We start from the raw sequence: 118,844 nt of genomic DNA, 5'->3' as shown, positions 1-118,844 counted from the left end.
GGACCAGCTTGGAAATTTAGTTCTGAGCTGTCCTGCTCTTGAGAGCTTGACGTTGTTGAAAATTCCGAATTCGGAGCATCTTAAATTGCATGGACCAAACCTTAGGGACACTTGGTTTCCAACTTTGAAAACACCAAACCTCATCTGGCCAAAGAACTATCAAACAGATTCTGTCATTGGCGGAAGATCTAGACTTATCAAACTTAATTCTCCCGCAAACATCGAGCAATGTTAGTACAATAATACACTTACCGCACAGGAGTTGTATTGGAGTATTTGAAGATGATTAATCTTGCTCATTTACCTAAGCTTGAGATTCTGACCATTATAAATGGTGGGGAGATGACATTTACGAGGGAAAAGCTTGGAAAAACACTTGGGAAGTTGATGGAAATTTCACCTCAGGTAAACATTAGATACAGGTCATCAGTTTCAACTCTGTTCCATATATTTCACTTAATCATGAAGTAATACCTGTGTATGTCCACAGATTTGTTGAAGTAAGGCTCTTGTTGGATTTTTGTGTTCCAGACTTGTGTTATTGCCTTGCTGGCAGTAAGACAGTAATTGTGTGAGCATTGGTTACCTATTGGAGTAATTCAAAATCAAATTTTGCATATATATGATACTCTTCTAATTCGAGTTTAAGTTCTTTCTTGTTTTGTGATGATATTGTGGTTCAGAAAGAACACTTGAAATGTTTCCATAACCTCCTGCTGAACACACGTCTCAGGTAATTAATCCAAGTTCAAGTTTACGTGAATTTTGAAACAGATATACATTAAATAAATGATTTCGAATAATTAATGAATATTACATTTAACAAATAGTATTTGATTTCAACAAAATTTTAAATATCTTCATAATATATTATTTTAATTTCGGATAATTCCAAATAAACGGTACCCTACTTGCCGTCATTTCTATAGATAATTCATACAATCTTTCTTGTTAGCTACTCTGTTCATTTTCATGCATGTTGGTTCGTTTAGAAAGATATCATAAATAGTTACATGCCACTATTTAATTGTTCCTGGATATGAGGCGTACGTACACTTTGACTCGTTACCTAATGTTTCATATAGGTCCCTTTCGATGCTCTGGAGGCCCCTCATCATATTTGCAGGGAAAGTAACCTGGTGGGTTTTCCGTGATGTTTCTCTGTCAAGTATTTGTCATGTGACTGGTCTTACAGTCACGGTGTTAATGAACCGTATCACACTCTGGTTCGGCCGAAAAACATAAAAAGAATTTATTTATGTCTCATTTTAATCTTAAAGAATAATCCAGCGGTGGAACTAAAATGATGATGGTTATTATTTTTTAATATTTTAATTTTTTTTATCATTGTTTATATAAAATTTGATATATATAATATAATTATTTTTTTAATGTTTTTATGTAAAATTTTAAATTCATTATTGACTGAAATTGATTTATGGAGGTACTGCTAGGGCCATCAAACTTCAGCCATTTTCAATGCAAGTTGCTTGATTAGATATCTGATTAAGATGAGCTAGCATCCACTCATTGCACGTTAATTTAAACATCTACACATGAAAACTTCATTCCTGTAGAGAATTATGAGATATTTTTGCTAAATCTTTGGTTTTACTAGTTTTTAATTAGATGACATGTATATCCACAACACTAAGCACTGCAATTAAAATGAAATCAAGCATTTGATTTAATTATTAATGTATAATCTTTAAATTCGAACATTTAATTTAATGATTAATGCATGATTTTTAAGTAAAATTTGAACCTCTTTTCATCCGAATCAAAATAATAATAATGATAAAAAAGAACAGTGTAATTAACATGAGATAAGCATAACAACCTTTACAATAGAATAACTATTTAATTTTGAAAATTACAATTAAGACCCGAATAAAGAATGTTTGATCTTACACAAGAATTAACTGGACAACCTCTCAGATATTTCACTCAATAGGAATAGCAACTACAAGAAATTTCCATTTCAATAATGTCTTCGTAGTACGTAATCTGTACAGTTGGAGTAAAAAAGGAAAGCAAAAAAGGGGAAAAATATAAAAATAAAAAATAAAATTGAAAGCCCTTTCGAGCTATGCTATGCCACTATTATGGAACTGTAGGAGTTCTAGCATGCTGCTTCAACTATAATTTTCTAACTCTTTTTGAAAGATTAAAAAAAAGATTTTATAGTGAATTTTATAAGGAGTTCACCTCGGGCCAGAGAGCTCCATGGCTTGAACGAGTAATGAAGAGTCATCAGTGAGATCAGAATATCGGTCTGATGAGGAAAACTCATGGGGCTTGCACTTGGTTGCTTCAGCTCTTTGGGAAGCTTCCCATCTTTCGGCCAGTCCGTCACCTTCAAGCATTCTAACCACTTCAGACATTTTCGGTCTATGGCCAGGAAGGTATTGTGTGCATAGCAATGCTACTTGAACCATCTCCTCTAGCTCAATTCTATCATAGTTGCTTTTAAGATCCTTGTCGACAAGCCCTTCAAGCTTCTTCTCCTGATGAATTTTCCTTACCTGCAAGTGCCAATTAATGTCACAAATATGAAGGGGAATAACTATGAATTATCTAATAAGAGGAATCGATGCTTTAATATTTAAGCATTCAAGGTGAGAAGCTTAAGAGAAATTATGCTCACCCAATCAAGCATTGCTCCTTTCTGGTTAGCAGCCTTGCCAAATTCTAGCGCTCTTTGACCTGTGATTAATTCAAGGAGGAGAATTCCAAACCCAAAGACATCTGTCTTTTCAGAAGACTGGCCTGTGGAGAGGTATTCGGGAGCTATATGTCCCACAGTGCCCCTCACAGCTGTTGTGACATGTGAATCTTGGTGATCCAAAAGCTTTGCTAACCCAAAATCTCCCACCACAGCCTCACAGTAATCATCAAGCAATATATTTGCGGCTTTGACATCCCTATGAATTATCTTTGGATCACACTGCTCATGAAGGTATAGTAATCCCCTGGCAGCTCCCAGAGCAATTCTCTTTCTGGTGCCCCAGTCCAATACCGGTTTTCCTGTCGCAAGAAAAATTCAGGTTTAGTTCACCTACTCAAATATAGCATTACAAAATTATGGCTACAATATCAAGCAAACTCTTTGTATTTTACCTTTGAGACGAGAGGCAACACTGCCATTAGACATATATGGGTAAACAAGAAGTTTCTCTGTGGGTGTTATACAAAATCCATAAAGCCGCAGAAGGTTTCGGTGCACTGCCAGGCTGATCATCTCAACTTCAGTCTGGAACTGTATCTCTCCTCCTGCAGCATTACCATCTTTAAGCCTCTTAACAGCTACAATTGTTCCATCTTGCAATATTCCCTTGTACACATTCCCAAAACCTCCCTTTCCTAGTATATTCTTGCTGCTGAAGTTATGTGTTGCAATCTGAAGTTCTCTGAACTGGAACCTCCTCAAATTTCCAAGGGAAACTTCCTCATGATGTCGGTCTGAAATTTGAAATGACAAGACGCAATTACAAGTACTAGTTAGCTCTTACACCTCAAAGATGCTAAAATATCTAATGAAGACTTCTGTAGTAAGTCTAATTATCTCAAACCTTTAACATCAAAGAATATCTGTTCATTCCGCCTTTGTCTCCACCAAAGTAAGAGACCTAGTATAAGAACCATCAGGGACACGCATCCGATGCTTGAGCCAAACGCAATGGCTATTTTGTGACCTTTGGATCTGCCAGAAGGCCGGCCAGCTTGAGAAGCGAAAGGGGTTCAAAGTCAGATAAATCACAAGAGTGCTTAAAATTGATATTCTCTGAACACAGTAAGAATTGAGAAAGTTGAGAAAATTTTGGAAATTCTAAAATTCCATACCTTGCGAGCTGTTCAAGTTCATGGACATTGGCATCAGTGTCATCCCATGGCATTCTGGTTCAGACCCTGTTGCGCAGATTAAAGGATTCCCCACTATGCTGCAATAACGTAGTAGCGGAGCAAAGTTTATCAACATAATGTTCTGCTGAGACTTGAGAGTCAGAGGTGAAGATAGGGGATATACCTGAATGTTTTAGCAGCAAATCTGGGTACTGGTCCACTTAGATTATTGTAGGACAAGTCACTGAAACATATAAGATATGAAAAAAGAAAAAAGAATCAGAAAACCATGTATAGGAGCATATTTCAATCACAGATACAAATCATTGATCTAGGAGGAGGAAAAAGAGGAAGGGAGAAAACAAAGATTAAGAGGCTTACAGGAAGGTAAGCTGGGTCATGTTGGCCAAGGACACAGGACATGCTCCAGAGAGACTGTTGTTGTTTAGCCTCCTAAAATCAACATTTGCAAGCCCTCATGTTAAAAATTGAAACAAAAATGAGTGCAGATAATGGACATGGTAGTCTTTGAGCTCTTCTCTCGAGCTTTCAGGCTCTGTTTCGCAGATTTCGGTTCTTACATGTATTGGAGGCTCCTTAGGTTGCCTAAAGAGGTCGGAATTTCCCCAGTGAAGGAATTATCAGAAAGATCAAGTGTTTGAATCTTTGAGAGCTTCCCCAGCTCTGTAGGAATTGGTCCTGTTATGTTGTTATTCTGTAAGAGCCTGCAAAATTAGTGTATACCAGCATTCATATTAGACCATGAACAAAAAGATGCATTCGATTTGAAAAACGCTTTGATTTTTCCGCAGTCATCTGTTGGAAACTTACACAATCTGAAGATTTGTTAAGTTTCCTATGCTTGGAGATAAAGTACCAGATAAATTCTGGCTTGGAGTGCCCCTGCAACAAGACCATTTCCACCACGTTCAGAAGATGTTCATCTATTTAATAATCTCACTTCATGATGAATGCTTTGCTTTCTCTTGTAAATGTTCCATATCTTCTCCAAAAAATTGAGGTTAGAAAAAGACTTACAGGCCAATAACCAGGCTTTCAGGTGAGCAAGTCACCATTGCCCAGCTACATGGATCAACAGCATCCGCATCCCAATTATCAAGTACACCATGAGGATCATGTAGAGCCGCCTTAATAGCCATTAAAGATTGCACTGAAAAAGAAACACCGATATTATGAGATCTCCCTTCACATGAATACGCACTCTTGTTGATAAAAGAAAGAAAATGCAACTTTCCTATTTACCTTCATAGTTTACACCTTTGGGAGAAAGTAATCCATTTGTAGGAGCCCAAAACCATAAGAAAGCCATAAAACAAAAAGCAATTTCTCTCCTTGTCATTGCCATTGAGCTAGAAATCATAAGAACAAGAGGCAGCCAGTTGCCAAAGCTAAGCTTGTGTTCAGTGATTGTTATCAGAAAAAACAACTTTGAAATGAGGCTCTCTTGTTTAAGATAATCCTGAGATCAGAACCCACTCCCTCCTTTCCATGCCAGAAATCCATTCACTAAAAATCTTGTGTCAGACACCAAGGAAAAAAAATGAAACCAAAAGAAAAAGAAATCACAGATTTATTGGTAGTATAAAGTGAACTAGCACGCCTGTCACTGGGTCAGGAGAGTTGAAAGGAAAAGAATATATAATGGCCACAATCTAAAAAGAACAAAACTAACCAAATCCAAGGTTTATATTCCAAGAACAAGGTCACATTAGGAAATTCCCTTGTTATATTAATTACATTCTTTGCCTACAAAAGTATTCAACATAAGTTATATTAATCACATTCTTTGCCTACAAAAGGTATTCAACATAAAGTATTAAAAAGAGTGCCACTAAACATGAAATTTTTTTAATTATTTTACATCTCCTTTCAAACTTAATTATTTACTTTATTTCATACATCATATGCATATGTGTGTGGATACTTGAAAGGGCATTGTACATTGCATATAGCAGATACTCAACTGAAGCAGCACAAAATGGACAGAGAGAGAGAGTATGCATTGGGAAGAAGAGAAGTATATGTACTTGTCTTTTGCTTGGGACAATGGAGAATCCAACATTCCCTGAGTTTGGCCATTCAGTAAAAGTCCCAAAACCCATTTTTTCCCCATATTTTTTAAGTCAGTTTTTATAAGCTAGTTGTTTTTGGTTAATGGATTGAATTGAGAATGTGAGGATCTCAAGGGGGGGGGGGGGGGGGCAGATGAGTGGCTCGAGATTGATGATGACAGAGGGATTTGGTCACCCAACCATTTGTATTTTCATATGACCCCCACATTAGTATATCTGATTCTCCACTTCATTATAATCTAAAAATGGTCAATAATTTATGCCAAAATCTACTCACTTTCGGGCTGTAAATCAAGGGTTAAAATGTTGGGTTTCTGTGTATGCTTTCTTTTTTGCTTTATTGAAGATTCCAACAAATCCAACATCAGCTAACAATCACACGCTCTTGCTTTTCCTCTTTACCTCCAGCAGACAGTCATTCCCTCAGACACTTATAAAAAAGAGCTACACTTTTAAAAGCAAAAGCTGCCACCCCATTCTCTAAATTTTTTGATCATGAATTATTGTCGATTTTCAAACGCTCTCATGGAGCGTGCATATTCTTCTCCTCTTATTTTGTAAAAAGAAAATGGTTATATATAAATATACAGTAACTTTAAACATTAAAATACCTGCTCTCTCTTTTTTAAATTGTTTGATTTTCACAAAATTAAGTAAACTTTTTATTTTACTTATTATATTTTATCTTAAATATTTACATTTTTTTGACGTTTCATAATTTTTAATATTAAGAAACAAAAAAATGATGGAAATAATATTAAAACAGGAAAAAGGGTAACAGTATCAAGTATTAAAAAATATATAGTTTTAGAAATATTTAAAAAATGAAAATAGATAAATAAAATGCATGTCATTGATGACATTCCAGTTTGACGCCTGCTATTATTTATTTTACAAAAGGTTAATAGACCAAATAAAGATTATTTTTATAATTTTAGTACTGATTTACGAAGGTTTTGTGCTGTTCTTAGTTGTTAGGCACACTAGCCTGATTGGCTCGTGGAGAACAAATTTACCCAAAAAAAGAAAAATGTAAAAAAGGAAAAAAACTATGACGTTTTTTATTATTGGTTCATGAGAAAGAAAGCGGACCGTGCCAGACCGGGTTCAACTAGAGTTATTAGAGGGACAACTGCAAAAACAAAACACCAAAAATTATAAGCACCTCTTTCTTTTTTTTAAAAAAAATTTAATTTAATTTAATTTTTTGATTAAATATATTAGCTAATATTAGAAAATTTACATGATATTGATCTTTAAATCCTCATATGTTAATATTTTAATCGTATAGTCCTTAATAATGGAAGGTGGTTATGTCATATGACTAACGAATAGATTTAGACCATATATTATACTTTGTGTCACACGCTTCATTCATGATTAACATGCTTGATTGACAATACCCACTAATAAAGCCTTGAATGAGATCCTGTGTAAGCAAGCTGAGATAAACCTGCCTCCAAAAAAACAACCTAGGCCAATGGATAGAGACGGGGGAAGAAGAACTCCAATCCTGAAAAAAATGGCCAATCATGCACAAAACAATAAGAAAGAAAAATGGAGACAAACATCAGCAACGCAAGAAACGGAAGAGCAAACATTTTATATGGCAAAATGACAAGAACGTCCAGAGATTAATGGCCGAAACCACAAGGAGGCATCAAGACACGTATATATATAATTGTCTCTTTCCTTTGTATCACCTATCAGAGTCTCAATCCCCACAAAACAAGCCATATTCCCAATGGCAGATGCTGGGTTCATCAGGACCATAGCTCTCAGATTTTGAATCCAATATAATCCAAAGGTAAAGTTTTAACCCTTGGTTTGTCTTCAATGCTTTGTCTTCTCTCCTATTTTGTCTACGAGAAGTGGCAAATCATAAAGTAACAAGGCTGGGTATGGGGGATGTAATCTTTTTAATAAATTTGAAGGTACTTGGGGGGGCATTGGATGCTCCCACATGATACATGGCCTCTTGTTAGAGAATGCTGTCAGCTAAACATATTGCCCTACCCAATACCCAATTTCACTTCCAAAAGAAGAAAAGGACTCTTAACATCACGAGCAAGCATGTTCATCAATTAAGGGCATGCAATGACCATTATATATAATTACCATTTTGCGTGATAATTACCAGTCAATTGTTATTCAAGAGACACCAAACCTGTCCCTTATTTTTTTTATTGAAAATGACAAAATTATATCTGAATACGACTCTTTATTAACTTTTTTTTTTATTTGTAAGAAGAGGAAATTTGATTAAACTCTTTGAATAGGAAATCATGCAAAATTAATGAATGAAATATGCTTAAGAACACATTTTTTTATATTAATAGGTTACAAAACCTTGTTTGAAGTTAACCCTTTTTAGTAGTAGTTAGTTATTACTAATTAGTATCTAATCTTGAATATATACTTTTTTGAAATAGGTCTAATCTTGAATATTGATACATAATTTTTGTTTGAATCTATCGATACATTAATTATAATATTAATCTTATGTATCCTCAAAGCAAATGATCCGTATCTAGTTTCATTTTCTTTTTGCTTTTTTTTTTTTATATTTTGAAACAATATTTGTTTCCTCTTTGACAAAAGATATTGAAGTCATTAAGTCGAAATTTAATATGCTAATTAACTAATTTTATAGGGGAAAAATATATTAAAGGCCTAAAACTAGATGATTTGTTACTTGATAGGTTTGTGGTTTCCGGAAACCTATTAGTTCTTGACATTGATTATTGATATTGACTAAAGCTTCTAAATTGAGGTAGAAGTTGCTGAGAAGCTTCTAAAATTGACATTAACTAATTTTTTAAGTATATAATTTAAAAAAATCACCTTATTGAATTTGAACAATTAGGGTAATATTTTTTTTTCAAAAAAATTAGAAGGTTATTTTTTCATAATGTAATGATCCTACAAACAATTAGAGCATAGAGTGGAAAGATAAGATCTCTAAGGGGACAACTATGCAAAAATTTAATACTCCAATTTGAAAGGTTTGGATTCAAATTAATATTAACAAGAGAGAGTGAGATCTATAAGATGATCAGAGATAATTATTTCTTATTATTTAATCTAAAACCATAAACGCCAAAAAAATATATGAAAAGCAAAGAGAAGGTCAAAGAGAGTCTTAAGTACTGGTGGACCATGAGTTTTATGGACAATGCCACCAGGTATATTTCCCAAATGAGTAGCAAATAATTACTCTTCAACTATTTTGATCGAGGGGTTTGAATGGAGGGAAGGGCAGCTCCATTTTAACTTCTACCCTCTCCCCTTTGAACATTTGAAGTACAAAATCACATGATATTTGCCTGAACAAAGCTAGCCTTGACAGAGCTTCCAATAGCTTTGTTCAGGCACTCCTAGAGACCCCATTTGTCTCCATAACTCAACCCCACTCTGCTGGTCTTCTCTCCACTCCAATATTTTGTACTTTTACGGCAACTCTTTTAACATTTGCCTCCATTATCAAATTCCATAATGAAGCTTTTTCTTCTTCTTCTTATTCTTTTTGAGAAGTGAGCCACTTCATCATGAAGCACTACTACACGATGCAATCATGTTGCACCGAGGGATCCAATGGCTGCAGATCATAAAGCTCATTAGATCATTGAAGGGATAATTAATTCTTTAATTGGTGAAATCAAAATGTTAAGTAATTAAACCTCTTAATAATCTTTGGACATTCTTCATGACAATAGCAATAATGGTATGGCGGTTTTAGGGGATGCTTTCTAGGGGACAATGGGCATCATTTGGGTTGGCTGTAAGTGGAGAGCAACTGTCCCTCCATTAAAGTTTTGAATGAATTAACACTTTATTCAAAAGAGAGATTACAATTTTTATTTTGTTCTAAAAAGAAGAAAAAAGGAAGGGTTGGGGTTGGGAAGGCAATCGATCGATTCATATCTAATACTAGAACTTTTCTAAACTAATAGGAATAGTGTTTAATGTGCTATCACAACTGTTTTCATATGCATAAAATTTACAATTTACTGGTAATTAACTGTTGCAAATGATCTTAGTGAAGTACACTCCAAAGAAATTAATTTATTGGAGGGCACAAAGGGAGAAGAAAAGGTTGTTGGACTTGGATCCTAGCTTATCCATGGCCTCTTGATTTCTTCTTTGACGCAGACTTAATCAAGGTGTAGGGCAGACCATGCTTAATTCTATGAAATAATTCCAAAAGATATAGTAGAAATAATATTATAAACTAGTCGATTCAAATAATAAACTTGGCAGCAGATAATTTTTGAAATCATAAGGAGGCTTAAAGATAGCTGATACCTAGCTAGCAACGAATGCTTCTCAAGATACTTGGGTTCTCTATCATCAAAAAAAGGTTCCTTATCTTGTGAATGGTAATCATAGTAAACCAAAGCACATTGATTGTTATTTCTTCTCTAAATTATTAAAAAAGAAAGAAAGAAAGAAATCAAAAGAAAATAATGTTAGTGGCATTAGATTGTGACCTGTGAGCCCTTCGAAATGACAAAGATTTGTCATTGACAGGAAAGTAAAAGTTGATCTCAAAGGTGTCCATGAGATTAAAGACAGTGATTGTACCAACATGGGCTTGGAGAAAGCTTTTGTTTGAGGGAACAAGAGGGTCCCATGTTCCTAACTTTGTGACGGACCAGAACAGCTAAGCTTAAGCCCCTCCACTCTCCTCCAATGACCCAAGACCTTACTTTAACCCTGCACTCTTTCCTGTCTTCCCACAAAATTATTTGACCTTTGGTCTTTGCATTCATCTTTTACATCATTTGAACTGCTACACTATCATAACTTCTCCTTTGTTCTTCCCCCCCTCCTCCATCCTTATCCCCTCTACTTCCTTTTGTCATCAGTGGAAAATTTGCCTCCCACGATATGAGGTTTGTTTAACCACATTTTTGTAAAGTTCTTGCGGGATTTTTGGGTTTGCTTAAACTTCGAGGAAAGTGCAAAAGCCCGTCTTAAGAGTTCAATGTTAAAGTAAAAGTTCACACCTTTACATAGACTAAGTCTATTACGTAGCAATTCTTTTTTTTTTTTTTTTTTTCATGTTCATAAATTGCCAAGAATGCATGAGAAATGAAAGGAAGGGGTTCTTTGCGATTTTAGAGGCTTTCTTTGTTAATCTCACATTATCTCGTATAACAGTATATTTGAACAGTTGTTTTGATCAATAAATTTAAAAAATATAATAAATATATTAGTCATTCACATTTATAAATATTATTATTTTAGTCATTTAATCGTTATAATAAACCTCTCACGTAACATTTACATCACCACCCATGTCAGCTGCTTTGTTACGTGGACAGTCGACGTGAAAAGAAAAAAATTATTTATAAAATTTTTAATTGCTTTCTTTAAATTTCTCTTTTTAAATTTTTTCTTACCATGCGGATATGGACACATGTACTTTGATCAAAATGTTATTTTCCAAAATTAGTTGATCGAAAGAAAAAACATTTGAAAAGTTAAGCGATCAAAATATATTTTACTCTTGAATTTTCATAATTTTGTTATTTACTATGGATTACTCGTTTTATTATTATTTTTTGAATAAAAGCTTTCGATAAGAAGTAGAAAGTCCAAGTAATTTCATATTAATTTATTTAAATATAAATAAATAATTAAAATATAACACTAATTATAACATAAGTATAGTAAAATCAAACATTTTGTTAGCTAAAAACTTAGATTTAAGTCTTCAATAAAATTATTTATCTTTTTAACCTAATGTGCATTTTGTTTCTCCTTTAGAAGCAAAAGGTAAGTACTTTATAAGAGTAAAACTAATTAGGAGTTGATAAAGGTATCATGAATCCGAAAGAAACCATTAATCTACTCAATCCAAATCCAACCTAACTGATTTGATTAAAAAAGTCAATAATCAAAACTTGAAATTATACGAAATCAAATCTTAAATAATTTAAATAAAAATTGACTCGAACCTAACCATTACTCCAATCGAAATGACTCAAAGGCCAAAACTTAACCTTTTTGAAGCAAGATATATATTTATTTTTTATTTTACTTATCAATTCTATTAGAAATAATAAAAGTATATAAATAATTATAAAATTGACCTAAAATCAACTCAATTTGTAAGAATTCTAAAAAGGCAATTACCTGAACCAAACTCATCAGAAACGTTAACCAATCTAAACCTAAAATGGGGTGAGCATATAATCAACTCAAATCCAAAGCAACCAAAACTTAAAATTAACGACAACAAATTTTACAATCCAAACTCGAAATAATCTAATTTGATCCAGTCAATTGCTATAACTAGAAATTAGACAAAACCTTAATTTTTCATTTTTTAAAGTCTTTTAACCTTTACCATTATTCTTTTTATTCTATCTACTTGTAGTTATTTTTAAACATAATATCCAAATAAACACTTGAATTATATAAAAAAAGTTAATTAAATTTTTACACTTTTATTACATTCAATTAAATTTTTATATTTTTATTTTAAATCAAATAAATTTTTATCATTAATTGTTGACTAACTAGTTAGTCAAAGTTATAAGTGTGAATTTAATATCATATCATTTATATGTAAGGTGATCGAAGATGTTGCTTATTAGATTTTTTGGTTATTAAGTTGGTTTTTTTCTCTCAATCACATGTTTTAAAATCATTCATTTAGGAATTTGAAAAAAATTAAAAGAATTTGATTTCTAAACAATCTAATCTATTAGGGTTTACAACTATCAAATTTCTTAAACCATCCGAGAAGACAAAATTGCAATTGAAGTCGTGAAGAACAAATTTCTGATAGAACTAACTCACTTAAATTATATTCAAAAACTTAATTCAAGTCATTTCAACACCCTTCTTTTTATTCTTCTTAAACAGTTAATGCAGCGAGCTATCTTTCATCGCTACGGAAGAGGAATCGATAGAACAAGCAGCTGCGTCGCGTCGAGAGAGGCTTAGAGCTCTTAAAGCAACCGAAGAAGTGTTAAGCACCCCAGATGAAATAAACATTGAAGTTAGAGTAATGTTAATCCAATTCAGTTAGACTGGTATATTTTTTCAATAACAAAGTCCGACGTAGAATAGTATAATTTTTCGATAACAAAAACCAAGATCAAGCCGAATCAATTGACCAATTTTCAATTTGGTTCTTGAATCTAATTAAAGAATGATCGACATGGTACTCTAAAACTTTATTTTTCCTTTTTGGGTACATAAAGATTTTTTTTTTTTTTGAAAGATTGTAGTTTCATTGCAAAGAATGGTGGAATAATCCCCTTCAAAAATACATCAGTAAAGAACCAGTGATTTGTGGGCTATACCTGGGCACAAAAAGCAGGTATAGTAAGACCTGCTTTAACATAAAGATTTAAGTTAAATAGTAAGAGATAACCCTCATTTATCTTATAAATTCCAATTCTCTTTTTAAGATATATTATTAACGTGGTAAGTAAAAACCAATTGGTGGCCACAAATGGATGTCTGATGTGGGCACAGTCTAAGACCCAAAAATGGCTGCAGTTTTCCATTCATGGTCCCCTCTGCCTTGTTCAGTTGCAGCTTCAACAGAGTGGCAGTTTTGTAGGAGTAACAGCTACTAATCATCAAAACATAATGGCAATTTTGTCGTAATTGCTGTACGAATATAGCTTGTCCCGTTTGGTCCTCACCCTCCATTCCAGAAAACACAAGGCTAGCAGGGACTTGCTTTTATTTTCAGATTAAGAAATTTGAAATGGAGATTAAAACAGGGCCAAAAGGGTGGCAAACAAACATATTTCGTATGTCATGTTCAGTCACACTCACCGCGTTTTGCTCGTTCACAAGTCTTATTCACTTGATCTGCTATTAAGATTGGTGACCCATTCTTTGGCTGAACAAGGCTGTGGCATTAATTTTTAATTAATTTCCATGGAAATGCTGAGACAATACAACCACGGCAACCTTACACTGGGAAACTTTTCACAGAAGGTTATCTTGAACAATCTCAAGTCTCTGGAATTCAAATCAGCCTCCAGGATTGTAATTTGTTAGCATAATTATGGGTTTGGCTTCATGCTCTCCCAGGAAATGTTCACTTTGTCTCTCTAGAGCATCCTGAAAAGAGTAACGGATAGCCAAAGGAATCAGGGACTTTCATAGTTTGGGCCTGCATGGGTAACTTCACAATCGCATGCAAACACGAAATTGTATCTGTTTTTTTTTTTCTTTTCTCCCTCTTCCTAAAGGCATTCTGCTAAAAAGCCTGCAGTTTTTCAACCATTGCAGAAACATAATGTGCAAACCCAATCTAATCCAGAAAACGAATTTATGCATAAAAAGCAAAAGTTCTTGCTCTGGTCCCCAAAATCAATAATTCCAAAAAAAAAAAAATACAGGTAGTTTCCAAGACCACGTGTCGTTCTAAATTTTGGTTGCTTCCATTGGCAAAATGTAAATTCTCATGACACCACCATGGCTTGATGTTGAATTCGTATCAAACTAACTATTTGCAATCTGCTGGTGTGTAGCTAAATGTATCAGATGCATAAAGACCATTCTGAATTTGACAATCCAACCACTAATAACTATAAGATTCTGCCCATTGTTTCATTAATAAACAGATAAAAAGTTCACACGAATCTTGCAAATTAATTAAAAGACACGATTACATGACCTTTCTTGCAAAGGTAACAGTGAACTTGTAACTTTACTTTCAAATGAAGAAAAGCATGTTCATAGTAACATAACCGTCCTTCAAGATGCAATTCAACGACGGTAAGTTGTCCCTGGAAAAAGTTTGAGCATGACAAGAAACAACAGCCAGTCAAAGAGAACCTCAACAAATTAACAGCAGTGCTCTTGCCTATGTTAGTTACATTGGTACCAAACTCCTTTCCTTTTCTTTTCTCCTTGTTTGCGTTTTTGGGGCTAAAGATTGTTACCTAAACTCTTACATAGAATACATGCATCATAGCCGAGGGTTGCTTCTTAGAAATCAAAAATAGGTCCAGTCGCTGAAGGTCAAGCCACCATAAGAGGTACCAGAGCTTTTTATTCTCTGACCCTTGGTATGGAATAGATTTTAAGATCAGGTATTGATTAGCAGGGCTTCAAATAATCATCGAAAGGAGATAGTTCAGGGTCATATCATGCCGTGAATTGGCCTAGGACATATATGTTTCCAAGCCCACCCAAATTATCCTACAGGATTGGAAGCCTCGGCATGTAAACCCAGCACTTGGGGACAACTTTTTTCTAAACTCGCAATAAAAAAATAGAAAACAACATAATCCACCATCGATTATACTAAGATAAAGCTGTATATTATTGCATTTTATCATTGTTTTTGATAGGAGAACAAAAACACACTGTGTTGTGTCATTGATGCATTATAAAGAAAAAAATTGATTGAACAATTTTATAAAGAAATTAAATCATGCAACATAAAAACTAGTTGAACATTAATAATAATATCAAGAATGGAAAAACAATATCCGAATTGCATTAAAGGAAATAACTGGAAGAGGAACTCCTGACTACTACATGTTAGAGCAGCCTTTCTTCTTTGTTCATAGGAAAAAAACACTAAAACAGCATTTTATTAAATGCTCCAACAAAACACTAACTTGAACATGGATTAAAACATCTAAATGAAATTGGATAGACAGGGTCTTTTTCAGCTTTCATTTATTCATGCCAGTTGCATCCTTCACGGCCTCTTTAGCTCCATGTGCCTTCTCCATCATCTTCTGCCCAGTCTGTCAATAACAACAGATTACATATTACATATTGTTATACTCTCAAAGAAAACCAAAGGAAACTAGCTACTTCACTTGGGTTATTGTCTAAGCAGTATAAGTAATTTCATGATTTGGAGTTGATTTCTTTGTTTCGAACCTCTTGCATTGATTCCTTAGCAGATTGGGCAGCATCGGCAGCCTTGTCCATCAGGTTGCTAGCCTTTTCCTGAAATTAACATGAAAACGAAATGTAGCATTGTACCAATTTCCGGGTTCAACAAAATTTAGCAGAAACAAGAAAGCTCTAAGTTTACCTGAGCCTGGCCCTTGGCCTCACCAGCTTTGTAGCTCATGCTCTGGGAGTTGTCAGCCATATTTGATCTTTAAGTTGTTTGGAATCTAAAAGCTGAGAAAGTAGGAATTATAGAAATCGGAGGTTGGTGCTGCACACCATCAAAGATGTTTCAAATTTATAGATTCTAAAACCAATTCATTTGTTGACACGTATAGTGCTACGTTGGAGGCAATTCCAAAGGTATCTCCCTTTGACCAGGGAACTCTAATGAATACTTCAATTTAAACAAAATCCCAAGGCAATTCCTGTTTTGATGGTAGTCACCTTTGACATATTCTTGGCATTGGAATCAGGGGCAGTAAGAACAAACAATTTGTTTGATTGAGTTTAAGCATTAATCAAACCCCAACCCAGCTCTAATGGTCCCCAAAAGCAAAACTCTGACCTGAATGGTTCCAACTTCCAATATCAGCAATTAAGCCCTCTCATAAGCTTAAAAGAAAATCAAATCAACCTACCAACTTAAAGAAACTAAACAGTATTACCTAATTCCAATGAGTAAAAGTATAGTAAAACGTTTATAGATATCCATTCACTTAGGGATATGCATGAAACAAACATGTAATGAGATTAAAACCTTTGAATCCACTGACAAGACATTTAAGCAGAATAAACTAGCACCAAAGAAGCTATAAAGGAAGAAGGGAAATTGCTCAAGGAGAGAAAAAGAAAATAAAATTGGTTTACCTTGGCATCTTAGCATGACAAAAGAGTAGAAATTATAAGAATTACTCCAGATTTTCTACAAGCAGATGCACTCCCTTGATCTCATGGAGCTCAGCAAATTGAATTCCACAAACATAGAAATTTAGACACATATGAGCACTGAATGTATAAAAAGCATATAAAGGTAGATTTTTATAAAACGAATTAGTAAAAACTTAGCAGTTGTATCAATTTTTTTTTAATTGTAATAACATTTTTTTGAACTTAACGTGTTTGGTCTTTATTTTTTTATTTCAATAAGATATAAACTCTTGGAGTTAAATACTTTTATGATAGAAATAAAGTTTAAAATAAAAAGAAAATTTATATGAAAAGGAAGATATATTAAAAAATTATTTAACGTCAACATTACTGTTAAGTGAAATGGATAGAATGAAATAGATTTAGACAAAAAGATATTATCTAAAATCTTCAAATTTGAATAATTAACTTTTAAGTTATTTTTTTGTTACATTTCCTATAATCATAAAAAATATTTAGTATCAGATGTTACATGCCAGGATCAAAACTTCAACACCAAATGTTATATGTCAAGGTGTAAACTCCAACACTATTTATTACACACCATAGCTTCTTTCTTTCTACTGAAGTTACATACCAAAGTATGACGAGATGATGAGATGATGAGAGATAGAAAGTGTGATAGTGATAGTAATAGTGGTAAAATTAGAAAAAAATTGGATGACGAGAGAGAAAAATGAAGAGCACAGCAGAATAACGAGCAAAGCAGACAAATGGCAGGAAAGGAAATTTGGGAGCACTTAAGAGGTTCATTAAGGGCAATTTTGTCAAAAAAACTTTTCTATTGGTTAAAACTAATTAAAATTAAAAAGAAGGTTATTTTTAAAATACTCTATCTTTGAGGGTTAAAAACAATTATCTTCTATTTAATTTTTTAAATATTAATAATTTTTATAATTTCTTTAAAATATTAATATTTTTATAATTTAATCAATGATATTTAAAATATTAATATTTTATTTATATTTTAAATATTATTATTATTAAAATATTAATAATTTTAATTAAAATTTAAATATTAATTTTTATAATATATAATTAAAAACTTAAAATTTTTATTATAATATGTGATTATCTATTTTATTTTATTTTTAAATATTAATAAATTATAATTTGTTTAAAATATTAATAATTGACAATTTAAATATTAACATTTTTAAATATTAGTATTTATTTATAATTGAAAAATTATTATGATTAAAATATTAATAATTTTAATTAAATTTAAATTTCAAATATTATTTTTTGTAATATATAATTAAATGCTCAAACTTTTTATTATAATATATGATTATCTATTTTTAGTTTATTTTATTGTTTAAATATTAATAATTTATAATTTAGTTAAAATATTAATAATTGATAATTTAAATATTAATATTTTATATATAATTTAATCTATAACATTTTAAAATATTAATATTTTATTTTTAATTTAAATGTTATTATTAAAATATGAATAATTTTAATTGATTTTTGAATTTAAAATATTAAATATTTATAATATATAATTAAAAACTTAAAACCTTTTATTTTAAATTTGTTTCATTTTTTATTTTCACTTATAAAGGGTATTTTTATGTTACTAATTTTAAAAGCTATTCCCCACTTATGGAATAGATGGGGGTTGGGATTAGCTAATTTTTGACTTTTGGGTGATTTTGGAGGATAGAGATTGTAGAGGAATGGTTTTTTCTTGGACCATTTGGCAACGAGCGGATAAACAAATTTTCAATGGCTTAGCCATTTCCCAACCAATCATGCTGAAAAGGAACTAAAAATAATCGTGAGCATTGATTGAATAGACATATTAGGTTAAAAATACAAAAACAACCTCATTTATTTTATAAACACAAAATTAATCCAACATAAAGAAGAAAGCATAGGTGAAAAGATCAAAATAGGTCGACCTTTTCGTAAAATTTCAAAAATGAGTGACATTGGAAGGGCAATTAGCATTGAAAACTCGAGAGAAGCCGAAAATATGAATAGACTATAATACCATCAATATTTCATGAAAACCCCAAAACAACCTCTATGACTAAAAGAAAATTAGACCAAAAAGACTCAAATCCGCCCCTTTTGTCCAAACTTTCCTAAAACACTTTATATAAAAATCATGTGAATACTGATATTTACCCTTCACAAATAATGAAAACCCACCCAAATCACTTAAACAAGTCATAAAAGGTGTTGAAAGGCATTCTTACGCCTAATAATCAACCAAAACCCCAAAGCACCCTCCACTCTTTCACCACATAAGGCAAAAATTCATAAACACCCCCAATAAAGGTATGGAGTTTGAAAATCTCAAAATGCCTTTCACCTTGAAATGACACTTGGAACAATCCCAATTTGGAACTTGCTTTCAATATGTAGTATAGATTTCAAAGCATTCTATTATTGCGTGGATGGTCTTTCTAGACAAATTAACCACTCTTCAAAGGTTTGTAACGGGAATGGAAGCTCTCCCACTAATAGGAAAACTGTTTGTTGTTGTTGGATTTTTTTTGTATTAAAACAACAAAGGTAGCTTTTGAGTGGTTCTTTCAATGGCCAATTTTTGGCGTTTTCTCAAGATGGTAGGTCTTTTTAAACTCGGCACAAGATTTTGGGATCCTCGATTATTGAAATGGTTTTAGTACATCTTGTTGGAAGTTTACATCTAAAATTACTATAAATTCTTCTTATTCCCCACCCCCAAAGTCATCTAGGATAGCTTTCTTTGTGGAAACCATCAAATAAGTAGATCTATTCATTAAAGCATGGAAACGATCTTCTCATGGGTGAATCCTGTATTTGGACGCTCCCTATAAAACATGCATGCCTTGCATGTAGGGCTACTGAGTTTCTCCATATATCTGACCAAAATAATGACAATTATATATGACCTTACGTTTTTATTTTTATTTTTATTTTTATGTTTTTTTTCTGTTCCAATTGTATAGCTTAATGCCATCACTATGCTTTTTCCTAAAGAGATTAGCAAACTTGTAGCCAAGGACTTCCTTCTTTGTCAATATCATTATGAAAAATGTCAATGCTCTTGTTTAAGTCTCAGCAAAAAATAGAATATCATTGCATCATATTTTAATTCCCCTTGCATCTTAATTCTCTCGAAAGCCATACGAAATTATTATAGTACATGTTAAATGATATTTTTCTTATATATGATAAATTGTTAATGGTTATAATTGAGTGTGTTATTATAGTATATGTTAAATGATATTTTCCTTATACATGAGATATTGTTAGTGAATATGGGAAATTATGGATGTACGGGTGAAAGTTATACCGTTTCTTTTTTTTTTTTATCATTCTCATTTTTCCCCCATGATACCTTTTGAATAGATGTGTATAGAGTTGAGTTTCTTTTTGTGAGAGGACTTGTCCCTCTGTTTGGGAAAACCAAAGGATGATAAAACATTGTTTTATGTTTGACATAATACTAAAAAAAAATTTAAATTATTTAAAAAATTTAAATAAAATTTTATTCTTTTATTAATTTTATCAAATTATTATACTTTTATTCTAAGTCAAATAAATATTTAAATTAATATTAATTAATTATATTTAATTAAAACATTACTTATCATTATGGTGACGTTTGGTACTTTATAATACAATATGATTACAGATAATGTGATTGCAAGTAATGTGATTACAAGCAATATGATTGTAAGAAAAATAATATTATAGCGTTTAATATACAAATAAAATAATGATTGAAATACAGAGAAGATAACACTGTAGCGTTTGGTTTACAAGTACTTTGCTAGGAATGAAATGTTAATTTTTAAAATTACCCTTATTTATTAAAACGTAAGTTTAATATACTTATATTTTTAATTGTTAATTTTTATATAATATCATCTCTTAAATATATTTTTAATGTCATATATTTTATTTTTATTTTTTATTATAATCTCATATATTTTATTTTTATTTTTAATATAATTTTTTGTATTATATATTTTATTGTAATTTCTTTTACCGATATTATATAAATTTTAATTTCTGATATTTTATTTTATTTTATTTTTTGATTTTTATATTATATTTTATATTTTAATGTTTTTTATTTTAATTATAACGTCACAAAATATTTTTAATAAGGTAACAAAGTTGAAGGGTAAAAGTGTCTTTAAGAATATTATAAAGTGAAATGTAATGTGATTGCATTGATTTTGAATTGCAATCGCATTATATCCCTTTACTGTAATGTAATTGCATTAGTTTTGAATTATAATCGCATTATATCCCTTTACTGTAATGTGATTACATACAGTGATCTGTTATAAAATAAATACTGTAATATAATTTAATTAGACATATTATAAAAAATATGCTTCCACTTTTTTCATACCAAACATTATCTGTCAGTCACGATTTAATTCTTAGTATAATAATTCTTATAAAGAAATTTAACCCCAAAGGAAAGCTTTTTAAACTCGTTTAATCCAACACTAAGCTTTGAAACCGAAAGCAAAAGCCCATTAGGCCCAAGTCTTATTGCCCTACTAAATAGAATTGGAAACTCCTTTCTCCGTCTTCTTCACCGCAGCAGCGGCTAGTTTGAGGCCTTCAGCGACATAGCCAGACAAGTACATATCAAACAGCTGCGTTGTATTTCAAATCCAGCCGCCCCACCTTCCAGCCTCAGCGACACCCTGGTTAGACTTTGGTCTCTTTCTTTTGTCCTGTTATGGTTATCCTGTTATTATATGAAGTCGTATTGATTATTTTTCTTTCTCTCACTAAAGCGCGGCCACTTTCTCCCTTTCTACAACTCTTTCACTTTCCCTTCTCTCTCCAGTGGCTTTAGCTGTTTCTACACCGGGATAGTGGGGTTAAAGGGTTTTTGACAATTGAAGGGGGTATCGAAAGTTTTCATTGCGAAAGCCATTGGTAGGTGGGGGCCCTTTCAGTGTCAATGTTTTGTAGGGATATTGGGTTATGGTTGATTCTATGTTGTTGCTCTCATGCCGGGGAGAGTCTGTGGCTGAATAGCTGATGGCTGCAGACTTACCTTGGCATCCTTGTAAATGGTGTGAACATTGAATTAATGAAATTGATCTTTCAAAAAAATGAAGTATTATTGATTTTTCTATTCATGTCGGAATTTAAGAGGTAGTTAATGTTTGAGCTGCAAATTGCTTATTTTATTCTTCAGTTTGATATATACTTGTTTAAGGAAGAAGAAAGTTCTATGGGTTACATTTATCAATTTATATGATACATTCTGTCTCTTTTTAATCTCAGAAAATATTGAAACTTTGAAGAACAAGTCTACTATGAAGAAGAAGAGAAGTAGGGAGAAGGGTAAATGCCAATGGAAATTCTTAAGACGTGGTGACATTTTGTCTTTGAATGATATTTTTGGATACGTAATAACCTTTATAATGGATTTCTTTTTTTTCTTTGTTTCAGTGGCCAATTTGGTTGAAACCAAAGAAGAAAAGAAAAGGGATAAATCAAGCAAGAAGAAAAGAAAAAGTAAGGAGAAAAATAATGCCATCATTGGAATTGTTGATCAGCTCGGTGATGAGGAAGAAGACCATTTCCAGAAACAAAATGGTGAGAGTTTTTTTCTTGTTTCATTAAATGGTGAGAGTAAGATCAAAGATTTAATAAGGCATGCTGTGGCTGATACTGAAAGTGAGATTAAGAGTTGTGAATAAGTGATGGGTTTTGTTTGTTCTATTTAGAAATTCATCAGTTGACGCCGATATTGCAGTTTCTCTTTGGTGTTAGATAATTGTTTTGGGTTTTATCTTGTAGGCAAATTTAAGAAGGATAGAAAAAAGAAAAAGAAGGAACACAGCTCATCAGGGGAGAATCAACTGTTGGTGGAAAAGAGTAAAGCAGCTGATAAAGATGAAGTATATGAAATACCTTCAGGGGATGAAGACTGCTCACAAGGAATGAAAAGTATGAAACTGGTGACCTTTCATTAAATATTTTAAGCTTTTGACATTTTAGATAAGCTTTTGGACCGTTACTCTTTTCAGTCTTATTATGGTATATATGCTCAATTTTGCCTTATAACCTATTTGTCTAAATGTTCACTTAAACTTTGTGTAGGATATGTATCACAATATAGCAATTGTCATACTTGTAGTTAAAGTTCTATTTGGTTATTTGATAGAAATCAGCATACCTTTTCTTTCCTGGGTTTTAAAATTTGATCATATATTGTCAATTGATAACAAGTTCTATCATTTTGGTTATTTTATTGAAAAACTTCATAAACCGCAGAATGGGTTATCGAGTACCACCAAAGTAGGCCTGGCTTGAAGGTTTTGCAACAAAGAATTGATGAGTTTATAATTGCCCATGAGGCAAAACTTGAACAGGTACTTTCTCTTTCTGGCACCCTCACTGGTGAATAATTTAGGCCTTTTTGGGAAATGAATTTGGTTCTAGCAGTACACAACTGGTTCATGCATATGCTATGTGTTATGAATTTATGCCTTTACACATGATCAGTTAGAAATATGTTGTCTGTTTGTCTTTTTTGGTACTGGGAATTGCAGCTGCTAGTTACCTGTAGTTTCTCACTTACGTCATTATGGTGATACAGGAAAGAAAAGAAAGAGAAGCTTGTCTTACAGAAGGGGGATGGACACTTGTTGAACATCATAAAGGAAGGAAAAAGACAACAGAATTTGAAAGTGGAACTACAGTGGGTTCTGTTTCCCAGGCTGCTGTGGAGGGGAAATTAGCTAAGAAGAAGAGCAAAGAGGTCTTTGATTTCTATCGGTTTCAAAAAAGAGAAGCCAAGAGGAATGGTATGGATGATCTTATATAGAGTTTGTTGGTTCTCTTTCTTAGATGTCACTCTTGAGTTTATTCTGAACATTAACCATTAAAATTTTGTAAAAATTTTGAGTTAAGGTGTGATTAATTATGTTGTAGGGTCTTGACGTTAGAATTAGTTTCATTTCATTGTTGTATTTTTGTTTTTGTTTTTTTCATCATGATAGCCACTAGATAAATTTTCTTCTTTGATATTAACTAATAAACCATAAAAATGAAAAGAAGAGCTGCTCTATTCATTTGAGGTATTGCAACTAATTGGTTGTTTTCTCATGCCTATGGATTTTCATCTGACTATGGCTATGTATATGATGTACGAATGTACTTGTTATTTACGTATATAAATACTAAAATAAGAACTTATGATTTGTTATGTACTTGTTTATTTCCTTGCAGAACTTATGATGCTCCAGAGCAGATTTGAGCAGGATAAAAAGCATATCCAACAGTTGAGGGCTGCTAGGAAGTTTCGACCTTACTGAGTGCAACCAAACCCTTATAAAAAACCAGGAGGTGAAGCCCTCTCTTAATTATTTACTGATTGCTGCGTTTAAGAAGCTGAAGGCTGACTACATGTCATTTGTAACCCATTTTGTGCAATTTTTATGGTTTTATAGTATACTGTAAAAATCAATTAGGATTGGAACAAGAATATGCACTTCTTCCATTTATTCCAGAACTCCCTCTATTTTACACAAATCTCAATTCTTTAGCAACTATTGTTATGCTGGTTTGTGTGGGGGGTGAAACTACAGTTCTGTTCATCAAAGCCTGTGGCTTGACCGGTTATGGCACTTTGGGATATTATGCACGTTTCCAGTTGATTATAGGTGTAGGTGTTGACCATTTTTATCTTGCATGACTCTATTGGGACTGTCATATTCTGCACCTGCTCTTCAACTTATGGGCAAATTAAAATGATTTCAATTTTATCCCTTATTTTTCATTATAGAATCACATGGAGTTAGGAAACTTAAGAGTGGAAGGAAGATAGAGTATATGCAATATGTCCCCATGCGAAAATCATGTAATACGTGGGAAAGCATTTTACAGATTTCATTAACTCTCAGATTAGGTTGCTGGTCAGAATTGTAGGAACAATTCTGAAAGCGGCAAGGGTAACTATAACTTGCAAGGTGCATCTTTCAATGGGGGAAATCTCCTGAACTATATAGTACAAGTACAATTACAAGGTTATTGAGGCCAATGAAAGTTGATCGTCAACTTCAAGCAAGTAATCATATATTTACCTCTTTGTCTGTAATGTTCCTAGTCATAAAGCATTCCGTATGCCAGTGTCCAGGGAATTCTATATCTAGGGTGCTCAATTTGGTGGTTTTTATGCATTTGAAATTGTTGTTCTTTCTAAATGGACAATTTATCTGTGCGCAAGAGACCCAGAAGGAGAAGTATAAGGAAATATATAATGTAAGCTACACCGACCACTGAGTTGTACAGGAAGGAATCCAGCACAAATCATGCTGGACATCCTAGTTTATGTTAAAAGAAACTCACTAGCAAAAACACATGTATATCAAAGTAAGAAAAAGGTCAACTTATAAGATAATAATTGTGATGCTAAATAAATGCAATGAAAATTTTAGTAGCACAAATAGCACACTTTATTTAAATTAAGCTCCAGTGATATCTAGCATCCAAATCATTTCCAAAATAACTGTCAAATGCGTAGATAAATCCTTAAGCTATTCGCCTCCTCTGCACATAACCCCACAACATTTATTATAGAAAAACAACAGAAACAAATATATAAACTAAAAATAATTTCAGTTCAACATCCTCATCCTTCTCATCCTTACTTTAGCAGCACTCCAGGAGCTCTTTTTTCCATAACGGTATGCATTCAAACACATTGACTCTTGGACTCATGGTTCACCCCTACAATGTCCAGTATCCAAAGCTATAGAGCACTCAGATGGTATGGAACAGGTCGAAATCCAACTTCCTCATCCTTCTCATCCTCACTCCAGCAACATTTCAGAATAGACCTAGGCGACACACAGACATCAGCACCAATAAAGCTGTAGTAAATGACTGAACTGCCGTTCCCAAGCACATCAAATCTCCTTTCTTCACAACAGTACCCATTCACATCAAGATGGATCCTATGATCAAGTACATCTCCATTGACGTCAGCATGCAAAGATACAGAGAACTCAGTTGGCCTGAAACAAGCTAAAACTCTCTCCATCAGCTGATTCAAATTCACGGTCTCAAAATCATAACCGGCTGCCTCAAAACTTGCATAACTGAAACCGTCTTCTGGAGTGACATGAATTGTTGATATTGCATCCTTTTCAATTGAATTCATGGAGTAACCACAAGGGTCAAACTCAAAATCACATATCTGGGACTGTGGAAGAATCTCCCTAATACCTGAATGCTCAGTCATCAACACTGCTGAACTTACATGTGTTTTGTAGAAGACAGATGCCTTCTTCTTGTCCAAACCAGTCATGCACATTTCTAAAGTATAAACTGGATCTGAATGACCACTCCTTTCTGCATAAGCTGAATAAACATGCCATTTCTTTGTTTTATCAGAACTACCCATAATATAAGCCTTCCTACGAGAACCAAGCTTAAGAAAAAAGCGATCAAGGATCGCTACTTCCTCAGAGAAGTTACGATGTGGAAATGGTTGAGCCCCAGGAAATATGAAGCTCCCATGAGTGTACCTCACAGACCGTACAGAAAGTGAAAGGTTGTTAGCAAACCTCAGAATGGCAGGGATCGAAAGAAGCAATTTTGTAGTCCCACAAGTCTTGATGATGATTTTGTAAGGGTAGACAAAGAGGCTTGATTCAGAAAGAACATATGAATCAACATGATCGTTTGACAGTGAAGAAACGATTGTGCATTCAGCTGGTTTCAGGATTTCATCCAATTGTATTTTGGATAAGGAGCGAAGACCCATCCCTCGAGGATCAACAAATGAACCAGGGTCAAAAAATGACACCTCGAGCCTCTTTTCATAGCCTTCAAATCCAATTGCAGAGACAGGGAAGGCCATCTTGGCCTAAAAAGAAACAACTGGTATTGCAAGAAGGAAGAATGAGAGAATAAAGAGGTAAGGAAGGAAACAGACTAGAGTATTTGCAGTGTGATTGAGGCTTTGGGGGTTAAGTCAAAACTTCGCGAAACTCAGGATGGTCTTCGGACACACTGCACAAATAAAGCATCAGAAAATGTCAATTAAAAGGGTCCATCCGTATTTATATGATGAAGCAAAGACCAGGTAAAATTCAAGAACAAAAACTCACATTGGAGTAAGCAGCAGATCGGAATTTCTTGATTCCACCGTGAGGTCGAACGTCTTCAATGCTGTAACCGAGAGGAGCTTCGTAGAACAAAGATTTACTACTACTAGACTTCTTTTTCCCACCCTTGGACTCCATTAGATCATTCAGTCTTTCCTGATAGAGCCACCCAAATATAAATTAAGCACTAAAACAACTTTGCAAATGATGAATCAATAAATTAAGATACTCCAGGACAATGTAAATAATTAAGATGCACCAAGCAACATTCACAAGGTGGTGAAAACAAGCAAAGAAGTACTAAAATTGATATTATTCCTCTCCATTTTTCTTTTGTGGACATGGCAATTTTCAAAATCAGAGACAACAAGCTGTAGATATCAACTCGATTTCCAAAACTTTATAATAATAAACAGCAAGAGCATAATCTAATCTTTTATTCATTTTCTTGAGGGTAAAACAATAACTATTCTAATTAAAAAAAATGCACGAGTATATTAACTTTCTTAACAGAAAAAGTATCATGCTAGTATAATTGTACGAGTGCTTTTTAACATAAGCAGAACGAATTCCTCAGCAGAGATTAAGAGGAACGGTTAAAAACCATTCAAAGAAAATATTCAGCAGGGTGTTTTCAGCACCAGATACGCACTATATCCATTGATTTTTTTTCTACTGAAACAATTGAAATAATGCCAATTTCCTAAAGCGATAAAGCAAGCAGCAATTTGGGAAAAACTGGAGAGTTTAAAAAAAAAAAATCTTTTTTTGTCCGAAATTAAAAAAAAAAAAACAGAATTTCAATTTTCAAGGCAGAAATCACCTAAGTCACAATAACACATAAAAGGGCTTCTGAATTTTCGTTCCCTTAACACAATAGTAAACATAACTTATCAACAAAGAAACAGAAAAAGATACAAAATCAAACGCATAAAAGAACATAATAGTCTCAGTTGAAGAAAAGGCAATACTCACAATGTAAAACAATCAAAACAAGTAGCTCTCCAAGAAGAACCCTTTTTCTGAACCTTTCGATCAAAACCTGAAACTCAAAAAGAAAATCACAATCAATGAATCTACCAAAACAATTGCAAAAAAGATCCAAAAACACAAGCAATAAAAACGATAAAATAAACAAGAATTATCATTAAACGTACCAATTCGAAAACTATTGGAAAAAGTGAAAGAAACCCAAAAAGAATCCGATAGAAATCGACTAAGAATCAGAGGGTGCTTTCTTTTTCTTTTTGCAGAATTATTTGGTTTCTTTGTTTTTTTCTTCTTCTTCTGAGGCTTGTGCAGAAAGTTGTGGGTGGCCTTTTATAGTGGTAGTTGTGGCGCAAATAATTGCGGATGAGTTTTGGAAATCTACCCGTAAGTCCTGCCGATAATTACGGTCGTACCCTTAATTTTTACATGAATTTTGCTCGAAGACACGATCTTTTGGTTGGATTTTAACTCTTTTTCGATTTTTCATTCTTTCCATAAAAAAATTTATATACCATTTTTATCCTAATTATTATTATAGCATAAAAAATCTTAACTATTAATTATATATAAGGATGCGCCCTATCTATATATAAGTATAATGATAAATTTAGATAAAGTGTGAGAATTTAGTTCTAGAAGTTCATTAACAAACTTTTAAAATTTAATCAATTAATTATTAAATTGTTAAATGGGATAAATAATTACTTTTTTTACAAAATATAACCTTTTGATAATAAATTGGTAAAAATGGAAGAAAAAAATTTAATGTCATTATTCTATTATGCTTTTCTTTTTCTTTTTTTATGTTATATATATATTGTTGAGCTTGATGTCAAGGATGAAGTGATACCAACTCGGCTAATAAAATTATGTAATATCATAATAATAAATATAAAATTAAGAATTTATGAGTTTTTAATTTTTCTTATAAAATGCATTTTAAAAAAACTACCTCTATCTATTATTTTTAAATAGCTATCTTCTTTTCCTTTTTCAAGAGACTTTTATATCTTTCACACACACAGTGGATGTGAAATATCCTAATACAAATAAAATGAATAGGTATCACCATATTATATAAAAAATTAAATTTATAATAAATAAAAATAATACATGAATATGCATGAATATGATTATAATATTTATTGTATTTACATGTAATAAAAATGTGTATTTCTTTAAATTATATATATACCACAAATTTACTGAAATTTTGCTTAAATATTTATGGGCATTGCATATAAAAATATGTTTGGTATTTAATTATTTTATTTTATGCATACATAAATCTATACTAATATTTAAAGTCAATTGCTGAGTTTAGAGTTATAAATCATGATGACACCAATTCAGTTGATAAACCAACATAAAACTCTAATAATATAATTAAAAAACATATAAAAATAGGATTATATTAATTATTTGACTTTTAAAATGAAAACAATATTATATCAATTAGTTTTAAATATCATGATTTTAGATTTCTTATAATTTATGCGGTACCCTTTTAATAATATTTATTATTCACTTCAATTGAACATTTGTCTGTATGACTACGTCTAATGTTAATTTTCATATTTTATGTTCAAACCGAAAACAATAGTTAAATAAAAGAAGAAATTTTTGAAAAGTTATAATGATTAAAAACATTAATATAAAAAGCAGAAAAAAATCTGATATTGAGTGCATGATATAGATAAAACTATAGTATCATTTACATTTATATAAATATTTTTTAAAATTCAAAATTTTAACACATTTTAATTTTAAATTTGTTAAATTAATCAAATATATTACTTGATATCTATTGTGAAAATGAAATTATTTACTCCATTTAATTATTTATAAAAAATGTCAATTAACTCACATATATTTGAAAATAACTCAATTTCTTTTAAATTTACGATCCAAATTCAAAATAATTTTGAACTCAAGAGAACCTAAACCCGAACTTAAAAAAACTCGAATCCAAAAACAGTCCGACCTAAACTGGTCCGAACTCTCCCAATTATTATCTCCTTTCCAAAAACAAGATTCAAAATTTTTTCTAAAATTTGTTTAAAAAATCTATAAACAGTATGAGGGCAATTGAGTCATTCGGCAGGACAATGAGAAGAATAAATAGGAAAGGGGAGTGGCTTGGCTAAGTTTAAGGAATTGGGATATGCATGTGGACATGGTCATTGGTGAAGGAGATAGTGATAAGAAGTTGACTAAGGGAGTACAGAATGATCCACGCAACGACTGACAAGGCACAACATGTGATTGTCAGCTGAGCTGGGTTTCTCTGTCCTTTCTCTCTTCTCTTCCTTTCCATGCTTTGTCTTTTTCCTCCTAAATTTGGGGCTCACAGTATCTGCGGCCCCGAATCAATAAGATCCTTTAATTATTTCATACTGACATTATTGCCCTTCCCCCGTCCTTTTTTTTCCAAAAATAGTAAGACATTTGGGGTCCCACTCTTCCGTCTTTACGCTCTGTAGGCGGTCAGCGGTCCTTCGTACTGGGTTCAGCCCAGTCTCCTTCGTACTCAGTCTCCGGCTTCGCCAGAAACGTAAAAATTAAGTAATAATATCATATTAATATTATGACAAAATTATCGTTAACCAAGGGATATCTTGAAAATATAAAAATAATAAGAATTTCTTATTTAATTGTGAATTGATTTTAAATTAAATATTTAATTTAAACTTTTATATTATATAATAGATCAATTATCTTTGCATGTGAAAAAATTTTTAAAGTGATAATAGTGATAAATTTGAAATAAATTACATTTAAAATATTTTAAAAATATATCTAAATATAATAAGAATTTTTTTAAAAAAAATAAAAGATCGAGTTCTCCATCTAAAATTGTACATTCTACTCAATTTAAATCAAGCTTAAGTTTACATCCATTAATTTTAAAATAAATTTTAAAATGTTAAAAATTAGTATCCAAAATACAATATTTAATTTTAACCAATGTATAGAGGTGGGTGAGCAAGGCTTAGGGGTAGGGTCAGGTGGTCTAAACCTATCATAGAGGTTAATTAAATGCAAAGATTGTAATGACAATTTCTAAATTCTCTAGAATTAATATGCCTTCTAATTAGTGCTATGAACTAATCATAATAATAATAATAATAATAATAATAATAATGGCTACTAGATTGTCAAATAGTGTCATTGTCAACAATATACCAAACCACTAAATAGAGCACATGCAACTTGAGTTGCATTAAATATATAGTTGTAAGCTTTTCATATTTTGATGGTTTTGTAAGTTGAACTCAATATTAGTAACTCTTACATATAAACTTAAAGATTCATTTTATTTTTTATTGATGTGTAATTCGAGACATTTTCTCTAACCCAATTATGCATCAATTTTGTTGCAATGATTCTTTCACCTATATATAAAAAAAAAAAACTCATTTTGAATCAAGTTTATTTCGTTTTTGATATTTTTTTATGTAAAATCTCACATTGGTGAAAAGTTGAGTAGTCTCTAATACTATTAATCATGGACTCATATTTTTAATTCAAAAGATATTTCTATTAAGTGAAAAAAAATCGTTGTAAATCCAAGACTTATCTCATGTTTTACTGATTTGAAATCATGCATGAATTTCAAGTGTAAACTTGAAACATAAATAAGAGATAACTATGATTGGGTTGAGGTAATCCATAAGCACCTTTGATTCTGTAAACGTGGACTAAGGATATTTCTTATGTAACAAGTAATAGAAGTATCGACGCAGCTAATTAGAAACAAATCAACCAAGAAGGAATGCTTCTTTGACAGTGACAGAATTGTATAGAAGGCATCTCTGGCAAGTAACATATATAGATATATGCAAGGCCGACTTGTCTTAAGTCACGACATTAAGTTAGCAGTATACTATTACTTAACTATTATTCAATACAAGAATCTTGGAAGATAAGGATGCCAAACCAGCGACAGCATCTCAATGAGCTGGTTAGCATTAACAAACCTCTACTCACATTAGCATCTCTTTACTTTGGAAGAAAGGCATGTTTTATCATCTACAAAATGAACCCAACCAATTCACCCTAATTCCAATTGCTTCAGCAATTCAAGGATTTACGAACACACCATTAAGAGGCTCAAGCTCTTTATAGTAGGCATTCTAAGATTGAAAGAGCAATGTAAAACTAAACAACTACTATTAGGAACTTTCTTAGGCTTTCAACTGTAATCTTAGAAGACAGCATATAAAATATCAGCTTCGTCTCCTAGAGACTTGGCTAATGTAAAACATAGTCCAAACTCACATTCCTGAAGACATGAAAGAAACCAGAAAAATTGCAGGTTCAAAGTCACAAGCATAAGAAACTCGCCAGATCTTCTTAACCCTAAGCACTCTTTATCCCACATCATGCTGTATGTCAAGCAGTTATAAAAAGGCAGCCTAAGAAAGTATGTTGAGACAAAACTGATCTACAAGTTTCCCCAATCAACCTTTTGCACACAGGCCCAATGCTAAATGTTCACAGGGAAAAGCATGGCAGGCTAAAAGCATATAAGGGCAATTACAAGCTTATGCAGCATAAAGAATGTTTAGGAATGTTTTAATATTATTCAATTCATCTGTCAGCAGTATCCAGATATTCCTAATATAATGGTAAATCAAAACTTTAGCCACCGCAGTTTGGCATTAAAACTCATTTTGGAATAAATTTGAAGCTGTTTCATAGTTCCATACTGCTGAGGGAACTTGAGAATGATTGAGAATGTTTTAATATGACAATTCACTATAAGGAACATAGAAAAACTATAAATAAAGAGAGAGTAGGAATCCCATGATTAAGTTACTGAAACAGACTGAATATTTAACTAAATGGCTTAAAATAATTCAGTATTGCAAACATGAGGTTGGGACTTCGCACCCAAGTGTTACAAGGAAGAGAAACAGAATTGAACAAGAAAAAATAGAGATAACATGAAGATGAGAAAGGTAGTGGAGAAGGAATAAACCTACCAATATATTCTCATGAAACTGTAGAAGAATATAGCAGAAATAACATTAGAATCTAAGATATCAGGCTAAGCAAAGGCCAGCATACTCAGAATAATATAACAATAAGTTAAAAGAGGTAAGAACAAATCTACAAGACAGTGTAGCAACCCAGGGCTCATCAGCAAAAGGTCTCAACTTATAGAGATCAGCTACTAAACAAGACCCCTTAAAGAATCAGTAACTCCTTCTGTACACACCTTTTAACCACATTAGATTTTGTCCCACATAAAGCTTTCAATCACCCCTTTCAACTGCAATCATGCTCCTCCATGCCTTTAACTTTTTTTTCCTTCCATGAGATTTTTGACTACCACTGCAAACTAGTTTATCAGCATGGAAGAACTCATCAACTGATAGAATCAAAAGCAAATCCACCAAAGAACAAGAATACGTCTAATACTCGGTGGCTGTCCTACCCTTCAATAAGCCTTCTGTAGTATTAGAAATTCCTGCTTTACGAACTCAATATATCCACTGTGAAAATCCTTCTGCAATTCAATTTGAGAATGCCAAAAATACTATTTTCTATACTTTTAGACATTTTATTCCCAAGACATCTCTGAAAATAACAATATCCTTGAGTCGTTGTCTTTTCATATTCAAGACACAAAACAGAAATAGTATTCTCTACATAATTGTGCTGAATATGTTGTAACAGTAAAAGCCATTGTATGATTCTTAGTCAATATGTATGCCTCTTGCATAGTTGCATTTACTCCCAGGCAGAGTGAGTAGGATTGACAGTCCTGTCCACCATTTACTAGCCTTCTCCTAAAGCAAACACAAAAAACATATCAATATGATTGTCTATAGCACATATCACAAAATATAATCATGCTCATAACTATTAAGTATGCAAGAAACAAAGAGACTAAGGTTACCTGAACTTGGCCATTGGCCTCACCAGCTTGGTCTTTGGCCAATTTGTTAGCCAGAACGCAAGTTACTATCAAGCAATAGAAACCGCGATTTGGTGCTTCACATTTCTAAGTTTTAAAGAAATTTATACTTAAACCAGTTTATTTCTTGACATCTGTAGAGCCACATGGAAAGCTATTTGAGATGCGTCTCATTGTGACCAGGATGCCCTAAAGCATCACAAATCAAGTATGTAACTGAAAAGACATCTGGAAGGTCAGTTTACAATTGTAACTTCCTCTGCTGGATATCCTTCAGTATACTCTTAGACATTAATCCCCTCTCAACCACGTGGTTCCAAAAGAAACCTAAAATGCTATTATCATCAGCATAAGAAGCGTTGAAACATCGATAGATTTTGAGAGTTATCATCAACCTTCTCTTATACATTTCATTTAACACATCTGAAGCAGCATTCACCTTCCCCATTTTCCAGTAAGCATAGGCCAGGCTAGTGTATATTACACTGTCTCCTGATATACCTTTTCCTAGCATAAGAGTGAATATTCTTTGCGCACAATCAACCCTTTCTAGCTTACAAAACCTCCTTATGAGTGCCCTATACACTGAGACATCAATACAAAGGCCTCTTTTCAACAATTCATCTGGGAGTTTCATAACTTTTTCTTCATTGCCTTGGTTGCAGTATCCATCAACAAGCCAGGAGTAGGTAGAATAACTTGGAGAAATCCCTGCATCAAGCATGTTGATCAAGAACTCTATAGCACTGTCCATTTCACGCACCCTGCAAAATCCATGGATCAAAGCCTTGAATGTAAATTGATCCAACTTCAATCCAGCCTCCACCATCTTGTTCTTCACTTTCATAGCAGACCCCATGTCTCCAATCTTGCAATAAGCATTGATCAATGTGTTACAAGTGACATTATCAGGTTCAACTTTCTTTTCACTCATCTCATTCAAAACCCGATTTGCTTCCCTTATTTTACCTTCTTCACACAACTTACGGATAATTGAATTATAAGTAACAACTCCAGGATAAATCCCCTTAGCCTCCATCATCTCACGCACTCTTAAAGCTTCACCTAGATCATTCACTCTGCAATAACCATCAATCAAAGTAGTATAAGTCACATGGTTAGGACTCACACCTTTAATTTCCTTAAAAAGCCTGACAGCCTCTCTCATTCTGCCTTCTCTACAAAACCCATAAATAAGTGAATTATAAGTTATAATATCCGGACTAATCCCCGCTCTTTCCATTCTATCTTGCACGCACAAAGCTTCATAATGCATTCCTTTCTTACAATACAATGCAATCAACGTATTATACGTGAAACGATCAGGAAAAACACTCTTCAATTCCATCTCACTCAGCACTTTTTCTGCCTTCTCGACATCACCACCCTTGCAACAAGCATGAACCAACACATTATAAACATGTAAATTCCCGACCACCCCAAGTCTAACCATTTTCTTATAAACTTTCCACACATTATCAATCAATTTTTCTTTAACTAAACAATTCAAAAGCACAGTACAAGCGTGTAAATGAGGCTTTAAACCATGAAGTCTCATAGCCTCAAAAACCTGTAAAGCATCTTGGGTCATTCTCAATTTCCCATAAGATATCACCAGCCAACTCAAAACATGAGAATTCACTTCAAAGTCCGAATGGGTACTCACCAAAGCATTCAAAACAGAATTTGATGACAAGAAATCTTTGTTTGAAATTTTTCCGAGCAAGTTATGTGCTGTCTTGAAATGTTTGTGTTTTGTAAGAATATGGACCATTGCCCACGTGGATTGCAGAGAGTGGTCGTAATTTGGAATAGAAATTTCGATCCATTTAAAGAAAGACCAAGAAAGAGAAGGACTGGAACAGAAAAGGGAGAGCTTGTAAAGGAGGTAGTTAATGGTAGTCGAGGTTAATTGGGTGCAAATTTTGGGTTTCAAAAGAGTGTTCCAATGACCCTTTAGGATAATGGTGAAAATAGTATGTGAGAATCGGGCTGAGTTGTTTTGAGGAACTGAGTTAGCCATTAGTTGATCTAATTTCGCATCCTTTTTTGGTAGAAGGAATCTAGCTCTTTGTTTTCTTTTTGCAGGGCAGTGACATGCTTTAATAGCGGTTGCGTAGGTGGAGGGTGCTTTAATTTCATCCTAGAGTTAGCGTTTTGACGGAATCTGATTATTGCGAATATTTTTAGTACGAATGAAACTGATTGGAAATTTATTATTGAGAATATAATATTGTTATAGTTGGTATATATAAGAAAATATTTATTAAAGTTTTTATTTTATATATAAAAATATAAATTTAATAAACCGAAAGAAGGTAAATTTTTAAACTTTCAAATTTTAATCTATTAAAATAATAAATAATATCATTATAAAAATAACATAATATTTGAATATTAATTATTTAAATTTTAAAATATGTGAAGTTATTAAATTTTATTTTTTATAATAGTGCTCAGAACTTTTAAAAATACTTATTATTTTTGTAATAATGCCTACAAATATTACAAGAATTATAAAAGACATTTTCAAAGAGTTTTCTAATTTTTTTTTATCATTGAACTTCTTTGACTAAAGATTTTTTGCTTTTGCTTTCATTATTAGAATAAATAGCTAATGCTTTTGGTAATATTAGTAGTGGTAGTATTTTATTTTTTATAATCAATTTCCTCTCAACTGATAATGGTAATAATTATGTATGCAAATAATGAAAAATTTTTTTTATATATATATGAATGGTAGGGTTAAGGGTAAATTAAGATAACAAAAATAACAACTTTTCCCAAATAATGAGAACATTCTCACTGTTATGTTTATGCCACCCAATTAAAATCCCATAAATGTGACTCAATCTTTATACTTCTCAATCTCGACTCTTGTTAATTAAAATATCAAATTTAATCATTAAAACCTTTTCATGAGAAAATGAAAACAAAATAAAGATAATTAACCAATTATTATACTTTCTTGTTTGTTAATTTTTCCCTTGTTTGATGTCCCAAAATTAAATCTTTTTTTGAACAGGTAATATTCTTATTTTTTTCTATCTTTAAAATTTATATTTCGTGATTTTTTAAAATATTCTTAACATTAAAAATCATAAAACATTAATTATATATATATATATATATATATATATATATATATAAAGTAAAACGACTATTAGATGGATTTTGTAAGTTTTCTTACAAGTTTATTACAATAGCGGCAATTCTTCAAAAGGATTTAGTAAAAATGTATTTGAGAAGATGAATTGAAGCCTTGGTGGGCACTTTCAAACACAATTATTTGGTATGTGTGACATCCCAATGGCGTCTGGAAAGTTTCCTTCATCATATGTTCTGTTACTCACATCTGGAGCCGAGACTGGAGGATGAAATACCCTCAATAATCCTTTTAAGTCACCCTGATTGCTTTCACCAGCTAATGCCACCACCAACCTTACATCTATTGCTAAAATAAGTTTATCACAATGCAAAGACAGCACGAAGACAAGGCATTCATTGGAAACTAGTGCTTGGACAAAACAAAACAATATATATCTCTCTCTCTCAGTTGAGTTCCTTCTTTTTATTTTCCTTGTTTCTTCTTTTTTTTTCACACAATAATCACAAAGATCCATCATTGTATCCAAAGATGGTTTATAAGTCACCACAGCTGCTTCTACAGTCTGAAAAGATTTAGCACATACGGTATGAATCTGTAGACTTTCTTAAGCACATCAACTACTGAAAGCGAAAGCAATTGAGTGTAATTGCTTCGCCAACGAGAGGAGAGAAATGAACAATCAGTCTGTCCAGAAGTCAATGTTCAGCATATCCTTCTTAACACACTAGAGTGGCCATGGCAAGAAATGGAAAATAATGGTAAGAATAAGAATGCACATGTTGACTGGCAGCTTAGCCTGCCCTTAGATGAGCAAACCTTCATTGCAGTTGTTTCTGCTTCCTGATAAATTCTGTAGATTGCATGAGCTTTCCATTTTTCTTCTCGTACTCATTTTTTGATTCCTCTAAGCTTCTGGATACCTGATAATGAATCAAACACACACATATATATATATATAGTAATTAACTTAAATTCATTACTAAGCTCACAAATGCACTAGAAATTATTAATAAGTCACGATGTGTACTGTAGAAGTGATAAAGCATAGTCATTAGTTTTTAGTGCAAGAAATCATTAGCATGGGTATCCTAGCCCTGAGCAACACATTAAACCAGGCTTTTCACAACAACAGTTGAATAAATGGCTGTTCACACTACCATAACGAGCAACATCATACAAACTAAGCAACAGGTGATGCAAGATTTATATATTTCTTAAATATTCCATACAATCTCCGCCTAGCCAATTTTACACCATATACTTCTGAGAGTCCTTTAATTTGCATTCAAAGTTTCTAAAATCTTGTTCAGTAAATAATAAAATTTCCACACTGACATTCAACAAAGTTTTACAATATTGCCTATGCAAAACAAGTGAATTATTCAATATGGGGAAGGCATCCAAAACTATTAAGACATTGGACCAAATCAAGAAATTTCAAGCCAGAGCAGTTCATACACGTGCTATCAATAAAATCAGCAAATACAATCAATAGGCAAATCATCAAACAGAAATTCATCAACAAATGCATGAAAAATGATATTACAAAGTTAAATCTTTACATAATTCAAATAAATGTTCATCACCAGCGCTGAGAGAGAGAGAGAGAGAGAGAGAGAGAGAGAGAGAGAGAGAGAGAGAGAGAGAGATCATCATGCCACAAGAAAATGCACGCAGATCTTACGAATGATGTTAATTACGAAATTTAAAATACTTAATGCTGTGAATACTTGTGTGTGTGTATGCGAGCAAGAGAGAACCTTGATTGAATAAGCCATAGGCAGCAACGTATCTGGATCCATTGCATCCTCGGGGAAGTTACGCAAAGCATGAATGAGTTTCTCAAAGGATAACTTTATCTGATGAAACAACATAACCACCATCTTTAAGCAGAAGAAAAAAATTAGCTAATTGAATCTAAAGCCGATAAGATATCCTGAACTACTTACCAAGTCATCATGGCAATATTTTAAAAGTGCCAAACCAACTTTAAAGACAATCTTGACACCCTGGAAAAAGAAAAAAATTTATTCTTTTTTTTTTTGCTGAAAGAATTTCTTTTTACTCAAAACCAATATTCAGGCCATGTAGCATGTAATTTATGGTATGGCTGGAACGTATATCAAATTTCAAATAACTGACCTCATAGAGAAAGACATCCCAAATTCGAAGAGCCAAAGGGAACGGGAATGAGTATGAAAATACAGTTATGAACCACTGGCTAGCATACATGCTTGGATTTATCATCTCCTGGCTAAAATGCTCACCCAGCTTTGGCAAGTGCTCCCTCACCAATTGTTCAAATTGAAACAGGTATTGTTGTACAAGAGGCAGCCCCACCTACCAAGTGCATACAACGTTTTCAAACAACAGAAACAATATATAATTGATTGATTGCTACTTAAATATGGCTCTCTGCTCAGTAACAAAATGCACCAACTGCAGGTGGTAAAATACAAGGAGGTGCACCTAGAAGAATTGAAGCTCCTAAACAGATAACATACAATAAATTCCAAGGGAGTTGAGTTACAGTTATTCCCTCAAAAAGCTGTTAGGAATACCAATTAACTTATAAACCAGAGTAGAATGCCAAATGTTGTACATAACCAACCAAACAATATGACATACCACCATAAAACGATGGAAGGGAGATTCTTTGGAAGAAGCAGAAATGAGGAGCCTAGTTCTTATTTTTCAAACGAACATAACTTCAAAAAAGTAGAAAAGGCAAAAAAGAAAAGGCTGAAAACAGAGGTTAAGTACAAAACAAGTCCAAAATTACTGGTTCATTTCATCACAGTGCCCTGCTGTCCACTAAGATTGTCTAAGATATTAGCAGATACTCTATAAGCATACTAACATATCTGATAAGCACAAAAAACCATAGATCCCATTCATAATCTAAAATATACAATTGCCGTGGCAAAATTAATCTAGGTACAATTCATGGATCCAGTCACAGAACTAATAATAAAATCAACATAAGAGAGAACTTAAAGTCTGACACCAGAAGCTGCTATAAGCTACTACAAAGTCATATGTCATTTTCTAAGTAAGAGACTGTTGGCAATTACAATCTATCCTAACTCCTCATTAAACCATTAACTACCTAAAATGTTGCATCTCAGATAGCAATATAAGTTTTTAGAATACAAGAAATACCTGATATAATCCTTCCATAGGAGCATGAACAGCCCCTTTCAGTAATGCAACCAATAACCAAAACGCATCCTCTTCACTCATATAAAGAAGCAAAAGCCCTGCCAAAAAACCCATTCCCTGCATTTTGAACAAAAAAATAGCATTATTACCTTGGACAAAATATATGAGGGCTGAGACACATGAAACAAACCTGGACATAGCCAACATCTCTATCGAAGACGGAGTATGCCTTCAAAACATTATAAAGGGACCTTTGACCAGGTCCATGTCTCTGCTGAAAGAAAACATGTGATGGAAAGGTGCGAGATATATCCCGAATTATATCTAGTTCTGAAGCTGAGGTCTCATATATTACAAGTTGCTGCAACAGACATAAAGTTTCATCAGCAAAGCACATGAAGAACAAAGAAGAAGACTATCAGTAGAAGAAAAAAATTTCAAACAGGAAAAAGGAAAGAACCCTTCAAGCTCAGAAAACAGTTTGAGTCCAAAAGAGAAAAACAATTTTTTTCCCTCAAAAGCAAACGAGCAAATAACTTTCCAGCAATCAGACCATCATCATCAACCAACCATATATTAACCTGCTCCATCAAATAATGAGCAAGGATAGATAGGGAAGGACAAACACCTGATCCAACAAACCCAAAAGTTACATAAAGTGACAAAAATACTTTGGAAGTTGGCACCATTATCCCCTGAAATGCCAATGCATAAGCAATTTACAATGATGTTTGACTTTTAAAGATTGATTTTTACATTAACTCGATGACCTTATACAAAATTCTGATAAAAGCTGGCATCCATAAAGATACAAAACAAACTAGAATGAAAGTTAAACTACTTAAACACGAAAAATTGAGAACTCTTCTCAGATCTTCAAAAGCCAAAAGTAGTCATCTCCTGCAGGAAAACAACACCCCTGTTCCCCAATCTTCTTAACCATCCTTTTGTTTTAAACGTCAACAGTTTTATAACCCTAAATGACCCCTTGAAAACTGTTTTTCATTTCACAAACTAGGCTGTGTATGACGTCTAAAAGGGTTTGGTCTGATATAACTGAACCTGGCTCTGCCAATGAAATCCATGTTGGAGTCAACCAGCATATTTGCCAAACAAAATGGTATGTTACAAATTGCAATACTTGGGATTGAGCTCCAACTGTAATGAATCCATTCATGGAATTGTATAAAAAAGGATTTTAGGTGGAGTAAATAGAACCACTATTTAAATTTTCAGACACCAGTCTCATCAAATGATTTACAGAAACCTGCTTAAAAGACTATAAGATGAAACTGATGAACTCATTTCCCAGCTCATGCCTATAAAAGCTTGAGGTTAAAGTTCATGAAAACAAGAATGTTATAGTAACAGCAAGCAAGAGCAATCATAAATTTATCCTGGCACAGAAAGAAAGTTAGGTATTTTGTGATTTTACCAATCCATCTATTAGCAACTTGCTAATAATGCTTAATGCAATCATATCAAAAACTTTTGTAGAAAGTTTCCTTCAAATTTATAATTTTCAAAACCTCAGCTGCCATCATTCCCAATAAGTACAAGGTCTGGCATTAAAACCAATTTTGGTAAATTGAAGTAGTGTTCAAATTCCCCAATGATGAGGGAACTGGGTGCATTTTATCAAACACAATATTCCTTTTTCTTTTCTTTTCCTTTTCTTTTGATGACTCAACCATAATTTGATATAAGAAACAAAAAACTTACAACAGTAGGTTTGACGAATGTCCATACATAAAATAAGACAAACCCCAGTTATAATTTAAGTTAAACAATAGAGCATACATGAGGTTAGCATTAAACACCCAAAGGTTGCATTGAGGATATAGAAAGCATGAATCAGAGGATAAACAAAAATACTAACAAGGTAGGAAGGAGGATAATTTTTTCCCATGAGTGTTGGAGAACTTAGCAAAAATAACATTACAAGTTAAAGACGAAAAAATAAAAGTCAAGCAAAGGCCATAACATTCAGAAATAATAAGTAAACCATCAGTTAAAAGAGAATGAGCAAACCTACAAGTAATTAAAAGAAGTACCTCATAAACCCCAGGGTTCATCAGCAAAAGGTCCCGACTTCCTGAGATCAACTGCCAAACCAGACCCCTTAAACAATCAGGAATTCCTTTCCTTATACGCCTTTTGACCACATGAGGCTTTCTCCTAGCATAGTGTTTCCAATCACTCCCACCAACCCCAATCATTTTTCTCCATTTTCTAACCCTTCTAGCTTCCCTGAAAAATTTCAACAACCATAGATGACAAACATAATAATGTTTGCTAGCACAAATTATAAAAACATAAAGAGGGAGAATTGCACTCATATCAACTAAAAGAGCTTGAACAAATATCATTAGAGAAAAAGCATACCTCTCGTATTCAACGGCTAACCTACTCTTCACTAAACCATCTGGAGTGTTACTAACATCCTGCTTTATAAACCCAAATCTGTCCACGGGTCTTTGCGGAGGAACTGGTCCTGGTTCATAGTCATCTATTGCTCTTCTCCTTTCCATTTCACTAATTCAAAGAATCAAAGACATGCCTAGAGGCAAACCACATAGCTTTCTATCCCTTGGCATGATAAAGCACTGGGAAAATGTTTGATCACATATACAGGCAGAATCTGAAAGCGGAAAGAGATATCAATGATGACACTTACAATGACTTTTGCCAAGACAAAAGCAAGTGAATTCTAAAAAGACAAATCTATTCATCACAGACAGTCTAGATAAAATAATGAAAGCATCGAATGGGCAGACCTTACCGCAGGCTGCAGCTATCAAAAATGATATTTACAACCTTCTATTCATCCAAGCAAATATATGACAACTTTGATTTTGAAAGAATATGAGCACATACCACATGCTTATGTTTAAAAATTATAATCACATTCAGTAATGAATATAGAAAATGGTATCAATAACAACAATGTGGCAAATTCATTATACTAATAACAATGTACAACAAGGGAAGTATAATCCAAGAAACAAAAGGCTAAACAAAGGAGGATGATATAAGGTTATATATTACAAGACAAAAACTTGAACATTTTTCACTAAAACAATCACCGTTGGACTTTTTTTTTTTTTAATGGAATCACCATTAGACTTTGAACAAAAAACACAATCAAGTAATTAAAAAAAAAGGCTCAACAGGCTAAATCATGCAAATTATAAAAATAACTGTAAACAAGAAGATAATGGGGAGAAACTTAAAACCCATCAATGTTTGTGAAATGGGTATTATCATGAAATCGCCAATTAGTCAATGAATCAAGAGAAAAGAAATCAAAAACCCATATTGAAAATTATATAACAAAAAAATACCGGGCCGCTTACTGGGGAATTTCAGCCTGATCAAAGAGGAGCTTATCTATTGTGCAAAATAGGTTTACCATCCCTAAAAAAAATGCTAAGATTGGTGGATTGGTTATTGGTTACCGCTGGACTTCTTCCCAAACCAATCGAAGCTCTATGCGTGGTGTTTAGTGTTTACCGTACCGAAAAGTGCACCTCAACAACGGGAATGACATTTTCCTCTAGACAAAATAAAAGCCCAAAATGTGCACAAAATTACACTCAAGGCCACTTGTCGGAGACACCTGCATCCCGGCCCACTTGAGCTGTTGAATGCCCAAAAGCCCAAACTCCTGAAACATCATCCATGTTTTGGGGCCACGCATACATACAGAAGAATATGATCAAACCATCCATAGCTTAAAATTGGATAATCTTTTTCCTTTAGGCCGTTAGATCTTCTGCAAAGAACCTTAACCCAGCAGAGAGAAAATGGAAATAGCCCTCTGTCCATTCCATTCCTCAGTTTCATCCCCATGTTGGCAAGCTCTTAAATCCAGGTAAAAAAGAACCCTTCTTTGGCTTAAAACTATCAACTCTCTTACTTCTATGCAGCTTTAGTTGGTATTCTCTCTTCCCAATTTGTAGTTGTTGATGTACTAGGGACATGGCTTGTTTCACAGTTGCTTGCAATAATGGATTTTTTGTTAGTAAAGAAAACTCGGTAATTGCAAGTGGAAAAACCAAGTCTTTTAGGAGATACAATAGCTTTTCTAGTAGTTCATTTTGCTTTCATTCACTTAGAATATATAATTATAACCATAGCAAAACCCAGAATTTGTTTTTTTCTGGTGATAATAGGTTTAGGTTGGTTAGCAATGGACGAAGAAATGAGGTTCCTTTATTGGGGTTTCAAGTTTGTTGCAAGGCACATAATAGGTTATTGATGAGGGGAAATAATGGAGATAGGAAAACCCTATTAGGGAAAAGAGAAAGTAGTAATGTGAGGAAAAGATTTTCATTAAGATTGCGTCCCAGGTTGCGGTTATTAACAATAAGAATGAAGGGAGTTTCGGTTAGGTCAACGTTAAATGATATCGGAATGTTTCTACGAAAGAATATAAGAAGAGTTACTCTCTGCAGTACAATATCTCTAGCATTGGCGATGTGCTATTTGTTCTTGAAATTAACTGCATTGCCATCTCCTAAGATTGTTCCTTACTCGGAGTTGATAACAAGCCTCCAGAATAGTTCTGTGACAAAGGTTTTGCTAGAAGAGGGTTCTCGTCGTATATATTTCAATATGGATTCTAAAAGTGCTGAAGATACTCAAAATTCAGAAGAAGAATCTTTGGCAGTGAATGAATCAATTGAAAATGTAACTGATATGGCTGCACAAGATGATGGTGTGGAAGGTAGGCGATTGCAAAAACAAGGTCTATTTAAGAAAGTTTCAAGACCTCAATCTTCTACTTCTGAGTGGCAGTATTTGACAAGAAAAATTGATCATGATGAAAAATTTCTTCTTAGTTTGATGAGAGAAAAGGGAACAACTTATAGCTCAGCTCCTCAGTCAGTTCTAATGTCGATGAGGAGTACTTTAATAACAATACTATCCTTGTGGGTTCCTTTAACACCTTTGATGTGGCTTCTGTATCGTCAACTTTCTGCTGCTAATAGCCCTGCAAGAAAGCGGCGTCCAAATAATCAGTTTATTGGGTTTGATGATGTGGAGGGAGTTGATACTGCTAAGGCGGAGCTTATGGAGGTAAGCACTTCTCTTGAAGTTTCATAAAATGAATATCACTTTTTTTTCTTTTAATTTTTATTGTCAAGACTTTCTTTCACATTGGCTGCATATGGAATTAATGATGAGGAGGTCTTTTTGCTTCTTTTCCAGAAATCATTCAAATTTGTTCTGTATATAATATAGTCTACGGAAGCTAGAAAACCTGCAAGGCTGCAACAATAGTTTCATTGAATATTACTTTTAGGACTTTCGAGGATGTCAAAGATTTACTATCTGTATTATAGTAACATGAATCTAATATCTAGTATTTTGCATCTACACTTTTCATCCTCATTCACAAATACAAATCATTCCAAATTGAAGAGATTAGAGGAGAGAAAAGGGGAAAAGTATGAGTTAACTGTTGCATATTTACAAAATTGTCCATCCTTATTTAGATTTACCATTTTATTTAACTTAGAAGGGGTGTAATGATAAAATAATATACTTTTCATTTTCTTTGCTTTCATTTTCCAACCCTACCAAGCAATGGATGGAAAGAAAATGTTTTTTTCCAATCCACTTTCTATCTTTCCTACCAAGCATACTGATGGAAAGAAAAAGTAGGTTTCCCTTCTTTTCACTTTTCTCCTCCTCCAATTTTCCATCTTTCTATTTTTCTATCCACCCTACCAAGCAACGCCTAAGTCCATTTCTGGGTTTTGAAATAGGAAAGTTAATATGTAGAGATATCTTATATGCCTTTGATCTCCCCTTCTTGCGTTTATTTGCTTCCTAAGGCATTTGAGACTTATTTGATGATATCGATTATAATAGTGTGGCCCTTGACATGTTGCACTTAGTTAGCAAAAAATCAAATTATTTGGTTTTACAAGATCCCTAGGTCATGTAGCAGGGGGTTTGCTAACAGGGTGTCCTTTCTGTGGCTTACTCTTGTTTGTATTATATTATCATGGAAGCTTCTAGGTCTGTTTGGAGACAGAGTGATAAAAGAATCCTTTATGCAGATACTTCAGATCATTTAGCTCTTTGTAGTGCAAGTACTAATTTGGTAGAGGTTTTTGATTGTTGTCATAGTAGAGATGATGTTTCTTATATTTATTATTGTGAGCTAGGTTTACTGAATCTCTCATGAATAATGAAGTACGTTTTTGTTGGCTAGCTCTGTTGACACAAATTCTTTTTTGTAGATAGTTTCATGCCTTCAGGGATCTATAAATTACCAAAAACTGGGAGCAAAATTGCCTAGAGGTGTACTGCTAGTGGGTCCACCTGGAACAGGGAAGACATTACTAGCTCGTGCAGTAGCTGGAGAGGCGGGAGTTCCTTTTTTCAGCGTATCAGCTAGTGAATTTGTTGAATTGTTTGTTGGAAGAGGAGCAGCTCGAATTAGAGACCTTTTCAATGTGGCAAGGAAATCTGCACCGTCGATTATATTTATTGATGAACTTGATGCAGTTGGAGGGAAGCGTGGTAGAAGTTTCAATGATGAACGAGACCAAACATTGAACCAGGCACTTTAACATTCAACCCTGGTTGCATTGCTTATGTTCTTTTCACTTATATTATTAAATTCATTACTGTTCTGATCAAATCGTGGCTTTAATAAACATTTATCACTTCTGTGTAAATATGGCTCTTTCGAATCAGACCACTGTTTTTTATTTTGTTCTATCTGAGAATCTTATTTAATCTGAAAGAGTTATCCTTGCAATTATTTTAATTTTCTTTCTTGTTTTGTTTTTTACTTTTAATAAAATTTTTGTAAAATCCTGAAATTTTGGATGCTCTCCTGCTATTGATGGGCTTTTAAAATCTTTTGTTTTTTGCTGCTGCAGTTGCTGACAGAAATGGATGGATTTGAGTCAGACATGAAAGTGGTTGTTATTGGGGCAACTAATAGGCCAGAAGCATTGGATCCAGCCCTCTGTCGCCCTGGTCGCTTCTCGAGAAAAGTGTTGGTGGGGGAACCAGATGAGGAAGGAAGGAGAAAGATTTTGGCTGTGCACTTGAGAGGAGTTCCTCTAGAAGAAGACAAACAACTTATTGCCGACTTAGTTGCTTCCTTGACCCCAGGTTTTGTAGGTGCTGATCTTGCAAACATTGTCAATGAAGCTGCTTTACTTGCTGCTCGTAGAGGTGAGAAGCTGATACATAGTCATTACCATCTGATATTAGATTGCATTGCCTCTACTACGTGTCTTACTTTGAGATTTGATCATTGCTTTTTGTAAAGTTTTGTTGAACATCATTAAAGCAGACCCCCCCTGCAGCATGCACATACCTTTTTCTTCGTTTACATTTTCTTCTCGTTTTTTTTTTTTTTTTGGGTGAATAATGGTTATGTTTCAGCTGTAAACTTATAGTAAGAGACATGAATAATTTGTCTTGCTCTGCTTTTTTTACAGGTGCTGAAACTTTGACAAGGGAAGATATAATGGAAGCTGTTGAGAGAGCTAAATTTGGGATTAATGGTAGGCAGCCTAGTACAATAGGCAAAGAGCTAGGGAAACTTTTCCTATGGATGCCCTCCTTAATGGGAAGGAGTGATACAAGACAGGATGGTTTGCAAGGGCCCTTGGGCTATCAAACTCTAAGCTGATAAGTGCTACTTTCTCCGTGCTTATACTGTAATTTATCAGTTATATGATTCTTGAGATGCTTCTAAGAAATGAATATGAAAACAATTTTGTTTTTATTTAATATTTTTGTGGAAGAGATATGTCTATTGGAAACAGTGGAATAGGTTCTGCATTGCCACTTATGGTGCAGGTATTAGCATCCAGATATCCTCAAACAATGGCCACATACTCATCAGTAATCAGTCTTTTTTATGGTTATTAGGTAACTGGCTATGATCACACTGATCTTTACCCTGTGGAGCTCATCCAAAAATTTGATCATTGAGCTGTAGGGCACCATGCGAAAACATGATAATTGGCAATGATTTTTGTTGTTCAATGGCCTGGTACTTCATTACTGTCTATCATGTAACTATTAAGTCCCGAATTTTTATGTAGGATTTAAATGAAACTGAGGGTGTGAATTAGCATCATGTTTTGAAGTACCCATGTCAAAAATAACAGGAAATTTTCTTTACTCTTTTCATAAATTTCATGATGAATAAAACAAATACTTTGAACAATAATAATAGTTTATTCACTGATATTACCACTGTTGTTTTCGTGAGGAGCAATAACTTTTGTTGAATCCAGTGCTAGCAGCTATAAATATATATACATATATATAAATATATATATTCATTCTTCGGGCCTTCTGCTATAAATGATAAATTCAACATTGAAAACTTTGATTAGAATCATAAAATGCAATAATTAGGCCCTGAGATGCAAAGGAATGTTGACCACTTGCTTTAAGGATATTGGAATTAATTTCTTTATGTCTATATAGCTGGCTGATAAAAGACATAGCAGTCTGTAGATGGTTTTGGTTATCCTGTTTTCAAGATTGTTCAAGTTACCAGGTATGTGGTGTAGTTTTCTGCCACCCAATTATTGTATAACACTTTTGACATTGAAGTCTGAAATTTGTAATTGCTATTGACAATAATTTCAAGCAAGGTCAAGTTGTGAATTAGACTGTCATAATATAAAGCCATAAATGCCTTTCTAATTCTTCCTATATATTTTTATTCTTAAACCTGTTTTTCCAGATTAATCTTTTATTAATAAGGTACCTTTTATGCATGCTTATGCTAATTTGACAATAGTAACATATAAAACAACAAGTAGTTATCAATCAGTGTGTTATCTTCCCTATTGGATTATTGCTTTATGAATTTGTATATTGAAATTTGTAATTGATTGTTACAAAGCTGTTTTTTATCTTTTCTCTCTTTTCCTTTCTATTCTTTTTATACGTTTCTTAAAATCAGGATAATTTGGTAAGTTCTGTATGTAGTTCCAGAAATTATATATACCTCTTCAGAAATAATAGTTCCAGATAAATGAACAACAGCAACTGTGTTTGTAAAGATCTTGTTATGCTCATGTATCTCCTTCAGAGGTTATGCCTCAGCTCAACCAAAAGAAGAAAATGCTTGTTTTTTTGTCAAGAGACATGGAGTGGAAAGCAAAATTCACCAACCCAGGTTTTTTTCTTTTTTTTCCCCATTTTCAGGATCTGAAGCTGAAGAAACTATTAATGGTTTTCTTAAATTTATTGTTCAATTGGAAATTATGACTAATAAATTTAGTGTTTGCTTTCATTTGTTGAGAAAAGAAAAAGAAATTGGTCTGGTTAAGCAAGCTTAATCATGCAACTTTTTTCGCTGCATCTTGAGATGCATATCAACCTTGCCTTAGTCAGGTTTTCTCAGTTTGTTTTCTATAAGTAAGATGAGTTGTACCTGGGTTTGGTAATAAGGGGGGGTGGGGGGGGGGGTTAATCATGGTTTTTCCTGAGCTAATTATGTTTGTTTCTGGTCTTGGGGTTGAGTGCTTTGGTAAGCCGAACCAATTTTAAAGCCACATATAAATTTATCTTTAATCGTAGTTTTAAACTTCATTATTTACAGTTCAATAACTAAATTTATGCCCTTCAAAGTATACCAAAGTACAATGTAAGTATGCTTTGGTGTGTGGTAATGCATCTGGATTCTGGAACATGCTAAAATGCTTAAAGACTATAATACCCAAGGGCAATGTTAGTGACTTTTTAATGTTTCGTTTCTTTTTAAATGTATTCGTCTCTTCTTCCTTTCTTTCTTTTTATCCTGTTCTTGTTCTCTTTCTCTGCAACATTGCATTGAGTTATTGTCAGATTAGATGTGAATTTGAGACTTGCGAATTCAAGTGCAAATTTTTGCGGATTTCTTGTCCCTTACCTAACTGTAAAATGCTGCTATTGTTACTAAAAGATTTACCTGAGAGTTTTAAACTTGCAAATTTAAGCATGTTTCTAGTACCTAAAATAGAGATCCTGCTTTCTTTCTTTTTCTCCTGCTCTCTATCGCCGTTTCTATGATATTGCACTGTATTACCATCCGATTATATATGAAATTGAGACTTGTAGATTCTGGTTTGATCTAATGTTGCTTAGAATTGTCCTGACCCTTTCCCTAGGTGCATAATACTGGTTTTGTTAATATAAGATTGTCTATGAATTTTTCACTTTCAAATTCATGCACGTATATAGTACATTTGATAAAAATATAAGCTTCTGTTTCTTTTCCACAATTGGGATCGCTATATTTTAAACTTTAGTTACCGTTTCATATCCTATTATCTTTATATTGATTTGTCCAGCTGATTGCATGGGCATCTGTTTCATAAAAGTTGATGGAATCAACTGTCTGATGGAGTGAAACTATAGGAAGCCAGCCTATTATCCCTGTTCCTCAGACACTTATAATGTGATACTGCTTCCGTCACCTTACTTTCTGGCACCCTGGTTTCATATTGTCACTTTGAAGTTCAACTATTGCCCAACAGCATTCACTGTAAATTGTGTTGCCATCAGAAGCACCAGAGCTTATGTTGTCACTATGGCTGCAGCCCCCACATGCGTGTCTGTTTATGCAGCACACTACTGAATCTTGTTCTTTCCCCCCTTCAAAAAGAAAGAATGCTTTCCTCCCTCTTTGTTTCAATCCTTTTCCCTAGTTGGTGATGTGAATTTGAAGCTTTAGGTTTAATTGCGCATTAAATAGGAAAAAGTCATTGTAGCATTCATAAGTCTCTGTTGTGTCTCGTAAATTAAATCCAGGTTCAAAACTGATGCTCATGAAATTCATTAGTTACTGGATTGCCTATAAACCTTTTGAGTTCCAACACTTAGCTTCTATTAGGATGTTTCTTGTATAGATCCCCCTCTTACGGGGTAAATTGGGACCACAGCCGTTCACATGGTAAAGACAAAGAATGCTGTGAAAGCAACAGGTTCCAGCCAGGGGGCGGGGTTTTGAACAAGTTAAGGGGTGGCGTTGCAAGAATTGCCTTGACTTACTAGCCAGACGATAAGCACACCAGATGCAGCCCATGAGACAGGGACCTGTTAGATTCCCATATAGATTTTGAATTTTATACTCCCATCAGGTCCTTGCTGTGTGTGCTGTCATATGTGGTACCATAGATATAGGATTTTAGATTCTATTCTAGATTCCACTGAGAAGGAGCCTGGATTCGGGAAACATCTTTCCTAAATTCACATTCATCTCCCTTTTATATTATTTTCAGCAACCTGTCTTTGACAAAATGGAATCCTAATCAACTAAAGTGGCGAGGGAGAATGGAATCTTCAACTTTCTTCTTTTTTTTTTTTTTTTTCTGTCCATCCATTGGTGAGTGGTTGATTTCCTTAGTGCATTGTCATTTTCCAGAAATGCTAATGCTGTGCTCAACATCATTACCATTATCACGCTAATAGTTTCCTACTTGATTCGGGGCTCCCACTTGCTATGACTTTGACACGCACTTGCAAATCCGATCACAAGCTTTTCGGATCTCTCCGTGTACTCTATTCCGTAAGGAATAGAGAGACTTTTGGTGCTACTAAATAACGTTTCACCTAAAAACCTTTTTAAAGAAAGAAGTTATGCCTAATACTGTTTAAGGAAGCATTGTCCACCTCAATCTTTCCCAAGTTTTATGCTTCTGAGTTGATTGACGCCAGTAGGTTAGGCAACCCATGGCCATGGGTGACAAGGAAATGTTGGAGTTCTTAACGGGACTTATTCCTTTTTGTGATGCTTTAAATTTAGCCACACATTTAAGTTTCAAGCATATATATTGTAGTTTGACATATGGGCTTATGCCACATCGCCATTTCATGCTTTATTATTTATTCTTTGTTTTCCTTTTTATTGCTTAAGAAAAATCTAGTAAGACGTTGTATCTTGGGTCTGCCTTTTGCCGGTGGGATGATCGTGAATCTTTGCTTTCGCATCAGTTTGACTGTTACCTTCTTTTGACTAAGGAATGAATGGGTCTGGCTTCCACATCATTCCAGCATCAGCCTCTTATCTCTTATTCTGTGGATGAAAATAGTGTAGCTTACACGCAACGTTCACCTATAGTTGGTACCATAGAATAATTTTTGGAACAAATATTATTATATGGATTTGGAGACCCATTCCCCTCTGGCAAGGCTGAGCCTACCGATCAATTTAGATAGCATTGGAAAAAAAAAAGTTTTATAATATATATCAGAGTGAGTTAGGAAATAAGTTCCATTAGTCATAGACATGAAAAGTGCCCTTCAGAAAACAAAAATTGACATGAAAAGGAAATTAATGCTCTAGACAATAATAACTTGTGATTTCTTCAAAGTTGAAAGTGTTTTGGGTATAATTTCCTATTGTATAGGCACGATCATAGGAGTGGCGGTGGGGGGTGGGGCAGATTGGACTGGAGAAGATTAGGATTTAATTCCAATTAGCTTAATTGATCCATAAAATTTTGTCAACGACCTTGTGGAATGGCATTGATGTGAATTGTGAGACGAAGGATCGCTCTATGGCCTAAGGTTACGTCCAATATGATTGGAAGCAAGAAGATTTTCAAATTCTCTAATGGAAATTTCATTCATATGGGCCACTTGCCAAGGTTACAACATATTTTTTTAACATTCTTGGCAAGAATTGCCACCAAAGACCAATCTACCATCCCTGAAAGCCATAAGTTCGCCAGCAGGTTAAAGCTTTCATTGTGTGCCTATTTCTACCTTGATGCTTCTCGGAGCTGTTATCTCTGGCTTAGAAAATTGCAGATTCTTTAGTCTTCTCTTCAACTCCTTCCTGCAATGGTGAAAAGTAACAGAAAGAGTCAGTACATATCATGTTACTTTTACTGTTCCATTGAACCTTAGTTCTTAGTGAAAAACTTATAGTTTTACCCCATGAGTTCCCTATCAAGGCTTGAAGTGGATAGTAGTCCTCTATTCTCTTCAGCCCTCCTTAGAAGGTATGGCATTACCATATCTACTGGTCCATACGGCAAATACTTGCTAACTTGAAACCCTGCATTTCTCAAACCGAAAGAAAGAGCTTCTGACATTCCATATAGCTGTGCAAATTCAAGCTTTTGATTTCCCTTCTGAATCCCCAAATCTCGTGCTTTCGATGCTGCCAGCTGCCCTGTTGATCGTTGACAACTTTTTTCATCAAACCCGTCTCCAGAAATCTTGCACAGACATTATCATGAATGAAAACTTTGAGTTATACTGTACCTGACTCAACATTATGAGTCGCAAGAACAACTGCACCATGGCCATCAGCAATTCTCTCAAGCATAAAAGAAGCACAGTCATTGTAGCATGCATGCGTCTCCTGAATGCTGTTGTGAATTGGGGAATCATAGCCCAAGGAAGAAGCTAGTTTTCTTTCACTAGTCATATAAGCACCCCTTACTAGTTTGAACCCCATTGGAATTCCCAGTTTTTCTGCAGTTTTTTCTGCCAAAAACAGCCTCTCTTTTGCATCTTTCAAGTATGCTTGAATTGTTCCATAAACAATGGGATTATCATCTCGGTTGTACATGAGAGCTGAAGAGTATGTCAAGTAATCAATGGCAGGTTGCAGGGATGTGTCCTCAGCATCAATTGTTAATGCCACATTATCTTCTACACACTTCTGGCAGAGTTTTAGCAGTCTCTGGTGGGCCAATTGAAAGTCTAACTCTTCTTGTGGAGTTAGTGGTTCAGGCCTTTGCAGTGTGTGGTATAATGGACTTGAGTCAGAGAAAATTGGAAAAGTGTTGAGTTTCCATGGAAGATTGAAAGAAGGGTCCTTGTATTGCCACCTCAGTAAGTCACTAACTCTTCTGACCAGGTTGATGGGGCATATTGCTGTAATCTTTGCTATGACAAAGCTCACCTGTTTAATCCGGAAAAGAAAAGAAAAAGCAAGATCTTGTTCAGTACAAAGCTTTACAAAAGTCTACCACAAAAATACTATAGAAAATTTAAACACTGCGATTAAAAATGAAAAGAAAAGGAAGTGGTCAAAAGGCATGCAGACATGCAGTTTCAAGTTTGAATAGTGGCTTTCTTGGAGCTTTCTTATGGGGCTTAAGAAAGAGAATTATAGTCAAATCCTCTGTTTCCAGCAGCATAAGAAGAAGAGAAACTTATTTACGCCATTCCCTCCAAATTTTCCCACTCTTCAACAAGGATGGCGGCTGCGGAAAACTTGTGTAGCAGTTTTCTCCAGCGCAATGTCTCCAAATCTGTACACTTTTTCCAAGCTGGAATCGAGCTGGAAAGGTCCATGGCGACAAAGACATATTCCACTGAATGTTCGTTCAATTCCTTAAATGTAACCCTCGAGCTGGATTCCTAGAGAATCACCGAGCACTACCCTTTCCGTAGTTGTGGGAATCTTTTCGATGGCGTGCCACAGAAAGAACATAACAATAGCAAATGAACACTCAACTTGTTTATTGTTTTCTTTCTCCCCGCTACCAAACATTAGGCAGTTGTCAAATCTCCCACCGTTCACTTTCAAATGTACAACAACAGGCTCTCCTTTTTTTGTACACCTTCCCCTGTCACTATGAAAAAGTACCACATGACTCGAAAGGCACAAGGAAACAGGGCAAAGGCAAAATCCTGCCAAGGACGAAGCTAACTGGACCCCAATATCACCTTTCTTCTTGTAAAATTCTGAACAAGGATCCTGATGACTACCCTACCCATGACAAAGACCTTCAAATTTGACGTCTCCAAACTTAATGCCCATTACATATAGCAATTTTCTGGGACCACCATTACCAATCAAAAAGTCACGTGAAGATACAACCTTTAAATTGGAATAGTTTATGAGTCGATAGGAGATCAAATATTTAAGTGTAAAGGAAAGCTTTTGAAAGATCCGCGTAATGCTATGTTGCACTACTGGCTATGATCGGTCACGCCATGTTTGAAGCTGTCACTGGGATTAGTGCTGTACGAAACGTACTTTTGCCTTGGCCTTGTCACAATTTCATGGCGCACCTCTGACACATGATTCTGGTATTAGCGGGGCCTAGGAGCAGGGCTATGCTTGTTGGAATTAAAATTATATTGGGTAGGTCATTTAGGTACTCTCACTGGTGGAATGGTTTTTTAAGGGCATATATGGTTAGAGTTTGAGATTATCAATTCGAAAACTGTGAAAAAGAAACAGTATTTACATGTTGGGAGAGAGATATTTCCATTTGAATAGCTCAAAACTCGATAAATTTGACCATTTAGTTATATAGTTTTTTGTGTTTTATAGAAATGACTAACTATTTCCAGAATTTTATCGTGATAAACTTCGGAAAAGATTTTATGGTTAAAAGCCAAGGCTAAAAAATGGATGCAAAACTTTACGAGGACAAGAAAGTTGGCTATGGCAAAATGAACGAAACTAAAAACTTACAGAAGATGGTGGAAGCGACTTGGCGAATTCAACACTCCGGAGGAAGGCTTCCAAGTTCCGTTCGCAACCGGCGTTATCGCTTGTATGCTCAACAGCATAGCCAAGCATCCCTCTCAAACCAGCCTCGTGGATTTTCCTCACACACTCCCCTGCCTCCTTCGTATTTTCACCGGCACAAAAATGTTCAAAGAAGGTATGCTTTACGGTTTTCAATATAACGTCACGTATTAAACTTGTTTCCATGAGCCTGGAATTCATAACCCACATGCCAAAATCAACGAAAGGCTCTATGGAAGCCAACGCAAGGTTGGCTGATGAACGTAAAAGCTTCAAGGTGGACACCGAATCAAAAAGCTTTTGGTGATCGTTGAGGTCAAAGGTTGCGGATGGTTGATTAATCGGTGGTTTTTCAATCGCGGCGGCTGCGGGTTCGGGTTTTTCGTCGAAATTCAGAGGGGAAACAGCGGTGATGGAGGCGGAGGAGGCAGAGTTAAGAGGCCTGGTGAAATAACGGAGGTCGTTGAGGAGCTTTGGTGAGAGAAGTCTTGTGGCCATAGAAGGGAAGGGGCAGGACAATACGAGGTTTTTCTTTTAGTTTTGTCTTGGTAAGAAAAGATGGGAAAAAGTCTCAACCAAGATAAGGGATATATAGGCAAAAATAGATGTAAATGGTAAGGTTGGGTGCAGTAAAAAGGTAAGTTGGTTTTAGCAAGTATAAGGTTAAAAGAAAATACAAGACCGATTTGTCAAAGGCTATTAAAACGGATAGACAGCTTGACATGTTGATGACTAGGCTATTGCAATGCAAACTCTTCTGTAAGCTGCAAAAGTTGTTTGAAGAGTTTGATTGGTTGGGACCATACACTTTGTCAACCATTGGATCTGTGTCGTGTGGAATGTCACATGTATGGTACAAGAAATTTGCTTCCACAATTCTTGTTAGCAGCATGAGAAATTAGAGGAGGATTACGAGGATTTGATTTACTTGATATAGTTAAGGTAATTGTTATATTTATGAAAGGATCAAGTCGATATGAATGGAGAAATAGGTCTAGACAAAATTTGAGATATTCCTAACTTCTTTACCAAAAAAAATCATTAAATCTTAATTGATAATTACCTAAAAAAATGCCACTATTGTCCAAAGTGGTGCTAAACAATTTAGGGAAAAAAATATTTTACTGCTAAATACATGATATACACATGAAGCTACATTTACGGTGTTACTATAGAAAAAATAGATGTAATGTAATGGAAATATATATATATATATATATATATAGTTTTATGCAGAGACATCAAATTTATCGTAATGGATACGTTTTATGGTAAATTTTATTTTATTCAGTGTAATGTTTGCAATAAAAATTATATCCAATTTAATGGCATGACTAAATGCAGTTTCAATTACGATGTCAAATGGACTCTAAATTAAAGTTAAAACTTTTTTTTTTTAAAGTTAGAATGATAAATCTCTTAATTTTGAAATTTTGCCCTTTGAGAATAAAGATAACGTAAACTTGTTGAACGCAAGTGGCCCAAATGCTCCGCCAGCTAGCACTTACCTTATGCCACTTGCTAGCAAAGATTTTGTATCATTGTTTCTAAGGTTATAATTTTCAAGTGTGCGAAATAAAAAGAAAACATAATACTAGAAAAAAAATTTAAATTATTTAAAATAAATTTAAATTATTTTTTTATTATATTCAATTAAGTTTTAGTATTTTTGTTTTAAGTTAAATAAGCCTTTATAATTAAATTCATATTGAGGTGAAAGCTGAAAAATGTCACATGATTATATCATAATGTCACATTAATGTGTTATGTCATCATCAATTATAATATATCAATTTACCACGTCATCATCGATTGTTACACTTCAGCATGTCACATTAGCATAACTTAACATCAAATGATAAATAATGTCTTAATTAAGTCAAACATTAACAATAAAGACTAATTTGATTCAAAATAAAAGTACATTGATTCGATTGAACATAATAAAAGAATAAAAATTAATTTAAATTTTTTAAATAATTTAAAGATTTTTTTAAGTATTATACCCAAAAAGAAAATTAACAAAATCCAAATTTAATTATACATGATTTAAAGTTTACAATTTTATTTTGTATTTTTTTAATCATGCTTTGGAGAAAGGGGTTGTTCAATCATGGAAATAAAGAAAGAGAGATGATGAGTTATTTAATGAGGACATGATATTTTATCCGTATCTTTTGTTTTGTTTGTAATATGAAAGAACGGTTCTCAAATGCATGTGAAGTACAGTCTGCATCCACTCGGATATGACTCAAATAGTTACCCTTTCTTTTTCTCTTGGAATAATGACAGTCTAATTTAAAAGGGATATGCTCAAAACTCCAAAATATATCAATTTGATTAGTCTTTAGATTTTTTTGTCAAGGAAAAAAATGTTTAAATCATGCATTCAATTGAGATTTTGTTTCTAACCCTTTATTCTTAATTGGTCTTTTAGCATGTGCTTATATGATAAAATAAATTTTATATTAATTAAATTCGAAGAAATTTCAGACAATTAAATATAATAACCCTTTTTTTTATATATATCATCAATTAGTTTTAGAGATTGAATATTTGATGGTACCTTACTCTGTGTATCACTATAATAGTACTTTCTGGGACCATTCCTAAAGTATTGGAATCCGATGATTTTGGATTTTTTTTTAATGTAAACATTCAACTGAATTATCTTTCATGTTAAATCAAATTCTTAATTAAGTACTATTCTTGTAAGAAGCAAAGATAAATGCTTCTTCCTTCAAAAGAAAAAAAAAAGGAAAAAAAGAAAAGAAAATTCTGATGAAACCAAATAATAATTTTCAAAGGAACCAGCCAGCTGTATCCCAAGGGAAGATAATAATTTTAGCTACCAACCAAAGGGAAAAAAAATATGTTATCTTTAAAAGTAAGTCATGACATGCTATCTAGAATTTCCGAGGCTTCCAGCTATATGGAATTTCCATTAAAATACTTATTTTTGGAGTATACAATTTGACAACTATTTTCTATTTTCTTTGAAATGATATTTGCATGGCAAAGAAGGACGGCTTGGATTCTTATCTTATGGGGAAAAAAGCATACTAAATTTTTTTCTATGGAAACATTAGCTAGTCGGTGGGAGATTCAGAGCAAGCATTAAGCTATTAGCCTATTGGGCAACAGTTGCACCAAGATATGCCTTTCAGTGAAGGAGGAAAAGCAAATCCATGCATCAGTTCCCTGCCTTTTGACAACACAATGCTAGTACTTGTTGGAGAATTCGGTAGAAAAAGGTTATCATGGTATTATATATCATGGGTGTTGTAAGTGTGCACAAGCATAACCATTCTTGAAGAATTTTCTCTTCTGTGTCTTGATTTTAATCCAACCTCATCCAATGCAAAGAATCTGTCCATATATGCCAAACTCCAAAACCGCAACTAACTTCGAATTGAATGTTGGATTGAGCAAATACCATCCCTGGTCTAAGGGCTGAAACAGTCCTACTTCAACCGATTTGGCAACACTAATCGGAGAACACTCCATGTAGCATGTCTTGCAAAGGACTGTTACTGATCAGTATAAATATCCCTTCATGTAATGAGGTTTGCATCAACAAAGTTTAACATCTAAGATATTTACTTGTTCAGTTTTTTAATTTGTTCTTCAAAGAAAATGAACCAATCCCAGAATTCAAGCTTCCGGGCTGGCGAGGCTAAGGGCCAAGCTCAGGTGAGTGAAGCAGTTTCACGGAAATGGATGAAAAGGGCGGAATATATATATATATAGTTAACGTTGTACACGTCATTTGTGCTAATTTTTTCTGTTATCTTTTCTCAGGAGAAGACCAACCAGTTGATGGACAAGGCTAAGGATACTGCACAATCTGCTAAGGAATCATGCCAAGAGGTCCAAGAATTTTTTTTTCAGTTTCTTTTAGATAGGTTGATTATTAGATGCAAGAAAATTTTCTCTTTGTGAGTTACTGACTATGTTTCAACTGCAATTCTCTTGCAGGCTGGTCAGCAGATGAAGGCCAAAGCACAAGGGGTTGCTGATTCCATTAAGGATTCAATGGGGATGAACAAATGAAAACTGGTTGATCGATCCCACCCCACCACATCTTTGGCACCTATTTGTTTTTGAGCTTTTGGTTTTTGGCAACATTTTCTTCGTTTTGCTCATGTATCCTTCGATTTAAGAAGAAAGATTCCGCTTGGAACTTTCAGCTTTTAATCATGTGTGAGTTTTGAGCCATATTTACAATATGTTTATTGGCTACAATAAATGAATTGGATTGTGTCAATGGTGCCAGCTACTTAGAAGTGGTAACAGACCATAGAAAAGATCAGTTTTTCCCTATTTCTGTCCAAAAAGGAACAATAAAAACTACCCAGTTGCTAGAAACATTCTTGTTTGTTTGTTGCTTTCAACACTCATGACACATATTCAATAATGTCAAGGAATGAAGATATATATGCCATGAGACAAGCAGTTTGCAGACAAGGCAAAAACTTATTAATTATCCTATATGATGTCAGTACTTGTAAAGGGAAATTTTCAGGTATTCCCCTTCACCATTGCAACTCAAAGTGTTTAATTTCAACTGCAAGAAATTAACTAAACGCAGTTTGGAACTTGAAATGTCTAGATTCTGGCTTTCCATTGCATTCGTTGTGATTTTCCTACTGGGGAAGAAAGCATCCCCTTAAGCTGTACGTAGAGGCAACATTTGGGTCACTGACTCACCGACTCTTTATCAGTAGCATTCTCCCTTTCCCTTACCAATGATATCTAACCAGGTGAAAGGTCAGAGAAGTCTACTACAATAAAATTTTAAGAAGAAAAATGCTTTCCTTTGATGTGGAAAATTCTGTAATGATCATAGACAAAGGACAATCCTGTTACAAGCCCAATGCTCCTTACTGCTTATACCTTGTGGCTAAAATCAAGTATCAGTAGTCGTATAATCTTAGAGAAAAGAAGTAATTTCGCATGTAATAATTCAATAGTTTTTAGGGAAGATATTGTAGACTTTGATACATTTGGCATGAAAGGAGCCTTTGCCCAAGCCTGTTGTTTCCGACTCTAAGGCAGTAATGTTAGTTGCATATATCCGGTAAGGATTATGGACTTACCAACGAAATCTACTTAAGATTCACTTGTAGATGTTTGTTGTAGTTCCTTTGGCTTAATGCAGGAAGCCAAGTGGGCTTCAACAACTACTATTTGTTCATTTTTGTTGCAATCCTTGTAATTTCCTGATTTTATTATCTGTTTTCGTATTCTTAGTTATCTTTGGGTTTTAATCAACTTAATCTAGGATTACACAGAAATTATTTCTGGAATTTATAAATGTTTGGGCACCGATTATTAAATTTTAAATTTTAAAATAAAGGAGATGAAAAATATATATATATATATATATTATATTATTTCTTATTGAATGAAATGAAGTTGGTCTCCAAATTTAAATATGTTGAGTTTATTCATTGTTTTTACTTTATAACCTGATTTTTTGCATATTGAACTTGATCTGCTGTGTTAAGGCCTTAACTTACAACATTTAGCCCTTTAGGCCCAAACCAAGCAAAAATGAAATGATTTGTGCTTCCAAAATCTTAAACAACAGCATACACCTAAGGAAGAAAAGATGTAATAAAATAAAAGCTTAATTTTGAAAATAATATCACTAGTTATTTAATTGCTTTAGGTAATGCAAATGTCAACAACAAAATAATCATAGCATAGAAGGGAAACTAGCTTTACACTGCAAGCATGGAGATATAATGCTGTTGGTTCAAACTTAGACAAGGTAAACTAGATTGAGGTGTATTTTATGATTGGAAAAAAAAAATAGGAGGAGAAATGCCTAACAAGTCTAAGCCGACTTTTGTTGGCTGTGTTGTAGTATTCCATATACATCAACAATACCAGAAGGAAATAGTGGGTCTATTGCAGCTCTAACAGCAACCTTTGCCACTGACGTCACCTTGACCGGAGGTATAAACAGTGGACCGATAAGTGGTATTCGAGTTAGAAACTTTGCATGTTGTAGTACCTGCAGTAAACATACAATGAAACAATTAATTAGAGCAAAAACGGTATTGCAACTTTTCCTTCTGGTACAATTTAGCACAGAAAAATACCTCGACAATTCTCTCAACATAAGGCATGGCCAATGGCATGCCAATAAATGAATAAAACATCCATGAGTATTTTACTCCAATAGCTTGGATGTTTCTACTGCTTTAGTCTCCAGTTCATGAAGCCAAAAAAAAAAAAAAACCTTTCTTTCCATTTATTTATTTTAACTGGTCAAAATTAGAAATTAGAACAAGCTATGAGCCAGTCATGCATTTACCTAATGTACACTTCCATTAAAGAAAGAAAGAAAAAAACACGGAATGCCTGAACCACCTTGGAGATTATTGTCTTAGAAATGTACAAATTAAGTAAGAACTCGTTAATTGTCTAATGTTGAGAGACTTTGATATCTAAACAGGGGCCAAAGGGAATTGGATTTGGGCATAGGAAACAATTTTTCACAGGACATAGGACCATGCTGGAAACAAATAATCTAATATACAGGGAAGACAAGAGTAAAAATTTTCAAGCAGTCAGAACTTACCATCTGCAGTGGAGCTCCAATGGCACTGAGAGGAAATTTCATGTTCCCAACTTGGCGTGTCCCATGTATAAAACCAGGCCTCAAAATTATGCCTGCTAACAAAAAGAATAAAAAAGTTGTTAATAATGTTAATCAAAACCAACCAATTGCAAGTGAAAATTTTCAAAAGAAAAATAAAAAGAAATCCAATATGTATTCATTCTGACCACTTTCGGACACTTACAGTCATAACAAATTGATTTCTTCATTACCAGATGAATCAACTATCAATAATACTAGCAATAAAGAGCATACAGCATATTAATTAACTTGAGGAAGTTGAAGAAAAAGAAATATATCTTCTCATCATTTCTTCCAAAGCAAACTCATGGATGTTACAGAAAGCAACCTCCCCCCGCACCCCACTCTTTTGCTTTACCATTTTTTTTCAGCAGAACAAGGGCTCCAAGTCCAAACATTCAAAACTCCTTAATGGAGAAAGATGTTCTCAAGTGCCACCACATTATTCCAAACAAACTAAGCTCGGGAAATATGTCTCAAGTATTTTAGGTCTACGTCATCCATTGGTCTAAAACATGGATATACCAAATGTAAGCTCCAGGATAGGAGACATACCTCCATTAGGAAATTTATCAGTTAACTCAGCTTCAGTCACTCTCTGCATTAGTTAGAGTAGAAATGTGCCTTCATCAGAAAAAGGGATGATAATGGAGTGTTAAACCTAACATGTTTTTCATAATGTTGCATCAACTAAAAGGAGAATGACTATGTCTTTTTGTTACATGAGAAAACAAACAGGATGAAGCAAACTACAGCATTAAACATAAGCAAAACCATACAATATAAATTATTCTATTGACAACAGAACTGCTACCCTTTGTTGTAGTTGTTTAAAAGATGGACTTATAAGAAGCATCAAGGCAGAGTTTTGTCTATATAATTTTAATTAGTTCCACAACAAACAACAAAGCCTTTTTCCCAATGCGTGGGATGTCAAGTGCTTCTACAGCTATAATTAACTTTTAAGCACTCCATTGGCAGCCCATGAATGAAGATAAAGGAAGTACCTTCCCTTCATAATATCCTCGTAGCAAATAATACAACAAACCAAAGTCAGCAGCAGATACGTAGACAAATCTCTTTACTCCTGCAAAGGGTTATTGTGGAAGAATGTCAGTGAAAATATTACTTCTCTGGTCTTAAATTACTTATATATAATTTGTGCTTTCTCAAAGGTTATGAGACATAGGGAGATACACTGAAAACAAATTGACAATGATTAGCCTAACTAATGTCAAATGGTCATGCAATGAGACTAATCAACCCAAGTTGTGTGATCAAATTTAGCACAAAATTTTAAGTCTTGGTCTTTATATACAACTTAAGGTTTCTGATTTTATCAACTGAATGCCTTCTACAACACATAGCCATAAAAGATTGCAAGAGGAAGCATTCAAGCAGATACTTTCCAATCTAAATATTAGAAAACAATTTGACAGCATCAAAATGATTTATATCATCATAATATCTACAGTTCTCTTTTACTGTATAATAATGACTTCATTGCCAAAATTAAGAACAGAGAATGAAGATTAAAGATCCAGCATCTTTACTGAAAATCAATCCAAAAGAAAAATTGCACAGTTTTTATGCCAGAAAATAAAAAGAAGGCAACTTCTGTAACATATTTATGCTTTTATCGGTAAAACTAAAAAAGATATAAGATATTGCTTAACTTTGTTCCACAGCAGCTCTAATAGCATTTACGTTTGCTGTTCCATTGATTCTATACATATATGGATTTGAGCCAAATGCACCAACACATGAGATCTATAAATTGCACAAAATGAAACAGGCGTCAATGCATAGTGAGGAAAGGGGAGATGTTCAAGTGGATAATGAAAGAAAAGAGTGTGCCCTGAAAAATGAATGAAAGAAAAGAAAGTCAAAAGTAAGTTGCCTCATAGACACAGTATCAACAAACACACATTACTTGTCTGCACACATACAGAGACAACAGTAAGATGCGTTGCAGACACATTATCCCTGAAACAAGCACTCATGTACATTGAGCCCATGCACACATGCACATAGATGCACTTTTCCTTTCATGTGAACGCACACAGACATAGAGGGAAGGCAGTCCAGAGGAAATGAGAAATAGCAAAATATTACCATAGAAAATGTCATGTAAGAATCTTGAATTTTGATGCATAACATCCAAAAAGATAAGAACTCCAATATCAAATGCTCATTAATAAAACCTCGTACATGTATGTTACAAGATTAAGTTATATCACAAGGACATGAACTTGTGTTAGAATAAAACCTACATGTCATTTCCACACCTCATTAAAATCAGAAGAAAGAAAATTTTTTTCAACATTAGCAGAGTAGTAAACAGAAGCTGCAATGGTTAAGATAAACAACAAAGAATTGATGATATCTAGGCTCAATTGGAAAATGAGATAACCTTGTGAAATCCCAAATACCATCTCTTAAACTCTCCTCTAATGAATAAAAGGCACAAGTCTCCCCCAACACATAACTACAGAGCAAAAGCTAAAATGCTGCCTGAAAGCTTTATCAGAGAGGTTAAAGAGATATGCAGGAAGTTTTAATGGAGTGAGTGAGATGCAAAGGAAGACGGAGAGTTGGAAGTTAGAATTTACCATTGATGGAGAGGTGCTTTCCATAAAAAAAAAAAAAAAAGGAAAGATGGAGAGCTGCAGAAGAGAGTAGGGTAAAAGAGAGCCAAAAATCTGCTCTATTGTGTTTGGCATTTTCCTTTTAATAATCTTAAATCAGGATAAAATAATAATACATAAACTTGTTAGTTTACTCTCCACTCCATCGCCAAAGTATGAAGAGGAGAGAAATATACTATGCTCTACTTCCTCACTTTTCCACCCATTTACTCTACTCACTTCTAGCTTCCAGCTTTTAAATGCACTGCTAATTGAAACATTACTGAAGTCCCTGACCATCTTTGGAAATTGCACAACAAAATGGATCCTCATGGATGATTGGAGCCATTTATCAGTTCCATTTGCTTGTGGTATTGTCAGAAAATGATAATAGCACCATTTTATGACATGGTGGTGAAATAGAAAAACCGCTAGAGTACAAGCATACATATAATGATCCTATTAAATTCAAAAGCCAATAACAGATTTCTATACATACTATATTTAATGTACTGTATTTATGCTAAATTATGGCTGTACCAACTAACAGTCCTTAGTCTTTACCACAGAAGTAGCTTCACTCATGGCTTGCTTCAGTGAACCAGGTGAAAGCAAATCTCCTGTAATTATGAGGAAAAAGTTTATTACAGTCTATTGAACATTTACACAATTGAAATATGTATATTAAACACTCCATCAACCTTTATGCCAGAGAACATCATTAAGCCAGGAATCATGCAAAGATGGCCTTCCAGACCTAGCAAATATCAACAAGGGAACCGTCAAGATACATGTGTGTGTAGTGCTTGTCTTCTTAAAATTTTATTGCTATCATATGATTAAAAGAATATACAAGTGCTCATGTTATATCCCTTTTGTGGAACCAAATCTTTCAGGGCATATAAAAATGATCTGGTACAAAAAATAAACATGTTAAATTAGGAATTGGGATATAAATAGAATAGTCAAAATACCATACCTGCTAAGGCTAGATACAGTTAAACCTTGCTCTAGAGCTTCTCTACATATATGTGAACCAACAAACCCATTGCCACCCAGGACAAGTAGCTGATTAAGATAACTAGCAGTCAGAGGGAAAAGAGAGAATAACTAGATTCAGGGAACACTTAAATGACACCAAAATTACCTTCCCTGTTGGTGGTCGTTTGGTATCAAATGTCCCAGCTTCATCAGTTTTCAATTGTTCATCTATCTTGTTGAAGCCTGTTGACAGTAGTCTCCCATTTCTTGTTATGGTTGTTCCACTGTCTCACCACCAAAAAAATAAAAAGGGCATCATGGAATATAGAAAAGGAGAGGACATAAACATGACCATCTGGATTATCAGAGATAAACCTATCATCATTAAAGATTTGTATTGTGATCGATTATAACCATTTTAAACTATATATCTAATGGTATGGGTATTCTATGATTTGGTTCTCGGAAACAAATCCCCATTTCAGCCATCTTCTAATTCTAAGTGCAATGTCCTTGTTAATCTCACAATCTATTTCTTAATGGATGCACAACTCAAAGTAAGCATGTTTTGGCCATTTACTATAGACTGATCATTTTCTACTTCAAGTTATACAACTTGCAGGTTGTTGCTTATTTTCCTCTCAGGTCTTTATAACCATCATCAGCCTTTGGATTCTATTATATCAAAGGCAACCAGGTTACGCTCATCACTTCTCATAAACTAATACATAAGGAAATGAAAAATTCATCAATAATTGATCTAGCCCCGAAGAAATTAATAAACAAAACTTTGTTTAAGAATAGAAAAGATATTTTCAAAAATAAAATTATCTACTTTTAGAAATTAACAGAAACATCTTTAGAAACAAACTGATTGATAAAACAAATAAAATAATAAACCCATGAAGAAAACCCCTTAGATTCTTTTTACACCACATTTTTCATTACTAGATAATTAGTACATCAGTGTAACAACAGCCCATTTTACAGAAACGTCCACATAGCTCATGTTGACAAACAACAGTATAAGTAAACAACCAACTTGAGAAATCCATCACGAACCCATGCTAAACAAAATCATAAAAGCATCAATTGAGCTAACTATTTTCATCAAAAATCACAAATGAGCAACGAAATGTAAGAATGCTGCACTCACAAGAAGAGCCTGGGAAGGCAGGACCGTGAATGGAGAAAACGGGAAACTGTCATCTCCGTGCTTGCAACCTGTTTTTTTCTGGGCTATCTTTGTTTGAGTTAATTAAACTCTCTTTCGAATCAAGAAAAAGAGTTTTAGCTCGGCATCGCTTCAGAACTTAGGCACTACTTTTTGTTATATTCAACTCAACAGCTTCAACCTTCAACCAACATCCCAGGAGAAAACGTATGTAAAAGTGACATGTGGTTAATTGTTAACTCACAAGTTCTGTTTTTTTTTTTCACCCCCAAAATTTTAATTAATTTAAGTAAATTCCCATAAGTTTGGACTTTAGCAACGTACGCTTGTTTGAAATGTTGTAAACGTTAAAACATATTAAAAATTTTAAAACATGAGAGAAAGTCAAGTTAAGAGTGAAGGCACAAACAAATATTCAATTCGTCCCATTTTAATTGTCTCTATTGGATTTATACGAAGTTAAAAAAATTAATTTTGATAATGTAAAAATAAAAAAATCATGAAAAATAATTTTGAGATATAAAAAAGTTTTAGAGTATTAATATGTTTTTAAGAAAATAAGAAGATATAATTTTAAGAAATCCAGAAAATAAAAAGAAAAAGAAAGAAAATGTGACAAATAATTTTTTAAAATACAGAGTAAATTACACTCGACATTCATAAAATTGAAATTCAGACTATTTTGATACCTACATTAAAGTAATTTGATGGTTCTTATACTTTCAAGTTGTAACAAAATGATCCTTTGTCCATGTTTTTGTTAAGTATGATATTAAATGCAATTGCCAACTCATGTTAGCAACTTAGTATATTAGATATTTATTTGAAAATTTTTTATTTAATTTTAATTTTAAGTCTTCATACTGTATTAAAAAATAAAAGATATTTATTAGAAATATATAAGTTATTATTTACTTTAAATTATAATATTTTAAAAAAATGACCAATTTTTGTATTTTATCTCTCCTTTTTCTTTTTTTTTTCTCCTCTCTTTGTCTCCCTTTCTCCCCAATCAGCAAAGCTTCTGCCCGCAATTAGGAGGGTCGGGCTTGGCCCAACTGACACCATTACGATGATTAGAGCCTGACCAGTCCTTGTTATTGTCAATCCAACAAGAGGAATAGAGGTTAGGCTCTGTCATCGTCGAATAGCCCTGGTTGGTGGGACAAGAGGAGGAGAACAAGGAAAAGAAAAAAAAATCCATTTAACTCAATTTTTATTCCATAAATTTCATTGACACGTGTTTGTCACGTGTCAAACGTACATAATCAATTAGTACCATCATATTGTCGGACATATTTAAATAAAAGATGCTACTCTATGTCAGAATAAAAAAAAATTATGATAGTCGAAAATTAAAAATTAAAAAAAGAGTTATATCAGTTGAAAATAAATTAAAAAAATAAAAAATCAAGTCTATTAGAAAAATCAACAATAACGACTGTTCGAAGCAACATAAACTGTATCTGTTGAGAACAGATATCTAAACCTATAAAATAGGTCACTCTTTTACCAAAAAAACCTACATAAGAAAATAGTAACATTTTTTCTTTTCTTTCTCAAACATTCTCTAAATCTTTTTTATATTATTTTACTGTAGATAAAATATTATAAAAGTATGATAATTTTCTCATACTTCGATGAGTACTCAATGAATTAATTTTGTTAGTGCAAAACATCGTCAATCACTAGATTTGTCGATAACATTTTTGCACACTACAAGTAGGAGTAAATAAAACTTTAAAGATAAAGACATTGATACACGTCTTGAAATCAATTTCTGTATTTTTGAATTTAGTGATCTAACAATTTTAATATTTTTTTTATTTCATCAATCGTTGTTGCAAGTGAAACATTAAGAGAATTGGCTTCTAATTTTTAAAAAATTCAACCGAGTTGATGTTAACAAAGAAAATAACAAAATAGTTTTTTATCAAATAAATTTTCTTGACTTAATTGATTTGATTTGTATGAATTATCCTAAGGATATTTACTTTGAAAAATTAGTTATTAGAATTCTCAAGAATTTTAATGCTTTATGATCAAAGAAATATCTCAAAAATGATATTACAATGAAAAAACAAATATGACCTTGCAGGAACCAAACCAAAGCCTTTACATAAGAATATAGGTGATATATCCCATGGGGACTTATAAGAAACTTTGCACTGGGTGAATAATCCTATTCCAAGTGAGTATCTTAGATTTATATTACTGTTTGCCCTTCGCTTGACATAAGAAAGAGAGCAGGTTTACAGGAATGAAAGCAAAACCAGGGTAAAAAAAAAAAACCTTTGCTTTTTGACTCTTTCCCTTGGCTTCAAAGCAAACTCTTTCCATTGCTCATATATATACAAAAACTTACTTGCCATGTGCAGACTATGATGTCATTGGGAGCAATGCTATTGCTAGTGAAGCACGCTTATAGTACTAGGTTTTGAATATGGTGAGTTTACCATAAGTTATATCATACAAGAAATGTTTCCTTTACAATAAATAAAGCAATATTTTTTAAATGATTTTATCGGGAATGCAGTGCCATATAAGGATAACTTATGCTATGCTTTATAAATTGAAAGGTAAGTTAGGATTTGTGGATTCTATGAAGGATTATTTTGAAAATCATTTTCAGAATCCATATCATTTTGACCAGAAGCTTTTCTATGATCGAGAAGGTGTCCTTACTTGCTTTCGGAGCATGTAAGAATCTTAGAGTCAGCATATGCTTTGGACTCTGAAAATACTGAAATATACGAGGAAGTTCGGAATAGATCTAATCAAGGAAATGCTAAATTGCTTCAGCAATTTAAGAATCATCTTAAGATTATCAAGTCTATTTTTCTAGATGTTGTCTAGAATCAAACAATGAAAGATATTGGTGGAGAGGATGTAATCTTAAGAATTAAAATATTTCAAGATAAAAATGATATTACGTTGTCACAATCGTATTACATTGAAAAGGTACTTAAAAAAATTTTTAATCGTAGTAATTTTATATGAGCATCTATTCACATGGATCTTTCAATTAAATTAATACTTAATGCTAATAGGGCTATTGATCAATTACAATATACAAGAATAATTATTTGCTTAATATATTGCAATGACATGTACAAAGCCAAATATAGCATTTGCTATTGGATTACAAGTTTAAAAGATCATGCTTCCACAAGCGGATGGATCTTCATGCTTGGTGGGGGTGTAATTTCTTTGGGATCTAAGAAGCAAACGTGTATAATGGATTATTCCATGGCAGTCGAATTAATGCATTGGTTGCTGCCACCAAGAAAGCTGAATGGTTAAAAAATTTATTCTATGGTGTGACTTATTGGCCTACACCAATTTCTATAATATCTATTTGTTGTGATAGTGAAGCAACTCTAGCAAAAGCATATAGCCAAGTGTATAATGAAAAGTCTAGACATATTAGATTAAGACATAACTATATTCGATAATTAATTTCTGATAGAGTGATCACAATAACTTTTGTGAGATCTAGTAAAAACTTGGTGAATCTTTTAACAAAAAATCTTGCTAGAGATCTTGTAAATAAGACCTCAAAGGGGATGGGACTTAAACTCATAAATTGAAAGTTACTCATAGTGGAAACTCGACTCAACACTTAGTATAATGTCAAGTCTAGAGTTTAATGAGACTAAGTACATCATTTATAAGTGGTTGTTAATACTACCATATAATGTATTATATTTTGTTATAAATGAAGTGCTAGGTACCCGTAATGATAAGGAAATGATAAGTTATATATCTTAATAGACCCATAAATTTGTTAGAATGATTTAGTTACGGAGGCATTCTTGATGGGATCTACCTATATGAATGTGAAGTGTGGCCGCTTCTAAGAGTTCAATAGCTTGGCTCTAATAGCACTTATGAAAAGAGGATACAGAGACATAGCCATAAAAGTGTCATCGGATATTGTGCATTCATCGTTGTTGAAATCGTTGTGTGAGATATGTTTGATTAATCAAATAGGATAGCTGGCTCAAAGCATAATCTACCATGCAATTTCGGTTAACTTGAACATGTTTTCACTAAGTGAAGATTCAATCGAAAGATATCTTCATTTATGCAATTAATTTTCAAGATTATAAAAAATTTGGATTAATTTGAAAATGGTGAAGGGATTGTCGGACATTTTCAAATAAAAGATACGATTCCATATAAGAATAAAAGGAAAAATTATAACGGTTGGAAATTAAAAATTAAAGAAAGTTATATCTATTGAAAATAAATAAAAAAAATGAGAAGTCACGTCCGTTGAAAAAGACCAATAGTAACGACTGTTGAAAAAGATCAACAGTAACGACTATTTGAAACAGATAGAAATTGTGTTTATTGTGAACAGACATTTAAACCTATAAAAGAGGACTTTTTTTACCAAAAGAATGTACATAAGAAAACAACAACATTTTTTCTTCATTTCTTAAACATTCTCCAAGTTTTCTTCTGTATCATTTTGTTGCAGAAAAATATTATAGAAGTGTGATAATCTTGTCATACTTCGATAAGTGCTCAGTAGATTGATATTGTTAGCATAAAACACTGTTAATTACTGGGCCTTATTGTATCTTTGAGATTTATATGTCGATAACTCTTTTACACACTATAAGTGAAGATGAATGAAATTTTAAGGATAATAATATTAATACACGCCTTGAAGCCAATTTCTATATTTTCCAATTTGGTGATCTAACAGAAATTAAGAATCTGTTTAGCTTAGATTTTTTCTAACTTAAAAACTATTATGAAGTTTTTATAAAAAATAATAGCTTTTAAAATTAAGTTAAAAGTTGTTCGGTAAATTTTTTTTATAAGTTTTTTTTATAAGTTAAAATTTTTGTTAAAATTATCATAGAAGGTATTTTTTTTGAGAGGGTAATACTGTAATTATTTTTAATAAATGAGGATATTTTTGAAACAAAAATAAAAATTTTCCTATATTTTTAAAAGAAAAGAAGAAAAAGTCCATCCTTGTAGCTTTTTTTTAAGCTTTTTTTTTTTTAAATTTTGTTCTTAAAAAAAGTAATTTTTTTTTAAAAAAATTTCTCAAAAAATCATGTTTGGCTTGATTTTTACTTTTAAAAAGTAAATAAATTGAAAAAAAGTTAAGCCAAACGTGCACTAAATATTCGTCTATACATCAATATATTCGCTTTTGTTCATATTACAAAATATCCATGAATATATTTATATATTCAGGAATATTTATGTATATCTCAAATATTTTTAAATATTAGTAACATAAATTATAAATTTTGTTCAATATCGAGGACATGTACAAAAATATTTGAAAAGTTATTTTTGAAAATTTCAATTAATGAGTACGATAAAAAGTAATCGTACAGATAATTGTAGGTATAACTAAAGACTAACGTTCAATTAGTTATAAAAATGAGAAAGAGATATTGGTATGATGGTCTCTATTAGGTACATGACTATAGACAATTATGTGGCAGTGTCATCCATGGTAAGCGAATTTTTTAATATAATCAATCAACTAAACCCCAAAGTGGATTATAGTTAGTTCTTCCACCTGGATATTTGGTGCAAGTTAACCAAGAAGAATATGTTATTCATGTGCAAAATAATTTAATTGGTTATTAAAATTTAAAATGTCATGAAATTGCTTTCATATTATGTAATAATTCGACGTACCAATAAAAGTAAGTGTTTCAGTGAAGCAGCGTTTGAGCTTAAAAAAATAAAAATTAAATGTGTCATAGCTATTAATCGTTTCAACTTTATAATGTTTGGTGTTATTAAAAATCAATGTTTTACAAAAACTTATTAAACTTACTTTTATTTCTATCATATAAAGTATAATATATTAAACTTAATTATTCATATATTCAACATTATAAATATTTAATAATATATTATATGCAGCATTTTAGTATGTTATAACTATATATATTATTATATGAAGAAACACGTGCTGAAATTTCATTTTAAATATTTAACATGAATTGTATATTTTCTCTATTTTTTCTTTTTTATCGATATTTATAATACATAAAAAGATCATTTCGTTGTTAATATTAGAAATATAAAAATTAATGAGTTATTTGTTTCAACTGTAGAGTTCAAAATGATAGGCGACCAAACTTTACCAGAAAGTAAAACAAAAATAGAAGGAATAAGCAGGAGGGAAAAGTAAAGGTCGGCTTCGAATGGTGAAAGGGAAAGTCAGAAGAAGCGACGTCGTAGAGGCTTCCTTTTTTTTTCATTTTCCCGTTTGAAGTTTGAAGAGTTTTATTTCATTATTATAGTAGGAAAAAAGAAAGAAAGAAAAAAATAGATTGCAGGGGTTTATTGGCTTGGAAATTTCTGCCGCTCTCTACCTGCAACAATCTTTGCAACAATTTTGCCCGTTCAGGTAACCCCAACCTCTACTTCGTCGCAGGCTTTTCTCTCTCAGTCGCTCTTTTTTTTTTTTAAATGAAATTTCGATTATATTTTTGTTAATTGTTTCTAGGGTTTAGCTTTACTAAATTGAATTGGAAAAAAAAAAAGAAACATTACTAATTAGTTGAATTCAAGCTCACCAATCTATTTCTGATATTTGGAAATTTAAAGATAAATATATATGAAATATAATTATGCTCAACGGTTGGATTTTGCAATGAGAATTTAGCATTTCTTTTTGGGGAATGAATGAGACTCATCCTGTTCTCTCATGAAGAAAAATTGTTGTAATCATTTGTTATTTTTTCATGTTTTTTAAAAAAAAAATAGGAAAAAAAATATAAAAACATGATTAGTGGAGCTACCATTAGACATGGGTTATATTCTGTATTTTAGTTATCTGAAAAAGATGAAAATTTTGTGTATGTCTTCCCTGAATGATTACTATGAAATTATGAGCAGTGGTTGTAGCTTCCTTAAAATGATGAATGCCATACAAATCTATACAATTTAAATAGCTTCCTTTGGCCATATAAAGATGATGTTTGTGTTTCATACCTTACAAAAGGTAGCAAGGGGCGAGGCCTGTGTTTTATTATTATTAATTTTGATTGATATGCTTCTTCATTACCATTTTTCTCCATTATAGATGGAAAGTAATTTTCTGATTAGGACAGATTTGGAGAAATCTATTTCTATGGTGGCTTGAAAACTATGAGTTTAAGGTTTATGGTAAGAGTTTGGGAGTCAAAGAGGGTCAGATGTCAGGAAAAGATTGCTCGAATTTTATGGAAGCTGTGGAATGACAAGCAAACAAGCTCAGGTTTTTGTGCTTGTGCTGTGAACTGTAACCCCAATCGTTTGTAGCTGTAGAGAGAAAGAGCAGAGTAGAAACAACAGAGGGAATTTCCTTGACTCGAACTATAATAAACTAAAGGTACTGTAAAAGCCCCAATAATTTGACTAAACTCAAAATAAGACCCAGTGGACCATGACTAGGGCCCAATCTAGCGAAACAGAAAATGATCTAGATACCCTTGGACACCAAAATCAAGAAGATACTGTTAAATTACTTTCCTAATAGCTAATTAGCTAGCAAGTACATCTTTCCTTAGACCAAAATGAATTCTTTGTTGATAAAGAACTTGTGATATTAGCACTTTGTTTACAAAGACGACAGAGCATGTCTAGCCAAGCTATTGATGTGCTAGAAACTTTCCTCTTTGTTCGGGTTGTTTAAATTGTTCTCACCTTTACTGAGAAGTTGCAGCAGAGGGGAATAAGTGGAGAGAAAGGAAAAAAATAATTTATAAAACTATTATTGACATCCCATTTAATGCAATAGTCAAAATTAGGGCTAATTACACTTGAATCTTTTTGCTAGGCACCTTTATATCTGTCCGTGCTGATTACCACATTTTTTTGCCGCATGCAACTCCTGACTTCCCATTACTGCTATGATTTAAATATGGGCCAGAGGAACCTACCCCATCTTCTAGAGTTTAGCTTGTGGAATATAAAGTTTGGTAGATAGCTGGATTTAATTGTAATTCTAAAGGCCTTATTTCAAACTGCCCAAGAGGTTGACTGCTTATGACTACTTTTGAGCTACAGTGGCATTGACATGGAAACCAACTAGTGAATAAGCAATTCCTGTTGCTGATAACCATGTTAGCTGCTTAAGTTGTAGATAAGGGTCCATTCAGTGACATTTATTAAGCTTTGGCGTTATCTTTATGGCCATTCATGGGATTATTAAATTATTGTGATTATTTATTTGATCGGTTGTTTGGTAAATGACTGCTATGGAACTCTTTGCCTAAGAGACTAGAGATGATATAATGCTCTTTCAACTTGAAGTTTGCATTGAGCAAAATGTAATAGACTAGGATATGATAAAGGAAGGAATTACTTTAATAATGACGTATGCATTGAAGTGTTCTACATATTCATTGTCATTGAGTTCAAATTTAACTGTAGCTTCTATATTATTTATAGTGTTTTGGCTGTGTTGTGTTGGACGTATGGACCAAAGTCCCTAGTGTTGCATTGATGTCCAATTGTTACTCAGGTGATGCAAGAGTAGTTTTCAAGCTGCCTTTTTTAAGTCAAATCACAGTGGAGCATCTGCAGTGCTCTTACAAGTTGTATTTCTTGACCCAGGTCATACGTCACTGCTTAGAATGGGAAGCAAAGGTCGAATCCCACCCCCTCACCTAAGGCGTGCTCTCCCAGGCCCTGGCATGGTGCACCCTGACCAATTTGGTCCAGGAATACTACCCCCACCAGGTCCTTTTCCACATTTTGATATGTTGCCACCTCCAGAAATTATGGAGCAAAAGCTTGCTGCACAGCATGTGGAGATGCAGAGACTTGGTACAGAAAACCAGAGGCTTGCTACTACACATGGGACCTTGAGACAGGAACTTGCTGCTGCACAGCATGAGTTGCAGATATTGCATGCTCAGATAGGAGCCATAAAATCTGATAGAGAACAACAAATGAGGAGCCTTATGGATAAGATAGCTAAGATGGAAGCTGAACTGCAAGCAGCCGAGCCCGTTAAGGTAGAGTTGCAGCAGGCACATACTGAAGCTCAGAATTTGGTTTTAGCAAGGGAAGAACTTATGTCCAAAGTGCATCAATTAAACCAAGATCTTCAGAGAGCCCATGTAGATGTGCAACAGATACCAGCTCTGATGGGTGAACTTGAGAGCCTCAGACAGGAATATCAGCATTGCAGGTTTTTGTTGTGCTCTTGTCTATGGGTGTTTTGGGAGCAAAGTTGAGAAAGATTTAAACTAGAGCGGCTGGTATTGAACGGGAAATTAATATTAAAACTTATTTTTCTATGTTGTTTGGAAGTCCACTGTAGAATTTTATTTATCAAAAGTTTTTTCTTTCCTCTTATTTTCCTCTTTGAGCATGCCTGTTAGTTCAGTCCTTTCATAGATCCTTTCTATTGGAGTTGTTTCAGAAAGTTCCATGTGTCATGATTATGTGATGACCTATTCTTGGATCATGCAGGGCTACTTTTGACTATGAAAAGAAATTTTACAATGATCACCTAGAATCGCTTCAGGTGATGGAGAAAAATTATATGACCATGGCTAGGGAAGTGGAGAAACTTAGAGCGGAGCTGATGAATGCCGCTAATGTTGACAGAAGAACTGGTATCCTTTCTTTTAATCTTTTCTTTTTCAGCTCACTTTTTGGTTTTTGCTACCTTTTTTTTTTCCTTTATTAACGATGTAGATGACTCATTTATGCCAATGAAATGCAGTTGGGCAATATGGTGGTGCCACAGGAAACAGTGAGAATGAGGCTTCTGCACATCCTGTGGGACAAAATGCATATGAAGATGGTTATGTTATTCATCAGGTGTGTAATCTTCCATGATGGTTAGAGTTCTGTGTCTTAATTTATCCACAGATTGGTTAACAGGACAACACATAGGAGTAGATGGAAGTCGTGTTAAACCTTTTTCTATGTAAAATAAATCGTATCATATTCTGAAAGACTCAGGATAATTTGCATAGGGTTATATTTAATGGAAAATTTATAGTCGTGTTTTCCTGATGTTTTGCATATGGGTATAGTTGAGCCTGATCAAATTAAGTCCGAGATGTTCGATATTTCTTATTTCTATCGAAACCAAACCCTGGAAGTATGGACAGATTGCTGGAATAATTTCTGTTCAGAAACATGTACAGGTTGTGGCTATATGTGCTCAACTGCTAGGTTGGGTTTCTGCACATTAAAGGGAAAACAAAAAAAAAAAAAAACCCAAACTTATATTTAAACAGAAAATTTAGATTGCTGCAAAGATTAATGATGTTTTTAGGATAAATTGCATTCTTTTGAAGTTAATGCTTAGTGTCAGATAAAGAGGGATTAATTAGCTTTATGAAGTATGATACAGTACAAGGACACACTGCAGTCGAGTCCTTCCCACTCCTCTGCCTACTTTGTAGTAAGTGGTTGTAATTTCGATTCATCTGTGATTGCATTGTATAATGATGATTGTATATTGTGTCTGCTAATTCTATATTTTGGATTGATGACATTCTGCTCATTTATATCACAGAGACATGGTCCTCTTCCATCTGCTGCTACTGGTGCAAATGCAGGTGTTGGTGCTGCTGTTTATGTTGGGGCTCAGTCTGGACCTGCGCCTAGAAGGACTGGGTACGAGGTGCCTAGAGGACCTGCATATGACACATCAAAAGGACCTGGTTATGATGCGTCAAGAGGGCCTGGCTATGAATCACAAAGGGGGCCCAGTTATGATGCACAGAGAGGATCTGGTTATGATGGTCAAAGAGGCCATGCCTATGATGCACAAAGAGGAGGTGGCTATGAAACTCAAAGAGGATCTGTAAACGATGCATCCAGGGGTGCAACCTATGATGCACCAGCTAGAAGTCTTGCTGTGCTGCATGGACAAGCAGCACCCCCAAACAATGGACCATATGGATCTGCAACACCTCCTGCTCGTGCTGGAAGTGGGTACGAGGCACCATCTAGAGGTGGAAATCCTGTTAGGAGATGAGCATTATACACCGGACTGGTATGAATATCATTCAACATTTTCTCAGAGATAGTAGCTAGTCATGAGTCTCATGACACAATTTTCTGTGCTCTCTAATTGTTTGATACATGTACTTGTATTGAAGGAAATATGCTATTATTTTTGTCTCGGCTGGAGCTGAGTGCTAGAGTGCACTGACCCTTTGCTATTAAGCTCAACAGTCTTGAAAGACGATGAGCTAGTTTTATCCGCCTTTGGATCGAGGTTACAGCTTTAGTTCAATTTTCATAAATAAAATCTGTCGGATTGAAAATGTGAATTCATGTTACTCTTTGTTTTCTCAAGATATGGATGTCAAACAAAGAGAAGAGCACGCACACTTGCACATGAGTGTGAGTACCAATGGTGAGCGAGGGTCCAAGGTCTCCACGAATAATCTTGGTCCATGGGTTTGGACCAAATTTAGGGTGGTCTTATCGATAATTTTTTTAAGGTGGTTTATGATTTCACGTACTTATTTACTCATTATGGATCCAAAAATTGAATCCTAAGACTGAGTTTTGAATTGATTCTAACGTAATGGTTATGCAAAGATTAAATAAAAAATCAATTAAATATCTACATATTGTAAATCTTCTTTTTTTCTTTTTTGATACGAACAAGTTGTAAATCTTAAAATTATAAATGGTGCCTATTTTAGAAATTTTAACCATTGAACTAAAAATTCACTTAAAAACATTTATATCCGATACAAACAATAAATGAATAATTTAAAAAACAAAACTCCAAACAACACTAAATAAAAAGTTAAAACTTTAAAAGTAATAGACCTAATAATAAATGATGAATTACAATGTGAATGGTAATGTGGATATATGAATTGTCTAGTAATATTTATAAATTTGGTATTGTAATTTATATTGTAATTTTCTTGTAATATTTGTTAAAAAAAATATAAGATTTAGAATGGGTCCTGTCTGCACTGGATCTTAAGATTAGTCTTATAAAAATAGAGGTGGGTAACAGTCTAGGGTCACCCGTGGATCACTTTGGATCGATGGGTTTAAATTGGTTTTAAAATGATTTTATGACTTGATGGGTGATACATGATTCAAACCTTTTAAAATTGATATATATTTTTGGATAGTTTATGGTCATGGCTATTTACCCACTCACCTCGAATCAAAGGATCGAACTGTTAAACTGAAATTTGGACCCATTTTCAATTAATGAGCTAAATAAAATAAGCTAAATATTAACAAATTGTAAGACTTGAAATTATAATTTTTTTTAGAAGATCTTAGTAAGCTAAAGAGTTTTTAACAATGTTTATATCCAATACATATAATAAATTAACAATAAATAAATAACTATCAACAATACTAAATAATATGTTAAAGATTTCAGAAGTAATAAAACTTATCTATAAATGAATTATATGTAAATTATAACTTTGATGTATGAATTTTTTTTGAATATTCATAAATTTGATACACTATTTGATTGTAATTTGCATATAATAATAAAATATTGTTACATTAATTATTATTTTTTTAAAAGAAATGACAAAATTTAAGATTGATCCTAGATCGCATTGGACCTTAAGTTTGGTCCTAGAGATAATCCTACAAAGATGTGGACTATTCACAATTCAAAATTTTTAAGACTAATTTTGTATAGATGATCAGTGATCTCGATTTTAAGATGGTCTACTTGAACTATCTAAATTAATTTAAAATCTAAAATGATTCAAAAAATTTATCGCCTTAAGAGGATCCAAATCGAACAATCGAATTTGAATACTTTCTGAACAATTACCTTTAAAAATTACATACAAATATTAAGTTTGGTAATATGTTCGAATAATTTTAGATTTCGGAGTTAGGAATGATCTTTCTTGATGTTATCCGCTGAAAGTCAGGGAATAAATATGTAACAGTAAAGAATGGTAATGCAAATATGTTATGAGTGTTATGAAATATAACTTAAAAAACAACTGTGAGAGAAAATATTAAAAAAAAAACAGAAAAAAAACTACTAAAAAAAAAAAAAACAGAAGACTTAGCAAATAGCAAAATCTGATAATTTTTTTTGTTATTACAAAGATTAAGAGAAAAGAAGACTTAAAGTTCAAAGCTGCATTCGGGTACTATTTAAAGGTTTTCTACCTTCTTCACCAAAAAGGATTTTAATGTTAAATACATCATTTCTTCTTTTCTTTTCTTTCTTAGGGAATTGAAGTATCATAGTTCGAAGGTTTGCTAGATTAACAAAAATCTAATACTATTACTATTATATAAAGTTGAGAGCTATTCCGTTTCTGCATGATTTTTTTTATTTTAATATCTAAAATCGTACATAAGCCCGAATTAGACTTTTTTTTACTTTTGGTTTATTAAGTGATTGAAGATGACATTAATACATTTACGGTAATTTTAACCAAAATTAGAACTTATATAATTTATTTTACCAAACAGTTTATCAAACAATTTTACCTTAATTTTAAAAGCCATTATTTTTCATAAGAGCTTCATAATAGCTTTTAAGTTAAAAAAAAATTTAGGCCAAACAGACTTTTACAAATAAAGTGAGGGGATTATTTATAAGCTAATAACTCCCTAAATCTTAATCTTAATCCAATTCAATCTATGTCAAATCTAGATATACATAATCAAATATAAGAATTCAAATCAGATTACATTCTTGTGTTTGGCTTATTGTGCTGTTTGACTTGGTCTGAACTTCTTGGATCATAATATAATGACACTCACACATATATTCATAACACTCTACTTAAATGTTCATTGTATTAAGAATATGCCTCGTTAAAACCTTATTAAGAAAAAACCTTTTAGGAAAAAAAATCCAAATGAAGGAAAAAGAGTATATAATTTTTTTTTAAAAATACGCTTTTGAAATACTATCTCATTAAAGCCTTATCAAGAAAACCTAGTGAGAAAAACCTTGATAAATGAAAAGAGTACAATGTGTATTTTACTCCTCTAATAATTGCATTATTTAAGATCTTTAAAACATCTCATTCCAATTTTTTGTACCAACTTTTAAAACGTTGTAGTAAGAATGACTTAGTGAATAAATCTACTAGATTATCACTTAAACAAATTTGTTGAACACTACTATCATCTTTTTCTTGAAGATCGTGAGTGAAGAAGAACTTTGGTAAGATATGTTTTGTCTTATCGCCATTAAGGTATCTTTCTTTTAATTGGGCTATACAAGCAGTATTATCTTCATATAACTTTGTTAGAATTTCTTTCTTGGTTTATAAATCCTACGTTTCTCAAATATGTTGAGTTATAAATCTCAACCAAAAACATTTACAACTTGCCTTATAAATTGTGAAAATTTTTATTTGGTTAGAAGAAGTAGCAACTGTAGTTTGTTTTACAAAACACTATGAAATAGTTATACTTCCATATGTGAATAAGTATCTTGTTTGAGATTGAGCTCTATGTGGATCAAATAAATATTCCTGTATCTACATAACTAATTAAATTTGATTTTTGATACATTTGAGTAATATAAGCTCATGTCCATTGTTCCTCGAAGATATTGAAGTAAATGTTTAATGACATTTCAATGTTTTTGAGTTAGAAAAGAATTATATCTTCTTAACAAATTTATAGCAAATGATATATCAGGTCACGTATTGTTAACAAGATACGTTAGTGCTCTAATTGCACTAAGATATGGTACTTCAAGATCAAAAAGTTCTTCATTATCCTCACGAGGTCGAAAGTGGTCTTATGTCATATCTGGTGACCTTACAACTATTGGTGAACTCAATGAATGTGCTTTGTCCATATAGAATCGTTTTAGCATTTTTGCTATATAATTTAATTTATGGACAAAAATTTCATTTGTTAAGTGTTTAATCTAAAGATCCAAGGAAAACTTTGTTTTTTCAAAGTCTTTCATCTCAAACTCTTTATTTAAGAAACCCACGACTTTTAAAGAGTTCCAGTAATATTCAAGTCATCAACATAAACAATAATTTTGACGAATTCAGATCTAAACACATAGGCATTTAGGATCATTTTTATAGTTTTCTTTTAACAAATATTTACTAAGGCGATTATATCACATGTTTCTAGATTCCTTTAATCTACATACGTATTTATTTAATTTAATCGAATAAAATTCTTGAGAATTGTATATGTGCTTTAGGCAACTTAAATCCTTAAAGAATTTTCTTATAGATATCGATATCAAGTGAGCCATATAAATAGACTGTAGCTACATTCATTAGATACATTTCAATATTCTTATGTATCGTCAGACTAATTAAATATAAAAATGTAATTGCATCCACCACAAGAGAATATATCTCTTTATAATCAATACCAAGTCTTTGGATAAAACCTTATGCAATAAGCCGTGCTTTATATCTCACAATCTCATTTTTCTTTTTTTTGAAAAGCACAATCTCATTTTTCTTTCTTACAAATACCCATTTATATCCCACTGCTTGTACACCATTTAGTGTACGGATTATAGGTTCAAAAACTTCATGTCTTGTAAGTGAATTCAATTCCACCTTGATTGTGTCTTTTTACATTGGCCAATCATTTATATATGCATTCTTCAATACATGTAGGTTCAAGATCTTTATTTTTTTTCATAATATTGAGCGTTAAATTTTATGTAAAAATATCGTTAACGTTTATTTCATTTCGATTTCATTTTTTCCAATCATGACATAATTTATTAAAATATCTTCATTTTTAATGATTTCAAGTACCTAATTTTTTTTTGAAATTTCATCAATTATGTCAAGGGTCTTTTTTAGAGTTCTCATTTCTTCTTTTTAACCATCTTGTATATTTGTTCCTTTTTTTTCGAGGATTTTATCTTTGGAACTTATTAATTTCTCACGCTTTTGGCGTGCCTTATCCTACAAAGACATCAATTTTAATAGGAGCTTTTGTAGAGATATATGAGATTTAGTTATTCTCTTTGAGTCAATAAATACATTTGGTAATTGATTTGCTATATTTTTGTCACAACCCAAATTCTCGGGCCATGACCGACGCATGGGCCCAATGGGCATAGCCCACCAAGCCCAAGCAAGCCTATTATGTAATCTTGCTTAACATCCCATCAACTATTCTCAAGTCACCTTTCATAATTCTAACTTATAATCACTTTAATAATGGGCTATAGCAATCAAGAATTTCATTAATATAAACCCAAAATGATGTTAACATTTCAATTCATGGTGGCATTAACAGTTAAAATATACATATTTCGTCTAAGACACGTATCTTAGTATTTTACATCACATGAACGTACTTATAAAACAAAATGACTCTTGACTTCCAGCGGAGTGATCACAGTGAAGATGCAGCTACTGAAATGCCATAGTACCTACTAATAAAGCGAGTATATGTGTGCAACTCAATCTAGGTCCCAACTGCCTCCAAATCTAAAAACATGAATTTTAAAAACATGAGTACGAAACTCAGTGAGTAAACATAAGAAGGGAACAAGCAATCAATAGGAAGAATTTGGAAATCATGATGCACTTGATTCAAAAATAATGCAATTGATTTAATTTCTTACTAAAAACCCCTCATTTCAAACTTTGATTAATAACCTCATAGTGTTGCAACAATCCATGAAGTTAAATGGGTGAAAAATATGTCAAAAACCGAATAGGGTAGCATGTAGGATAGAATGTTTCTCATTGCAGCGAAGTTCATTCTAGCTGTAGCGAGAAATAGTATCAATTTGTATGTGTTTCAGATTTTTGAACCATTAGAAAGCTAAGAGGCAGAGCTACAACTTTTATGTTTACCACTTTTCCCAATTCAGATGAGAACATGGTCAAAATCTTTATTAAAGTGAAAACACTGCACCAGAACTCGAGAGTTTCTCGCTGCAGCGAGATTTATTTTCGCTGTAGAGAGTTTTCTGCTGCCAAAACAAAATGTTTCTCGCTGCAGCGAGAAAGCATTCTCACTGCAGCAAGAAGTAGGGCACCTAAGTGAAAAAGGGACCTCCTTTGCATAAAAAAATCCATTTGGTGCTGCAATAAAGATCAATTTGCAAGAAAATGGGAATTTCTCAAGATTCATCATGCTAAATTTCACATGCATTTCAATCATATATCATATTCATGAACTTTCATTTCATAAACATAGATATGCATAAATACATAGATAAACATCAATATCATCATAATCACACTCGGCTCATTTGCATCCTCCCACATCGTGCACATAGCCGACGCCATTGTGTGCATCCCCCACATCGTGCACAATCAGTGCCTTCGTGTACATCTCCCCACATCGTGCACACGGGCACTATCATCATCCATCTCCCACACCACCATCATCACTGGCATGTGCATCCCCCCACATCGTGCACACACACGGTTGTAATCATCATACACAATATCAACTATCATGCACAACATATTTTTATATCAGCATCATCATCATCATAATGCAATAGTGCATGAATCCATAACAACCACATATCACAAAATAAAACCATTTAGCAAAAGCTTGTTCACAAGGCACTTGTTTTAAGAAAAAGTTGTATAAAATCATTCAAATGCTTTGTACAAAATAGTCACATTCCCAAAACGTTTTGAAATGCAGTTAACTCATCGGTATTGCTGAACCTCTAATCGACTCTAACCTCCACTAGTGGTTCAAATTGGCAAGTAAGGCCTTGTTAGAACCTATATACACACAACATCACAACCAATCTAATTTACATTAATATCACTCCAAAAGCTAGTTTCTAATTCAAATTATTCTATTCATTCCTAATTGACTTTCAACTATATCAAATGGCTATTCCTTGCACTACTCTAATCACACTAAAAATGAATAAACAACTCAACAATAAAACAGCTCATAATCTCAATTACTAGCCATTATCAACAACTTAAAACCAAGCCTAGTTCATCACTCACCTTAGGGTTTCTTTGTAGTTGAATTCTCTTCCAATAGCTTCCAAACAATTGTGAAAAATCTCTTTCTCTCTCTCTAAACCTCCAACTAGTGAGAGAAAGTGCTGAACAAGGACTTTTTGAGGGTTTTAAAGTGAGAAAGTGAAAAAGCACAATGGTTCTAGTCAAAAGGTCACAAAAGTATGAAAATTAGAGCTAGAGAGAGAAAGTTGTGAAAGTTTCATATCAAGCTTCCATGGAGGATGGAAGCAACGTAAGGTGGAAGAAGAAGAAGGAGAAGAAGCTGCTGGAAGAAAAAGATATTTATAGCTCAAGCTTATCCATTCCACTTGAAATTACGAAAATGCCCTTAGCACATTAAATTGTTCTCCTTCAATCCTTGGTGCAATCTTTTTACTCTTTTAATACTAAAATAAGTCCATAATGGTCTAGACATGCTCAGGTTTACGAAACTTAAAAATTTTGACCCGATGTGAAAAATCACCATTTTGCCCCTATGATGAAAATTATTGAAACTTTTAGTTTTCTTCTTGTTTTTATCATTACACATTATTTATTTAGTTTTATGCCTATTTAGACTTTAAAATATCATAAAACCTTCTTCTGGGAGCTTTTTAAAGGCAATGACGAAATCACTCCTAGCCTGTGTTATTGCATCTATGCGTAGTTATGAGCCTCTAGGAGTTGAGGTCTCACATTCTCCCCCACTTAAAATGAATTTGTCCTTGAATTCAAATTGGGGTAAGGTGAATAATCAAAGTTCTAGAGTTTTGCCACATCACTTTCGTCGGGCATTCTTAACATAGAATCTTGGTTTTTGCATCATATCGACTTTCAATCTTATAGAAAACTCGACAATGTCATAGTATATAGTTATGTGCATTACTCTTGTTGGATCAAAATAATAGCATCCTTCATCTTATGAAGAGAATTCAAGTAAGCTATTAATTCTGGTCACACCTCAATCAAATCATCTTTAAATCATCAATTATGCATGTTTACGTAACCATCCGCAATTCCTCTACTTTGATCTTTTATGAAACCTTCCAACATTCAAGCATTTATTCCACCATTGACTATGGGTCTAAATGGTCAACCAACCTCTATTCCGTTTCACATACCTTCATACAAATTCCATTCAAGCATTTCATAATACATAAGGATCAAACACTCTTTATTTATTCATATATGTTTAACATCACGGATGATTCAAATCCGGCAACCATTAGTAACTATATTCCCAAAAACAAACTCCAATACTTTCATGATCAAGTGCTCACTAGATAAATCTCAACTTATACCACAAGGCATTTCAATAAATCATGACATTCCACATACCCCCTTATAATCTTAACCAATCTCTTTAATTAATAACTCAACCTCTCAAGATTAAAGTTGCTCAAAATTTTTCTTTAAAGTTCATTTCCAAGTCTCATCTTGATTACTAATCATTTCTACATTTCCGATGTTATAGCTAATTTGCTTGTCATCAATCACCTACAACATATCTAACTTGGTATTTCTCAAATTTACTCCAAACATCAGATCTCATGGCCTCATTAGTTTATCAATTTGAAGATCAAATTAAACATTTGTCTCTCCTTAAGTGCACTTTAAAATTTAAGAATCATCTATTAAGGCCTTTCTGATATTAACTTCTTTTAGTCCTTTTTACCTTAAAAAATTAAATCCATAATCATTCATTTTGAATCACGAGCTTTATATCAATCAAGACAGATTTTACACTTTTAATTATACGAATCCAAATGTACACCTTTACGCATAAGCTATAAACTTTTCCCCACATCTTTATATCTCAAATCTATATATATTGAAGTTATACCAAAACTGATACATCATTTTCCATTGCCCCTTAGGATATTAAATTCATGTCATACTTCTCTATTTGTGTACTTCATAATAACCTAACAATTTCTAGCTCACAGTTAAGCTAGTTTATATATCAAGCCTCTCAGGCTATATTAAAACATCAAATTTTATCATGATATAATAGAATTTGATGAACTCATACCAAAAGTATAAACACTTATTTTTAAGCTAACAACATTATAATCCCTTTGTTCACTGCCAAAATCAGCGATAAATTATCTTAATCATTGTCTAGCACTATAACCATTGATAGAATATCATCATCGAATCAAATTATAACTAACTCCGCATGAGCTTTTATACCAATATACAACATATATATCCATACATATATATTTTTAAAAATTTTAACTTCGAATAACCTTAGGCATATCAAGCTCAATAAGCGGTCTGAAATGTCAAAATAACCAACAATCAAGTTTAGAGTCATTTTTTCTCTTAGTTGGTTAGATCATGCTCGTCATTTGTGGTGAATACACAAAGCTGATTTTAATATTCCATTCTCATACAAGAGTCAACCACTAATTGGCACTATCTCCAAATTCCAGGTGTTTTATAGTCAATTTTCAGAGTCGAAATTTATATTATAGTATTCCATCTCTAGGTCATGTCTCATTACTAAATCTTTATTTGTATATGAGTACTTGAATTCTCAAATCATCGTCCTTTTTTTTTTTTTCTAAGTAGATCTTCGCAATTCCCGTAACGTATTTCTATTCCCTTACCAATGGTAGTATCATTTAATCAAACCATGTCACCTTCCTTTTCTAAACATTTGAAGCATAATTCGACCTTCCACTATCCTTATTAGGCACTTTACCTTGATAGTTACTCAAAATAAATTGAAACTTTTGGGGAAGCACATTTCACAATTTATGCTTTGCGTCTACAATTATGTCGAGACCAGAACCTTATCGGGTCCACAAAACGGTAGGATAATCATTACCTCAAACCAATATTTCTAAGTATACTTATGCTTGTATCATATCTTCATACTTATGTGACATGCCACTCACGATGTCGTAAAGTGCAGGTCTGGGAACCCGATCGCTAGACGTTGATAAAAATAAAGTGGTTTAGGAGTCGCCACCAATCTTTTTTATCTAGGTGTGATTGGTCACCTATTATCCCGATTCTAATCGACGAAGTTCTAAATTAATTTTAGGTCCGTCGAAAGAAAGAGAATTGATCCACGTTTTTTAGAGATGGGTTCGGGAGTGCGGTTACTCACAAAGAAGGGTTAGCACCTCCGTTGTGCCCGTTCCACGAACGGTACCATTAATCTTAAGTTATCCCACTATAGCATATTTTTGATTTAATCCCTGCTTATTAACTAATTTTTTATTAAATTGACTGATTGAGTTTTTTTATTTTATTTGGTTTTACGTATGCACATGATGCAAGCGTAAAATGATGTCATGACTTGTTTATTTTAAATAATGGGGTCGATAATCTTTTATTGGAAAATCATTCGAAGACCATCCTAACGCTTTGGTGAAGTCTCGAAATTTTTCTCATCTAGAGATATCCCCGGAAGAACTCGTCTCTACAAGCTCCTCGGGGAAATCCCATCATCGGAACATTCGCACCATTTGCAAGATAGATGTGGCATGCTATGACAAGATAAAATAATGATGTCTACATGCAGGTGTTTATTGACTTAGATGGTTCATAATTCATCCAATTATGTGTTTAATAATTTATCACCTTATTTATATATTTATTTCATCATTTTTTATGGATTATTTATTTATTTTATTATTATTATTATTATTTTTTATTTAGATCAATATCTTTTAATTAACGTTGTTGATTAATATTTTACTTGATAACTTATCAAATAAACAATTAATTAATTTTTTTAAATGATTAAATTAACTTTATTTAGTAATATTTATTTAAGCTAATTAACTAATTTAAGTTTGGATGCAACATTATGTAAATTTATTTTTTTTAACTATGACTATTTGACTTAATGGGTATTGGAGTTTAGAGTTCAGATTTATCCCGACGCTTCGGTGAAAGTCCGTCTCAAACTTTGCACCCAAAAAAATCCACTTAAAAGAGGCAACTCTTTGCCTTTCTTACGTGGAATTTCTCAAACAATCATCTCATTTTTCTTATAATTTTTTTTATATTTGTATCATGTCGTCGTTTTTTTGTTTTTTTTTGTTTATATATATATATATATATATGTATGTATAACTTTTCTTAATATGGTTTAAATTATAACAATAAAAATGAAAATACATTTTTATTTAACAAAAATAGGCTAGACACAAAATCAATTAAAACCAGAGAGGAAGGTTAACTTTCTAGGCTCAGATTAGCCTAATTCAATAACCCACAGAAGGCCCATAACTGCTATGCCAGATCTGCTTCTTGAGGTCCACAAGGCTAAGCCCAAAACGCATCGTTTTGGGTATTTGTTTGACAGCTTTTAATCCACCAAAACGACGTCGTTTTGATCCTAAACCTAAGTATTTAAACCTTCATTATCCCTTCTTTTCTCATTTTCTACTTTTTTTTTCTCTCTCTAGCCGCGCCCTCTCTACCTTCTCTCTAAAACTTTTTTTTCTTCTTTTTGCTTTTTTTCTTTCTTTCTCTCTTCAACTTCCCTTTGGCTAGCAAATTTCCTAATTTTCTCTATTTCTTCCTTCTCGTCGGCCGACGCCTGCTTGTCTCTATTTTTTTTTCGTCGGTCGGTGACTTCTCTTCCCTACCGTCGCAGATCGGGAGTCCTAGATCCCAAATCTCTTCCTCCTAAATGACGTCGATCCGCTTCTTGATACCCAAATCGGGCCTCCTCCCTTTCACCGTCGATGACCCAACTGGATCTCCAAAAAAAAAATCATAAAATCGGAACCCAAAAATCCTAAACCATTGCCATTTCCCTCATTTTTTTTGTATTTTTTTTTGGTTGTGAGTTTTTATTTGTTGTTGATTGTGGTTAGGTAGTTGGCTGCTAGATCTTAGAATTTTTTTTGGTTTTTGGTTGTTGGATCTATGTTTTTTGGAATGTTTTCTCTCTGTTTTTGTTGTTTTTTTTTTTGTTTGAAACTCTTTTTTTTTTAATCTAGATTTTCTTGCCCTTAAAATCCTCTCCCCGAATCGGTTTGAAACCCCCCTTTTAAGAACTGGATTGTCCAAAAATTTGGACAATCCAGAGGTGAAATCATGCTCTTTTGAGCATGATTTCACAATGCTCTAGCAAACAGGAAGGGTTGGTAGTCGGAGGTGACCACTCATCCCCAAATCTGGCTACCTTTCAGGGGCATTCATGGCCTGTAATGATGAATTGGAGGAGGGGCTGAGCACACGCTTAGTCTCTTCCTGTTCATTCATCATTTTTTTTATTTTTTTATTTATTTTTTATTATTTTCATCTGTTTCTTATTAATTTTTTTATTTTTAAGCTTTTTTTATTATTTTTTTTGAAGTAGGTGTCTACAGTTGCCCCTCTTTGTACATTCTTGAGAATCAAGAATAGTGCAAAGACATAGACACCGTATTCAATTCATCTTGGGGCAAGTTTGATTCTAGCAATTTGATTTATGCTTGACCTATCTCAAAACAAGTTTGATTAAAAACATGAAGTCCCTAGGCTTGACCTGGGTTCGTAAAAGAATGAGATTTCTAAGTTTGACTTAAGCATAACCCGTCTCAAAATAGGTTCAATTAAAAAATGAAAATTTCTAGACTTGATCTAGACTTGACTTATCTCAAAATATGTTTGACTTAAAAATTGAAATTTTTAGACTTGATCTAGGTTTGACCTATCTCACAACAGGTTCAACTTAAAGAATTGAAATTCCTAAACTTAATCTAGGCTCGACCTATCTCACAATAGGTTTGATTTAAAAATTGAAATTCCTAGACTTTATCTAGGCTCGACCTATCTCACAACAAGTTCGATTTAAAAATTGAAATTTCTAGACTTTATCTAAGCTTTACTTATCTCAAAACAGATTCGATTTAATTCTTTAATGCCAACTTAATTGGATTAACATGAAATGAGAAGACTCAAATCCTTCCGTCAAAGTTTTACAACCTCAACACTTTAGGTCGAGTGAATTTCCACCTTGGAAGTTTGGGACATGAATTAATTTTGATTCTTGTCAAGTGCATGGCTAGGCATGTATGCATGATTGACATGATAAAATGCTTTTCATGTTTATGATTCATTAAGGTTCCAAGACCTTTGCTTCATCTAATTTTTCACTGCAGCTTTCAACGACCTTCGTCTTGTGCCTTTCTTCATTGGCTGACATTCTTGGTTTTCCTTAGGCGTGCCCCCTTCTTTTTGACATTTGACCTTTTTTTTTTTTTGCTCAAGTTTAAAGCTCTGCCATTCCTTTTTCTCATCATCAAGTCTTTTGTTGAACAATGAACGTAATTTCTTGCTTAGTTAGTTCATTTTCTTACCAATTATCATTCATTTCCATGACAATCATCATGTTGGATTGTGTATTTGTGGAAAGAAAAACTTGAAATATAGAAGTGAAGGAAGATTTCACATATATATATATATATATATATATATATATATATATATATAAGTGTAAAAAGGATCAAATGGAGGAAAATTTACAAAGCAATGATTAGATCATTCAAACAATGAACATTTAGACCATTTAGAGAAACCAATTTGATTTTTAACTTCAAGAATTGTCTTTGATTGATGCCTTGAGCAAATCTGTAGGTTGCAGACTTTATAACTCCTCATGTTTTGCAAAATTGTGGAGCTCTGTTCATAATGCATTTTCACCTCTTCTTGGATTGATGGTTTTAGTTTCATTCCAAATTCCTGCCTTTTGGCCTCAAGCTGCCATTCTCGGGTTTTCAGCATGAGCCTCCTCCTTTGGGTATGAGTTACCCTTTTTCAAGTTTTCAACACAAACCCCCTTCCTTTTATTTATATTTTTTGTTTTGTTTTTTTTAAGTATAGTACTTTTTCACTGCATCCGCGTTTATCGGATTAGACAGATCTTCCCCATCCATGTCAGCTAAAATTAAAGCTCCTCTTGAAAAAGCCTTCTTTACCACATATGGCCTTTCTCAATTTGGCGTCCACTTTCTCCGAAAATCAATTTGATTAGGGAGTATTCTCTTGAGAACTAACTCTCCTTCTCGAAATTGCCTGAGACGAACTTTTTTCTCGTATACTCACATCATTCTTCGTTGGTACATCTGGCCATGACAAAGAGCCGCAAGATTTTTTTCCTCAATCAAGTTCAATTGTTCATAGCGAAAGCGGACCCACTCAGCATCTTCCAATTCTATATCCATCAACACCCTCAATGATGGGATTTCTACTTCAACAGGTAGAACTGCTTCTGTACCATATACTAATGAGTACAGAGTTACCTCAATGGCGGTACTCATAAAAGTTTGATATGCGTGCAAGGCAAAAGGAAGTTTCTCATGTCAGTCTTTATAAACTTCAGTCATCTTTTCGACAATCTTTTTGATATTTTTGTTGGCTGCCTCTACCGTTTCGTTCATCTTCGGACGGTAAGTTATTGAGTTATGTTGCTTGATCTTGAATTTAGCGCAAACCTCCTTCACCATCGCGCCATTCAAATTGCTTGTGTTATCAGTAATGATCCTTTTTGAAAGCCCATACCGATATATGACCTCCCTTTGGATGAACCTGCACACCACCTTTTGTGTCACATTGGCATAGGAAGCTGCTTCTACCCATTTCGTGAAATAATCACTGGCCACCAATATGAATCGATGTCCATTAGAGACTTTTGGCGTAATAAGCCTAATCACATCCATTCCCCACATTGAAAATGGCCAAGGCGCCGTGCAAACGTGCAATGAGGCTGGTGGGGCATGGATCCTATATGCATAAATCTGACACTTGTGGCACCTTCGAACGAAGTTTATGCAATCTGATTCCAATGTCAACCAATAATATCCAGCTCTCATAATTTGTCTGGCCAACATCTGTCCATTAGCGTGAGCTCCACAAGTTCCTTCGTGGACTTCTTCCATTATTTTGTTGGCCTCAGTAGCATCCACACATCTCAAAAGTATTTGATCCTGACTTTTTTTGTATAGCACTTCTCTGCTCAAGAAGAAACCCGTTGCTAATCTTCTAAGGGTCCGCTTGTCATTGTCCATGCCATTCTCCGGATATACTTGGTGCTTAATGTATTGCATGATATCATGATACCACGGCTTACCATCAACCTCTTCTTCAACGTTCAAGTAGTGTGTGAAGACTTCACGGACTTCTAAATCAAAAGGGCGTACATCAGCCGCTTCTTTTATTTTGAACATTGCTGTGAAAGTGGCCAAAACATCAGCAATCTGATTTTCTTCTCGAGGCAAATGGTTGAAGTTGATTTCCTTAAACTGTTTGCTTAATTCTGTAATTAGCTTTTTATATGGAACTAGTTTAGAATCTCTAGTTTCCCATTCGCCTCTCATTTGACATATCACCAAAGTTAAATCTTCGTAAACCTCTATCGCGCCGACTTTCATCTCGATTGCTGCTTGTAATCCCATTACCCAACGCCTCATATTTCGCTATATTATTCTTACAATTGAAATTCAATCTCGCCGCAGCTGGATAGTACTTTCCACTTGGAGAAATCAACACTGCCCCAATTCCATGCCCCAAAGCATTAGATGCTCCATCAAAATACATCTTCCATGAATTAAGTTCATTGGGACTGCCCTTTTCTATGTGCAAAACGGGCAACAAATCTTTATCTGGAAAATCAAAACTTACAGATTCATAATCCTCATCAGCTCGATCTACGAGGAATTTAACAATGACGCTCCCTTTGATTGATTTTTGGGACACATACACAATATCATACTCAGACAATAGCACTTGCCATCGAGCTATTCTCCTAGATAGGAAGGGTTTTTCAAAAATATACTTGATGGGATCTAATTTTTCCACCAACCATGTTGTGTGATACAATATATATTGTCGGAGCCTCTGGGCTGTCCATGCTAACGCACAATACATCTTTTCGAGCATAGAGTATTTGGACTCATACTCCGTGAATTTTTTGCTCAAGTAATATATGGCCTGTTCTTTCTTCCCAGTTTCATCATGTTACCCCAGTACACATCTCATAGAATTCTTGTTCACAGTCAAATACAAAATAAGAGGTTTTCTTCATAAAATTTATGCTTATTAACAATTTATGGGGAAGCACATTTCACAATTTATGCTTTGCGTCTACAATTATGTCGAGACCAGAACCTTATCGGGTTCACAAAACGGTAGGATAATCATTGCCTCAAACCAATATTTCTAAGTATACTTATGCTTGTATCATATCTTCATACTTATGTGACATGCCACTCACGATGTCGTAAAGTGCGGGTCTGGGAACTCGATCGCTAGACGTTGATGAAAATAAAGTGGTTTAGGAGTCGCCACCAATCTTTTTTATCTAGGTGTGATTGGTCACCTATTATCCCGATTCTAATCGACAAAGTTCTAAATTAATTTTAGGTCTGTCGAAAGAAAGAGAACTGATCTACGTTTTTTAGAGATGGGTTCGGGAATGCGGTTACGCACGAAGAAGGGTTAGCACCTCCGTGGCACCCGTTCCTCGAATGGTACCATTTAATCCTAAGTTATCCCACTATAGCCTATTTTTGATTTAATCCATGCTTATTAACTAATTTTTTATTAAATTGACTGATTGAGTTTTTTTATTTTATGCTAATTTAGTTTTACGTATGCACATGATGCAAGCGTAAAATGATGTCATGACTTGTTTATTTTAAATAATGGGGTCGGTAATCTTTTATTGAAAAATCATTCGAAGACCATCCCAACGCTTTGGTGAAGTCTCGAAATTTTTCTCATTTAGAGATATCCCCGGAAGAACTCGTCTCTACAAGCTCCTCGGGGAAATCCCATCATCGAAATTCCCGCACCATTTGCAAGATAGATGTGGCATGCTATGATAGGATAAAATAATGATGTCTACATGCAGGCGTTTATTGACTTAGATGGTTCATAATTCATCCAATTATGTGTTTAATAATTTATCACTTTATTTATATATTTATTTCATCATTTTTTATGGATTATTTATTTATTTTATTATTATTATTATTATTTTTATTTAGATCCATATCTTTTAATTAACGTTGTTAATTAATATTTTACTTGATAACTTATCAAATAAACAATTAATTAATTTTTTAAACGATTAAATTAACTTTATTTAGTAATATTTATTTAAGCTAATTAACTAATTTAAGTTTGGATGCAACATTATGTAAATTATTTTTTTTAACAATGATTATTTGACTTAATGGGTATTGGAGTTTAGAGTTCGGATTTATCCCGACGCTTCGGTGAAAATCCGTCTCAAACTTCGCACCCAAAAAAATCCACTTAAAAGAGGCAACTCTTTGCCTTTTTTACGTGAAATTTCTCAAACAATCATCTCATTTTTCTTATAATTTTTTTTATATTTGTATCATGTCGTTGTTTTTTTGTTTTTTTTTGTTTACATATATATATATATATATATATATTATGTTTACAAGTATCTAAATATGAATATTTCTTTCCTTTTTTTATTTCCTTTCATTTGCTTACTATCATTACTATTTTTAACATAAACTATACCTATGATTAGTTTTCTTACTATTTATTTTATGTATATATATATATATATATATATATATATATATATATATATATATATATGTTCTTCTAAACTATGTATCTTTACTATTTTTTTTTATTATGACTATCATTGTCTTTTATTTTTTTGTTATTTTGATTTTCTAACATTAAATATAAGCATTCATATTATATATATATATATGCATAACTTTTCTTAATATGGTTTAAATTATAACAATAAAAATGAAAATACATTTTTATTTAACAAAAATAGGCTAGACACAAAATCAATTAAAACCAGAGAGGAAGGTTACCTTTTTAGGCTCAGATTAGCCCAATTCAATAACCCACAGAAGGCCCAAAACTGCTATGCCGGATCTGCTTCCTGAGGTCCACAAGGCTGAGCCCAAAACGCACCGTTTTGGATATTTGTTTGACAGCTTTTAATCCACCAAAACGACGTCGTTTTGATTCTAAACCTAAGTATTTAAACCTTCCTTTTCCCTTCTCTTCTCATTTTCTACCTTCTTTTTTTCTTTTTAGCCTCACCTTCTCTACCTTCTCTCTAAAACTTTTTTTTTCTTCTTCTTTTTTTTTTTGCTTTCTTTCTTTCTTTCTCTCTTCAACTTCCCTTTGGCCAGCAAATTTCCTCTATTTCTCTATTTCTTCCTTTTTGCCAACCAACACCTGTTTTTCTCTATTTTTTTTTCATTGGTCGATGACTTCTCTTCCCTACCATCGCAGATCAGGAGTCCTAGATCCCAAATCTCTTCCTCCTAAATGACGTCGATTCGCTTCTTGATACCCAAATCGAGCCTCCTCCCTTTTACCGCCGGTGACCCAATTGGATCTCCCCAAAAGAAATCACAAAATTCGAACCCATTTTTTTGTATTTTTTTTTTGGTTGTGAGTTTTTATTTGCTGTTGATTGTGGTTAGGTAGTTGGCTGCTAGATCTTAAGATTTTTTTTGGTTTTTGGTTGTTGGATCTATGTTTTTGTTATTTTTTTTTGAATCTCGATTTTCTTGCCCCTAAAATCCTCTCCCCGGATCGGTTTGAAACCCCCATTTTTAAGAACTGGATTGTCCAAAAATTTGGACAATCTAGAGGTGAAATCATGCTATTCTGAGCATGATTTCACAAGGCTCTGGCAAATAAGAAGGGTTGGTAGCCGGAAGTGACCACTCCTCTACAAATCCGGCTACCTTGCAGGGGCATTAATGCCCTGTAATGAAGAACTGGAGGAAGGGCTGAGCACACGCTCAGTCCCTTCCTGTTCATTCATCATTTATTTATTTTATTTATTTATTTATTATTATTATTTTCATCTGTTTCTTATTAATTTTTTTATTTTTAAGCTTTTTCTATTATTTTTTTTGAAGTAGGTGTCTACACACGAGCCCAGCTTGACTGTATAACTATTTGCTCTTTGAGCTTTAATGTTTTCTCATTATGAAAAGTCTTTCGAATTTATCTCATCAGGGTATTCACATGGTGGATACATGTCCATATCTTACAGTTCAAGGCCTAAAGCGTTGAACACAACCTCATCATTAAAGTTCTACCCTTATCTATCAATCATAGCTCCCTTGCACATTTACCTATACATTATTGGGTTACTCACAAGCCACTCATGGCCATCCAAATTTTGACCTCTTATAGTAAGTTAAGCTAATATATTATTCTTATGTTTTTCAATACACTTCCAAAATGCTTAAACACATCCTTTAATAGAATTTTATTGGGGACTCAGACAATCAAAGGCTTATCTTCAAAGCCACGTATAACTTTAACAATTTAATATATATTTGATAACATATAGCTCATTAACACCATTGAACATTACTTTAAAATCTTTCAATATGTCCTAACTCTTATTTCGGACCGAACCAAACTAACTTAATATAATTTCATTGATTATCCTTGAGCTTTTTATGCTCGTCATAACAACACCTATGTTTCACCCATCATTCGTCTTAATGACTTTCAGTTTTTCGCAACACACTTCTCATACATGTTAAGGCATTCTTAATCTCATACCAAGCCTATAGTCATGTAATCACCAATTAAGCTAAATTCTTCTATGGAATATCTCCTTCCGTACAATGAATGCGAATAACAAAATATACAACTTCAAGTGTATGCTTACATATTGGTAACCTCCATATATTTCATGGTCATAAAAACCACAATTTGCAAAACTAGCTTTCTATCACAAGTTTGTGATCGGAACATTAGTCTCCACATATTTCACTTTGGACATTCTTCATTACTAACATTCATATACCTTTACCACAACATTCAGTGCAAATTGATTAAGCAATGATCTCCAAATTTACTCTTAGGTACACATATATCAAATTGTACACCACTTAATGTTAAGATCTTGACTTTACTCATCAATTCTTAACCAATTACATCCATAAGATAGACAATTCACTAAAGTTTTTGTATCTTGCTTTTGCATTCATCATATCAAAATTTCTTAAGCTTAGGATGCAAAACTTCCTCTTAGAGCATATTTGAAAATCCACATGTTTTAAGTCCTTTACCCTTAGGGAAGTCACATTCAAGACTAATCATTTACATCATAGGTTGCATATTGAACCAACATATTTTTAAATTGACATTTAAAGTAATTCATATATCGATCTTCATATAGAACTCCATATGGCACTTAGACTAACTTTGTCATTTCCATGTCATTTAATTTCAAACTGCTAAATCCACATCTAGTCCTTTAATCCTTTGGCTCCACACTAAGCATAGCAAAATTCAAGCTCATCCTTAGAGTAAATCATTTACTAGCCTTTTACTTCATGCCCATACATTAATTACAATAATCCGAGGTTTTCATCCTTGAGCTAATTCATACAATTATAACCATAAACCACAATGATTCAATTCAAGCCTTGGAATCTCGCAATCATTTAGTTGAAATCAAAACCAACTCCATTTAAGCTACTACACACATATTCAACACTTATACGCTTATAAAATATTTCAAAAACCCACACCATTTCTATAGAGGCATGTCAAGCTCAATTAACACAGTGCACTTACCTCCGTGCACATAAACATTGGTTTACATTTTTCTCAATACTTAAATTTATAAACCTCAAGCGAGTCATAACAATCACTATTCTTTCCAGTCAAAATACAGCTCTTATTACTCATACCATACGTTTTCCCTATATTGACTTCAAATACAAGCCATAGTCTCCAAAATTAAATTTTTTTTTTAACCATGGGTTCAAATCATAATTACACCAAATGAATAAACTATTACGGACTTAACAGTCCAACTCCACCTTCCTCCATCCTTAGTCGGAGGAATATATTATTATATTAGCCTTTCATTAGGAACATTTGCTTAAAAATCCTTCTAATAATGGTTTGTGTCTCGGGTGGGATCTCAAACTCGGACAACGGCACCACTTATGACCTTTACATAATATTAGCAAGAGGGTAGGTTACTAGGAATAGGAGTTCATATAGCCTCCTGTCTTCTATGATATGTGCTGTAGTCACAAACCATTAACAAGACTCTACATTAACTCCGACAACTCCGCTGACTGACACGAGAATCCATAAGACTCGGCTAAACCTAAAGCTCTGATACCACCATTGTCACAACCTAATGGGCATAGCCCACCAAGCCCAAGTAAGCCTATTATGTAAGCTTGCTTAACATCCCATCAACTATTCTCAAGTCGCCTTTCATAATTCCAACTTATAATCACTTTAATAATAGGTTATAGCAATCAAGAATTTCATTAATATAAACCCAAAATGATGTTAACATCTCAACTCATGGTGGCATTAACAGTTAAAATATACATATTTCGTCTAAGACATGTATCTTAGTATTTTACATCACATGAACGTACTCATAAAACAAAATGACTCTTGACTTCCAGCGGAGTGACCATAGTGAAGATGCAACTTCTAAGATATCATAGTACTTACTAAGAAAGCGAGCATATGTGTGCAACTCAATCTAAGTCCCAACTGCCTCCAAATCTAAAAACATATATTTTAAAAACGTGAGTACGAAACTCAGTGAGTGAACATAAGAAGGGAACAAGCAATCAATAGGAAGAATTTAGAAATCATGATGCACTTGTTTCAAAAACAATGCAATTGATTTAATTTCTTACTAAAAACCCCTCATTTCAAACTTTGATTAATAACCTCATAGTGTTGCAACAACCCATGATCAATCCATGAAGTTAAATGGGTGAAAAATATGTCAAAAACTGAATAGGGTAGCATGTAGGACAGAATGTTTCTCGCTGCAGCGAGAAACAGCATCAGTTTGCATGTGTTTCAGTTTTTCTAGCATATTTCCCGCTACAAAAGTCCAATTGACCTGATTTTTGAACCATTAGAAAGCTAAAAGGCAGGGATACAACTTTTAAGTTTACTACTTTTCCCAGTTCAGAAGGGAAAATGGTCAAAATCTTTATCAAATTGAAAATACTGCACCAGAACCTGAGAGTTTCTCGCTACAGCGAGATTTATTTTCGCTGCAGCGAGTTTTCTGCTGCTAAAACAGAATGTTTTTCGCTACAGCGAGAAGTAGGGCACCTAAGTGAAAAAGGGACCTCCTTTGCACAAAAAAATCCATTTGGTGCTGCAACAAAGATCAATTTATAAGAAAATAGGAATTTCTCAAGATTCATCATGCCAAATTTCACATGCATATCAATCATATATCATATTCATGAACTTTCATTTCATAAGCATAGATATGCATAAATACATAGATAAACATCAATATCATCATAATCACACCCGACTCATGTGTATCCCCCCACGTCGTGCACATAGCCGGCGCCATTGTGTGCATCCCCCCATATCGTGCACAATCAGTGCCATCGTGTACATCCCCCCACATCGTGCACACGGGCACTATCATCATCCATCTCCCACACCACCATCATCACCGGCATGTGCATTACCCCACATCGTGCACACACACGATCATAATCATCATACATAATATCAACTATCACGCACAACATATATATATATATATATATCATCATAATGCAATAGTGCATGAATTCATAACAACCACATATCATAAAATAAAACCATTTAGCAAAAGCTTGTTCCCAAGGCACTTGTTTTAAGAAAAAGTTGTATAAAATCATTCAAATGCTTTGTACAAAACAGTCACATTCCCAAAACGATTTTGAAATGCAGTTCACTCACCGATATTGCTGAACCTCTAATCGACTCTAACCTCCACTAATGGTTCAAATTGGCAAGTGAGGCCTTGTTGGAACCTATACACACACAACATCACAACCAATCCAATTTACATTAATATCACTCCAAAAGCTAGTTTCTAATTCAAATTCTTCTAGTCATTCCTAATTGACTTCCAACTATATCAAATGGCTATTCCTTGCACTACTCTAATCACACTAAAAATGAATAAACAACTCAACAATAAAACAGCTCATAAATCCCAATTACTAGCCATTATCAACAACTTAAAACCAAGCCTAGTTCATCACTCACCTTAGGGTGTCTTTGTAGTTGAATTCTCTTCCAATAGCTTTCAAATAATTGTGAAAAATCTCTCTTTCTCTCTCTAAACCTTCAACTAGTGAGAAAAAGTGCTGAACAAGGACTTTTTGAGGGTTTTAAAGTGAGAGAGTGAAAAAGCATAAGGGTTCTAGTCAAAAGGTCACAAAGGTATGAAAATTAGAGCTAGAGAGAAAAAGTTGTGAAAGTTTCATATCAAGCTTCCATGGAGGATGGAAGCAACGTGAGATGGAAGAAGAAGGTGAAGAAGCTGCTGGAAGAAAAAGATATTTATAGCTCAAGCATACCCATTCCACTTGAAATTACGAAAATGCCCTTAGCACATTAACTTGTTCTCCTTCAATCCTTGGTGCAATCTTTTTACTCTTTTGATACTAAAACAAATCCATAATGGTCTAGACATGCTCGGGTTTACAAAACTTAAAAATTTTGACCCGAGGTGAAAAATGACCATTTTGCCCCTGCGATGAAAATTATTGAAACTTCTAGTTTTCTTCGTGTTTTCATCATTACACATTATTTATTCGGTCTTATGCCTATTTAGACCTTAAAATATCATAAAACCTTCTTCTGTGAGCTTTTTAGAGGAAATGATGAAACTACCCCTAACTCGTGTTATTGCGTCTATGCGTAGTTATGAGCCTATAGGGGTTGAGGTCTCACAATTTTGCACATGAATTATCTTTTGAACTTCAAGTTCACATTGATTTATGTGAGGATTAAAACTAGATAATGGTAATACATTCCAAGAAAAATTTTTTTTAGCTACTTATTTTCTCCCCTTAATGTTGGAAAATCTGTTTCATTAAGATGATAATCGGTAAATTTTTTCATGAATAAATCTCCTGTTAATTGTTCTAGATATTTATTTGTAGATGGAGATTTGTATCCAATATATATTTCTAACCTCCTTTGAGGACTAATCTTTGTGCGTTTTAGTGGAGCCATTGGGACATATATATCCTACATCCAAAAATTCTTAGGTGGAAAATATTTGATTCATGACCATAAACCAATTATATAGGGAAGAATTTATGATAACTTGTTAGCCTAATGCGTACATATACTATTACATACAAAATTGCATACCCTTAAGCAAATATGGGAAATTTAGTTTTCATAAACAATTGCCTTGTAATCAGTTGGAAGTGTTTAATAAACAATTCTGCTATATAGTATTTTGTATAAACATGAGCAACGGGTTGCTTAACAGTTATTCTAACTATATGCATTATTTATTAAATGTTTGAGACATAAATTCACCAATATTATCAAGACGAATTGTCTTGATTGCATAATTAAAAAAATATGCTTGCAAACTAATGATTTGGGCGAGTAGTCTTACAAATGCCAAATTGCATGTTAATAATAAGCACACGTGACCATCTAGTCGATGCGTCGATTAAAATCATAAACTATCTAAAGGGTCTACATGGTGGATGTATGGATCCACGTATGTCACCCTAAATAAGTTAAAAAAATATAGGAGATTCAGTCTCAACTGTAGCTAATGATAGTTTATAATTAATTTACCTTAAGAACAAGCAGCATATGAGAATTCATTAAATTGAAAAATCATTTAGGTTTTTAATGGATGACCACATGTATGTTTAATAATTTTTCATATCATTATTGATCCAAAATGGCCTAACTGGTCATGCTAAATATTAAAATCATTAGTAAACTTCTAGTTTACTATAACATGAGTTTCAATTAGTCTAATATTTGTGTAACGCAATCCAAAGACCAAAGCGGGTAATTTTTCCAACACACACTTCTTACTCTAGATAATAGATGCAATATAGAGTTCTTAAGTGTCTATTTCATTCGTTTTCTTAATATGATATCTATTCAGACGAATATTTTAAAATTTTAATAAATTTTTTTAAGACTTAGTAGAAAATAATGCATCTTTTGTTATAAACTTTGTTCTTTCGAATAGTAAAATATTAATTTTTACGGAGCTTTCAATTAATCTTGTATTACTAGATATTATATTAACATTGATTTCTTCCATTGTCAAATGGAAAAAATATTTTTTATCTTTAAATATAGTGTGCGCTATAGCACTATTTGTTAGACATATATTTGCATAATTGACCTTGGATCTAATCATATGAATATCCATATTTTAAAATAAGATATATAGTAAGAAACTTGTAAGTTAATATAAGTGAACATTAAATATAGAAATTATTATTAAAACACATAATAAGAATATATCATTTAAAAATAATGAGAATATAAAAAACATCTTTATAATAAAGTTATACTGAAACATACCAATAAACCATCAAGAAATTTCATTGTTGAATATTTCCATTATTAATTAAATAATCATTTCCTTCTTCAAGGTGGACAAGAAAATTAGCAACACTTGGATGTGTTATATCAACTTGGTCATAGTTAAAATCATCTTGAACAAATTTGTTTTGATATTTTTTTCTTTTAGCTTTCAACAATGCTTGATAAAGTTCAATAAGTTGTTTTGAAGTAAGACGAGTACGTGACCAATGGCCTTTCATGCCATATCGATGACAGACATTTCCTATATTCTTTTTATTCTATCAACTTTTGTCTTTTTCTTATATCTCTTCACTATTCATTCACTTATGGTGGTTACATGTATCCATTTACTTCTAATTGTTAAATGTATCTATCCACATTCAGTGATTAAATGCATCCATCCACTTTCAATAGTTAAACATATTCATCAACTTTCAGTGGTTAAATATATCTATCCATTTTCGGTGATTAAATGTATTTATCCATTTTCAGTGATTAAATTTTTGGGTAAAATACCCCTACCCCTACAAGTGTTGACCAAAATTATACAAAGGTTCATTAGTTTTCAAAATAAACACTCTATCCCAAGACTACAAACACCGTTAACAAAAATAATAAAAAGACTAAAATGTCATTTTTTTATTAATTTTAAAAATTTTTATTATATTTTTAAAAAAATAAAAAAAATAGAGTTGCTCTCTTTAGGGAACCCAATGCTCCTTTAGGGAGCCCGATTAGAGCTCCCTTAAGGGAGCTTTGTTGCTTCCTAATAGGGAGCTTTTTTTTTAATTAATAAAAAATAATAAAATTATATAATTATATTATAAAAATTAATCAATGGTAAAATTATTTTTCTACCCTTTCCACGTCAGTACGTTGACGAAAATATTAACGGTTGACTAATGGTTGAACCTACGTGTCCAACGAAAAATATTTTTTTGAGGCGAAATGTCCATTTTAAAAACTAATGAAGCTCTATGTAATTTCAATCAAAACGTAAGAGAGTTAGGGTATTTACCCTAAATTTTTCTACCCACTTTGAATGGTATTCTTATTATTAGAATAGTGATTAGTGTCATCACCATGATTGCAATTATTATCACCTTCCATGTCCTTGATTGCCATTTTATACTAGAAAAGGTGCTTTGCAATGTAATTGAACCTATTCACATTTCAACTGAAGATCAAGTTGCAAACTTGTTTGCCAAAGCTTTGCTACCAAAGCAATTTTACAAACTACTTAGCAAGATGCATGTTCATAATATACACATCATCTTGAGGGGGAGTATCAGCCAGGATAACTGTTCATAATCTAAAATGGAAGCTTAGTTCGAATGTGGAAACCTTTGAACAGAGTTGAGACATGAAGAAAGAGTTAGTCATAGTTGGTTCAGTGTTAAACTTGTAAATAAAGTAGTCATCGGTTATTTATTTAGTATAGTTGTTTTTACTTTTACCAGCAGTACTAAGGTTGTTAGTTAGTTAGGCTGAACTAAGTGTCCCTCTTTAGTTTAGTTAGTTGTTTTAACATGGGATATGATTTTTCATTAACAACTCGTTATTTTGCTCAACCACAAATATATATGAAATTCAAAACAAAATATATTTTCAGATACCCAAGGTATAAGTATTTTCCTCTTGTTACAAAATAGACATCATACAAAGTCAGATATCATACAAAGTCAATTTCATATATTCAATTCAAAAATGTCTTATGCAAAATTTTATAGGTTTAAAAATAGATTTACATTTACTAAGTATATCCATATTTGAAATTCAAAACTAATAAATCATGTATTAAGCAAATTATATTCCAATACAAGAACAAAGAGATCATTTATCATTATATTTATTTGCATGCTCAATTCAAATTAATAAATTAAGGGATAAAATATGATACATACTACATGATAGAAATTCACTTTCCAATTTACTAAATCAATGGATAAAATGTGATACATACAATATAATAGCAAATTCTCTTTCCAATTAAATGACAAAATATAATACATTCTATATGATAGCAAATTCACATTAAGATTGATTTTCAGGTAATGAAAATACTAAAGAGATATCAAGTCACTTATTTGATTTGTTAAAATAAAAAATTAAAGACCAACCATTGAAATCTTTTTTGAAACTTGAAAGAACTAGAACTTCAACTTTGAGATGATGGTGAAAACTTGACCAACCATTAAAATCCTTTTTGAAGTTTGAAAAAATTGAAAATTCGACTCGAGGTGATGTTGAAAACTGAAGAAAATTAAACTGATGATTTTGAAAACTAAAGAAACTTAAACTTCGACTTTGAGATGATAATAAAAACTAAATGATATCAAAACTCAAAAGATTAAAGAATCGTGCTAATAACATATTATGAAATATAACTTGAAAGAACAACTATGAGAGAAAATATTTGGAGAGAATAAGAATATCTTATTTAAGTGTGTATTTACAAATAAAATGAAAGCCTATTAATAACTTAATAATTTTAATCTAATTCAATCTCTATCAAATTTAGATATTGTAATCAAATATAAGAATTCAAATCAGATAACATTTTTTGTGTTTGACTTGTTGTAGACACCATTTTTTATATTTTATATTATTTCATTATTTATTTTATCTACTGTTTTTTATTTTATATTTCATTTTATTTTGTTTTATATTTTATTCTATATAGTTATGTTATTTTATCTAGTCTAATAGGGACTTAGGAAGTCCAAGCCTAGCATTTGGTCCTCTACAAGAAAGCGTTAGGCTTGTAAACAAATAGACTAAAATAGTTAAAATCAAAAGAAAACGGATCAAAGTAAGCAACATAATTAAATTTAATAATCCAAGACTAAAACCAATTGAACTCAAGAATGTTCTGGAAATAGAAAAAATAAATAAATAAAAATGAAAAATGAAATTGAGGAGCTAGTTGGGCATTGCCAATGCAGCAAGGGTGCGTTTTGCACCCTTGCCAGTACCAAAACCTTGCCAGATGTGAGAAATCTGCGTCTGGCAAGGCATCTCACTGTGTTGGGGAGCACAGGTGGTATCCCCAGCACCAAATGCATTTCAAAAAATCCCTAACTTTGCCGAAAATCCTATTTTAAAAACCCTAACAACAACAAAAAAAACCTGAAGAAACTCTTCCTGAAAAACCCTAGAAATCCCTACTTTCATAAAACAAAAAAAAAATCCTAACTTTCACTATCAAACGCATCCAACCACAACAAAAAAATAACCACAATCAAACAAAAAAAAAACTAAAAAAGCTTGAGAATACAAAACCAAAAAGAAAAAGAAAGCCGTGGGTGATTATGGGGGGAATGGCAGTAGGTTAGGGTTTTAGTTCTTGCTTTTCAAATCGAAGAGATTTAGGGGTTTTGTTTCGTAGCTTCCAATCACCAGTAGGGAGAAGAGACAGGGAAGAGAGAAAGGTTGTGGCTTTTGAGTTTAGAGAGAAAGGAGAGGAAACCGAGTAGAGAGAGAAAATAAAAAGGAGAAATGAAAGGGAAAGAAGAAAGATAGGCTTATATACTTAGGGCAACTGGTCACTAAACGGTGTCGTTTTGAAGGGTGAAAGGTATGGTGAGTTTTGAGGGATTTCAGGCTGCCATACAAGCACCAAAACGGTGTGTTTTGAGCTTAGCTTTGTGGACCTTGGGAGGCTGATATGTGTAAGAAGCAAGTGCCTTTCGCGGGCCTACAAGTTGGGCCAATCCTAGCCTAGTAAGGGGAAATTCTTACCCTTTGTTTGTAGGTTTGTTTCAGTTGGTTTTGGGTTTAGCATATTTTGTTTAAGTGTATTTATGATTTAGTTTAAATCATTCTAAGAAGAGGTGTTATATATATATATGTTTATTTTAGTGTTAGGAAATCAAAATAAACAGAAAATATAAAAAGTAGTAATAATAAAAAGAAAAATAATGTTTTAAATATGTTTAAAAAACATGAACGTAAATGAATATTTATTTAAAAAAAGATAGGTTTAGGTAAGTGGAATATATATATATATATATAAAAGTATGAAGTAAATGTCTAGATAAAATATAATTATGGTGATACACTTAATTAAGATAAAAATATAATAAAATATTTAGTTAAAAAAATAAAAAGAGACTTAAATAGAAAATATGGGATAGATCTAGTCATAAAAAAATAGAAGACTTTTTTAATTGAAAAGGAAATAAAAGAGAAAGAAAATACATATACTTAATCATAAATAAAGTAAGTTAGGTGTGTAGTAGAAATAAAATATTTAGTTATACAAATTTATATATATAGGTATGTTTAGAAAATAAAAGAATATAACATAGTATAAAATTATAAATATAAAAAATATAATGATTATTTTGGGGTCAAAACAGATGATGGAATGTTTATTTGAAATGCAAGAAGTCACAATTCAGAATGAACTTTTGTAGGTTTGGAATTTCAATTAAAACCTCACCTATGGGTGGGGTTTAATATCGAATCCCAACGTTTATTGATTATAAGCAAATGAAAAACCTATTAACCTAATCAAATAAAAACATAGAAACAAAAAGAAATAATGTAATAATGAAAATAATGAATATAATAATATAATAATAATAAATACAAAAGGGTATCAATGAAATGTATAGTCTTAAAATATATAAGACTATGGAAAAAATGATGATATTCATAATGATGAATAAATAGTAAAAAATAAAATTTTTAAAGATAGTAAACTCATAACAATAATGAAATATAACTAAAATATAAAAAAAGAAATGTATAAAATCATAAAAAATAGGTTTATAAAAAAATAATAAAAAATTTTGAATTATAAGAATTGTATGCATAAATAATAAAAATTTTAAAATGAAATTTTGATTAAAGAAATAACTTTTAGGTACAAGAGGGTTACAGGAAAAGTTAAGAACGAATATTGAAATTATTTAGGCACATCGCACATCATCATTGCACTGTTAAATGTCATGGCATGTAGACATATTCTATACACAAGCATAAGACCGATAATGGGACTTTCCAAAAGATCTTGCGAAAGGGAGTTTCTTTGGAAAATTCCTTAAGTGAAAAGATACATCCGAATCTCACCAATATGATGGGAGGGCTTAGAGAATATCTTTAATAAAAGGCTTTTGTTCGTAAAAGGTTTGTATTCACAAAAATATTATTTTTTAAAACGTAAATGATTTACCTCGATAATGGGACTTATTCGTTAACCTGCGAACGAGAGTTTCCCAGATAATTCCCTAAGTGAGAGAATATCTCCGGATCCCACCAATATGATGAACGGATCTGGAAAATATCTTCAATACAAGGTATTCATCCGATATTATTTTGATTTTATACTATGCATTTCATAATTACATCATGTGCACGTCACACCCGTAAAACTAAACAAAATATTTTAATTTGTTAATAAAATAAAAGATAAAATAATAAATGATAATTAAGGAAATACAATGAAACAAATTTAAGAATTTTGGCTATAACAAGATAACATATGATTAAATGACGTGGAACTGGTGTCACAGGGTGATAATCCTTTCCCGTGTTTAACCATACTCTTGAACTCAATTTTAAAAATTCACAAACCAATTTATTGTTCTTTAAATGAATCCAAAATCAATTTAAAACTCCGTCGAATAAAACAAATTGAATAGGTAACCAATCGTATTTAGATAAAAAAAGATTGATGATGACTCATTAATTTCCTACGTCTGGCTATCAAGTTCTGAATTCGCACGTTACGACATTTGTTATACTGTTTGACTTGATCTAAACTTTTTGAATTATATCATAGGATATATTATTCACGCATATATTCATAATAATGTAGTGAATTATTTTTCATTTCTATTTTCTTGGATAAAGTTTTACATGTCAAAAACAGTGCAAATAAGAATGGCCCGCCATCGTGTACATGTTCCTGTCGTGACGTGCGGATCCGAGAACCCGTCCGCCAGACGCGGGCGAAAATTAAAATCGCGTGGGAGTCGCCACCAATCTTTTTTATCTAAGGTGTGATTGGTCACCTATTAACCCGGTTCTAATCAACGAAGTCCTAAATTAATTTTAGGCCCGTCGAAAGAACGAGAACTGGTCTACATTTTTAGAGATGGGTTCGGGAGTGCGGTTACGCACGGAGAAGGGTTAGCACCTCCGTGGCGCCCGTTCCACGAACGGTACCATTTAATCTTAAGTTATCTTAATATAGCCTTTTCTTAGTTTAATCCCTATTTTATTAATTAAATTTTATTGAATTGTCAGACTGAGTTTTTCACTTGGTTTTACGTATGCATATGGTGCAAGTGTAGCATGATGTCGTGACTTGTTTATTTTAAATGATGGAGTCGGTAATCTTTTATTGGAAAATTATTCGAAGATCATCCCAACGCTTTGGTGAAGTCTCGAAATTTTTCTCACCTAGAGATATCCCCGGAAGAACTCGTCTCTACGAGCTCCTCGGGGAAATCCCATCATCGGGATTCCCGCGCCATTTGCAAAATAAGAGTGGCATGCAATGACAGTACAAAATGATGGTATCTATATGCACGCGTTTATTGTTTTTAGATGTTTAAAAAAATTGGATTATTTATTAATATTTATTTAAATGTAACAAAATTTCCTTATATTATTTTTTTAACAATAACTATTTGACTTAATGGGTTTTGCAATCTAGAGTTCAGATTTATCCCGACGCTTCGGTGAAAATCTGTCTCTAACTTCGCACCCAAAAATATCCACCGAAAAAAGGTAACTCTTTACCCATTTTTGGTGGTAATACTTAAATATTTGTTCCAATTATATTTTTTATTATTATTATTTATTTATTTTTCATTTTATTATTATCATTATTTTTTTATATTTTTTATTTTTTAATCTAAAAAATATAATATAATATATATATTTGCATCATGAATTATTATTATTATTATTTACTTTATTTTTTTTTTGCAAGCCTCCAAATATATTTATAATATAAATATTTTTATTCACTTGTCATTGTTATTATTTACATATATATTTTAATTTTTTTATTTATTTACTTATTTGATATATATGCTCTTTAGACTATGCATTTTTACCATTATTTTTTTTTTATTATCATTATTTTTTATTTTATTTTTGATTTTTAATATTAAATATAAGTGTCCATATTATATAAATATTTTTTCTTAAAAAAAAAATGATAAATGCATTTAAATTAAAATGGGCTAGACCCAAGCAAAACCAAACAAAAAGGGTTATACCTTGTTGGGCTGCGATTGGCCCAACTCGGCGGCCCGTGGGAGCCCAAATCCAACACCCCAGCCTGTTTCTGGAAGCCCGCAAGGTAAGATCCAAAACGCACCGTTTTGATGTCTGCAAAGCCGCTCAAAACGACGCCGTTTGGCCTGGTCCTTCCAGCTTCTGCTTGCCTCTCTGAAACGACGTCGTTTTGCCCACAAACCCTAGGTATTTAACCCCATTTTCTCTCTTTCTCTCTTCACTTTCATTCCTCACTTTCTCTCTCTAGCGGCGGCACCCTCCCTTCTCTCTAAAAATCTTTTTCTTCTCTCTTCCGGCGCCGGCGTCCTCCCCTCTCTTCTCGGATTTCTCTCTCCTAGTCGGCGAATCACTTCGCCTTCCGTTGCCGGCGTCAAGCTCTCTCCTTTCTTCTCTCCGTCGGCCGTTCCTTCTTTTTCTCTCTCTACCGCTTTCTCTTCTCAGATCTCACCCCTTTTTCTTTTTTGTTGTTGTTTTTTGGTTTTTCGTTCCTTGTGGCTAACTGCTGTGTTTTCCTTTTTGCAGGGTTTTAAAGAGCCGGGTTGTCCAATTTTTTGGACAACCCGGCGAGGGGGTTCTGGCACCCCTGGAGTTGGTGGCCAGAACCCCCATCCCGCGTAGTGGGTGGGGGATGGGACGGCGAAGGGATGGCTGGGCGTACGCCCAGCCATCCCGATTTTTTTTATTTTTTATTTTATTTTATTTTATTTATTTATTTTATTTAATTTATATTTATATTTATTTATTTATTATTATTTTTTTATTTTCTGTGTCTACAGTTGCCCCTCTTTGCACATTCTTGAGAATCAAGGATAGTGCAAAGACGTAGACACCACATTTGGCTTATCTTGAAGCCAGTTGGTTTAATCAAATCGATCTAGAATCGACTTATCTCAAAATAAGTTCGATTTTAAACAAAAATGAAATTTCTAGACTTGATCTGGGCTTGACCCATGTTAGAACAAATTCAATTAATCTTGGCTCGACCTATCTCACAACAGGTTCGATTTGAACAAAATTAAAATTCCTAGACTTAATCTAGGCTCGACCTATCTCACAACAGGTTCGATTTAAACAAAATTAAAATTCCTAGACTTAATCTAGGCTCGACCTATCTCACAACAGGTTCGATTTAACAAAATTAAAATTCTTAGACTTAATCTAGGCTCGACCTATCTCACAACAGGTTCGATTTAAACAAAATTAAAATTCTTAGACTTAATCTAGGCTCGACCTATCTCACAACAGGTTCGATCTAAAAATTGAAATTCCTTTAATGCTAACTTAATTGGAATAACATGAAATGAAAAGACTCAAATCCTTCCATTGAAGTTTTACAATCTCAACCCTTTAGGTCGAGTAACTTTCTACTTTCGACGCTTGGGACATGAATTAATTTTGATTCTTGTCGAGTGCATGGCTAGGCATGTATGCATGATTGACATGATAGAATGTTTTTCATGTTTATGATTAAGGTTCCAAGACCTTCTCGCTTCATTCGATTTTTACTGCAACTTTCGATCTTCTTTGCTTGTTTTCTTTCCTTCTGTAGAATTCAGGTAACTCCAGACTTTCCCTTAAGTACCCTTTCCTTTGACATTTGACTTTGCCTTAGGTTCAGGGCTCTGCCATTCCTTTTTCATCCTTAAGTCTTTTGCTGAACAGTGAGTGTAATTTCTTGCTTAGTTAGTTTATTTCTTTTACCAATCATCATTCATTTCCATGACAATCATTATGTGAATCATAGGATGGTAAATAACGAAAGAGTTAAAATAAAGGGGCGAAGAAAAACTTCATATATGAGGAATCAAATAGTTCAAGGCCACTAATATGAATCGATGTCCATTAGAGGCTTTTGGCGTAATAAGTCCAATCACGTCCATTCCCCACATTGAAAATGGCCAAGGTGCCGTGAAAACGTGCAATGGGGCTGGTGGAGCATGGATCCTATCAGCGTATACTTGACACTTGTGGCATTTTCGAGCAAAGTTTATGCAGTCTGATTCCAATGTCAACCAATAATAACCAGCTCTCATAATTTGTCTAGCCAACATATGTCCATTAGCATGAGCTCCACAAGTTCCTTCGTGGACTTCTTTAATTATTTTGTTGGCTTCCGCAACATCCACACATCTCAAGAGTACTTGATCTCGACTCCTTTTGTAGAGCACTTCTCCGCTAAGGAAGAAACCCATTGCTAACCTTCTAAGAGTTCGCTTGTCATTATCCGTGACATTCTCAGGGTATGTCTGGTGCTTGATGTATTGCATGATATCATGATACCACGGCTTACTATCAACCTCTTCTTCAACATTCAAGCAGTGTGCGGAGACTTCACGAACTTCTAAATCAAAAGGGCGTACATCGGCCGCCTCTTTTATTTTGAACATCGCTGCGAGGGTGGCTAAAGCATCAGCAATCTGATTCTCTTCTCGAGGCAAATGGTTGAAACTGATTTCTTTGAACTGTTTGCTTAATTCTGTAACCAGCTTTTTATATAGAACTAGTTTTGGATCTCTAGTTTCCCATTCACCTTTCATTTGACATATCACTAAAGCCGAATCTCCGTAAACATCTATCGCATCAGCCTTCATATCAATTGCTACTTGTAATCCCAGTACCAACGCCTCATACTCCGCCATATTGTTAGTACAATTGAAATTCAATCTCGCCGTGGCTGGATAGTACTTCCCATTTGGAGAAATCAACACTGCCCCAATTCCGTGCCCTAAAGCATTGGATGCCCCATCAAAATACACCTTCCATGGATTAAGTTCATTGGGACCAACTTTTTCTACATGCAAGACGGCCATCAAATCTTCATCTGGGAAATCGAAACTTACAGATTCATAATCTTCATTAGCTCGATCTGCAAGGAAATCGGCGATGGCGCTCCCTTTGATTGATTTTTGGGACACATACACAATGTCATACTCAGACAATAGTACTTGCCATCGAGCTATTCTTCCGGACAGGCAGGGTTTTTCAAAAATATACTTGATGGGATCTGATTTCGCCACCAACCATGTTGTGTGATACAACATATACTGCCGGAGCCTCTGAGCGGTCCATGCTAGTGCACAACACATCTTTTCGAGCGCAGAATATTTGGACTCATACTCCATGAATTTCTTGCTCAAGTAATATACGGCTCGTTCTTTCTTCCCAGTTTCATCATGTTGTCCCAATACACATCCCATAGAATCCTTGTTCACAGTCAAATACAGAATGAGAGGTTTTCCGACCGTCGGTGGCATCAACACCAGTGGATTTGTGAGATATTCTTTGAATTTATCAAAGGCTATTTGACATTCTTCATTCCACTCTCCTGGGTCTCGTTTTCGAAGCAGCTTGAAGATTGGATCACATTTGCAAGTGAGCTGGGATATAAATCGAGCAATGTAATTCAGCCTCCCTAAAAATCCTCTCACTTCTTTTTGCGTTTTGGGAGGTGGTAGCTCTTGAATAGCTCGTATTTTATCCGGGTCCACTTCGATTCCATTTTCACTGACTATGAACCCCAACAATTTCCCAAAGGTTACACCGAAAGTGCATTTTGCAGGATTCAACTTGAGCTGGAACTTCCGCAATCTCTCGAACAGTTTCTTGAGATTGACAGTATGATCCCTTTCTGTATGAGATTTTGCAATCATGTCATCCACGTATACCTCTATCTCTTTATGCATCATATCGTGGAACAAAGCTACCATTGCCCTTTGGTAAGTGGCGCCTGCATTCTTCAATCCAAATGGCATTACTTTGTAACAAAACGTTCCCCACATGGTCACGAACGTTGTTTTTTTCATATCTTCGGGTGCCATCTTAATCTGATTGTAACCAGAAAAGCCATCCATGAATGAGAACAAAGCATGTTTTGCCATGTTGTCCACAAGAGTATCAATATGTGGCAAAGGGAAGCTATCCTTCGGACTCGCTCTGTTCAAATCCCTATAATCGACGCACATTCGAACTTTTCCATCCTTCTTAGGAACTGGAACTATATTAGCTACCCATTCAGGGTACTTAGCCACCTCCAAAAATCCAGCATCGAATTGCCTTTTTACTTCCTCTTTAATCTTCAGCAACATCTCTAGCTTCATCCTTCTCAACTTCTGTTTAATAGGCTTACAATCTGGTTCCAAAGGTAACTTGTGAACAACCATGTCAGTATTAAGACCTGGCATGTCCTGATATGACCAAGCAAACACGTCCACATATTCTCGGAGCAATTCTTCCAGCTTCTGCCGTTCATCGGATGACAGCGAGGTGCCAATCTTAACCTCTTTCTTCTCTTCCCCATTTCCGAGGTTAATCATTTCTGTGAGTTCCTGATGAGGTAAAATCTCCTTTTCTTCCTGTTCCAACATTCTCGACAAATCAGGGGGTAAGCTGTAGTCATCCACCTCCTCTTCATTTTTCAATTCATCAATGTTCGGAATTATCTCAAGATCGATATTCAAATCGTTGTCTAGATTGTCTTCGTGTTCATTATTTAAAGACCTACAAACAGGTAAAGTTGGACGGGTGTATGGGCAAGTATTTATTGGCTAAAAGAATAGATGAAAAGAAATATGCAAAAAGATTGATGAGTTATGAAACACATTATGCATTGTCATTTATTCAAATGATGAAGGTAACAGAAAGCCATACTTAAACAGGAAATTAATCTTAACACCCTTGGGCATAGGCATTTAGATAAAATTGTTCATTACATTTTGGAAGACTTAAAGAGGATGGGCAGTTCCATGGCTGTCCAATTGCTTAGCTCTTCTCCTGGCAGTACTGGATACACCACAGGGATCTTCCCATCAGGTTCTTCATCTCTGATCATATGGATTGATAACTCATCAAATATCCGTAGAACCTGATTGACCTTTGGTGGCGCTTCGGGATGAATGAAACCTGCAGAGCGAAAAGTCTCATATAGGTGTGGGATTGTCCGTTCCCCGAATTCTCCTTCCTTTCCCTCAAGTTGAGCCATCCTTTTAATCTTCTTTTGAGCTATCAGCTTCCTTCTCTCTTCTTTGGTAGGCTTGTACCCCAAACCAAACCTTTCTTCGTTCTTCATTGGAGTCAGAGGACGGTTAATTCCTTGTAAATTCTTTCCTAACCCCAAACCAGCACGGCATCCTTTACCCACAGTCTGCTTAACTCCCATTTTAGTGGCTACTGACAAACGAGGGGTCGGTATCACTTTTTTTTCCCCCACATAAGTAGCATTAACAAATTCAAAAGATCTGAAAGAGCATTCTGGGACTTCTTCTGTTGCCTCTACATAGGGAGCAGATGATGGTTGAATAGCCAGTATGTCTTCCTCCGCACATACACTTATCAGTTGGCCTTCAGCTATGAATTTAACTTTTTGATGAAGGGAAGATGGTATGGCTCCAGCCATATGAATCCATGGACGCCCTAACAAGCAATTGTAGGACGGGGCAATGTCCATGACTTGAAATTGGACCTAAAAAATGCAAGGGCCAATTTTTATCGGTAGTTCAATGTCCCCTACCACCTCCCTTGTGATCCCGTCGAAAGCCCTTACAACCATGCGGCTGGTTCTCATATACGACACATCTACTGGCAACTTGGTTAAAGTAGAGCGAGGCATGACATTTAAAGCGGAACCATTATCGACCAAGACCCTAGGTACAGCATGGTCCTTGCATTTGATGGTAATATGCAGCGCTTTGTTACTTCCTCGACCACCCGATGGTATTTCTTCATCATTAAAGGCAATGAAGTTTCCCACTGTAATGTTCCCCACGATGTGGTCTAACTTTTCCACTGAGATATCTTGTGCCACATAAGCTTGGTTCAAGACTTTGAGCAGTGCGTTCCTGTGTGCTTCCGAATTCAACAGTAAAGACAACAACGAGATGCGAGCGGGCATCTTGGTTAATTGTTCTACCACGCTGTATTCACTGTGTTTGATAAACTTGAGAAATTCACCCGCTTCTTTCTCGGTGACAGGATTTTTGACCTCATTGTTCGGGGCAACTACGAATTCGTCAATTTGGTCCTTGGAAAAGGTATCTGCTTTCTTTAGGCCTCCCTCTCCCTTTGTTGGTTTCCCTTTTCCAACTCTTTCTGCTACCTCAGGGGAATAACATTGCCCACTTCGCGTTATACCCCCCACACCAGTTAGGTCTTCAAAAGATGCTTGGGGGGCGGATGAAGCTGTGCCCGAAATATTACACTGGTAATTCCATGGGACAGCCTTATCGCTCTTGTAAGGGAATGGGCTGGGGACTTCGATGGTGATACCATTTCTGATCATAGTTGGGGATGTATCATTCATCGGGCTTTTGTTTTCTTCATAGAAGATGGTGAGAGGTTTAGGTTTGTTTGCCCCGAATGAACTCGATGCCACTTCAGCTGGGGTATCTCCATTTATGGTTCCGACCAAATTCTCTTCAGCTCCTTCATAAAACTCTATTACCGATGAATCCATCAATTCTTACAACTTACGACGAAAGCCATCACAATTTTGAATAGAATGCCCAATTGCCCCCATATGAAATTTGCAAGAATAAGTGAGATCATGCCCCAATTCCTTCGTGTCGATGGGTTCTGGAGTGATGGCATTTATCTTGGATAACGCCTCAAACACTTTATCCATTGGCGTCTGAATCTCATCAATACCCTTTTTTACCTTTCGAATCATCCCTTCATGTATGGAATTCACAGTCGGTCTTCCATGATTAGGTAACGGGTTCCCATCAACATTCGAACTGTCTTTTTTGGCAAAATTTAGAAGCCCTGCCTTAATGAGCGCTTGGACCTTATGTTTTAAAGCAGTGCAATTCTCAGTGGAGTGCCCTTGAATTCCAAAATGGTAATCACAATGTGCATTCGGATCATACCATTTTGGGAAAGGTGGTCGGAGTGGTTCTAAAGGGGTTCGAGCAAGGAGTCGATTTTCTATGAGTTGTGGTAGCAAAGTAGTGTAAGGAACTGGAATAAGATCAAACTTTGGTCTTTCTGGGGTAGTTTTAGGTCCTCTTTGACCATGGCCAGGATTATTGGTTGAAGCTACCGGTCTTGGTGGTGGAGTTTGTGGAAGAACATTGGTTTGAAATGTTGGTTGCGGGACGGGTTGGTACACATATGGGTTTTGCGTGACGTTGCCTATGTGCGGATAGAAGGGTTGGTATGGAGGGTACGGGTAATATGGGTTAAAGTTGTGGGCTTGTTGGCTGTCGTGAGCAACTGCTTGCACATCCCCTTCTTTCTTCTTGGGCGTACTCCCTTTCTTTGAGCTGGCAACTTCATGCCCTTCAATTTTTCCGCTTTTGATAGCCCCTTCTATTATTTCTCCCGATAAGATCAAATCTGCAAAGTTTTTCATGGCATTGCCGATCAAGCGCTCATAGAATGGAGCTCGGAGGGTATTTATGAACAAAACAGTCATCTCCTTATCAGTGAGAGGTGGCTGAACTTGCGCTGCTGTATCTCTCCACCTTTGGGCATATTCCTTGAAGTTCTCGCTTTGCTTCTTCTCCATAGTTTGTAATGACAAACGATCAGGGGCTAATTCAGCCACATGCTTGTATTGGGCTATGAAGGCTCTTGCTAAGTCTTTCCAAGTCTTAATACGGTTTCGATCTAGCTGTACGTACCACCGAGCAGCTGACCCAGTCAAGCTGTCTTGGAAAAAATGGATCAGTAACTTATCATCGTGAGACTGTGCCGCCATCTTCCGACAATACATAGTAATATGTGCCATGGGACATTTTGTTCCGTCGTATTTCTCAAATTCCGGAACCTTGAACTTGGCAGGAATCAATACATTCGGCACTAAGCATAACTCGGTTGCGTCCATGGTACCAAACCTATCAACTCCCTCGATAGCACGAAGACGTTCTTCCAACAGATCATACTTTTTCTGGTCTTTTTCATTTTCCCCTATTTGTGACGAGTCCTTTCTTAGTTTTTCTTGCTCTTTTGGATCGTCTAAATCTGGGACATTTATTGGTTCAGCAGGATTTATCCCAAGGTATGGCCCAAATTGCCCCTGAGTCGGTTGATGGCCTAGCGGGGGTGGTGCATTGTAATAGACGGGTGGGATCACTTGAGGGTGGACCCTTTGAGAGGTTTGGGCATGTGGTGGAGTGAACCCTGGGGGATAGGGTGGATCTTCCTTTTGGTTTCCACTGTCTTGTGCTGGTGGGTTTTCTGACGGAGCTGGCTCTTCGATAGTTCTTTTTCCTTTACTGAGACTCATCATCAATTCCATCATCTTTGCTAACTGTTCTCTCATTTCTTCCTGAGCTCTTTCCATTCTGTCCATTCGCTCTCTTTGTTCTTCTTCCATGACCCTTGCTCGTTGACGCGTATTATGAACACGTTGATCACTTGGCTTAGGTGGTCGAGCTATTTT

General features: G+C 33.5%; 11 protein-coding genes across 19 annotated transcripts; 4 read left to right on the top strand and 7 right to left on the bottom strand.

Annotated features, from left to right (window-relative positions):
* Positions 1-1,827: 1,827 nt before the first annotated feature.
* On the bottom strand, positions 1,828-5,472 carry LOC18602162 (protein CLAVATA3 INSENSITIVE RECEPTOR KINASE 5-like). Its single transcript, XM_018119201.2, has 11 exons — positions 5,107-5,472; positions 4,882-5,014; positions 4,675-4,746; positions 4,425-4,568; positions 4,225-4,296; positions 4,028-4,087; positions 3,844-3,941; positions 3,573-3,722; positions 3,121-3,462; positions 2,648-3,027; positions 1,828-2,525 (listed from the first exon to the last, which is right to left on the bottom strand). The coding sequence occupies exons 1-11, from the start codon at positions 5,222-5,224 to the stop codon at positions 2,205-2,207; spliced, it is 1,890 nt and encodes a 629-aa protein (XP_017974690.1). The 5' UTR covers positions 5,225-5,472; the 3' UTR covers positions 1,828-2,204.
* Positions 5,473-15,395: 9,923 nt separating this feature from the next.
* On the bottom strand, positions 15,396-16,130 carry LOC18602161 (uncharacterized). The gene is made up of 3 exons (XM_007033377.3): positions 15,970-16,130; positions 15,813-15,881; positions 15,396-15,673 (listed from the first exon to the last, which is right to left on the bottom strand). Exons 1-3 carry the CDS (start codon positions 16,027-16,029, stop codon positions 15,599-15,601), a joined length of 204 nt encoding a protein of 67 aa, XP_007033439.1. The 5' UTR covers positions 16,030-16,130; the 3' UTR covers positions 15,396-15,598.
* Positions 16,131-21,294: 5,164 nt separating this feature from the next.
* LOC18602160 (ribosomal RNA-processing 7 protein) lies at positions 21,295-24,275 on the top strand. 3 transcript variants are annotated; one of them, XM_007033368.3, is made up of 8 exons: positions 21,308-21,430; positions 21,574-21,665; positions 22,020-22,079; positions 22,188-22,334; positions 22,539-22,688; positions 23,016-23,113; positions 23,341-23,548; positions 23,973-24,275. In XM_007033368.3, exons 3-8 carry the CDS (start codon positions 22,052-22,054, stop codon positions 24,056-24,058), a joined length of 717 nt encoding a protein of 238 aa, XP_007033430.3. In that variant the 5' UTR covers positions 21,308-21,430; positions 21,574-21,665; positions 22,020-22,051; the 3' UTR covers positions 24,059-24,275. The 3 variants fall into 3 exon arrangements, with proteins under 3 accessions (XP_007033436.3, XP_007033434.3, XP_007033430.3); XM_007033374.3 differs by lacking the exon at positions 21,574-21,665 and having other exon boundaries at positions 21,295-21,430; XM_007033372.3 differs by lacking the exon at positions 21,574-21,665 and having other exon boundaries at positions 21,307-21,441.
* Positions 24,276-25,174: 899 nt separating this feature from the next.
* LOC108660413 (S-adenosylmethionine decarboxylase proenzyme) lies at positions 25,175-26,753 on the bottom strand. The gene has a single exon (XM_018119205.2). It carries the CDS (start codon positions 26,605-26,607, stop codon positions 25,495-25,497), a length of 1,113 nt encoding a protein of 370 aa, XP_017974694.2. The 5' UTR covers positions 26,608-26,753; the 3' UTR covers positions 25,175-25,494.
* Positions 26,754-33,370: 6,617 nt separating this feature from the next.
* Positions 33,371-35,913, bottom strand: LOC18602158 (Tetratricopeptide repeat (TPR)-like superfamily protein). 3 transcript variants are annotated; one of them, XM_088805117.1, is made up of 3 exons: positions 35,437-35,913; positions 33,753-35,157; positions 33,371-33,642 (listed from the first exon to the last, which is right to left on the bottom strand). In XM_088805117.1, exons 1-2 carry the CDS (start codon positions 35,791-35,793, stop codon positions 34,012-34,014), a joined length of 1,503 nt encoding a protein of 500 aa, XP_088661243.1. In that variant the 5' UTR covers positions 35,794-35,913; the 3' UTR covers positions 33,371-33,642; positions 33,753-34,011. The 3 variants fall into 3 exon arrangements, with proteins under 3 accessions (XP_088661243.1, XP_017974691.2, XP_088661242.1); XM_018119202.2 differs by having other exon boundaries at positions 33,753-35,913; XM_088805116.1 differs by having other exon boundaries at positions 33,371-33,639; positions 33,753-35,913.
* A 1,284-nt stretch (positions 35,914-37,197) lies between these two features.
* Positions 37,198-43,580, bottom strand: LOC18602157 (uncharacterized). 2 transcript variants are annotated; one of them, XM_018119767.2, is made up of 9 exons: positions 43,386-43,580; positions 42,427-42,682; positions 42,096-42,291; positions 40,232-40,402; positions 40,042-40,158; positions 39,022-39,219; positions 38,829-38,888; positions 38,640-38,738; positions 37,198-37,799 (listed from the first exon to the last, which is right to left on the bottom strand). In XM_018119767.2, the coding sequence occupies exons 2-9, from the start codon at positions 42,570-42,572 to the stop codon at positions 37,698-37,700; spliced, it is 1,089 nt and encodes a 362-aa protein (XP_017975256.2). In that variant the 5' UTR covers positions 42,573-42,682; positions 43,386-43,580; the 3' UTR covers positions 37,198-37,697. The 2 variants fall into 2 exon arrangements, with proteins under 2 accessions (XP_017975256.2, XP_017975255.2); XM_018119766.2 differs by having other exon boundaries at positions 43,398-43,580.
* A 203-nt stretch (positions 43,581-43,783) lies between these two features.
* Positions 43,784-47,808, top strand: LOC18602156 (cell division protein ftsH). The gene is made up of 4 exons (XM_007033358.3): positions 43,784-45,123; positions 46,296-46,619; positions 46,944-47,244; positions 47,514-47,808. The coding sequence occupies exons 1-4, from the start codon at positions 44,023-44,025 to the stop codon at positions 47,705-47,707; spliced, it is 1,920 nt and encodes a 639-aa protein (XP_007033420.3). The 5' UTR covers positions 43,784-44,022; the 3' UTR covers positions 47,708-47,808.
* A 4,821-nt stretch (positions 47,809-52,629) lies between these two features.
* On the bottom strand, positions 52,630-56,082 carry LOC18602155 (Methylenetetrahydrofolate reductase family protein). Its single transcript, XM_007033355.3, has 4 exons — positions 55,466-56,082; positions 53,293-53,938; positions 52,960-53,200; positions 52,630-52,861 (listed from the first exon to the last, which is right to left on the bottom strand). Exons 1-4 carry the CDS (start codon positions 56,018-56,020, stop codon positions 52,768-52,770), a joined length of 1,536 nt encoding a protein of 511 aa, XP_007033417.3. The 5' UTR covers positions 56,021-56,082; the 3' UTR covers positions 52,630-52,767.
* A 2,785-nt stretch (positions 56,083-58,867) lies between these two features.
* LOC18602154 (uncharacterized) lies at positions 58,868-59,789 on the top strand. The gene is made up of 3 exons (XM_007033354.3): positions 58,868-59,215; positions 59,324-59,392; positions 59,501-59,789. Exons 1-3 carry the CDS (start codon positions 59,159-59,161, stop codon positions 59,573-59,575), a joined length of 201 nt encoding a protein of 66 aa, XP_007033416.1. The 5' UTR covers positions 58,868-59,158; the 3' UTR covers positions 59,576-59,789.
* A 1,369-nt stretch (positions 59,790-61,158) lies between these two features.
* Positions 61,159-67,165, bottom strand: LOC18602153 (uncharacterized protein At1g32220, chloroplastic). 2 transcript variants are annotated; one of them, XM_007033353.3, is made up of 10 exons: positions 66,939-67,165; positions 65,949-66,066; positions 65,781-65,869; positions 65,503-65,558; positions 65,366-65,421; positions 63,851-63,944; positions 63,182-63,261; positions 62,730-62,772; positions 62,115-62,209; positions 61,159-61,544 (listed from the first exon to the last, which is right to left on the bottom strand). In XM_007033353.3, exons 1-10 carry the CDS (start codon positions 66,989-66,991, stop codon positions 61,365-61,367), a joined length of 864 nt encoding a protein of 287 aa, XP_007033415.3. In that variant the 5' UTR covers positions 66,992-67,165; the 3' UTR covers positions 61,159-61,364. The 2 variants fall into 2 exon arrangements, with proteins under 2 accessions (XP_007033415.3, XP_007033414.3); XM_007033352.3 differs by having other exon boundaries at positions 62,115-62,206; positions 66,939-67,164.
* Positions 67,166-73,216: 6,051 nt separating this feature from the next.
* LOC18602152 (protein FLX-like 2) lies at positions 73,217-78,232 on the top strand. 3 transcript variants are annotated; one of them, XM_007033346.3, is made up of 7 exons: positions 73,235-73,353; positions 75,381-75,453; positions 75,546-76,125; positions 76,410-76,555; positions 76,666-76,763; positions 77,305-77,355; positions 77,470-78,232. In XM_007033346.3, exons 2-7 carry the CDS (start codon positions 75,435-75,437, stop codon positions 77,932-77,934), a joined length of 1,359 nt encoding a protein of 452 aa, XP_007033408.3. In that variant the 5' UTR covers positions 73,235-73,353; positions 75,381-75,434; the 3' UTR covers positions 77,935-78,232. The 3 variants fall into 3 exon arrangements, with proteins under 3 accessions (XP_007033410.3, XP_007033408.3, XP_017975740.2); XM_007033348.3 differs by lacking the exon at positions 75,381-75,453 and having other exon boundaries at positions 73,217-73,353; XM_018120251.2 differs by lacking the exon at positions 77,305-77,355 and having other exon boundaries at positions 73,236-73,353.
* Positions 78,233-118,844: the final 40,612 nt, after the last annotated feature.

Source organism: Theobroma cacao, chromosome 4, assembly GCF_053813885.1.
Source record: "Theobroma cacao isolate CCN51 chromosome 4, ASM5381388v1, whole genome shotgun sequence".
In the NCBI taxonomy this organism is placed as follows: domain Eukaryota; kingdom Viridiplantae; phylum Streptophyta; class Magnoliopsida; order Malvales; family Malvaceae; genus Theobroma; species Theobroma cacao.
Note: the sequence above shows the minus strand (reverse complement) of the source record. Positions and strands in the feature narration are given on the sequence as shown.

What these genes read in the sequence shown, in the direction of transcription:
- LOC18602158 (XM_018119202.2), bottom strand. Translation starts at nt 35,793, where the DNA reads ATGGCTAACTCAGTTCCTCAAAACAACTCAGCCCGATTCTCACATACT.
- LOC18602162 (XM_018119201.2), bottom strand. Translation starts at nt 5,224, where the DNA reads ATGATTTCTAGCTCAATGGCAATGACAAGGAGAGAAATTGCTTTTTGT. An exon ending in GAAAGCCTGGTTATTGGCCT is followed by an intron (nt 4,747 to 4,881) that starts GTAAGTCTTTTT and finishes GTCTTGTTGCAG; the next exon opens with GGGCACTCCAAGCCAGAATT. An exon ending in TTAACAAATCTTCAGATTGT is followed by an intron (nt 4,569 to 4,674) that starts GTAAGTTTCCAA and finishes CTAATTTTGCAG; the next exon opens with GCTCTTACAGAATAACAACA.
- LOC18602156 (XM_007033358.3), top strand. Translation starts at nt 44,023, where the DNA reads ATGGCTTGTTTCACAGTTGCTTGCAATAATGGATTTTTTGTTAGTAAA. An exon ending in CTAAGGCGGAGCTTATGGAG is followed by an intron (nt 45,124 to 46,295) that starts GTAAGCACTTCT and finishes TCTTTTTTGTAG; the next exon opens with ATAGTTTCATGCCTTCAGGG. An exon ending in TTTACTTGCTGCTCGTAGAG is followed by an intron (nt 47,245 to 47,513) that starts GTGAGAAGCTGA and finishes CTTTTTTTACAG; the next exon opens with GTGCTGAAACTTTGACAAGG.
- LOC18602152 (XM_007033346.3), top strand. An exon ending in CAGGAATATCAGCATTGCAG is followed by an intron (nt 76,126 to 76,409) that starts GTTTTTGTTGTG and finishes TGGATCATGCAG; the next exon opens with GGCTACTTTTGACTATGAAA. An exon ending in ACTCCTCTGCCTACTTTGTA is followed by an intron (nt 77,356 to 77,469) that starts GTAAGTGGTTGT and finishes TTTATATCACAG; the next exon opens with AGACATGGTCCTCTTCCATC.
- LOC18602157 (XM_018119767.2), bottom strand. Translation starts at nt 42,572, where the DNA reads ATGGAAAGGAGAAGAGCAATAGATGACTATGAACCAGGACCAGTTCCT. An exon ending in CTATGGAAGGATTATATCAG is followed by an intron (nt 39,220 to 40,041) that starts GTATTTCTTGTA and finishes TGCACTTGGTAG; the next exon opens with GTGGGGCTGCCTCTTGTACA. An exon ending in GGGATGTCTTTCTCTATGAG is followed by an intron (nt 38,889 to 39,021) that starts GTCAGTTATTTG and finishes TTCTTTTTCCAG; the next exon opens with GGTGTCAAGATTGTCTTTAA.
- LOC108660413 (XM_018119205.2), bottom strand. Translation starts at nt 26,607, where the DNA reads ATGGCCTTCCCTGTCTCTGCAATTGGATTTGAAGGCTATGAAAAGAGG.
- LOC18602154 (XM_007033354.3), top strand. Translation starts at nt 59,159, where the DNA reads ATGAACCAATCCCAGAATTCAAGCTTCCGGGCTGGCGAGGCTAAGGGC. An exon ending in AGGCTAAGGGCCAAGCTCAG is followed by an intron (nt 59,216 to 59,323) that starts GTGAGTGAAGCA and finishes ATCTTTTCTCAG; the next exon opens with GAGAAGACCAACCAGTTGAT. An exon ending in CTAAGGAATCATGCCAAGAG is followed by an intron (nt 59,393 to 59,500) that starts GTCCAAGAATTT and finishes ATTCTCTTGCAG; the next exon opens with GCTGGTCAGCAGATGAAGGC.
- LOC18602161 (XM_007033377.3), bottom strand. Translation starts at nt 16,029, where the DNA reads ATGGCTGACAACTCCCAGAGCATGAGCTACAAAGCTGGTGAGGCCAAG. An exon ending in AGGCCAAGGGCCAGGCTCAG is followed by an intron (nt 15,882 to 15,969) that starts GTAAACTTAGAG and finishes TGTTAATTTCAG; the next exon opens with GAAAAGGCTAGCAACCTGAT. An exon ending in CTAAGGAATCAATGCAAGAG is followed by an intron (nt 15,674 to 15,812) that starts GTTCGAAACAAA and finishes TGTTATTGACAG; the next exon opens with ACTGGGCAGAAGATGATGGA.
- LOC18602160 (XM_007033374.3), top strand. Translation starts at nt 22,052, where the DNA reads ATGAAGAAGAAGAGAAGTAGGGAGAAGG. An exon ending in GAAGAGAAGTAGGGAGAAGG is followed by an intron (nt 22,080 to 22,187) that starts GTAAATGCCAAT and finishes TCTTTGTTTCAG; the next exon opens with TGGCCAATTTGGTTGAAACC. An exon ending in ATGAGGCAAAACTTGAACAG is followed by an intron (nt 23,114 to 23,340) that starts GTACTTTCTCTT and finishes ATGGTGATACAG; the next exon opens with GAAAGAAAAGAAAGAGAAGC.
- LOC18602153 (XM_007033353.3), bottom strand. Translation starts at nt 66,991, where the DNA reads ATGACAGTTTCCCGTTTTCTCCATTCACGGTCCTGCCTTCCCAGGCTC. An exon ending in TGCCTTCCCAGGCTCTTCTT is followed by an intron (nt 66,067 to 66,938) that starts GTGAGTGCAGCA and finishes GTGGTGAGACAG; the next exon opens with TGGAACAACCATAACAAGAA. An exon ending in TAGAGCTGCTGTGGAACAAA is followed by an intron (nt 63,262 to 63,850) that starts GTTAAGCAATAT and finishes AACCCTTTGCAG; the next exon opens with GAGTAAAGAGATTTGTCTAC.
- LOC18602155 (XM_007033355.3), bottom strand. Translation starts at nt 56,020, where the DNA reads ATGGCCACAAGACTTCTCTCACCAAAGCTCCTCAACGACCTCCGTTAT. An exon ending in GACTCATAATGTTGAGTCAG is followed by an intron (nt 53,201 to 53,292) that starts GTACAGTATAAC and finishes AACGATCAACAG; the next exon opens with GGCAGCTGGCAGCATCGAAA. An exon ending in CTTGATAGGGAACTCATGGG is followed by an intron (nt 52,862 to 52,959) that starts GTAAAACTATAA and finishes TCACCATTGCAG; the next exon opens with GAAGGAGTTGAAGAGAAGAC.